The sequence below is a fragment of the Lithobates pipiens genome, unplaced genomic scaffold, assembly GCF_037356315.1.
Source record: "Lithobates pipiens isolate NorthernLeopardFrog02 unplaced genomic scaffold, aLitPip1_a1.2 Scaffold_10, whole genome shotgun sequence".
NCBI lineage: Eukaryota > Metazoa > Chordata > Amphibia > Anura > Ranidae > Lithobates > Lithobates pipiens.
Window position 1 is genome coordinate 53,576,723 of NW_027507686.1, and position 109,758 is coordinate 53,686,480.

At 43.8% G+C, this 109,758-nt stretch overlaps 1 protein-coding gene across 1 annotated transcript; it reads left to right on the top strand.

The window, feature by feature from the left end:
• Positions 1-45,790: 45,790 nt before the first annotated feature.
• On the top strand, positions 45,791-102,517 carry AMFR (autocrine motility factor receptor). The gene is made up of 14 exons (XM_077455082.1): positions 45,791-46,166; positions 59,970-60,062; positions 62,129-62,293; positions 63,993-64,145; positions 65,205-65,245; positions 68,403-68,535; positions 68,671-68,804; positions 84,465-84,575; positions 89,135-89,322; positions 91,130-91,233; positions 95,914-96,048; positions 96,322-96,396; positions 98,646-98,830; positions 101,703-102,517. The coding sequence occupies exons 1-14, from the start codon at positions 45,954-45,956 to the stop codon at positions 101,860-101,862; spliced, it is 1,890 nt and encodes a 629-aa protein (XP_077311208.1). The 5' UTR covers positions 45,791-45,953; the 3' UTR covers positions 101,863-102,517.
• Positions 102,518-109,758: the final 7,241 nt, after the last annotated feature.

Sequence of the window (109,758 nt, forward strand, 5' to 3'; positions counted from 1 at the left end):
AGGGGGGATCGTCTCACTAGAACATGACAGAGATCACTGCTCCCGATGACAGGGAGCAGTAGATCTCTGTCAGGTTGCTAGGCAGAAAAGGGAAATGCCTTGTTTACATAGGCATCTCCCATTCTACCTCTCCATGACATCAAGTCCGCAGTCCCCTCGGGTTGCAGGCACACTCGCGGAGTACGCGGCACGTGCCCATTATGCCACGATTTAAAGGGGATATACAGTGCCTTGCGAAAGTATTCGGCCCCCTTGAACTTTTCAACCTTTTGCCACATTTCAGGCTTCAAACATAAAGATATAAAATTTTTATTTTTTGTGAAGAATCACCAACAAGTGGGACACAATTGTGAAGTGGAACGAAATCTATTGTATTTTTGAAACTTTTTTAACTAATAAAAAAATGAAAAGTGGGGCGTGCAAAATTATTCGGCCCCCTTGCGTTAATACTTTGTAGAGCCACCTTTTGCTGCGATTACAGCTGCAAGTCGCTTGGGGTATGTCTCTATCAGTTTTGCACATCGAGAGACTGAAATTCTTGCCCATTCTTCCTTGCAAAACAGCTCGAGCTCAGTGAGGTTGGATGGAGAGCATTTGTGAACAGCAGTTTTCAGCTCTTTCCACAGATTCTCGATTGGATTCAGGTCTGGACTTTGACTTGGCCATTCTAACACCTGGATATTTTTATTTGTGAACCATTCCTTTGTAGATTTTGCTGTATGTTTGGAATCATTGTCTTGTTGGAAGATAAATCTCCGTCCCAGTTTCAGGTCTTTTGCAGACTCCAGCAGGTTTTCATTCAGAATGGTCCTGTATTTGGCTGCATCCATCTTCCCCTCAATTTTAACCATCTTCCCTGTCCTTGCTGAAGAAAAGCAGGCCCAAACCATGATGCTGCCACCACCATGTTTGACAGTGGGGATGGTGTGTTGAGGGTGATGAGCTGTGTTGCTTTAACGCCAAACATATCGTTTTGCATTGTGGGCAAAAAGTTCGATTTTGGTTTCATCTGACCAGAGCACCTTCTTCCACATGTTTGGTGTGTCTCCCAGGTGGCTTGTGGCAAACTTTAGACGAGACTTTTTATGGATATCTTTGAGAAATGGCTTTCTTCTTGCCACTCTTCCATAAAGGCCAGATTTATGCAGTGTACGACTGATTGTTGTCCTATGGACAGACTCTCCCACCTCAGCTGTAGTTCTCTGCAGTTCATCCAGAGTGATCATGGGCCTCTTGGCTGCATCTCTGATCAGTCTTCTCCTTGTCTGAGCTGAAAGTTTAGAGGGACGGCCAGGTCTTGGTAGATTTGCAGTGGTCTGATACTCCTTCCATTTCAAAATAATCGCTTGCACAGTGCTCCTTGGGATGTTTAAAGCTTGGGAAATCTTTTTGTATCCAAATCCGGCTTTAAACTTCTCCACAACAGTATTACGGACCTGCCTGGTGTGTTCCTTGGTTTTCATGATGCTCTCTGCGCTTTCAACAGAGCCCTGAGACTATCACAGAGCAGGTGCATTTATACAGAGACTTGATTGCACACAGGTGGATTCTATTTATCACCATCAGTCATTTAGGACAACATTGGATCATTCAGAGATCCTCGCTGAACTTCTGGAGTGAGTTTGCTGCACTGAAAGTAAAGGGGCCGAATAATTTTGCACGCACCACTTTTCAGTTTTTTATTTGCTAAAAAAGTTTAAATTATCCAATAGATTTCGTTCCACTTCACAATTGTGTCTCACTTGTTGGTGATTCTTCACAAAAAATTTAAATTGTAAATCTTTATGTTTGAAGCCTGAAATGTGGCAAAAGGTTGAAAAGTTCAAGGGGGCCGAATACTTTCGCAAGGCACTGTACCTGTACGCCCATTTGCTCAACCGTGCCATTGTGCTGACGTACATCGTCATGCACTGGTCGGCAAGGGGTTAAATGCAGACTCCTTTCTTTAGAGCCAGGAGAGCAGAGTCCCATTTACAGTGTATTAGTTTGACTAAGCTCTTCAGAACACAGCCAGTGTAACCTTTAAACAGACCCACAGAGGACTCTCTAGCATAAAAGGAGTAGCAGCAGCCCAAAAGCCTCTAAGATCTCTCAGAACTGTCTGTACTCACACAAGGCCCAAGGAACGCTGGTTACCTCCTTCCAACTGACACCTTACCCTGGTGATATCAGGCCAGATCTTCAGCAGACAGCCCCTCAGTAAGCTCCCTTTAGGGTCCCATCATCCAGGCCCTCAGGTCGCCCACCTGTGGCCTCTCAAACAGCAGACATGTGGCAGAAAGTCCTCCAGGATGGACTGATCCTCTCCAGGAAAAGACCCAGGGCCCAGTGTGCTCACAGAAAATATGTAGCCTCCTAGCATGCCATCAGGGCCCTGCTCCCTGGGATTGGCCAGGGCTGTAGAAATATTCATACTGACATCTGCATAGCTCCACACCTATGTAAAAATTTCTCACTGCTTTTTTGAACAGTGAAGGGAGTAAACATCAGCTGAGAGCACTGAGCAGACCTAACTAGTCAAAAACAGCTGCACTGATTACACTGAGCAACCAAAGTTACCTATCAAAAATGTAGCTCCACAAACCACACTTTTTAAAAAAAAATTTTTTATACAGAACGAGCATAGCTGTTTAACCCAAGGCCTGGTATCCAAATATTAATACCACAATTTTGCTACTTTGACATGTGTTAGTAAAAATGTACATATCATCATAACTACTTTGTATATCTAGGTTGACTTTACCTTGTTTTTTTCAGGACAAGATGGATTTTTATTTGGTGGTAATTGGTAACGGATATCTACTGATTTTCTGTTTATCATCATATAGTGTAAACATTTTTATTTAGCTGTATATTTCTTGTTTCTACCATAACCTACTACTAAAGAACAACCCAAAATAAATTGTCCTGTTTTTGAAGATCGCAGTGATACCACATATGTGTGTGTTATTTGATGTTTGTATCCGTGGTACAGCTCAGAAACAATAGTGTGCATTTTGCTTCTTTTTTTTTCCGCAGACAAATGTTGGATGGCAGGCTTTAAATTTTTCTGCGGACAAATGTGTGTTGTCGGATTTTCCGAGCGTGTGTACACAAGTCCATCAGACAAAAGTCCAAAGTACAAACACGCATGCTCGGAAACAAGGACGGGCTGGAAGCAGTCGGCCTTGTAAACTGGCGTTCCTAATGGAGAATTAACAATCGTGACGTGGAAAATTATGAAATATTGAAATGCAGCGCACATTCTCTTATTCTTTAATGTGATAATAATGAAGCTGTTTTACTGGTGATACTGATGGAGTTATGGCAAACTTATTTTAATAGCCTTTTATTTTATAGTGATATCAAGAATAATATAATTATGCTTTTTTTTTTTTTTCGGCAAGTTACCACAGCACCATTGTCCCGTAGTTTTTAAGATCAAAGATACAACTATGTTAGTGTTCCTTGTTAATTTTACATTGTATTTTTTTAAATGTAACTGCCTACTACCAAACTGTCATTTGAAGTAAAACACATAGCCAAGTATTATTCTCCACAATATTTTATTATTATTAATGTATTTATATTATTATTTATTATTTTTATTGTGCATTAAAAAAGGAAAACAAATAAAATCAGACATGCTATCTGCCAATAGAACTTAACCAAAAAGTGCATTCTAGGCATCCAAAAATATAGAAAATATGCCAAATCAAATCATTATTCAATCAAAAAAATAAAATAAAAGCCTCATGTGTGTGTCCTGTTTCTTAATATAGGGGGTCACCAATGCCAAGAGTTGGTGAAAGCAGTGGTCCGTCATCCAGAGATAATTACGAAAATCATCCAGATTATTCTCCTGGAACTCCCACAGCAAAGGCATATGACATAATTGGTCACGATTTGTAAAGCAACCAATTTTTGGTACAAGAAATACTCCTCTTACTGTTCTTGGTCTGGACTTGGGTCAAAGCAATAACTCCAAGGCCAATAATAAATTACACTTATCTCCTCTGATTTCCTCAACATAATTGGTTGATGAACCGCCGTTCAGAAACAAACTGAAAAGTGCAAAATGTGAAGCGTGAATCAACACTAACCAGACTTCTTCTAACACGAAACTAGTAGCACTGATGCTGTGCAAGGAAACTGAACTTTGTATGAATAAATTGAAAGGATAGTGATTAAAAATATGATGAAAAACTAAAAATTAAAAATGCGATAGAAGGTGATGAAATGTGATTGGGATTAGGAAAAGAGCTATTCTCTGTACTATAAGGGGGAGGGGACAGGGAGGGGAGTAAAATGTTGTTGTTTTTACTTTTTTCTACCCTTTACTCTTTCTTTCTCTTCCTTGTCCCCATCCCTGCGGGATGTTTTTTTTTTTTTGTGTTGTGTGTGTATGGGCGACAATCTATATGTTACTGCTTGATGTTGTTGTACTATTTTGTTTGTGTCTGTTACAGTATGACATGCTTAAGATATCAACTGAATGTTGGGCAGGTCAGGTCTGTAACTCTTCAAATGGAGGAAGGCGGTATAATGACTTATTGTTGTATGATTTATCGTATTTTTTGAGATCATGTGGACAATATGGGCACTAATAGGTCATGTGTATATATAATTAATAATGGCTAATAAGATCGGAATATGGTCATGGAATATTAGAGGGATTAAGAAACCTATTAAAAGGCGTGCTATGTTTAATAAACTGGTCCAGCATGACCCTTTGATTGTTTGCTTGCAGGAAACACACTTAACTAAAGATACTGTTAGCTTATTACAGAATAAAAAGTACACCACTCAATACCATTCAGTATATTCAGCTTACGCAAGAGGAACAAGTATATTCATTTCCTCAAAGGTTCAGTTTTCCTGCAGGCAAGCAAGGATAGACTCACAGGGTAGGTTTGTCTTGCTGGTATGTACACTATTTTGTACGCAATGTATTTTGGGGTCTATTTATATCCCTCCTCCATATAACAGTGAAGTAATGCGACAGATAGGGTTGATATTGGCTGATAATCCAGGGACCCCGTGTTTATTATGGGGGACTTCAATAATGTATGCAATCCCAGCATGCATAGATATCCAGCAGGCCCTAATGTGAATACTACATTCTACAATTATATTCAGGAGCTTGGACTGTATGACATATGGTGGCTTAGGAATCCATCTTCTAAAGAATATTCTTGTTGCTCTGGTACTTATCAGACCCTATCAAGGTTAGATATGTTCTTGGGGACAGACTCAGCTATTGTTTGGGTTTCTGATGTTCATTACTTAACGAGAGATTTATCAGATCATTCACCGTTAGTAGTAACACTAGATAAAATGAAGCCTAAATTTAGGTCTAACTGGAGAGTTCCTGCTTTCTGGTTTAAAGTTCCTCATCAGGGGGATGCAACGAGTCTGGCCTTAGTCTAATTTATTCAAATTAATAATAACTCAGCATCACCTCAGGTAGTATGGGACACCATGAAGGCATTTTTGAGAGGATTATTGGTTAAGGCCATAAGTGTCTGCAAAAAAACAAGTAGAGAACGAGAATCGCTGTTAGCAGTAGAGGTGCAGTAGAAAGAAGTTCAGTATATTCAGAGTCCTACTACCTCTAATCGTAGGGTGTGGAAGGATGCACAATTACTATATAAACAGACTTCTATGAAAAAGGCTGCGCAATCTGACTTTTTGTATAGATGGTGCAGTTTTGAAGAAGGAGAAAAATCTGGTAAAATGCTATCAGTAATAGCAAAATCCCAAAATTATTTCCACTATTCATACAGTGGAGGGGGATATTACTTATGACCAGAAGGAAATAATGCGATTCTTTGTTCATTTTTATAGTAATTTATATCAAAACAAAGTTAACTGTTCAGAGACAAGACTTAGCCCCTGTACACACAGTCGGAGATTTCAACAACCAAATCCGTCGGATTTTGTCCGTCGGATCTTGTCCGAAACTGTTGCATACACATGGTCGGACAAAGTTGTCGAAAAATCAGATCTTTCAGAACGTGATGGCGTAATTTCGTTACGATGGGACTACATTCAGGCTAGTAGCCAATAGCTTTGATGTAGGAATTTGATCTTAACATGCGTGGCACTTGGTCCGATCAAAATTCTCTACACATGATCGGAGTATGTCCGATCGGCCCAGTTGGTCTGGAAATATTTCCAACAAGTTGGAAAATTGGGTCCGATGGATATTCCAACGGAATCAGTCCGATGCATACCACACACAGTCGGATTATCCGACAACACGGTCCGATAGGACACATTCCGACGGATTCTCCGACCGTGTGTACAAGGGCTTAGAGAAATGTTAGAACCTTTAAAACTCCCCTCTCTTTCTGAAAACGATAAACAAAAACTGGGAGCTCCTCTGACATTGGAGGAGTTGATTAAGGCAGTGGAAGAAAGTCCAAATGATAAAGCCCCGGGTATTGACGGGTTACTTTCAGAAGTATATAAACAATATGGTGAGGTTTTTCTTCCAGAATTATTGAAGGTCCTTAACCAGGCTTTGGAATCATTCAGGTTTCCAGAATCTATGAGGGATGCTTGTATTATTGTATTACCAAAGCCTGGAAAGGACCCTTTGTCTCCAGATATCATTGTTGAACTCGAATGCTAAGATTCTAGCCAGGGTCCTGGCTAAAAGACTAAGTAGACATATGCAGGGATTGATTCATCGTGACCAATGTGGCTTTATCCCAACAAGGTCTACAGCTATTATTATAAGGAGGCTTTTTTGAATATGCAAATACCAACTGATAACACTGGGACGAGAGCGATTTTGTCACTCGACGCTGTGAAAGCTTTCGATAGTGTCGAGTGGACATATCTGTGGGAGGTGTTGGGTTTGTTTGGCCTGGGGACAAGTTTATATAGTGGATCAGGATGCTGTATGCCACTCCGAGGGCATTTATGCAAATTAATGGCACGGTTTCAGAATTTTTCCCATTATACAGAGGAACGAGACAGGGGTGTTCCCTGTCTCCTTTACTATCTGTATTGGCCCTTGAACCACTGGCCAAGGCCGTTCAACAGGCGGAATCTATTTGCAGATTTATTAGAGGAACGAGGATTGAAAAAATCTCCTTGTATGCTGATGATGCATTACTGTTTCTTGGGGATACAGAAGGTTCTTTAAGCTTCTTAATGTCACTAATAAAAAATTTTGGATCGTTTTCTGGATACATTATTAATTGGGATAAATCCGTACTACTTCGCTTAGACAATCCTAGTCTGCCCAGGTTAAGAGAGCCCCCCCCCCCAAGTTAAAATAGTGTCATCATTTAAATATTTGGGAAAAATGATAAATTCTAGAATAGAAAATTATCTAATGGATAACTTGTCCCCTATTCTTAATAAATTCCAATTTAAGAACATGGCGTGGACCAAATTGCCATTATCGGTGGTAGGCCATGCAAATCTCATAAAAATTATCTGGACACCTCACTTGTTTTATATACTCCATAATTCACCGATATGCATAACTTTAAAATGGTTAAAAAAAACTGAATCAATATTTCGTAGACTATTATGGAAAGGAAAAACCCCAAGAATTAAGTTATCAATTCTTCAGAGGGCAAGGGATTGGGGTGGATTAGCAGTACCACAGCCAAGACTCTACTTCATAGCCTCCCAGCTTCAGCATTTTGCAGGCTGGGGAGAAAGGAATTGGGAAGACCCTATACAGGTTTTATTGCTAAACAATAGTTTTCGATATAATCTTGTGGCTCAATTGGAATCCGGAGCCCTGGGTAACACCTGTAGGGGTCTAACAATGACACTTATGAATAGAGTCTGGAAGGAAATGAGGAGTATAATGAAATTTGAAGGAGTTTCAAAATACTCCCCGCTTTGGGGGAATAAGCAATACAAAGAATTATATAAATTGGAGGGATTTGAAAGCTGACACTCTAAGGGGCTTCAATATATAGAACAGATGTTTACATATAATATTCTGTGCTCCTTTCAGGACTTGCAAGAATCCTTTCAATTGCCTTCTAGTCACTTCTATAAATATTTACAATTACGGCATGCGATTCAAACTCAGTTTAGAAGGGAAAAGATAGTGATAAAACCTACCCCACTTACAGCAAGGGGGGAGGAAAAAAAGGGCTTGATCTCTTCTTTATATGGTTAACTGATGAGAAAATTTCAGAATAATGATGTTAGCCCGGGTAGAACAGGCTGGGAGAGAGACATAGGGGACATCTCAGATGAAAATTGGCAAATTATCTTGAGAAGGGTACCCCTAGTATCATTATCACCAGCTCAATGCCTGACGCAACTATTTATAATATATAGGGTATACAGAACACCAGTTAAATTATTTAAGTGGGGCAGACGAGATTCTCCGGAGTGTCCTAGATGTCAAAAGTCCAACTGATTTAATACACATGATGTGGAATTGTCAAAAATTGGCTAGATATTGGCGAGAGGTGGTTAATACAATCAATGCTACATGTAATACACATATTGACAAGACCCCTATGACATGTCTACTGGGATATTTTGACGAGGAAGGCTTCTTTCCCATAGAGGTGATGATATTAGTTACTAGACTATTGTTTATTGCACGTAAGTTAATTGCTCTAAAGTGGATATCTCCGAATGCACCTTTACTTGAGGACTGCCGTCTTCAAATAAATGAATACATTTTGAAAGAACAACAAATTGATTGCAATAGGGGGAATCCAATAACTGGATTAAAATATGGAAACGATGGATATCAGATCCACGGTTAGCTCCACTCTTGCTAGTACTGGGGGAGTCTGTATTGAGTGGTTTTTTTTTTTCTGGTGAGTGGGACAGTAAATGTGGTAGTCGAAGGAAAATGGGGTAGAGGGTTATACTAGAGGGCAGGAAAAAATAAAATAAAAAATTGTTGTAATGATAAAAGATGTGGGTAGAAACAATCTTCTCCTTTGTCAGCTTGAGTTATATAATTCACTATGGAAATTACGCTATGGATTTGTCGCCCGGTGTGTGCATGTTTCTTGGTTTTTTTTTGTATGTCTGTGTGTATATGTTTGTGAATACTTTTGTCTAAAGGACGGTTAGGAAGTATATATGATAACACGAAATTAGCAGAAGGAGCCCAAAGGTTGGTGCTAAAGAGCTGAAAAACAACATAGTACGTCACTACATTTGTGTTTGTTAGCTGACAATTCCTTGCCGTTTGTATGCAATACAAAATCCAGGCACGTGCCTTCGGACAAAAGTCTGAGGTTTTGTCTATGGAAAATCCGTTTGTGTGTACAAGGCTTAACTGACACTGATACTAATTTAAAAAAAGAATCCTGCCCAATATAAACTGACCCTGACCTTTGACCCTTACTTGACCCAAACGCTAACCCTGGCACTGATTTAGATCAATATAAAAATATATAAATTTTGCAAGCTACTCTAGAGCAACCTGAGACTGCAATCAGCGTCAGGTATAAAGTAACCTGAGGTTATAACCTAGCGTCAGGTGTAGTATAACAATTCCTGTGAAACAAAGTGCAAATTCACAGCTGCTAAGCATTGATCACAATCCCATAATCTGTAAAAACATATATACAAAAAACAAAAAAATGCAGCGCTGTGTGATACCGAACCTTACAAATGGCATAAACAATGAAAATCAATATTGCTAAAAAATATAACTATAAACATAAAAAAATATTTTTTGTGTGTAACAAGCAAGCTCACATTGAAAGAAATGTAGTATTATTATCAAGTGTCCAAAAAAAAGAGATTTTTTCTCCAAATCAATCCACAGAGTCTGGTCAATATGGTTGGCTTTTATTCAGTCTTAAACTGTAGTAAATTCAGCTTTTGAACTTGTACCTACAAGTAAGCCTATAATAACGCTTATCTGTAGGTACAGTGAATAACTCCTAAACATGGGGGAGTTATTCACATGGAAAGCAGCCGGTGATGTCACCGGTGCATGCGCTCTGAAGGGACGGCATACCACTTGGTTGTACTTCTCCTGGGGAAGAGCACAGTTAATTTTTCACTTTTGTGACCCATTTTTAGCCAACAGCCAGCTATAGGCCGCTGTCAGCTGATATCACTCAGCAGGTCCAGGCTGTGGACAGATCCTAACTTTAAAGTCAGGACACCCAGATGCCTGGACCAGTAGCTTGCTCAGCCTCTCAGTGAGCCCCAGAGACCCTGAGCCAGCTGCTCCTCCCCTCCACAGCCTGACATTTCTGTGATCTTGGGAAAGGAGGGGCAGAGCCAAGGATTGACAGTCACCACTCTTTGCTCACTGAAGGCTCAGAACTGAGTGATCAGCGGTCTTTAATCGCTCTGTTGTTGATCTTGGAAGCAGCTGGGGACGGATGCAACATTGGATTGATGCTCCATACACCAAGGTAAGTATAATTAAAAAAAAAAAACATCTATTTTAAAGCAAAACAATCCTCTTCTCCCTCCCCAAGCAAAGATTCCCATTGTAAAATGTCTCCCTCCTCCAAAAATTAAACCCCCTTGTTTCTAAACCAACCCCCCCAAGGCAAAAATATCTCCCTCAGTCAACACCCTTTCCCCAGCAAAGATTCCTAATTATGAAGAAAATCTCCCTTCATCCAATCAAACTCCCTTCGAGAAGCAAATCCCTACCATTAACCACCCCCTGTAAACTTCCTTACAAGAAAATCCCCCTTTCTCTAAAAGCAAACCCACCCCCCTTTCCTTAATCCCCCCCCCCCAAATAAAAGAAACTCCCCCAGGCTAGAATTGTCACTTCTTCCTTCCCAAAACAGAAAATGTATGCCTCCCCACTTACCAGACCTCAGATTCAGCATGGCACATAAGTAGGAAAACTTCTGCATCCCCAGTCTCCCTTCCGGTGTGTCATATGCTACCTTGAGGAGGAGTCTAGAAGTTTCCTCAACTGTGCACTGTCAATTGCTGGCATCTGAGATCTTGCAGTAATTTAAATCTTTTCAGGGGGACCCCTTATTAAACTGAGGGGATGGGACACAATAGAAGGGGAGCTGACTGCTGCACTCCGAAACTCTGATTGCTTCTACTGTGCTGATGTTGAGGCTAAAGAGCAGGGACACTGTCTGGGCATTTTGCCAGGAAGCTCTGGGGAGGGATTAGAACACCCCTGACCCCTCATTATCTATGCCCCTGTTTGCACAGGAGATAGAGAGTGCTGTCTGCCGGCAACCCTCAAACACTGTGTACAGAGGCAGAACGGGGAACTGCCTATGTAAACAAAGCAATTCCCCATTCTGCCAGATGACATGTCAGAGATCTTCTGTTGACAGTGATCAGGAACAGCTATCTCTGCCATGTCCCTAGTAGCCCACCCCCCCTACAGTTAGAACACACTTAATCCCTTGATCACCCCCTAGCGTTAACCCCTTCCCTGCCATTGTCATTTATACATTGATCAGTGGATTTATATAGCACTGATCAGTATATTAATGTCACTGGTCCCTAAAAAGTGTAATTTGGGGTCAGATTTGTCCACTCGAAAATGTCGCAATCCCGCAAAAAAAAAAAATGCAGATAGCCGACATTACCACTAAAAATATAAAAGTCCCTGAATCTATCCCATAGTTTGTAGACGCTATAACTTTTGCGCAAACCAATCAATATACGCCTATTGCGTTTTTTTGTTTTTTTTACCAAAAATATGTAGAAGAATATATAACGATCGGCCTAAACGGATGAATAAATTTGTTTTTTTATATATATTTTTTGGGATATGTATTATAGCAGAAAGTAAAAAAAAAATTGTTGTTTTTCAAAATTGTCTGTCTTTTTTTGTTTATAGCACAAAAAATAAAAATCGCAGAGGTGATCAAACACCACCAAAAGAAAGTTCTATTTGTGGGTAAAAAAGCACGTCAATTTTGTTTGGGCACAGCGTTGAATGCCTGGGCAATTGTAAGTTAAATCGTCTCAGTGCTGTATCACAAAAAATGGCCTGGTCATTAACCACTTCAATACAGGGCACTTAAACACCTTCCTGCCCAGACCAATTTTGAGCTTTCAGCGCTGTCGCACTTTGAATGACAATTGCGCGGTTATGCTACACTGTACCCAAATGAAATTTTTATCATTTTTTTCCCACAAATAGAGCTTTCTTTTGGTGGTATTTGATCACCTCTACGATTTTTATTTTTTGCGCTACAAATAAAAAAATACAGAAAATTTTGAAAAAATATGTTTTTTTTTGTTTCAGTTTCAAAACTTTGTCAATAAGTACATTTTCTCCTTCACCGATGGGCACTGATGGGGCTACACTGATGGGCACTGATAAGGCGGCACTGATGGGCACCAATGATGTGGCACCAATGAAGTGGCACTGATGAGGTGGCATTGATGGACACTGATATGTGGCACTGATTGGCGGCACTTATAGGCGGCACTGATGGGCGACACGGATGGACACTGATAGGTGGCACAAATTGGCACTGATAGCTGGCATGGATTGGCATGGATGGGCGGCACAGATGGGCATGGATAGGCGGCACAGATGGGCATGGATAGGCGGCACAGATGGGCATGGGTGGGCACTGATAGGCTGCACAGGTGGGCACTGATAGGCGGCACAGGTGGGCACTGATAGGCGGCACAGGTGGGCACTCATAGGCGGCATTGGTGTTATACTGTACTAGTGGATGCCAATCAGTGCCAAACAATAATGCATGCCAATCAGTGATGCCCATTGTGGGCACTGATTGGCATCCATTATGGGCACTGATTGGCATCCATTGTGCTGACTGGCATCCCTGGTGGTCTAGGGAGGATTACCTTTTCCCTGGTGGTCTGGTGGCGTCCCTGGTGGTCCAGTGTGGGCATCCTCGGGGGTGCTGTGCTGATAATCAATCAGCACAGACCCCCTCTGTCAGAGGAGCAGCCGATCGGCTCTCCTCTACTCGCGTCTGACAGACGCGAGTGAGGAAAAGCCGATCACCGGCTCTTCCCATTTACACTGTGATCAGCCGTGATTGGACACGGCTGATCACATGGTAAAGAGTCTCCGTCTGAGACTCTTTACCGAGATGGTAGTTGCCAGGTGTCAGACTGACACCCCGCAACAACGATCGGCGCGATGCGCGCGCCCGGGGGCGCGCAGCGGCTCATAATCCTGATCACGTCATATGACGTCCGATCGGGAGTATGAAACCACTTTGCCACCGTCAATTGCCTATAGGGCGGGCGTCAAGTGGTTAAAGGGGCAAATCCTTCCAGGGCTGAAGTGGTTAAAGTGAAAATTACTTTCCTAAAAGGCTTAAATGTATTAAAATGTTAAAACATTCTGTATTCTATGTTCTTTACAGATATACTGTATATACATGTGTGTGTTTCAGTTTGATTTGTTAGCTGAGAAAGAGGCATTTTTTTTCTTTTGTTTTGTAAATGTTTACATTTACAATGTTTACATTTGATGCTGCTTTAACCACTTGACCACTGGGCACTTAAACACCCTTAATAACCAGACCAATTTTCAGCTTTCGGTGCTCTCCCATTTTAAATGACAATTACTCAGTCATGCAACACTGGACCTATATGAAATTTTTGTCCTTTTTTTCACACAAATGGAGCTTTCTTTTGGTGGTATTTAATCACCGCTGGGTTTTTTATTTTTTGTGCTATAAAAGAAAAAATACAGAAAATTCTGTAAAAAAATGAATTTTTCTTCATTTCTGTTATAAAATTTAGCAGATTAGTAATTTTTTCTTCATAAATTTTGGCCAAAATTGATACCACTACATATCTTTGGTAAAAATAAGTACAAATTGGTGGATATTATTTGGTCTTTGTGAAAGTTATAGAGTCCACAAGCTGTGGTGCCAATATCTGAAAATTGATCACACCTGAAGTACTGACGGCCTATTTCAATTCTTGAGACCCTAACATGCCAGAAAAGTACAAATACCCCCCAAATGACCCCTTTTTGGAAAGAAGACATTCCAAGGTATTTAGTAAGAGGCATGATGAGTTTTTTGAAGTTGTCATTTTTTCCCACAATTCTTTGCAAAATCAAGATTTTTTTTACTTTTTTTTTTCACAAAATTGTCATATTATCAGTTTATTTCTCACACAGCATATGCATACCACAAATTACATCCCAAAACACATTCTGCTATTACTCCCGTGTACGGCGATACCACATGTGTGAGACTTTTACACAGTGCGGCCACATACAGAGGCCCAACATGCAGGGAGCGCCATCAGGCGTTCTGGAGCACCCAGGACAATTCTGACATTTCTCTCCTACATGTAAAAATCATCATTTATTTGCTAGAAAATTACATTGAATCCCAAAACATTATATATGTTCTTTTAGCAAACACCCTGGAGAATACAATGGTGGTCGTTGCAACTTTTTATCTCGCACTGTATTTGCGCAGCAATTTTTGAATGCTTTTTTTGGGAAAAAAAACGCTTTGTGCTTAAAAAAAAAAAAAAACACAGTAAAGTTAGCCCAATTTTTGCATAATGTGAAAGATGAAGTTACACCGAGTAAATCGATACCTAACATGTCACTCTTCAAAATTGCACAGGCTCGTGGAATGGCGCCAAACGTCGCTACTTAAAAATCCCCATAGGCGACGATTTAATTTTTTTTTTTTACTGGTTATATGTTTTGAGTTACAGAGGAGGTCTAGGGCTAGAATTATTGCTCTCGCTCCAACGTACGCAGCGATACCTCACATGTGTGGTTTGAACACCGTTTTCATATGTGGGCGGGACTTACGTATGCGTTCGCTTCTGCATGCGAGCACATGGGGACAGGGGCGCTTTAAAAAAAAAAAAAAATGTTATTGTTCATTTTACTTTATTTATTTTAGTTTGAAATTTTTTTCCCCAAAAATAAATTTTTTGATCACTTTTATTCCTATTACAAGGAATGTAAACATCCCTTGTAATAGGAATATGGCATGACAGGTCCTCTTTACAGTGAGATGTGGGGTCAATAAGACCCCGCATCTCACCTCTAAGCTGGGAAGCCTGAAAAAAAAAAAAAAAGATTCTGGATTTGATAGTATTGGCGAGTCGGTAGAAGCACCGGAGGGCGGCGGGAGGGGGGGGTGTGTCTATGGCTGGGTATTGCAGGGTATCACCGACTATGGCTGGGTATGGCTGGGTATATCAGAGTATGGCTGGGTATCTCAGAGTATGGCGTTGCAGAGTATTGCGTTGCAGAGCATTGCAGGATATTGGAGGGTGTTGCAGAGCATTGCAGAGTGTTGCACGGTATTGGCGGGTGTTGCAGAGCATTGCAGAGTGTTGCAGGGTATTGGTGGGTGTTGCAGAGCATTGCAGAGTATTGCAGAGCATTGCAGAGTGTTGCAGGGTATTGGCGGGTGTTGCAGAGCGTTGCAGGGTATTGCAGAGTATTGCAGGGTAATGCAGAGTATTGCAGAGTATTGCAGGGTATTGCAGGGTATTGCAGAGTATTGCAGGGTATTGCAGAGTATTGCAGAGTATTGCAGGGTATTGCAGGGTATTGCAGAGTAATGCAGGGTAATGCAGAGTAATGCAGAGTAATACAGAGTAATGGCAGGGTATTGCAGAGTAATGGCAGGGTAATGCAGAGTATTGCAGTGTAATGCAGACTATTGCAGAGTATTGCAGAGTATTGCAGGGTATTGCAGGGTATTGCAGAGTAATGCAGAGTAATGCAGAGTAATGCAGAGTATTGCAGGGTATTGCAGGGTATTGCAGAGTAATGCAGAGTAATGGCAGGGTATTGCAGAGTATTTGCAGGGAATTGAGGGGTTAATTTTCGGTGAGCAGCGATGTGGGCACTGCAGATGCAGCCCACATCGCTGCTGACACCGATCTCTTCCCCCTCCGCTGTTCCGATCGGTACAGAGAGGGGGAGGGAGGAACCGGCGTCATAACATGACGCCGGTTTGTTTACAAGTGATCACTCCGTCATTTGACGGAGCGATCACGTGGTAAACGGCCGCGACGAGCGGCCGTTTACCGTGATCCGTGATGCGCCGGGTCCTGTGGACCCGACAGTCACGGATGCTCTCGAGTGCGCGCCCCAGGGGGCGCACGAGAGCGGAATTCTGGGAGGACGTCATATGACGGCCTCCCACAGTTAAGAAACCGCCCTGAAGCCATCATTCGGCTATAGGGCGGTTATTAAGTGGTTAATAATATTACATTTCTAACACTTTATAAATGTTAATTTATTTTGAAAGCCTGTTTCATGACACTAGTCCTTTTTAAAAAAAAACATATTAATGTATTATTTTTATATAAAAACCTTCAAGCATACATAAATACATTTGGGAAATAAGTTTTACCAACTTAAAACAATTAAGTAAGTTACAAGTTAATATCACTTAAATCTAAGTAACTGAGTAACTAAGTAATAGGGCAGCACAGTGGTGTAGTGGTTAGCACTTACGCCTAGCAGCAAAAGAGTTGCTACCTGCCTGTAGTTTGCATGTTCTACCCTGTTCCTGTATAGGTTTCCTCCCACACTCCAGACATGAGAGATATGCTGGCAGGTAAATTGGCCCTAGTATGAGTATGAATGTGAGTTAGGGATCTTAGATTGTAAGCTCATTCAAGGTAGGGACCGATGTGAATGTATATGTAAAGCGCTGTGTACATTGAGGGTGCTATATAAGTACTTGAAATAAATAAGCTAATGTATGTGTTCCTAACTTAAACTTTTCTATAAACTGGAAAAATTGAGTTGGTCTTTACTTAAACCTATGGTCTATAAACTGGAAAATTTAGTTGGCTTTACTTAAAGCGGGAGTCCACCGGGACTACGCGTTTTTTTTTTTTTTTTTAAAAGCCAGCAGCTACAAATACTGCAGCTGCTGACTTTTAAATAGTGACACTTACCTGTCCAGCGCGCCCGCGATGTCGGCACCCGAAGCCGATCGCTCGCTCGGCTGCCGGGTCCCGCCGCCATCTTGGGTATGGGAATCAGGAAATGGAGCCTTTTGGCTTCATTTCCCGGTTCCCTACTGCGCATTCGCGAGCCGCGCGGCGCAATCCGGACGGTCCCCGCTGCCTCTGGGAGCTGTGTGTTTCCCAGCAGGCAGCGGGGCACTTGCTGAAGGGGGCGGGTGCTTGCGGAACGGGGGCGTAACCTACGCTCGTTCCGCAGAGAGCTAGCCCGGAAGTGGGTGCAGTTACCTGGATTATCCAGGTAACTGCACCCCCCTCCCCCCTGAAAGGTGCCGATTGTGGCGCCGGAGGGGGGGGGGGATTCCGATGAGCGGAGGTCCATTTTAGGGTGGACCTCCGCTTTAAATCAATGGTCTATAAACTGGAAAAATTTAGTTGGCTTTACTTAAAACAACAAAGTTGAAAACATGAAAAGTCTTATGTGTCAGACAAAAATAAGTTTAGTTTACAGTAATTTTAAAAGCTGATGCAAATAGTTGCCTTATTTTTTTATTTTTTTTTAGTAGACCCAGCACAATATTTTTACCATGTACAAGGTTTAATAGGAACTGATAAAAGTCAGAAGGCTGCTATATACTGCTAATTAGAAAGAGTATTTAGCTTTCTTGTTAAAAAAATAAAAGGTATTTAGCCATTTATATTTACTAAAATAATTGCATTTCCATGTTCTGCATACTATGGAAGACCAGATATAGTGAATGCAGGGTCCTGGGTTTAGTAACACTTGTAGAATTTTAGGGCTATATGTATACAGATGGTTTGGCTCATCAGTGTCGATTCCTGCTATTTTGACATGACTTAAAGGCACAGGTGCAGCATCCGGCAGCCTGTAAAAATCTACGGCAGGCCGAAGAGTACAGAAAATGGACCCTGTACCTAGAAATGCTCACATTTAGGGCTCTATGCATTCAGAGACATATGCCTTCAACACAGGAATTCTTTGCTTGAACGCTTAAAGCCTTAAATGTAAGTACTGCCCTATAGAGCATCCAGCCGCTGCATATTTAAGCCTGTGATCTATTTTGACAGGTTGCTGGCAGTGGGGCTAGAATTGCTATGCTTGTGTCTTCCAGGCGCTAAAAAAAAACACAGGATTTAATGCTGACAAGCCAGTCAGTTGACTGTGTTAGAGAAAATAACGTGTACAGCTGTTTTTACACAATTTTCTTGGTAAATTTTAATTTTCACATTTGATCGATTAACAAAGAGCTAAAGGATGGCCATTCGTAAATCGGCTTCGGCCAAAGCAAGCAAAAAAATAGAGGGGCAAGGATTAAACATTTGGGTCAAATCTAATAGGAACAAATACATTTCTAATAGCTGAATTTGCTTCCAGTTGAGGAAAAATCGTAGCTAGTCTTATGCACATTACCTTTTCAAAGTTAATCCGAGAGTTCGTTCTACGAAAATCGAGACATTGACATGGTACGTAAACAAAAAGTCAAAAGTTACCATTGAATCATTGGACAAGTGATTTTTTTTTTTATAATTTCTCGTCTGAAATGCTACAGGTGTAAGACCAGCATAGATGTCCTGCGTTAGCACCAGAAAAGGCAGGGGGACATGTGTGACAACATTACAAGAGCCATGTGACAGACATAGATAAACTAATTTCTGCTTGAAGGAACTGTGAAATTTAATCTTGTGGTTTCTATGTATTGCTAAATGCAATGTCTAAAATAAACTTCTGTATATTTTTTAGAGTGAGTTTCCTTTGTGAACAGAATGGGTTGCTAAGAATTCAAGATTTCCTTTTCTGTGGAAGGAAAAAAATCTTGAAGTGCCACTAAACCTTATACATAAAATGGGTGGGGGAGGGGGGGGGGTGATTCAGTGAGGCATTTGATCCCACGAACCGTCGTAGCTATACGTCAGTCCCTTTAAGTAGGATAGCAGCCGCGCACCCGCAGCACAGCGGGGGGGGGGGCGATGATCCTGCACTGTGGTTGCGATGACCTCCAGCAACGAGCAATCGCTGGCACGAGAGGCAGAACAGGGATGTGTGTGTCTAAACACACACATCCCATTTCTGTGAGGAGAGTGATATCACAAGTTCCTACGAGCTGGGAACCACGATCTTTCATCTCTTAGACCCCTTTCACACTGGGGCGTTTTTCATGCGCTTTAGTGTTAAAAAATACGCCTGAAAGAAGCCGCAACTGCAATCCCAATGTAAAAGCCCGAGTGCTTTCACACCGAGATCCCTTTCATACTGGGGCGTTTTTCAGGCGCTTCAGCGTTAAAAAATACGCCTGAAAGAAGCTGCAACTGCAATCCCAATGTAAACGCCCGAGTGCTTTCACACCAAGGCGCTGCGCTGGAAGGGTGTAAAAAAAAGTCCTGCAAGCAGCTTCTTTGCAGCGCTTTTGGAGCGGTGAATAAAGCGCCCCTTCCCATTGAAATCAATGGGAAGCGGCTGTAAAACGCCAGAAAAACGCCTGAAAAACGCTATTGGCAGCAGCGTTTTGTGGGCGCTTTTAACCCTTTATTTGGCCACTAGCAGGGGTTAAAAGCGCCCCAATAACGCTCGAAAAACGCTGGTAAAGCGCTGCTAGTTTAAGCGGCGCTTTACGAGCATTTTTCAGGCGCTGACATTGTGAAAGGGTTCTTAAAGCACTTGGGCTTTCACATTGGGACTGCAGATGAGGCTTCTTTCAAGCGCTTTACAGGCGCTTTTTTTAATGCTAAAGCGCCTGAAAAACGCCCCAGTGTGAAAGGGGTCTTATAGTCAGTCCCCTTCCCCACCATTAGAACATACACATAGGGAACACAGTTAACCCCTCGATCGCCCCCTAGTGTTAACCCCTTCCCTGTCAGTGACATTTATACAGTATTCAGTGCATTTTTATAACACTGATTGCTGTATAATTGTCACTCGACCCAAAAATGTATCAAAAGTGTCCGATGTGTCTGCCATAATGTCGCAGTCTTGATAAAAATAGCAGATCGCCGCCATTACTAGTAAAAAAAAAAAAAAAAAATGCCATAAGTCTATCCCCTATTTTGTAGATGCGATAACTTTTGCGCAAACCAATCAGTTTACGTTTTTTGCGATTCTTATTACCAAAAATATGTAGAAGAATACATATCGGCCTAAACAGAGGAAAAAAAATAGCTTTTTGTAAAAAAAAAAAAATTGGAGCTATTTATTACAGCAAAAAGTACAAAATACTGTCTTTTTTTCAAAATTGGCACTCTTGTTTGTTTATAACGCAAAAAATAAAAACCACAGAGATGATCAAATACCACCAAAAGAAAGCTCTATTTTTGTGAAAAAAAGGACTTCAATATTGTTTGGGTACAGCGTTGCATGACCGCACAATTGTCAGTTAAAGCGACACAGTGCCATATCACAAAAAATGGCCTGGTCATTGAGCAGCCAATTCTTCCAGGGCCGAAGTGGTTAAGAGTGAAGTCACATCACAATGCAGAGAGCCGGAACGATTCACTGTTCTGGCCATTCTGCGTTGGCAGCTTCTTGGGAGGGGCAGTGTGGTGCGTGATTCAGTGCTACTTTTTTTTTTCTTCTGCAAGCTTTAATTGAAGTGTACAAGACTTATGCCCTGTACACACGATCAGACATTGATCGGACATTCTGACCACAAAATCCATGGATTTTTTCCGACGGATGTGGGCTCAAACTTGTATACATACACACGGTCACACAAAGTTGAACGGAAATTGCGAACGTCAAGAACGCGGTGACGTACAACACGTACGACGAGCTGAGAAAAATCAAGTTCAATAGCCAGTGTGGCTCTTCTGCTTGATTCCTAGCATGTGTGGAACTTTGCGCATCGGAATTTTGTACATACGATCGGAATTTGTGACAACAGATTTTGTTGTCGGAAAATTTTAGATCCAGATCTCAAATTTTGTGTGATGGAAATTCCGCTGGAAAATGTCCGATGGAGCCTACACACGGTCGGAATTTCTGACAAAAATCTCCCATTGAACATTTTCAATCGGAAAATCCGACCGTGTGTATTTGCCAACTATCCAGGTTTAAATTTCCTTGTCCCTTGAGGTTTTAGTCCCGTACTGTTTCCAGATATCTTAGTGTGAAGTGCTACTACTAATGCTGCTCAGCTCTGCCCTATTCTTGTCTACAGCTGACTCACCTGCAGACCCTGTGTTTACATGTAAATAACCGGGATTGATATGTAAATAGCAGCTGCAGTCATATGTAAATAGTGGCAGACCGGAGACATTGATATGTAAATAGAGGCAGCATTCATATGTGTATCATGCCTCCCTGAGGGTAGTGTGGGGTGTGCAGAGGTAGGCAGAGAAGGAATTACAGTTTGGGTGCACAGGGGTGCAAGGAGGGGGCGTATGGAAGTAAGGAAGGTGGGTGCAAAGATGAGCAGAGGAGGCGGGTAGAGTTAAAGGGGGGGGGGGTGTTGGAGTGGAGACGATAGGGGAGGTGTGGGGTGCAGAGGGTAGCATGGGTTTTAGGATGGAATGGTGTACTGACAGGGTAGATAAAGATGTAGGTAGCCTGTAGAGTAGCCCATTCATTTCAATGGGCTGCTCTATGCGCTACAAATACGTAAGAAAGTCCCTAACCCTTTTTCAAAAATCACACGGTTGCACAGCACATGTCACTAGATGCGTGAGGGTGCCATTAACAATTTATGACACTGCTGTATATCTGCTAAAGGACAGCATGTTTCTGTGGTGTCAGGAAAGCGATCTTGCATGTGTTCCCGACACACAGAAATGTGAACTCAGGCTAAATGTCTCAGTGTAAGGTGGTCAGTGTAAACCTTCTGATTACATTGGGGCTTGGTGTACAATCCTCTCTTTCACACTAGTGGCCAGTGTGAATGTTCCCCTTACATTAGTGGTCAGTGTAAAAACCTTGTTACATTGGTGGTTACTGTGAATGCTCCTATTACATTAGTGGTCAGTGTAAATCCCCATTACATTGGGGGCCAGTGTTGAAGCTCCTCTTCATACTGGTAGTTGGCAAAAAAAAAAAATCAGCATTGCTATTGATCACACCCTCCCCTCCGCCAGCATTATCACTGATCCCAGGAGTTCTAGGATCCCTAGGAGTTTTTTTGTCTATTGATGGGTCTGCTCACCTCCCCAGTCCATGTTGTGCAGGCAATGAGGAAATTATGTGCAATAACCTCTAGCAACCAATCAATAAGCAGAAATCATGTGCTGTAACCTCTAGCAACCAGTCAGTAAGCAGTAATGATATGCTGTAACCTCTGGTAACCAATTGCAATCACTGCCTGATCTGAGGTGTGAATAGAGCCTTGTCTCCATTCACCCCTGTCTCACAGCCAGCTCCCAACTGCGCAAGCACAAGATCGTGTGGCACTGTTGGACTTGTCGCCTCAGGGACGTGTCCCCGAAGGCTGCAGATGGAAGGGGGCTAAATTGATGGCATCCTTGCCTAACCTGGGATTGGGGAAATGGGAGCAGACAACTGCAAAAGAAGAAAAAAAAAAGTCCCTACCCCCCACCCCCCCACTAAAAAAAAAAAAAAAAACACTGCGAATTTGTTAAGGGCAGGGGAGGAGGATGGGGTTGAGTGATACTTTAATTTTTGAGTGGAAGTTTGAGACATGCTACTTCAATTCTGCAAAAAAAAAAAAAAACGTATCCGCCTGTTCGCAATCTTCTACAGAATGTGAGTTGCACATGCACAGCTTAGTGTACATTCTCAGCACATCTCAGCACCATAATAAATGAACTCTCGTGTGCATGCATGGGACTTACATCATTCCCCTGCTGGCCAAAGATGGCTGAAGACCTTGCACTCAGAAGGTGGAAAAGAGGTTATTTGTGCCTGTGAGGTAGCTCGCAGACATCCCATCACTGGAGCGTAGATAAAGCCAACAAAGGTTTTGATAATGCTTATAAAGTTTTAGTTGGAGTTTGACTCAAATTCCTTAGTGTATCTAAAACTGCTAGTACATTTATCACTCCCCTCCTCTCAAACAGACAATGCAGCTGTTCAAAGGTGCCCCTGTGCTCCCTTTTCCAGCGTGGAGGCACTCCAATAAAGTAAATTCAGCCACCATATCTAATGATAGGTAAGCTGCATAATATTCAAATTTTGGGTCTGGTTTTAGTACTGCTCTAAGTGCTGCTTGCTATTTTGTACGACGCATAATGGTAACTGTTACATGACAAAATATGGGGGCAGTTATAAAATAAATTTAATAAATAAATAGAAATAAGTAGTGCCCTATTGAAATTTCAAAAGTTTTCTGCTATTGAGTATATTGAATAAAGCACAATAATCTGAAAAGTTTATGTATTTATTGATGACATTGCCAGGTCTCTGAAATAAAGGTCTCCTATATAACATTATCTCCACTTACAACTTCCCATTCAACCGGGGATAACATCACGTTTTTATATAATCTGATAGAGTCACTGACATAGGTGAATGTGAGACCAAAATGTTTCCAGTTGCAAGGCTCTAGAGAAGAGAAACACTGTTTCAAGGGTTTCATCTTCAAATAATACTGTACTGATATTGTCAATGTAATGAAAGTAATTGTATTAGTTATAATATAGTCAGATGTCTCCATCTAGCGTTAAAAAAACTATAACTCCCACCAGGCTCTATTTATTTGCTTATGCACAATTTACATAATGCTTTACATACTATACATCGGGGTGTCCAACCAGTGGCCCGGGCGACACATATGGCCCGCGGAGCCCTCTGATGTGGCCTGCGACTTCCTGCTCTGGGATGGTGGGTTGGAAAACTCAGATTGCAGGTTGTCTACCTGCCACGCCAGAGCATCAGTGTTGTGAATGAAGCCAGCGGCAGAGGAAGCAAGCAGATGCGGAGCAGAGCTGCATAAGCCAATGCTTCCTGTATAGCACCGGCTACTGTCATAGGTGGAGTGATACCAAATGCACTCTGCCAGGGACAGCAAAATCCCTTATTACTAAAAATCACAGCATATATATGGACATATCTGTTCTGGTCTGCTTTTAAACTGATTCGCAGGTGTAGCGCAGTGTACCTGCGGCTTACCTGCACTGAGCCATAGACTTCTCGTCTTACCTGTGGGTTTGGTGCACTTTGAGAAAGAAATGCAGGAAAGCCACAGGTGTGGGTAGACTACAGACCATCAGTGTAAAAGTAGCCTTAGGTCCCATTTAACATGATCTGTCTGACCCAATCGGACCCTCCATTCACCTCTATGGAGCGGCAGATGTAAACAGACTTGTGTCCGTTTACACCTGCCTCCTTCCAACACGATCTGCTAAAAAAAGGATAAGTGGATCCGTCCCCTTCTATTTGATCAGATGAGAGGGCCCATAGAGTAGAGTGGGCTGTGTCTGTGTCTGCTTTGCATACGCAGAGTGGACGCAGAACTGTCATCTGCTCATTGTGGCCTGTGACTGGTTACTAAGTCGCTTAAGTGGCCCTCGCTCTTCAAAAGGTTGAGCACCCCTGCTATAAATCCTCAAGGAGTTTACAATCTAAGTTCCCTACACACAAAAGCCCACTTAGACAGGAACCAATTGACTGGAGCACCCACAATAAACCACACACGCACAAGAATGTGGAAACTCCATGCAGATAGTGCCCTAGCCAGGATTTTAAAGCGGAACTAAAGTTACGCATTAGTAAGCAAGTAAATCAAATAGTGTATGGGATTTTAACGGTGCCTACATGTATACAACCTCAGGAAGAAATAAACACAAATACATGAAAATCCAATATACAGTATGGTTATATTATTATTAATAATATTATTACATGTTTTTTGTTTATACTTTGTTTTGACTTAGATGGTACTTGCATTGAGAGACTGGTTTAAACAATTGAACACATTAAAGGGACAATTAACTGTGGACAGTTAAAGTGGTTGTTTACGAGGAAGTAAACTTCCATCTTTAAATATTACCTATAGGTAGGCCTATAATAAGGCTTACCTATAGGTAGTGTAAATATCTCTTAAACATGCGCCGTTTAGGAGATATTTACTGTACACGCAGCCAGTGACATCACTGGTACATGCGCTCTGAAGGAACAGCCACTAGTGACATTCCTTTAGAGCCATGTGCTGTGACTGGCGGCTCCCACACACACATCATCGCCGCTCCGGCCAGTCACAGAGCTCTGGAGTCTGCAAACCTGGAAGCAAGATGGGGGAAGATGGAAGCTGTCTCCATGATATTGCATCGCTGGAAGGCTTTGTTTTTAGGTAAGTTTCACATAATGTGCTGGTATGCGATGCATACTAGAACATTATGCCTTTGCCTTGCAGGTAATAAAAAAAAAGACGTGCAGTGGTTTACAACCACTTTAAGCCACTGTGTTCTCTTTATACAATCATCTCTGTTTGATAATGATACTGTAGGTGCCCCAGTGTGTGTGCCTTATTAAAAAAATGCTAATTCTTTACCTTATTTCATAGCGCCTCTCAGCGCTCACGTGACCGCCCGCCTCTCTCCTCTCTTAATCTGACAGCTACAGCGGGAGGGGTCGAGAATCCCCCGCTGACCTCAGTCGTGAGGAGAGGTGGAGAGAGATGGGCGGTCACGTGAATGCAAAGCGGCACTATGAAATAAGGTATAGAATGGCATTTTTTTTTAAAAAGCACACGCACTGGCCACCTAACATCAAATAGAGATGATTGTATTGAAATTGAAAAGTAAACGTCGCCCAGCCTTGTCCAAGCAACGATAGGGACTGTATACACATATTATATATGGCTTTTATATTTGAGAGCCGATTATCATTAATTTTAATATTTACTGTCTTTATATGTTTAATACATTAATTATTTTTCAATTAAATTGTATTCCTTTCTGGTACCTATAATCACCACTCCAATAGTCCTAAATCTTCTAATTATAGCTGTATATGGATGTGGTACTCCCTTTGGCCCCTTTCTTTCTCCACCAGAAAAGTAGTAGAAACTGTACTACGGCTGTACTGTATTGTGTACTGTGTACACCACCAGAAGTGTAGTTGAAACTGTACACACTGTATTAGATACTGTGTACACAGCCTGCACTGTATTAGCAACTGTACAATGGCTGCACTGTATTGTATACTGTGTACACTGCCTGTACTGTATTAGAAGCTGTACTACAGCTGCACTGTATTGTGTACTGTGTACACCACCATAAGTGTAGTAGAAACTGTACGCACTGTATTGTGTACTGTGTACACCACCAGAAGTATAGTAGAAACTGTACACATTGTATTAGATACTGTATACACCCTCTGCACTGTATTAGAAACTGTACTATGGCTGCATTGTATTGTGTACTGTGTACACCACCAGAAGTGTAGTAGAAACTGTACAAACTGTACTAGATACTGTGTACACCGCCTGCACTGTATTAGAAACTGTACTACAGCTGCACTGTTTTGTGTACTGTGTACACCATCAGATGTGTACTAGAAACTGTACACACTGTATTAGATACTGTGTACACCACCAGAAAAGTAGTAGAAACTATACACACTCTATTAGATACTGTGTACACCACCTGCACTGTGTCACTGGAGTAAACTTGGCAGTATGCTGCAGTTGGGGGAACATGACTGCCAGTTTCTTGTCCTTCTGTGGCACCCCCTCTCTCTAGACTCACATTACTCCCTTCCTCAACCTGGGAGCCAACAACAGAGCTTTCAAATCACTGCGCATCCTCCAGCAGCATATACCCAACACTGTGGTCAAATTCTGCTCCATGCATGATGGTGGGGCTACAGAATGAGTGACTGTGGACAAGGATCAGGTGGAATATTAGTCCAAGATCTAGGAAGGAAAGAGTTAGGTAACAGTACGCAAGAGGTCTGTGCTAGGTACTTAGCGAGACCCCGTTCTGTTACTGGGAGTGAGATAACAGAGGTACTCTGGACTGGTGGAGTGGGCACAGGCTCAGCACATCCCTCCTAATGCAACATACAGTGTGTAGGGCCACGGGGCAAGTCACTTTTCAGAGGAACTCTGCAATTTATTACTGCACACAGCGAAGGCTCATATCTAAATTGGAAAATGCCTTAATGTTACATTCTTCACATGACAGCAGTCTCCACCTGGTTCCAGACATCGATCAATTGATCAGCAGGTTTTATGTGCGAGGTACCCCCCCTGCACAGGAGCAGTAGGCCCCGCCCAACAACTTGGTGTAGTCGACAGGATACGTTCACTCCATGCACCTGAAGACCACCCCTTAAGAGACCATGGCTGTTTAGTTCGTTTCTAGATTTTGCCCAGAGACCTGGAACGTGACTGCCATGATGTGCTTCAGATTGGCTCCTGAGTAATGCCCCATACACACAATGAGATTTATTGCATGCTAATCTCAGATCGAATCTGCACGAACGATCCGATTATTGTACAATCGATTCGAAAGCGATATTTTCCATACGATTTTCTGATTATGTGTACAGGGCATAAGGCGCTGTCCTCAGATGGAATCCTGAGAGGGGGCGTATATAATATAACACACAGTGAAGGCTCATCTCTAAGTTGGGGAAATGCCTCAATGTTAAGTTCTTCATATGACCATAGTCTCCACCTGGTCCTGAGCACTGAGGAGCGCACTTTGCGCAAGAGGTATCTCCACGTCCACAGGAGCAGTAGGTGCACCAAGCACCTTCCTTGGTAACCTGCTATGTGCTCAGCCACAATTGCAACAGTTGCTGCGGCAGTTGCAAAGAGAGGTATAAAATCAGCCATGTTTCCTCAGCTCCATACACTAAAAACCAGGAAGCACATTCTCTCATTATGTCACTACAGGAAACTGGTCACTAGCACTGGGTTTGTGCTAGGAATGTGAAGTTGGGGGTAGATTTGTATTAAGAGAGGGGATTTGGGGGGGGGGGGATTTTGCGCTGGAAGGGGGGATTTGAAGAGGGGAGAATTAGGCATTGTTCATTCTGGCATACTTAAGCAAAGGGTTGTTTTTGCCTGCACAGCATGCACAGGTGTTTTGGGCATCTGAATACAGGCGGTCCCATTCATGTCTGTTGGGGTGCAGCAGCTCCTGATGTGATATCTGTGCAGGTGCATGTCAAATTGAGAGTAGCAGATCTGTGCGTGTGGCTATTGCACTTCAACAGGCATGAATGGAACTGCCTGCATGCAGATGCATGGAACAACTGTGTGCCTGCCTAAGCTCTGACATGAAATTTGGTGGGGGGAGGGGTATTTAGGTAGTGGATTTGATCCAGAAGAGGGAAGCTGGGGGGAATATCATTTGTCGGAGATGAGATTTGAGGAAGAGCATTAAGTCCTGGGGAAGGAATTTGGGGGGAAAATGATTTGTGCTGGGTGGGGGGATTAGGATGGAAGAAGATATGGTCCTGGGGCGGATATGAGGGAGGAGAGAATTTGTTCTGGGGATTGGGGATGAGAGAATTTGTGCTTGGAGGAAGGATTGGGAATGAGAGGATTAGTGTAGGGGGTGGGAGGAAGGAATTTGTGCTGGGGAAAAAGGAGGGGGGGTTAGTTCCAGGAGGGGGAGGGTGGGGGGATTTGGGGGATGAGAGGATTTGTGCTAGGAGAAGGAATATGGGGGGAACATAATTTGTGCTGGGAGGTGGGATATGGGGAGAGGATTTGTTCTGGGTGAGGGGGAAAAGGATCTGTGCTGGGGATGGGTGATTGAGGAGGGGGTAGATGATTTGTGGTGGGATTTGGGGGTAAGAGACTTTGTTCTGGAGGGAAAGGTTTGGTGGGGTAGAGGGTTTGGAGAATTAGGGAAGAAGACAATTTATGCTGTGAAGGGTGTTGGGAGCCATTAAGATCCTTTTAGCCTGTAAAGCGCCTGAAAAAAGCCTCAGCTGCAATCCCAGTGTGAACGCCCCAGTGCTTTCACACTGGGGCGTTGCGCTGGCAGAAAATAAAAAATAAGTCCTGCAAGCAGCTTCTTTGCAGCGCTGTAGGAGTGGTAAATATACCGCTCCTAATGCGCCCCTGCCCAGTGAAATCAATGGGCAGCACTGCCGAACCGCCAGCAAAGCGCCGCTGCAGCAGCGCTTTGTGGGCGGTTATAACCCTTTTTCAGCTGCTAGCAGGGGTCAAAAGCACCCTGCTAGCAGCCAAAAGCGCTGCGGAAAATAGCAGCACTTTAACCGCCGATGCCGGGGCACTGGCAGTGTGAAAGTGTCCTTAGTGCTAGTACTTCCTATACACATATGCATGGGCTAATAGTTCACACTTGTCACTGTCGGCTAATTTTACAGAGACCATAATTTACAGCTATCTTGTCACAGCAGGAGCAGTTATAGAGATCACACTTGTGCTTAGTTTGGAGAGGCAAACACTGCCAATGCTGACGTTTCCTTCTGAAAGTACTAACTGTCTGGCTATCATACTGTCATTCTCCACCCATCCCCCTTTACTCTATCATGAATGCTGCTACTAGACTTATCCACCTTCCACTGGTTTTGGCTAGCCAAATGTATGCAGTTCAAAAAATTAACAATGTACAAGGTCACTCTGCTGCTCCTGGGCCTCTTGTTCCCTAGCTCATCACGTCCCCCCATGCTTGCCTCCACCCATGCTCACCTACAAGACTTGTCTAGAGCAGGGGTTCTCAACCCTGTCCTCAAGTACCCCCAACAGGCCATGTTTTGGGAATTTCTCTTAGATAAAATAGCTGTCAAAAATACCAAGCCATTGACTCTGATTTAAAGCACCTGTGCAGGATAAAGGAAAACCTGCAAACATGGCCTGTGGGGGGTACTTGAGGACAGGGTTGAAAACCACTGGTCTAGAGCAATGTTTCTCAACTCCAGTCCTCAAGTATCCCCAAAAGGTCATGTTTTCAGGATAAGAATTTTATTGCAGTCTGTGAATCTGTTGTAGAGATTTCCCCTCACTGTGTGTCTTGGTAACACCACTGAGACCTCAAGTCCTTACCTTAGGAAGGAGGCAGATCAGGCAGACATAGATCCAGGCTACAGCTCATCACTCCGGGGCCATCGCTTCACCTCCATGCTAAACAGGAAGTGGGTCCTGAGTGAGACCCGATTGGCTGGGATTTGTAAGTCCTAGGAACACACAGTGGTGAACATATCAACTGTGCACTCTGTGCAGGAGCTCAAGAGTCTCTAAGGTTTTAGGGGCAGTTACAGGTAGGGGCCTCAGAACCCCAGTTGCCAATGACAGGGTACTTTTCGGTGACTGGCTGGGTTCTGCGTCTGTAGCCAGAATCAGCATGTCTATCCAGAGGAAATCTTGTTTCAGGTAATTAACCACCGACCACCAAACAATGAAGGCCCAGCCAATGACACCCTCTAAACCTAAATGGCTGTGGGTGCTTCAATGACCACCAATGCAAAAGGGTCCATCTGTCACAGAACACCAATATAATAAAGATAATACATTATAAAGATATCTACACTAACTACCAATGTAGAAAATTAATACTAACCTCCAAGGTAAGAGGGGAGTTTACAGTGACTATCAGTGTAACAGGCAAATTAATACTAACCACCAATGTAATGGGGGCATTTGCACCATCCACAGTGATGTAAGTAACTCAGTTAAAATAAATGGAGTTACGTAACACAGTTACTTTAGAGGGTAATGAGTAATCTAACTGATTACTCTTTCCCTCATGGTAACTCAGTTCCCATTACTTGGTCGGAGTTACCTCAATTACATCTACCACCCAGGAGGCCCACTGTGGCCGCGCTGCCTGGCCATTCGTTCCGCTGCGGGGAGGGGAGCTTTCGCCCGCTGAGCTAAGAAGAGGCTGAGGCTCAGAGAGACTGTCTGGACCGCCCCATCCTGCCCCGCCTATCCAGAGAGAGAATGTAGGGAGGCGGGGCGGACACTTAAAAATGAAGTCAGCTGACCAGCTGACACCAATCGAGTGAAGGGGAGGGTCCCTCTCTCTCCCCATAAGGAAAGGCATCTTTCGAGGCATTCAAGTAAGTGACTGTCTGATGATTCGAATTGCAGTGCAATCGATCCCTCCCAAGTCCTCCACCACCTCTGCCTCTTCCTGATGCCATTCCTACCCACCCACCATCACTTCTACAACAGAGGTAATGGGGGGTATACGGTAGGGATGAGATCAGTGGTGGCGGGGGATGGGATCAGTAAGAGGCAGGGGTGGTGGTGGGAGAGGATGGCACCACCACCGCTGCCACCCCCCCAAGTACCACCGCTGCCTGCCACCCCCCCAAGTACACCACTGCTGCCACCCCCCCAAGTACCACCGCTGCCACCCCCCCAAGTACTGTACACCACCACCACTGCCACCCCCCCAAGTACTGTACACAACCACCACTGCCACCCCCCCAAGTACTGTACACCACCACTGCCACCCCCCCAAGTACCACCGCTGCCACCCCTCAAGTACCACCGCTGCCACCCCCTCAAGTACCACCGCTGCCACCCCCTCAAGTACCACCGCTGCCACCCCTGTCACAGTTACTTTGCTGAGTAACGAATTACTTTTCCAATGTAGTAACCGAGTTACTAACGCAATTACTTTTTGGGAGAAGTACAGTAATTTGTAACTTAACTAATTACTTTTTTAAAGTAAGATGACTAACACTGACCATCCATGATGTAACAGTTGCATATTCGATGACTGCCACTGTAACAGGGGAATTTACACTGACTACAATGTACCAGGGACATTTAAAACCCTTTTACATTGGTGTAAGTATATCTTGTTCCATGAATTCTACAAGTATTCTATTACCTTCTCCGAAAGACAGTGACAGAGTCTCGATTCACTAAGATAGATGAGTTTGTCATTTTGTTGCATAATATTCTCCTAAAAATGTTCAGTTCGGTAAGTTAAATATAATTTTCATGTGGAATTGTTTCTTTTTTTCATGAAGTAAGCATTTTCCCAAAGATTATTTATCTTACATATTAACCCTTTCATGACTAAGCCTTTTTTTGACATTTGGTGTTTACAAGCTAAAATCCTAAAAAATTATTTCTTATTTATTTTATTAATTTTCAAATTAATAAATTGTTTAAAAAAAAAATAAAAAAATTGATCACTTTTATTGCTGTCACAAGGAATGTAAACATCCCTTGTGACAGTAATAGGTGGTGACAGGTATCCTTTATGGATGGACCCCCGATCCCTCCTTTATACTTCAAAGTATTCAGATCGCAGAACACGGCAATTCTGAATACTGTATATTTTTTAAAATCTGGCAGCCGAGTAAACGGGAAATGACGTCATGCCGTCGCTTCCGTGTTTACAATTAGGAGACTGGATTGACGCCGCTTACAGCCTCATTCCAGTCCCTCCCTAGCCGCTGGAAGCGGCGGATGTGAGATCGGTGCTCCCGATTGAGCAGGAGCACCGGTAAGAGCGGCGGGAGGTGGGGACGTCCCCTCCCGCTACTCCGGCATAACAGCCGAGCGGCTTTTAGCCGCAACGGTTGTTATGGCTGGAGAGCCAATCGCTCGCTCAGAAAAACGGTACCGGGATGATACCTGCAGCTGTGGGCATCATCCCGGTATAACCCCTGGAAGCCGAGTACGCACATCTGCGTACGCTCGGCGGCAAGGGTTTAAAGGCTTTAACGTGTGTGTTACTCGCCTTATTTTTGGCCATGTGTTATTCTCCAGCTCTCTTCAGTCCTTATTGCTGAAGATAATGGTTGTTATAGCTTAGCTGTGGGGTGAGGGAGCGGACTCTAAACATAATTTCTGCAGCCCCTGGCTTAATTTGTCCTCTTCTGAATATAGGCAGGTGGCACCTGTGAATGTACCCACACTGCGATTAGGAGCGAGAACCAACCCCGGTGGGGGGTGCCTATGATTAGCTGAAAGAAGCAGCTCCATTGAGAGCACTGGAAGGCTGCTAGCTTCCATAGCTAATTGATGTTTGTGACCGTAACAAATACAAATGTCGCATATAAACAAAAGGAATGGAACAAATTTATAATAAAACGTTTTTATTATTATTATTGTTATTTATTATTATCATCATTACTTATTATTGTTATTTGTTATTTATTATTATCATTACGTTCCATTTGTTTAGATAGTTTGTGACCGTAACAAATACAAATGTCGCATATAAACAAAAGGAATGGAACAAATTTATAATAAAACTTTTTTATTATTATTATTGTTATTTATTATTATCATTACGTTCCATTCGTTTAGATACAGCATTCGTTATTTCAGATAATTCGTAACTTCGGATAAATTCATAGTTGTTACGTTCACTAACAGCCAAATTTGAAAGGAATTTCCAATACCTATAATTTAATATTTATTATTAGAGAGCTTTTATTTCAGATTTTCGAGTTTTCACATTTTTTCAGATCTTCATTCTTTAGAATTTCAGATTTTCATTCTTATTTTTGGATTTTAAAATCTCCAAACTTTTGCATTTCTAAATTGATGATATTTCAAATTTTCTATTTCCCTAATTTCTCATTTCCGAAATTTCAAATTTCTGAATTTTCAAATTTCTGAAATTTCTAATTTCCGAAATGTGGAATTTCCGAAATATGGAATTTTCGAAGTGTGGAATTTCCGAAATTTCAAATTTCTGAAATTTCAAATTATCCAATTTCTGACATTTAGAATTTCCGAATTCTGAAATTTCGAAAATTCGGAAATTCAAAATTTCAGAAATTGAAAAATTCTGATATTTCAGAATTACCAAATTTGACAAAATTTGTTAAAAATCTAATTCGGAACTAAACTAATTGTACGTGTCTATTTTGCAACAGCTGGAGGGCCATCAGTTTGAGACCCTTGTGACCTAAACAGTTTTGATTCAACAAGTTTATAAATTGAGAACAGGTTAGGGAAGACTAAGGTAGGGAGGAAAAACGGGAGGGGGGCAGGGGTTGAGCCCCTTAGGGTTTGCCTAGGACAGTGATGGAGAACCTTGGCACCCCAGATGTTTTGGAACTACATTTCCCATGATGCTCATGCACTCTGAACTGTAGGTGAGCATCATGGGAAATGTAGTTCCAAAACATCTGGGGTGCCAAGTTCGCCATCACTGGCCTAGGACATCTGCTAGCTTTGTCAATGGGAATGCTAGCATCCTTTAGAGCTCCAACCTGTCATTGATTGACATTCCCCGTTAAATAATTAAATACTCAGGGGTCCCAGATTTTCTTAAATTTGTGAAATGAATCATTAATTTTAGCTGTCAATTTCTCAGCGGTAAATGTGTTATGCATTCTGTTATTACCTTTAATGAGCGTATTAGACAACCAGGCTTTTGCAATCATTTGCTTAGTTGCTGTCAGGAGGTGCGTCATCAGTTTAAATCGGTAATTTGGGAGCCCATCTGGCGTGGAGATACACTGAATGTCTCCAGCCGCCATTTGCTTTGAAGATTCGCTTTAGAATTGACAATGTTTTTAATTTGTAGATATCTAAATATATAGGGATTGTATATGCATCCTGCAAGTCAGGATATGACTGGCTGACATTTTTTGTTTCTTTACTATCTTTTTAACAAAAATGTGTGGCCTAGGCAAATGCCATGCCCAGTCCACTCTGTGCCTCCTGGGATATGCACATCACATATCCCAGGGGGCATAGCCCTTTGTTCTGAAGGGAGGAAGGAGCGTTCTTAGTGCTGTGTCATTGGGAGGCATGAAGACACCGACGGGCCTTGTGATGATGTCACAAGCAACATGGAGGCGTGGGACAGATCGTTGGCAGAAATCAAGAGGATCTCAGTGGAACAACACTGAATCCTCTGGGTGGATGATTATTTAAAATGTGCACAATGGACTACCCAGTAAGTGGGGGCAAAACAAAAAAAAATAGGGGGAGGATCGCTTTAAGCCCCTCTAAATGCCAGAACTCCTGGCATGAAAAAGCTGCTTGAAAAAAACAGTAAAAGCTGTGTATTGCAAGAGTGTTTAGATGTTTCTAGCGTTGGAGTGTTAGTCCTTTCTATGGGCCAGAAAATGTATTGATTCTGGCCACTGGAATGCATTAATGCTCAAACACTAGACACGTCGGTGTTTATGTGCGTTTAGACACATTTAGGGGGGTTTGTGTGATTTTTTATGCTCTTCACCTTCTCTCCCGAACAGCCCGTAAACGATCCTCTTCTAAAATTCCTGTAAACACCTATGTGTGCATGGACAAATAGGAGGAGATTTAGGAAAACTGGAAGGTGCAATATCTGATGCAGCTCTGCAGAGAAAGCAATCAGCTTCCAGGTTTTTTTCTTCAAAGCTTAATTAAACAGTGTTATGTAACTTGCGTCCAGTCTATGACTGTATTCTAAAGCATGTCTCCAGCCACTGCTTTTTGGTCACACATGATCTCTGATCATCTCTTGCGCCATGCTCCTAGTCTCTGACCATCTCTTCCACCATGCTCCTAGTCTCTGACTATCTCTTGCACCATGCTCCTAGTCTCTGACCATCTCTTGCACCATGCTCCTAGTCTCTGACCATCTCTTGCACCATGCTCCAAGTCTCTGACCATCTCTTGCACCATGCTCCTAGTCTCTGACCATCTCTTGCACCATACTCCTAGTCTTTGACCATCTCTTGCACCATGCTCCTAGTCTTTGACCATCTCTTGCCGCATGCTCCTAGTCTCTGAGCATCTCTTGCCGCATGCTTCTAGTCTCTGAGCATCTCTTGCAGCATACTCCTAGCCTCTGACCATCTCTTGCACCATGCTCCTGGTCTCTGACCATCTCTTGCACCATGCTCCTGGTCTCTGACCATCTCTTGCGCCATGCTCCTAGTCTCTGACCATCTCTTGCACCATGCTCCTAGTCTCTGACCATCTCTTGCACCATGCTCCTAGTCTCTGACCATCTCTTGCACCATGCTCCAAGTCTCTGACCATCTCTTGCACCATGCTCCTAGTCTCTGACCATCTCTTGCACCATGCTCCTAGTCTCTGACCATCTCTTGCACCATACTCCTAGTCTTTGACCATCTCTTGCACCATGCTCCTAGTCTTTGACCATCTCTTGCCGCATGCTCCTAGTCTCTGAGCATCTCTTGCCGCATGCTTCTAGTCTCTGAGCATCTCTTGCAGCATACTCCTAGCCTCTGACCATCTCTTGCACCATGCTCCTGGTCTCTGACCATCTCTTGCGCCATGCTCCTGGTCTCTGACCATCTCTTGCGCCATGCTCCTAGTCTCTGACTATCTCTTGAACCATGCTCCTGGTCTCTGACCATCTCTTGTGCCATGCTCCTAGTCTCTGACCATCTCTTGCACCATGCTCCTGGTCTCTGACCATCTCTTGCGCCATGCTCCTAGTCTCTGACCATCTCTTGCGACATGCTCCTAGTCTCTAACCATCTCTTGCGCCATGCTCCTAGTCTCTGACCATCTCTTGCACCATGCTCCTAGTCTCTGACCATCTCTTGCACCATGCTCCTAGTCTCTGACCATCTCTTGCCGCATGCTCCTAGTCTCTAACCATCTCTTGCAGCATACTCCTAGTCTCTGACCATCTCTTGCACCACGCTCCAGGTCTCTGACCATCTCTTGCGCCATGCTCCTAGTCTCTGACCATCTCTTGCACCATGCTCCTAGTCTCTGACCATCTCTTGCACCATGCTCCAAGTCTCTGACCATCTCTTGCACCATGCTCCTGGTCTCTGACCATCTCTTGCGCCATGCTCCTAGTCTCTAACTATCTCTTGAACCATGCTCCTGGTCTCTGACCATCTCTTCTGCCATGCTCCTAGTCTCTGACCATCTCTTGCTCCATGCTCCTAGTCTCTGACCATCTCTTGCACCATGCTCCTAGTCTCTGACCATCTCTTGCACCATGCTCCTGGTCTCTGACTATCTCTTGCGCCATGCTCCTAGTCTCTGACCATCTCTTGCAGCATACTCCTAGTCTCTGACCATCTCTTGCACCATGCTCCAGGTCTCTGACCATCTCTTGCGCCATGCTCCTAGTATCTGACCATCTCTTGCACCATGCTCCTAGTCTCTGACCATCTCTTGCACCATACTCCTAGTCTTTGACCATCTCTTGCACCATGCTTCAGGTCTCTGACCATCTCTTGCACCATACTCCTAGTCTCTGACCATCTCTTGCACCATGCTCCTAGTCTTTGACCATCTCTTGCCGTATGCTCCTAGTCTCTGACCATCTCTTGCCGCATGCTTCTAGTCTCTGACCATCTCTTGCAGCATACTCCTAGTCTCTGACCATCTCTTGCACCATGCTCCTAGTCTCTGACTATCTCTTGAACCATGCTCCTGGTCTCTGACCATCTCTTGTGCCATGCTCCTAGTCTCTGACCATCTCTTGCACCATGCTCCTGGTCTCTGACCATCTCTTGCGCCATGCTTCTAGTCTCTGACTATCTCTTGAACCATGCTACTGGTCTCTGACCATCTCTTGTGCCATGCTCCTAGTCTCTGACCATCTCTTGCACCATGCTCCTAGTCTCTGACCATCTCTTGCACCATGCTCGTAGTCTCTGACCATCTCTTGCACCATACTCCTAGTCTCTGACCATCTCTTGCACCATGCTTCAGGTCTCTGACCATCTCTTGCACCATACTCCTAGTCTCTGACCATCTCTTGCACCATGCTCCTAGTCTTTGACCATCTCTTGCCGCATGCTCCTAGTCTCTGACCATCTCTTGCCGCATGCTTCTAGTCTCTGAGCATCTCTTGCAGCATACTCCTGGTCTCTGACCATCTCTTGCGCCATGCTCCTAGTCTCTGACTATCTCTTGAACCATGCTCCTGGTCTCTGACCATCTCTTGTGCCATGCTCCTAGTGTCTGACCATCTCTTGCACCATGCTCCTGGTCTCTGACCATCTCTTGCGCCATGCTCCTAGTCTCTGACCATTTCTTGCACCATGCTCCTAGTCTCTGACCATCTCTTGCACCATGCTCCTAGTCTCTGACCATCTCTTGCACCATGCTCCTAGTGTCTGATCATCTCTTGCACCATGCTCCTAGTGTCTGATCATCTCTTGCACCATAGTCCTAGTCTCTGACCATCTCTTGCACCATGCTCCTAGTCCTTGACCATCTCTTGTCGCATGCTCCTAGTCTCTGAGCATCTCTTGCAGCATACTCCTAGTCTCTGACCATCTCTTGCACCATGCTCCAGGTCTCTGACCATCTCTTGCGCCATGCTCCTAGTCTCTGACCATCTCTTGCTCCATGCTCCTGGTCTCTGACCATCTCTTGCGCTATGCTCCTGGTCTCTGACCATCTCTAGCGCCATGCTCCTGGTCTCTGACCATCTCTTGCGCCATGCTCCTAGTCTCTGACCATCTCTTGCGCCATGCTCCTGGTCTCTGACCATCTCTTGCGCCATGCTCCTGGTCTCTGACCATCTCTTGCGCCATGCTCCTGGTCTCTGACCATCTCTTGCGCCATGCTCCTGGTCTCTGACCATCTCTTGCACCATGCTCCTAGTCTCTGACCATCTCTTGCGCCATGCTCCTGGTCTTTGACTATCTCTTGCACCATGTTCCTAGTCTCTATCTCTTGCACCATGCTCCTAGTCTCTGACCATCTCTTGCGCCATGCTCCTGGTCTTTGAATATTTCTTTCACCATGTTCCTAGTCTCTGACTATCTCTTGCACTATGTTCCTGGTCTCTGACCATCTCTTGCACTATGCTCCTGGTCTCTGACCTTCTCTTGCGCCATGCTCCAGGTCTCTGACTATCTCTTGCACCATGTTCCTAGTCTCTGATCATCTCTTGTACCATGCTCCTAGTCTCTGACTATCTCTTGCACTATGCTCCTAGTCTCTGACTATCTCTTGCACCATGTTCCTGGTCTCTGACAATCTCTTGCACCATGCTCCTAGTCTCTGACCATCTCTTGCGCCATGCTCCTGGTCTTTGACGATCTCTTTCACCATGTTCTTAGTCTCTGACTATCTCTTGCACCATGTTCCTAGTCTCTGATCATCTCTTGTACCATGCTCCTAGTCTCTGACTATCTCTTGCACTATGCTCCTAGTCTCTGAGCATCTCTTGCACAATGTTCCTGGTCTCTGACCATCTCTTGCACCCTAGTCTCTGACCATCTCTTGCACCATGCTCCTGGTCTCCGACCATCTCTTGCACCATGTTCCTAGTCTCTATCTCTTGCCCCATGCTCCTAGTCTCTGACCATCTCTTGCGCCATGCTCCTGGTCTTTGACTATTTCTTTCACCATGTTCCTAGTCTCTGACTATCTCTTGCACCATGTTCCTAGTCTCTGACTATCTCTTACACCATGTTCCTAGTCTTTGACCATCTCTTGCACTATGCTCCTGGTGTCTGACTATCTCTTGCACTATGTTCCTGGTCTCTGACCATCTCTTGCACTAAGCTCCCAGTCTCTGACCATCTCTTGCGCCATGCTCCTGATCTCTGACCATCTCTTGCTCCATGCTCCTGGTCTCTGACCATCTCTTGCGCTATGCTCCTGGTCTCTGACCATCTCTAGTGCCATGCTCCTGGTCTCTGACCATCTCTTGCGCTATGCTCCTAGTCTCTGACCATCTCTTGCGCCATGCTCCTGGTCTCTGACCATCTCTTGCGCCATGCTCCTGGTCTCTGACCATCTCTTGCGCCATGCTCCTGGTCTCTGACCATCTCTTGCACCATGTTCCTAGTCTCTGACCATCTCTTGCGCCATGCTCCTGGTCTTTGACTATCTCTTGCACCATGTTCCTAGTCTCTATCTCTTGCACCATGCCCCTAGTCTCTGACCATCTCTTGTGCCATGCTCCTGGTCTTTGACTATTTCTTTCACCATATTCCTAGTCTCTGACTATCTCTTGCACCATGTTCCTAGTCTCTGACTATCTCTTACACCATGTTCCTAGTCTTTGACCATCTCTTGCACTATGCTCCTGGTCTCTGACCATCTCTTGCACTATGCTCCTGGTCTCTGACCTTCTCTTGCGCCATGCTCCTGGTCTCTGACTATCTCTTGCACCGTGTTCCTAGTCTCTGATCATCTCTTGTACCATGCTTCTAGTCTCTGACTATCTCTTGCACTATGCTCCTAGTCTCTGAGCATCTCTTGCTCCATGCTCCTGGTCTCTGACCATCTCTTGCGCTATGCTCCTGGTCTCTGACCATCTCTAGCGCCATGCTCCTGGTCTCTGACCATCTCTTGCGCTATGCTCCTAGTCTCTGACCATCTCTTGCGCCATGCTCCTGGTCTCTGACCATCTCTTGCGCCATGCTCCTGGTCTCTGACCATCTCTTGCGCCATGCTCCTGGTCTCTGACCATCTCTTGCACCATGTTCCTAGTCTCTGACCATCTCTTGCGCCATGCTCCTGGTCTTTGACTATCTCTTGCACCATGTTCCTAGTCTCTATCTCTTGCACCATGCCCCTAGTCTCTGACCATCTCTTGTGCCATGCTCCTGGTCTTTGACTATTTCTTTCACCATGTTCCTAGTCTCTGACTATCTCTTGCACCATGTTCCTAGTCTCTGACTATCTCTTACACCATGTTCCTAGTCTTTGACCATCTCTTGCACTATGCTCCTGGTCTCTGACCATCTCTTGCACTATGCTCCTGGTCTCTGACCTTCTCTTGCGCCATGCTCCTGGTCTCTGACTATCTCTTGCACCGTGTTCCTAGTCTCTGATCATCTCTTGTACCATGCTTCTAGTCTCTGAGTATCTCTTGCACTATGCTCCTAGTCTCTGAGCATCTCTTGCACCATGTTCCTGGTCTCTGACCATCTCTTGCACCATGCTCCTAGTCTCTAAGCATCTCTTGCACCATGTCCCTGGTCTCTGACCATCTCTTGCACCATGTTCCTGGTCTCTGACCATCTCTTGCACCATGTTCCTGGTCTCTGACCATCTCTTGCACCATGCTCCTAGTCTCTGACTATCTGTTGCACTATGCTCCTGGTCTCTGACCATCTTTTGCACCATGCTCCTAGTCTCTGACCATCTCTTGCACCATGTTCCTGGTCTCTGACCATCTCTTGCACCATGTCCCTAGTCTCTGACCATCTCTTGTACCATGTTCCTAGTCTCTGACCAACTCTTGCACCATTCTCCTTGTCTCTGACCATCTCTTGCGCCATGCTCCTAGTCTCTGACCATCTCTTGCGCCATGCTCCTGGTCTCTGACCATCTCTTGCGCCATGCTCCTAGTCTCTGACCATATCTTGCACCATGCTCCCGGTCTCTGACCATCTCTTGCACCATGCTCCTAGTCTCTGACCATATCTTGCACCATGCTCCTGGTCTTTGACTATCTCTTTCACCATGTTCCTAGTCTCTGACTATCTCTTGCACCATGTTCCTAGTCTCTGATCATCTCTTGTACCATGCTCCTAGTCTCTGACTATCTCTTGCACTATGTTCCTAGTCTCTGAGCATCTCTTGCACCATGTTCCTGGTCTCTGACCATCTCTTGCACCCTAGTCTCTGACCATCTCTTGCACCATGCTCCTGGTCTCTGACCATCTCTTGCACCATGCTCCTAGTCTCTGACCATCTCTTGCACCATGCTCCTGGTCTCTGACCATCTCTTGCACCATGCTCCTGGTCTTTGACTATCTCGTTCACCATGTTCCTAGTCTCTGACTATCACTTGCACCATGTTCCTAGTCTCTGACTATCTCTTACACCATGTTCCTAGTCTTTGACCATCTCTTGCGCCATGCTCCTAGTCTCTGACTATCTGTTGCACTATGCTCCTGGTCTCTGACCATCTCTTGCACCATGCTCCTAGTCTCTGAGCATCTCTTGCACCATGTTCCTGGTCTCTGACCATCTCTTGCACCATGTTCCTGGTCTCTGACCATCTCTTGCACCATGTTCCTGGTCTTTGACCATCTCTTGCGCCATGCTCCTAGTCTCTGACTATCTCTTGCACTATGTTCCTGGTCTCTGACCATCTCTTGCACTAAGCTCCTGGTCTCTGACAAGCTCTTGCACTATGCTCCTGGTCTCTGACAAGTTCTTGCACTATGCTCCTGGTCTCTGACAAGCTCTTGCACTATGCTCCTGGTCTCTGACTATCTCTTGCACCATGCTCCCGGTCTCTGACTATCTCTTGCACCATGTTCTTAGTCTCTGATCATCTCTTGCGCCATGCTCCTGGTCTTTGACTATCTCTTTCACCATGTTCCTAGTCTCTGACTATCTCTTGCACCATGTTCCTAGTCTCTGATCATCTCTTGTACCATGCTCCTAGTCTCTGACTATCTCTTGCACTATGCTCCTAGTCTCTGAGCATCTCTTGCACCATGTTCCTGGTCTCTGACCATCTCTTGCACCCTAGTCTCTGACCATCTCTTGCACCATGCTCCTGGTCTCTGACCATCTCTTGCACCATGCTCCTAGTCTCTGACCATCTCTTGCACCATGCTCCTGGTCTCTGACCATCTCTTGCACCATGCTCCTGGTCTTTGACTATCTCGTTCACCATGTTCCTAGTCTCTGACTATCTCTTGCACCATGTTCCTAGTCTCTGACTATCTCTTACACCATGTTCCTAGTCTTTGACCATCTCTTGCGCCATGCTCCTAGTCTCTGACTATCTGTTGCACTATGCTCCTGGTCTCTGACCATCTCTTGCACCATGCTCCTAGTCTCTGAGCATCTCTTGCACCATGTTCCTGGTCTCTGACCATCTCTTGCACCATGTTCCTGGTCTCTGACCATCTCTTGCACCATGTTCCTGGTCTTTGACCATCTCTTGCGCCATGCTCCTAGTCTCTGACTATCTCTTGCACTATGTTCCTGGTCTCTGACCATCTCTTGCACTAAGCTCCTGGTCTCTGACAAGCTCTTGCACTATGCTCCTGGTCTCTGACAAGCTCTTGCACTATGCTCCTGGTCTCTGACAAGCTCTTGCACTATGCTCCCGGTCTCTGACTATCTCTTGCACCATGCTCCCGGTCTCTGACTATCTCTTGCACCATGTTCTTAGTCTCTGATCATCTCTTGCACCATGCTCCTAGTCTCTGGCTATCTCTTGCACTATGCTCCTAGTCTCTGACCATCTCTTGCACCACGCTCCTGGTCTTTGACTATCTCTTGCACCATGCTCCTGGTCTCTGACCATCTCTTGCACCATGTTCCTAGTCTCTATCTCTTGCACCATGTTCCTAGTCTCTGACTATCTCTTGTACCATGTTCCTAGTCTCTGACCATCTCTTGCACCATGTTCCTAGTCTCTGACCATCTCTTGCACCATGCTTCTAGTCTCTGACCATCTCTTGCACCATGTTCCTAGTCTCTGACCATCTCTTGCACCATGTTCCTGGTCTGTGACCATCTCTTGCACAATGTTCCTGGTCTCTGACCATCTCTTGCACCATGCTCCTGGTCTCTGACCATCTCTTACACCATGTTACTGGTCTCTGACCATCTCTTGCGCCATGTTCCTAGTCTCTGACCATCTCTTGCACCATGTTCCTGGTCTCTGACCATCTCTTGCACCATGCTCCTGGTCTCTGACCATCTCTTGCACCATGTTCCTAATCTCTGACCATCTCTTGCACCATGTTCCTAATCTCTGACCATCTCTTGCACCATGTTCCTGGTCTCTGACCATCTCTTGCACCATGTTCCTAGTCTGTGACCATCTCTTGCACCATGTTCCTAGTCTCTGACCATCTCTTGCACCATGTTCCTAATCTCTGACCATCTCTTGCACCATGTTCCTGGTCTCTGACCATCTCTTGCACCATGCTCCTGGTCTCTGACCATCTCTTGCACCATGTTCCTAATCTCTGACCATCTCTTGCACCATGTTCCTAATCTCTGACCATCTCTTGCACCATGTTCCTAATCTCTGACCATCTCTTGCACCATGTTCCTAGTCTGTGACCATCTCTTGCACCATGCTCCTAGTCTGTGACCATCTCTTGCACCATGTTCCTAATCTCTGACCATCTCTTGCACCATGTTCCTAGTCTGTGACCATCTCTTGCACCATGCTCCTAGTCTGTGACCATCTCTTGCACCATGTTCCTAATCTCTGACCATCTCTTGCACCATGTTCCTAGTCTCTGACCATCTCTTGCACCATGCTCCTAGTCTGTGACCATCTCTTGCACCATGTTCCTAATCTCTGACCATCTCTTGCACCATGTTCCTAGTCTGTGACCATCTCTTGCACCATGCTCCTAGTCTGTGACCATCTCTTGCACCATGTTCCTGGTCTCTGACCATCTCTTGCACCATGTTCCTGGTCTCTGACCATCTCTTGCACCATGTTCCTGGTCTTTGACCATCTCTTGCGCCATGCTCCTAGTCTCTGACTATCTCTTGCACTATGTTCCTGGTCTCTGACCATCTCTTGCACTAAGCTCCTGGTCTCTGACAAGCTCTTGCACTATGCTCCTGGTCTCTGACAAGCTCTTGCACTATGCTCCTGGTCTCTGACAAGCTCTTGCACTATGCTCCCGGTCTCTGACTATCTCTTGCACCATGCTCCCGGTCTCTGACTATCTCTTGCACCATGTTCTTAGTCTCTGATCATCTCTTGCACCATGCTCCTAGTCTCTGGCTATCTCTTGCACTATGCTCCTAGTCTCTGACCATCTCTTGCACCACGCTCCTGGTCTTTGACTATCTCTTGCACCATGCTCCTGGTCTCTGACCATCTCTTGCACCATGTTCCTAGTCTCTATCTCTTGCACCATGTTCCTAGTCTCTGACTATCTCTTGTACCATGTTCCTAGTCTCTGACCATCTCTTGCACCATGTTCCTAGTCTCTGACCATCTCTTGCACCATGCTTCTAGTCTCTGACCATCTCTTGCACCATGTTCCTAGTCTCTGACCATCTCTTGCACCATGTTCCTGGTCTGTGACCATCTCTTGCACAATGTTCCTGGTCTCTGACCATCTCTTGCACCATGCTCCTGGTCTCTGACCATCTCTTACACCATGTTACTGGTCTCTGACCATCTCTTGCGCCATGTTCCTAGTCTCTGACCATCTCTTGCACCATGTTCCTGGTCTCTGACCATCTCTTGCACCATGCTCCTGGTCTCTGACCATCTCTTGCACCATGTTCCTAATCTCTGACCATCTCTTGCACCATGTTCCTAATCTCTGACCATCTCTTGCACCATGTTCCTGGTCTCTGACCATCTCTTGCACCATGTTCCTAGTCTGTGACCATCTCTTGCACCATGTTCCTAGTCTCTGACCATCTCTTGCACCATGTTCCTAATCTCTGACCATCTCTTGCACCATGTTCCTGGTCTCTGACCATCTCTTGCACCATGCTCCTGGTCTCTGACCATCTCTTGCACCATGTTCCTAATCTCTGACCATCTCTTGCACCATGTTCCTAATCTCTGACCATCTCTTGCACCATGTTCCTAATCTCTGACCATCTCTTGCACCATGTTCCTAGTCTGTGACCATCTCTTGCACCATGCTCCTAGTCTGTGACCATCTCTTGCACCATGTTCCTAATCTCTGACCATCTCTTGCACCATGTTCCTAGTCTGTGACCATCTCTTGCACCATGCTCCTAGTCTGTGACCATCTCTTGCACCATGTTCCTAATCTCTGACCATCTCTTGCACCATGTTCCTAGTCTCTGACCATCTCTTGCACCATGCTCCTAGTCTGTGACCATCTCTTGCACCATGTTCCTAATCTCTGACCATCTCTTGCACCATGTTCCTAGTCTCTGACCATCTCTTGCACCATGTTCCTAATCTCTGACCATCTCTTTCACCATGCTCCTGGTCTCTGACCATCTCTTGCACCATGCTCCTACTCTCTGACAAATTCTTTATTTAAAATTTTTTTGCAGTCTTTGACAGTATTCTGTAGTATGACATTCAGTCACCTTCATAATCTACCCTTTGATGGACTCAGGGGCAATACTTGAACCCTTCTCCTGTGTGTTAGGTGAGCCCGCTGTACACTGGAGAAGGCAGGCTGGTCATGTGATCCGCTGTCACCCGGCGGACTCCTCACCTTTCCCCCAGCGGCGTGGTGTTGGGGAATGTGGCGGCCGGCAGGGGGCGCAGTGGGAATGGTAAACAGGCCGGGGTTAGGGTAGTGAGCGGGGAAGACGCAGTGGTTGGCCCGGCTGTCCCGGAGGTTTCTGTCCGTGTCGTGTCATCCCCACATTTCACCTCCGGTTACCGAGTGAGGCCGAAGAGGGCCCCGGGCTCTCATAGACATGCCTCTGCTCTTCCTTGAGCGATTTCCATGGCCGAGCCTGCGGACGTACACTGGTCTGAGCGGCCTGCTACTGGGCCTCAGCCTACTGAGCGCCTACCGGAGCCTGAGCGGGGAGCTGGAGGAGGAGGAGCAGGCAGAGCTGCCAGAAGACACCGGGGACTTGGTGCACGAACTAGGCCGATACCTAGTCAATGACAGCCTGGGAGTATGGGTGAGTGAGGGGAGTATGGGTGAGTGAGGGGAGAAACCACAGGGTATGGAAGAGAGAGGGGAGAGAAGCCACAGCGTGAGGTGAGATGGGGGTATGGGTGAATGAGGGGAGAGGAGCCACGCAGTGTGGGTGAATGAGGGGAGAGGAGCCGCGCAGTGTGGGTGAATGTGGGGAGAGGAGCCGCGCAGTGTGGGTGAATGTGGGGAGAGGAGCCGCGCAGTGTGGGTGAATGTGGGGAGAGGAGCCGCGCAGTGTGGGTGAATGAGGGGAGAGGAGCCGCGCAGTGTGGGTGAATGAGGGGAGAGGAGCCGCGCAGCGCGGGTGAATGTGGGGGAGAGGAGCCGCGCAGCGCGGGTGAATGTGGGGGAGAGGAGCCGCGCAGCGCGGGTGAATGTGGGGGAGAGGAGCCGCGCAGCGCGGGTGAATGTGGGGGAGAGGAGCAGCGCGGGTGAATGTGGGGGAGAGGAGCCGCGCAGCGCTGGTGAATGTGGGTGAGAGGAGCCACGCAGTGCGGGGGAGAGGAGCCACGCAGTGCGGGGGAGAGGAGCCGCGCAGCGCGGGTGAATGTGGGGGAGAGGAGCCGCGCAGCGCGGGTGAATGTGGGGGAGAGGAGCCGCGCAGCGCGGGTGAATGTGGGGGAGAGGAGCCGCGCAGCGCGGGTGAATGTGGGGGAGAGGAGCCGCGCAGCACTGGTGAATGTGGGTGAGAGGAGCCACGCAGCGCGGGGGAGAGGAGCCGCGCAGCGCGGGTGAATGTGGGGGAGAGGAGCCGCGCAGCGCGGGTGAATGTGGGGGAGAGGAGCCAGCCGCGCAGGCTGGTTGAATGAGGGGAGAGGAGCCGCGCAGGGTGGTTGAATGAGGGGAGAGGAGCCGCGCAGGGTGGTTGAATGAGGGGAGAGGAGCCGCGCAGTGTGGGTGAATGAGGGGCCCTGGGGGAGAGGAACGTGACTATAGAGTAATAATGATTGTGGGAAGAACAATGGAAGTGTACTGTGTGTGTGAGAGAGAAGTGAAGGGAGAAGCAGAGTTTGTACTCCGATTTCTTGCTTATGAAAAGAAAAGAGCTGATTTGTTGGTTGGGGACAATCCACCGCTGTTGGTCCAGTTTGCTGTGTTCCAGTTCTTGTAAATAAGCTCCTCGGGGAACCTTTATACTGGTTTGAGGTGATTTGTGAGGGGCCGGTGCACACCATAGAAACGCAGTCTGCATGCGGTCCAGATGCTTTTTTGCATGCACGTTTTTGATGCGTTCCAGTGCGTTTTTGTTGCAGTCCAGTGCATTTCTGTCCCCTTTTTTTCCTTAACCTTAAATAAGAACATGGATGTTCCAGTGCGTTCCTGTGAGTTTTTGATGCTTTTTAGGCCCAGTTCACAATCACACCTCATGCAGTGCACTGCATTTTTTTTCTGCATAGAAAGCTGGTTAATATTATTTAAGGTACTTTTATAGCGCCGTCAATTTATGCAACGCTTTACATATACGTCTTGCATTCACATTGGTCCGTACCCTCAAGGAGCCCACAATCCAAGGTCCCCAACTCACATTCATATACTAGGGCCATATTTTGGACAGAAGCCAATTAACCTACCTGCATGTCTTTGGAGTGTGGGAGGAAACCGGAGTACCCAGAGGAAAACCACACAGGCACAGGGAGAACATGCAAACTCCAGGCAGGTAGTGTCATGGTCTGGATTTGAACCAGCAACCCTTTTTACTGCTAGGCGAGAGTGCTACCCACTACACCACTGTGCCGTCGTATATATGGTTTTCAATGGCATAGTTCACACCAGTGCTTGCAGTTCCAGTGCGTTCCAGATAAAAAAAGTAGAACATGCTACATTTTTCCTGCACTGGAATGCTGTAAGACCCCTTTCACACCACGCCGCCCATAGTGTAGGCGGTAAAACGCCGGTATTTTTAGCAGCGTCTTACCGTCGTATTTGCGGCGCATTTCGGCCGCTAGCGGGGTGCTTCCCCCCCGCTAGCGGCCAAGAAAGGGTTAAAACTGCCCGCAATATGCCGCAATAGCGGCGTTTTGCCGGCGGTATTACAGCGCTGCCCCATTGATTTCAATGGGGAGCAGCGGTGGAGGAGCGGTAAACACACCGCTCCTTCACCGCTCCAAAGAAGCTTCTGGCAGAACTTTTCCTGACGTCCTGCCAGCGCACCCTCGGGGCTTTCACACTACAGACAATGGTGCAGCAGTTTTAGGGCGGATTGCAGGCGTCATTTCTAATGCTATAGTGCCTGCAAAACGCCCTGGTGTGACAGGGGTCTAAGGAGCATCAAAAACTCACGAAAACGCACTGGAATACCCATGTTCTTAAGGTTAACCACTTCAGCCCCGGAAGAATATACCTCCTTCCTGACCAGAGCACGTTTTGCGATTCGTCACGACGTCGCTTTAACTGACAATTGTGCGACGTGTCTCCCAAACAAAATTGACATCCTTTTTTTTTCCCCCACATATAGAGCTTTCTTCTGGTGGTATTTGATCACCTCTGCGATTTTATTTTTTATTTTTTGCGCTATAAACAAAAAAAGAGCGACAATTTAAAAAAAAAAAACTCATTATTTTTTACTTTTTGCTATAATAAATATCCCCCAAAAATTTATAAAAAAAACTATCTTTTTTCCCTCAGTTTAGGTCGATACGTATTCTTCTACATATTTTTTGGGTAAAAAATAAATGATTGATTGTTTGCGCAAAAGTTATAGCGTTTACAAAATAGGGGATAGTTTTATGGCATTTTTATCAATATTTTTTTTAAATGGCAGCGATCAGCGATTTTTATCGTGACTGCGATATTATGGAGGACACATCGGACATTTTTGACACATTTTTGTGACCATTGTCATTTATACAGCAATCTGCTATACAAATCCACTGATTCCTGTGTAAATGACACTGGCAGTGTAGGGGTTAAGTGTGTCCTAGGGGCGTGTTACTAACTGTGGGGGCCGTGGCTGTGTTTTGCTGATCACTGATCTCTGCTCCAATCACAGGGAGCAGAGATCAGTGTCACTGTTGCTAGGCAGAACAGGGAGATGCTTGTTTACTTTAGCATCTCCCCGTTCTTCCTCTCCGTGAGGCGATCGCTGGTACCCCCATGGCGATTGAGTCAGCGGGACCCACGACCGGACTCATGGAGCTTCCCGTGAGCGCCCCCGTCGCCTCTTGAAGGGCAACGTACAGGTACGTGATTCTCCCTGTACGAGCCCTTCTGCCCACATATATCGGAGTGAGGCAGTTGGGAAGCCGTTAAGGGGAAAAAAAAGGAGGGGAAAATGCCCTGGACTGAATCAAGAACGCGCATGCAAAAAAGCATCCGGACTGCATTTCTATGGTGTGAACGGGCCCTTACAGCGTTCCAGTACAATCCAGTGCAAGAAAAATTCAGCATGTTTTTTTTTTTTTACTGGAACTGCAAGCACTGGTGTGAACTATGCCATTCAAAACCATATAACCTACTTTGTATGCGTTTTTGATGCAGAAAAAAAACACACTGGACTGCATGTGGTGTGAACTGGGCTAAAGACTGCAGCAAGGAAAAAAAATTCTTGTGAGCTTAAGGCCTTAATCAGAATCAAGTCAACATGTTTTTCTATCAGTGGGTGGATAACGGCACACCCCAGACAACACTGGCCAAATATACTGGTTTCTTGTACTGTCAGAGTCGGAAACATGCATTCCCCTGCTTCAAAAGCAGTCATTGAATGTCATTACAGATGTAAAATCAATTTTAAAGAGTAACTCCACTTTCTAGAGGATGTTACTTGCTGCATGTACACGAAATCTCTCCAAGCGGTGCATGTTTAGGAGATATTTACACTACCTATACAGTATCTCACAAAAGTGAGTACACCCCTCACATTTTTGTAAATATTTTATTATATCTTTTCATGTGACAACACTGAAGAAATGACACTTTGCTACAATGTAAAGTAGTGATTGTACAGCTTGTATAATAGTGTAAATTTGCTGTCCTCTCAAAATAACTCAACACACAGCCATTAATGTCTAAACCGCTGCCAACAAAAGTGAGTACACCGCTAAGTGAAAATGTCAAAATTGTGCCCAATTAGCCATTTTCCCTCCCCGGTGTCATGTGACTTGTTAGTATTATAAGGTCTCAGGAGTGAAGGGGGAGCAGGTGTGTTAAATTTATCGCTCTCACTCTCTTATACTGGTCACTGGAAGTTCAACATGGCACCTCATTGCAAATAACTCTGAGGATCTGAAAAAAAGGAATTGTTGCTCTACATAAAGATGGCTTAGACTATAAGAAGATTGCCAAGACCCTGATACTGAGCTGCAGCACGGTGGCCAAGACCATACAGCAGTTTAACAGGACAGGTTCCACTCAGAACAGGCCTCGCCATGGTCGACCAAAGAAGTTGAGTGCACATGCCCAGCATCATATCCAGAGGTTGTCTTTGGGAAATTGATGTGTGAGTGCTGCAGAGGATGAAGGGGTACCTGTCAGTGCTCAGAACATACGCCTCCCACTGAAAATTGGTCTGCATGACTGTCATTCCAGAAGGAAGCCTCTTGTAAAGATGACACACAAAAAAGCCTGCAAACAGTTTGCTGAAGACAAGCAGACTAAACACATGGATTACTGAAACCACGTCCTGTGGTCTGATGAGACCAAGATAAACTTATTTGGTTCAGATGGTGTCAAGCGTGTGTGGTGGCAACCAGGTGAGGAGCACAAAGACAGGTGTGTCTTGCCTACAGTCAAGCATGATGGTGGGAATGTCATGGTCGGGCTGAATGAGTGCTGCCGGCACTGGGGAGCTACAGTTCATTGAGGGAACCATGAATACCAACATGTACTGTGACATACTGAAGCAGAGGATGATCCCCTCCCTTTTGAGACTGGGCCACAGGGCAGTATTCCAACATAACTACCCCAAACACACCTCCAAGATGACCACTGCCTTGCTAAAGAAGCTGAGGGTAAAGGTGATGGACTGGCCAAGCATGTCTCCAGACCTAAACCCTATTGAGCATCTGTGGAACATCCTCAAATGGAAGGCGGAGGAGCGCAAGGTCTCTAACATCCACCAGCTCTGTGATCTCATCATGAAGGAGTGGAAGAGGACTCCAGTGGCAACCTGTGAAGTTCTGGTGAACTCCATGCCCAAGAGGAATAAGGTTGTGCTGGGAAATAATGGTGGCCACACAAAATATTGACACTTTGGGCCCAATTTGGACATTTTCACTTAGGGGTGTACTCACTTTTGTTGCCAGCGGTTTAGACATTAATGGCTGTGTTGAGTTATTTTGAGAGGACAGCAAATTTACACTGTTATAAATGGCTCGCTGTCACCATCTAGAAAAAAACTCAGCCATGCGTGGCTCCACCCACCGAGCCACGTCATTCATAAACAGCGTTCTGTGAATTAGAAAACTACAAGTCCCGACAGCATTTGCGGCTGTCATGTTGTAGTTCTCAATATACTACCAGAACACTGTAGATCCCTGTGCTACTTCATTCTCTCTTTCTGTTAGTGTGTATCTGCCTGGCCGTACCAAGTACAAGCAGACAGATACATGGACAAGTCTGTAGGAGTCTGCTGATTGTGAGTGCAATGCTTTACACAGAGTAAAGTAATAAATGCAAATTTTTTACCTGTAAAAAGGTGAACTTATCTCTTACAGAGATTCCAGCTTCAGTATATTTTCACGCTATTCTGATGACAGTGGCATATTAATGATCTGTAGCTACACAGGCAAGCATTGTAGAAGGTTCAAGTGGTAAGGAGAAAATAATCTGAGATTTGTAGCTGCTACAAAGTTACTAGTGTGACATAGTCCTTTGTATTAAGAAATTGCTTTTCACCCATGCAAACATCAAGCTTTCTCTACATGGATTAAATACTTGCGCAAACAGCATATTTCCATTTGTTAGATTTCTGAAAATGTTTTCGGTCATAAAACAATGTCACATGAAAATACATTTAGTGCTCTGAAATAAATATATCACTATGTATTCCAATATTGGATGCAGTATTTTAGGAATATGAGAGAACTTCAAATAAGAGTTTTTTTTTTTGTGTTTTTTTTTTAAAAAATAACAAACACATCATGCTTGCCTTCACTGTGCAGCTCGTTTTGCACAGAGTGGCCCCGATCCTCGTCTTCTGGGGTCCCCCAGCGGCTCTCGTGGCTCTTCCCCACATCGGAATAAACCCCTGGGAGAAGCGCTCTCTCAAAGGGGGTTACCTTGCGGGCGCATTACTGAGTCCAGCATTTGGCCCAATGTATGACTCGGCCCCGCCACCGGGGCTTATGTCATTGGATTTGAATGACAGCAGCGGGAGCCAATGGCTGCACTGCTATCAATCTAGTCCTGTGATGGCAAACCTTGGAACCCTATATGTTTTGGAACTACATTTCCCATGATGCTCATGCACTCTGCAGTGTATTAGCGCATCATGGGAAATGTAGTTTCAAAACATCTGGAGTGCCAAGGTTCGCCGTCACTGATCTAGCCAATCAGGACACAAGACACCGGCTAGAGCTGTTGTGCTCGTCCCCAGCACGAGAAAAAAGTGGCTTCAGGTAAGTAAAACAGGGGCACTGGGAGGCTGCTCCACTGCAGGAGGTTTTTTGCCTCAGTGCATTGAGGTGAAAAACCATGAAGGTTTACAACCCCTTTAATACTTTTGCATTAAACATGGCTTCCTGTTCAGCTTTTGGGCGTTAATTGTACAACACATAGTAAAACTTTAGCGAACGTGAGTTATTTGTTAATCAAATTTTATGAAGTCTTCAAATCATTTCTGTGTGTTGTATTTGTCAGCTCCTGCCACTGTAGTCCTTTGTAACCCATGTCATTCTATATTGCACCCTAATCCTTGGCCACTAGATAGCCAAGTGTAGATTAGATTTTCTCTCTGACTGGCTGATATATGATGCAATTTAGAACGATTCAGGCCACGTAACAGGTGGAGAATTGGAGCAAAGATCAGCAAAGTTAATGTTTTCACCGTTTTAGGAACTTTTCAGCACTTTCTAAGCGTTGGCCTCATAATGGATGTAGTTTGCTTTCTGGTTGAAATGGGTCCCTAAAAGTGGTTGTATACCCCTTTTTTTTTACATTTTTACCTACAGGTAAGCCTTTAATAAGGCTTACCTGTAGGTAAAATGGCTGTCTCCTAAACCTACCCTGTTTAGGGAGAGGTTCACCCTGCATGCTCGATCAGCGGTGCATGTGCAATGAAGGTCCGGCGTATCGTGCTGAAACAGAGGAATCCCATGCGCGGGAGTAACTTCATCACGGCTCCGGCCACTCGCATCGCCGGAGCCGCAAACCCGGAAGAACTGCAAAGTGGAAAATGTCACCTCCCTCGGCATTGACCTGGATGTGATGCGGGGGCATCGTTCTAAGGTAAGTTTTCATAATGAGCTAGTAATTACAGAGGACATCAGGGAAAGAATATTGTCTGAGCTGCTCCTGCTCTACATCTTGAAATGATTCACTGTGGTACTGGGCTCCCTGAAGGGGAAGGAGAGTATGGGAACCACTGCAGGTGTTGGGGGGGAGACGGCACTTTTCAAAGGGCAGGAATTTGGTGGCTATACAGTCCCCTGGATTAGTTCACTGAAAAGTCGGCTGTAAATAAAAATAAAAAATAAAAAATCATGCCAAGCTTGCAGCTACATCTGTGAGCTTGTTGTGACCACTGGAAATTCAGGAAGTTTATAAACAGCTTATGGAAGGTAATACCCTGGATCTCTATCAGCCTCTTGTAACATGTTCCCAGCCAAAAATGTTGCACGTCCACACTCTCCGACCCTCATTTCCTCTATTAGGTCTGCCGTTTCTGACAGTCCTTTCAAGCATTGCATATATTGAACATTATGTGCGTCCCTTTGGTGATGCCGCATTTGAGGCCTCTTTTAGCTTAAAAGTAGACAACCACTGATCTAACCTTTTATGCTGCCTGCAGGTGGAGGTCTCAGCTTTTTTTTTTTTTTAATGTCTCTTTATTATGTGATATAAAGAGGTTGTTTAAATAGATCAGTAGCTTAAAGGAGTTGTAAAAGCAGAAGGTTTTTAATCTTAATGCATTCTATTCTATGCATAAAAAAAACCTTTTGTGTGTAGCAGCCTCCCCAGCACCCCCTAATTACTTACCTGAGCCCAGTCTCTATAGCTATGTCCACAAATGTCTAGGCTGAGACACCGCAGTGGCACCATTGGCTCCCGTGGCTGTCAGCCAATCGGAGGAGAGAGGGGTCGGTGCTCCATGTCTAAATGAACACACGGAGCTGCTGACTGTAGGGGCCCTTGATAGGAGGGAGGGACCCGGAGCAGCAAAGAGGGAACTGTGAAGAGGAGGATCTGGGCTGCTCTGTGCAAAACCAACTGCAGAGAGGAGGCATGTATAGCATGTTTGTTGTTTAAAAAAAAACTATACTTTACAATTACTTTAAGCTGAAATTATACATACTCTTGGATGACTCAATATGAAGTTTCAAGTAAAAGTGAGCTGTTTTTGCTGTATTGTCTCTTTATCCTACTTATGGCCCTTATGGAAAACCGTATTAAAGCTGCATTCCAGGAATATGGCCAAATACAGTTTTGCATATCAAATGATATTCAGTTTTTTTTTTTTCCATCCAGTCCTGGGGTTTACACAGCCCTCCTAGGCTGTAAAATCGGGATGGTTGTAATGCACCCAAGCCTTATTAGGTTGCCTGTGTAGACCCTTCTTAGTCAAAGTTCTACTGTACCAAGGCTTACACAAAGCTGATATATCAATTTAGATATAGATTTACACTTGCTACATTCAAAAAATACATTTAGGGAGACACTTTCACCTTGCCAATTCAGGGCAAAATGGCCGAGTATGTTCAAAGGGGCCCCCTGACCCACTAATGCACAACTTGACTTTGCTCCCTGTGGCTCTATTTGCTGCCTCAATACCCATTGCTTCTGGATATGAGGAAGCATGTGGCTTCTTTCCATTGACAGTGCTTGGGTCTAGTAGCCGTTTGCTAGACTAGAATATTGGCTCAAGACAGAGTGTGAAGTCACTGCTCCCCCTGGCATCATATACTGGAGATATGGTGCTTGCTGCAATAGGGGGAGGAGCACAAGCAACATGAATATAAACTGTACTTTACACACACACCGTCATATCCTGAGTGGGCAGGGTGAACGTGTCTTTTTGATGAATTTTTAAGCAATTATTAACTGCATTTACACTCTTCTTTATTTACATTTACACTGCTTATTTAGTATGGTATTGACAGTCCATGTTTATTTGTAAAGTAAAGAATGTTTACTTCTCTGATTTTTAGTTACATGTTGCTCTTTCATTTTTATTTTTATTAAATTTTTTGCTTCTTAAATACTGGGATAACAACTTGGTACACATGTTAGATTAATCGTAGTATAAATAAATGTTTTTTTTTATTTTGAGAAGTGTTTAACAAGCGTGTTAGCATGCAACTATTACATAAACACTGCTTTGTATGTTTTGTGACTTCACTGTGTGTCTTCAGCAAGTATTTAGGTTTTTCATTTAGAGTTAGAGTTTTCTGTCACTAATCATGGCCAAGACAGGTTTGCCTACACAGCCTGATATACTACCTGATATGCTAGAAATGTATGACTGCTTTAATGAGCTATTTTAGGAAGCTGTGCCTTAAAATAGCCTGCCCATTTAGTTTGTAGCTTCTACGTGTCCTATGTGACTGTTGACGGTGAACTTGATGAGGTACAGGGTGGTACCTCTTCCATAACCTGCCGTATGACCACCTACTCTGGCCTTTTTCCACATTTTATAACTAGATCAGATGTTCAAAAATCCCCTCATACCGATCCCCCAGGAAAACAATATATTCTCAGCTGGGGAAGGGGACGGGGTGCAAATTTTAATTTCAGCAATGCCCAGAGTTTCTCTTTAATTCAATTGAATTGTTTCAAAATGCAATATGTTATTTCACAATGTCATCTGTCTAATTTTAAGGGAAAACGTGATAATTACTGCGCTAAAATTGCAGTTAGGCAATACGTGCAGCAGCTACATATGAATGTGACAAAAACTCATAAAAACGAAAAAGGACAAATGTAGCGCTAAAAATGAAAACAAAGGAAGAGTCCACTATAAGTTCATCAGGATGGATAATGGGTTCTCAAAACTCGTAAGTCAATCCTACATGCAGAAGGTCAGCAGTCAGCTGTACTTGGAAGAGTAGTAAAATCCGAATAAACCGATATGATGAAATACTCTTACCAGAGGGGGTGGACCTGTATGTCAGCGTCACTAGATCATACGAGCATGGAACGATAATCACTTGGAGCGACCGGGTCTATGGGGTCCTTCACCGTCCACAAGCGTCAAAGGAAATCGGCAGGCTAGAGCGTTGACAACCAGGGAATCCAAATGCGTGTTTCTCAAATCAATCAATATACATGTGGAGCAAATGTCATGTAAAAACATGAAAGAAAAAGGCTCCCAATGGTGTAGATCCGAGGGTACAGATTTTTTTTTTTTTCATTTGCAAAAAATGCCAAATATACAAAATAAGTAACAAAACATAAAAAGTAAAAATAAAAAATGTGATCACATAATTAAAAAGCAATATGGGAAGCGTGAGAAGCAGCCCTACGCATTTCGTCTGAGTTGGACTTCAACTGGGGCATCAAACAGCTCCCCCATATTGCTGAAATATATTTATACTTATCCTGGCCAAGTGCACCAATGGTGATGCCCCAGAAAGGTCAATGAGCATATTAGCCAATGGCAAAGGCAAAAACCAACCACACACCTATGTCCTTGTTGGACATTGGACGCCAGAATATATCTTTAATAGGTCAATTAATCCCCACAAAGACCATAAAAATTCCCCCAATCAATTATTTAAATCCAGGTCATATTGTGTTCAATTTTTTGTCTATTGTGATTGGGGGAATTTTTATGGTTCTGTTCATACACTTTTATTTTTTGGGCCTTTTAGTGATTTTTTTTTTTTTGTACGGCACAACACTAGGGATGGGCTAGCAGTTTGGCCTTAGCATCAGTGCACCCTGATTGGGCAAAGCTTTACCCATTCAGGGTGTAGTGTTTGCTGTTTGTTAAGGAGAGGGGCCAGGAAGCCGGGTCACAGCATCCTCAACACCTGATAAATCAGCTGTCAATGGGTTTCCTTGCTGGCAGCTGAACGATTAAAAAAAAAAGTGCTGGTTAAAAAAAAAAATGGCATGGGGTCCCCCCAGGATTTGGAGGGGAACCCCACGCAAAAAAAAAAACGGTGTGGTTCCCCCCCAAATCCGTACTAGACCCTTATCTGGGCATGCAGCCTGGCAGCTCAGGCTCCCCCACCTCAAAGCACCTTGTCCCTGTGTTGATGGGGACAAGGGCCTCTCCCCAACAACCGTGGGCTGTGGTAGATAGGGGGCTTATTGGAATCTGGAAGCCCCCTTTAACGAGTCCCTCAATGTAAATCCATCGTCGACCACGCTGCCTGCTGACCAGAAAAATAGCTCCCACTCCATTTTTTTTTATTATTGCCCAGACCCCATACCCCTTATATGGGAAATTACTTGCATATCAACCTTTATATTTTTCCTGTTTGGCTCCCATAGACTTTGACTGGGTTCGCCGTTCGGGTTAGAACATTTCCCCTGTTCGGAAATTCTGCTGTGGACCTAACAGGGAGGTGTTCTGCCCATCTTTACCCACCACTTAGTTGGACTTCTTTTGGACATCCCAGAGGTTAAAGACTCACCAGAACATCCTTTTCCTGGAGTCCAATGGGGGGCCAGAGCCCCCCCCCCCACCTCTTTGTGTTTATGAACAACCTCTCAGTATTGTTATGCTGGGCTAACCTACAGTTTTTTGTTTGCTAATTTCCAATCCTGTATGTGGCAGCATAACCTGAAGGTTAAAAACTTATTGCGTCCCTCAATAGACTCAAAGAAAACTGATTTTACTATGCATTTAACAAATCTTACTATTACCAAGTGAAAAGTAAAGTTTATGATTTTAGCACAGGTACTTTGCTTGCATTAAAGCTGAAATACACAAACGATTGCAGCTCTCTCTATATAGATAAATGGTTTAGGGCTGGTTCACATCACAAAAATGCTTTCCAGATTAGTTGCGGATACTTTTTCAATGCATTTTTGTCACATTTTTGATGTTATTTTGATTCGTCAAGTGATTGTTCAAGCTGATGGTTTAAAGAGGAAAAGTCCACCTTTTCATATTGGAGCGCACTCCAGCAGGGCTGTTGGTACATCACCAAGCCTCCATGGCTCAAATCTGCAAGGCCGCAACTTGGTCTTCAGTCCATACATTTACCAGATTCTATGAAATGGATATAAAAGGTCATGAGGATATTGCCATTGGGCGATGTGTACTGCAGGCTGCAGTATTAGTCCTCTAGTCTAAGTGCCTTACTTTTTTTGTGTCTCCCTCCCTTCAGTTGGCATTGCTATGGGACATACCACAAAGTAACTACTATGGCTCTGTGTCCCATGATGTACGATAAGAAAATAGGCTTACCTGTAAAATCCTTTTCTTTGAAGTACATCACGGAACACAGATGTCCCTCCCTTCTTTTTGGTATACATGTGTATTGCTTTGCTACAAAACTGAGGTACTCCCAGTAATGGGAGGGGTTATATAGGGAGTGGAATTTTTATCTTAGTGCCCATCACCTGAACCTGGCCTATAACCCACATAGTAACTACTATGTCCCGTGATGTACTTCAAAGAAAAGTATTTTACAGGTAAGCTGTTTTAAAAATCTTATTTTCCATACATTTTTGATGCAGAAAAGTAATGCACTGGACTGCTTGTGCTGTGAACTGGTCATTGTGCTTGGTTCACACCACAAAAAGGCACTTGAGATCCGTTGCGGATGAGTTTCTGCATGCATGTTTTTGGCACGTTCCAATGCATTTTTGATGCGTTTCCGATGCATTCCAGATGCTTTTTCTTCTATTTTCTGGGAAGGTTCACTGTACAGGGCTCTGGTGTGTTTTGATGCATTCCAGTTCATTTTTTATGCATTTTACTGTGTTCCAGTACAGTCCAGTGGAGAAAAAAATGCAGCATGTTCTACTTTTTTTAATTTTTTTATTACTGGAACGCCCTGGAACCGACCGCATTGGTGTGAACTATGCCATTGGACACCATATAACCTACGTTCAATGCGTTTTTAGATGCAAAAAAAATGCATTGGACTGCATGTGGTGTGAACTGGCCCTTAATGCATATTTTAACGCAAGCAGGGTAAGTACCTGAATTTGACTTGTTATGAGTTTCTTGCAATCCCCTGTGCAACAAAGAAAAGCATCAGTGTTTTCAAGAGTACTTTTACGCACAACCATTCACTTGTATGCCATTTTTACATGGCACTTGCAGCTCCCTGGCTGTGTGAAAACGTCTGGAGTTTTATACTGGATATTTTCAGCTTTTCACCATCCATGTGCATCAGGCCTTAACCAGTCACAGACTGGCTAGGAGAAAGGGCCAGACTTGCCTAACTACACTGCCAGTTAGAGCTGTGTAAATCCCCAGACTGGATAGACAAGTGCAAATCCTTTGGCAAGTAGAATGACTCCCACTGTATGGATTTACCTTTGTGTTTGGTTGTTAACCAGGAGTTGAGCTTTAACAGCTCCTTGATAGTGTTCTGTGTACATTGATCATTTTACCTCCAGTTCAATTACCTGTTTCTGTATTAGTCAGATTTCATCATCGTGCATGTGTTTAAGTTGCAAGTTTGCATTATTCTTTTGTGTATTATTTATTGTGTATTCTTTTCTACAGGTGTTGGTGAACACAGTGTGCTGTTTCCTGATGCTTGTTGCAAAATTAATCCAACATGTGGTGTTTGGTCCTTTGCGTGTTAGCGAGAGGCAGGTAAGTACAGTGTAGTAGTGTGGTTTCATCTGCCATTGTTGTAATGTGTATACTCAGGGATAACTGCTTGTGTTGTGAAAAAATGTAATTGATTTCAAAGTCCACATCCCGCCCCCCTTGGAGCTCAACCCCAGACACCACTCCCCCCCCCCCCCCCCCATGACCTTTTTTTTTTTTTTTATTTATTTTTTTATTTTATTTTTTTTTTTTTTTTCCTAAACATGCTCTTTTGGAGGGGTCATTGGTTCAGTCCAACAATGTCATGTCTTTCCTCACCTTCTTTCTTTTTAGCAGGGTGCAGATTCCGAATGCTTTAGAGAATGACTAAATGCAATGTGGCACTACTCTCTGCAGCATTCTTCTGTAAACCCAGGATAGCTGAATGATGCTTGAAGGTAGAAGATATTTAGCATTCTAAACATATATTACAGGACTGCATGTTACTTTAAACCAGGGATCCTCAAACTACGGCCCTCCAGCTGTTGTGGAAACTACGCATCCCATGAGGCATTGTAAAACACTGACATTCAGAGACATGACTAGGCATGATGGGAATTGTAGTTCCTGAACAACTGGAGGGTCGTAGTTTTGAAAACCCCTGCTTTAAACATTTTATCAAGCTTCTCGGGTGTCCTCCTCCCTCTCTCTGCGGGGCCCCGGCTTCTCCGGTGTCCTCCTTCCTCTCTCTGTGTGTCCCCGGCTTCCCGGGTCCTCCTCCCTCTCTCCGGGTCCCCAGAGAAAGGGACTAGGGAATCTGTGTCCTTAGTCCCTTTCCCTGTCTCAAAGGGAAAAGCCCCCCCCACCACAAGGCTGATATAAAAATAAAGAATTGTAATAGACAAATATTTAAAGGTGAAATTTTGAAAATAAAATAAACAAAAACACTGACAGTGTCCCCGCCCCCCCCCCCCCCCAGAAAAAAAAATGGAAAGCATTGTAAAAAATATATAAATTGTAAAAAATAATCAGTGCTGCTCGTTAGTACCACTGTCACACGACGTTAAAAAAAGTTGGTGATCAATATCGGCGAGTACTTGTACTCGGACTTAAAGTAGCATCGGTGCAACCCTACTCCGAATCAGTCAGATGACTTTGCACCCTTCCTCTCATCCTCACTGGTGGATGTACAATACATGCATTAAAAAACAGGCTGCCTTGATGCAGCACACCTTAAAGCAGAACGTCCCCTTTTGGGTGGAGCTACGCTTTAAGGACTCGTTCCCTGCTCCTCTTACGCAATTGGCACTTTTGAGGAGCAGGGGGGAGCAGGTACCCCATTTTTCCAGGTACTTTCTTCCCCCTACTTCCGAACGGAAGTTCTCCTCCCCCCTGCAGTCTTCTGTGACACTGACAGGTCCCAGAAAACTGCATCCACCAATCACGATGCGCAGCGTGACTCGGGCAAGCACAATGGGCACCCGGCTGTGAAGCTGCAAGCTGTCACAGCCGGGTGCCCATAGTGAAAATGCTGGTGCCGGGGACCGAAGACGGTGGGTGAGACCAACTGAGGTGAGCACACTGCTGGATCGTGGAACAGATGAGTGGCTGTTTTTTAAAAGTCAGCAGCTACAGTTTTTGTAGCTGCTGACTTGTATTTTTTCCACAGGTGACTGGAACTCCTTTTTTTACACATAAAAATTGTCGCAGTAAAACAACGCATAGTGTGAATCTGACCCAAGGGGCATTTTCTTATTTTCCCTGTTCTGCCTTCTCAAATTGCTGCTGGTGCCAGAGCCTAGAGAGATAACGCAAGCAGTCAGTCCCCAAGCCTTAATGCTGCCACGTAAGTGTGGGGGAAGGGGGCAAAGTTGCAACATGTTCGACATGTACAAATTGTTGGGACACTTTACCACACACAGATTGTGCTGGAGATATGATTTGAAAAGTAAGCAAAAGCAGAAATCTGTGGTCATTAAAAAGTAAAAAAAAAAAAAAGTGGTGCAGATTGGCATATAAATAAAATCTGACCCAATTTGTAACTTTATTATACTTGTAATCGTTATATAGTTTTGATCCTGGTGTTAATTGTTTATTAGATTTTTTTTTTCTCTTTCTTTTCTTTGTAGCATTTAAAGGACAAATTTTGGAACTTCATCTTTTACAAGTTTATATTCATTTTTGGAGTCCTAAATGTCCAGACTGTGGAAGAAGTGGTTCTTTGGTTTTTGTGGTTTGCTGGTCTGGTGTTCCTCCATCTCATGGTTCAGCTATGCAGAGATCGATTTGAATATGTACGTGTAAACTAAACCTGTGCTTCCACCCTAAGCAATAGTTAAAGTATATCTAATGCCATTTTTTTTCCGTTTTGAATAGAGTGAGAAAGCAAAGTTTTTGTTAGTGTAGATGTCCCCATTTTAGTAGACTTTGCACTCTCTCTATTTTATCGTATTTTGTTACTATTGTCACCAAGACAGAAGGTGATTAGAAATCCAACAGCGGACACAGGACAGGAGTAGAAGGAAAATCTTCCATTTGTTACAACAAATTTCTTTTCACTTGGAAGGATTTCCTTTTCACATTCATTAGGAGCAGAAATTCCCTCAGTGGCACTCCAAGTTGAAATAACCAGATAGGTTTAAATCATTCCATACCCTATCCAGAATTGAAAAAAATAAATTGTCTAGATCTATTTTAACTGTATGCTGCCAATAATGATATTCTGCTGTATAGAAGTTGTAACTTGTAATCTTCCTTAGGCTATGTGTCAATGGGCTTTTTTTCGCTTTAAGCAGATTTTGCATTCCCATACAAGTTTAAGCGAATGCAAAATTCACTTAATGGATGCCTCTTCTTTTGTTCTAAAAAAATTTAGCAGCAAAAAAAAAAAAAAAATAGCCTTACACTTGCTACACAAATAATGCTTTATTTCAATGTTAATACAACTTCCCTTTCCTCTTCAATCTGCAGCACTGTAAATTTCAGTAAAAATTCATTACAATATGGCTAATTGTAGGTGTTCTGTACACAGCTGGTATACAGAAGGTTTCCAAAAATGTAATTTCTTGTGTGGTTGGCTCACTGATTTTCCTAGAAGTCTACACTAAGCTGAAAGTCCAATTTTAGGCATCCCTTGAAAATGTAAGTTTTGGTTGAGATACTCCTCAAGGGTACACTTGCACAGGTTTTTGGCACGGTGCGAATCTCAGGTATAGTAGGTATCTACTGATTCCTGTTGCTGGGTTTGATAGCTGAGAGCAGCTTGCAGCCACAGCTATTAGTGGCTGTTCACAAAGCCAGTGATCACCTGTTGTGAGTGTGGCTGAAGGCACACAAAGTGTGTCCAGCTGTAATCACGAAGGTTATCGCTGGCTGTGCCAGTAGATTTTCTGCCGCTGGGATTCCCACCGTGACAAAATGCCCATGCGGCTGTACTGTTAGAAAACGGTGCATCAGCTGATTATTAAATGAACCAGAGCCTCCTATTCAGAATGAGTCTGTAATCAGACTGGTGAAGCATAGGGCTATTTCTTCACAGAAACAAAAGATAGGAATTGCATTGATCCACACACAAGGGTTTGTGTTTTTCTTAACAAAAGCAGAGTTGCTCTTTAAAGCAGATGAAATGCAGGTAGTAATTTATAATGATGATCTCAGAAGCATCTCAACCTCTTGTTAGACTGATGTCATTAACACTAGCCTATAGCGTGTCGACCTATGCCCTTTTATTCATTAGACTTGCTTTATTAAACATTAGCAACCAGTCATATGGAAGCGTATTCATGCACTGATCTGATATTAAAAGCAATGTGCTTGGTCATCATTGTTTCCTTTCTTTCAATTCAATTATTTAGAAAGCTGCTCCAAAAGTTGTAATATAAGCTTAAAATTTTTCTTACCTCTAAGTTAAATTCACTTTATGCTCTGAGGTCTTGTCGTAATTTCTATTGACTCTGGTTTGTACTATTATACACATGTGCTTATGCCTTACAGCTGTCCTTCTCCCCCACCACGCCGATGACCTGCCATGTTCGTGTATTGGTTCTACTTAATGTCATGCTGCTGGCCTGCTTTGGCCTGGGAGTTCTCTGTATCCTTGCTGGATATGAACATGGGATGCATACACTGGCATTCATGGCTGCTGAGGTTAGTAATATGTGTTAATCAACTGTAGGCAAGCAAAATACAAAACTCTTAAGGCTGGCCATACATTATACAATTTTCCTTTTAGATTTGCCAAAACCATATAATATGAGGTCAAACCTAAACACTTTCCATTTGTTTGCAATCAGGCAGACCTTTCTACTACAAAGGTAAGTCTAAAAGAAATTGAATAAGAAAATTGTATAATGTATGACCAGCTTAAAGCGGTTGTATACCCTTTTTTTATTATTTATTTTTTATTTTTTTATTATTAATATTTTTTTTTTTTTACAGGTAAGCCTATAAAAAGGCTTACCTGTAGGTAAAATTAATATCTCCTAAACCTTACATCACTTTGCATGCAGCCGCTGACATCAGCAACGCATGCGCTCTGAAGGCCCTGCTGAAGGTCCGGCAGATGCTGCTGGACCTTGCTGGGAAGAAGACTTCCGCTCGCATTAGCGGTAGTGGCTTAATCGCTGGCGGGGCCACTCATAGCGTTGGAGCTGTGAACCCAGAAAAAAAGGCAGAGGGCAAAATGTCAGCTCCCTCGGTGTGGACCGGGATCAGATGCTGGCGCTTTGTTCTAAGGCGAGTATTTCATAATGAGCTAGTATGTGGTGCATACTAGCTCATTATGCCTTTGCCTTACAGGTATTTTTTTTTCTGTGTGGGTATACAACCACTTTAAGTCACAAGGCAGACCGAGACTAAAGTGTATTTGATGAGCAGGGTGTGAATTTGAAAGTCTTGCTTTACCTTCTTTAGTCTGTGAGAAAGTTGACCATGGGAGATAGCTGGGTCTGTGGGGGCAGGAGGATGGAGCAGATGAACAGTGCTGACAGATACTGCCAATATTGCTTATTTTAGGGAAAACATGATCTAGTTGGTTTGGAGGCTCCTGAAATTACATTGCCCAGTCTGCATGAGAATGGCTGGATTTAGAGACTGTCATAGCATGTGTGCTGGTATATTTACTTTGACTCTACCTCACACCTAGCCTTTTTAAAATAGCCTTCAGGGAAGTTCAGTAATACCTGTCTTTTGTCTTGTCTTTTCTAGTGTTTATTGGTGACAACAAGGACAGCTCATGTTGTGTTGCGGTAAGTAGGATGCATATTACACAAAAAGATAGAGGAGAAGAGAGTCCCTACATCACACATGGTTTGTGTTGATGTGGGGATTGGTCATTTTTTTATGTTCAACCTGGTATACTGAAAATGTATACCCTGCTTTTAGCCTCGTCTTCCATTTTATTGTTTACCATAATTAACTCTGTCTATACTGTTTTGGCAGATCTCAGTTGTAACTAGATTTGAACACTCTTTAGGGTTGATTTACTAAAGGCAAATGCAGTTGTTCTAGAGCTTGATATGTTATGTAAAATGTAAAACTTCAGTTTGCAAAGAATACCCAATAGTGCAAGGGAAATAAAAACAAAAAAACAGCATTTTTGCTTGCACTTGTTCGGGTGATGGAAGTCGGCAAAGCTTCTCCGTATTTACTAAGCAACTACACTTTGCAGAGTATGCAGTGAGTTTGTCTTTGTAAATCAACCCCATTGTTCTAACAAGAATTAGGTTTCTTGCATTGTATGTTAATGAGGAAAAGCATAGTGGGGCTTATTTACTAAAGCTAGAGAGTGCAAAATCAGTTACACTTCTTCAGAGAAACCAATCGGCTTCTAATCTCAGCTTCTTTAATTAAGCTTCGGCAATAAAACCTGGAAGCTGATCAGTGTGTTTGGGGAGGGCGACAAAATAGCTCAGCGGGTAGTTAGTACAGCTGCTCCTCCTGAGCTCTTCAGTTTTTTAATAAAGCAGCGATACCCGGAAGAAGATGGATGCTTCGTGCTACAGGGGACAGTGGTGACTTGGCTGGCTCCTGTGTCAGGTAAGTGACACATAATGGGTTACTATGTGATGCACAGTAGTCCATTATGCTTTACCTTTGCAGGGAGACAAAGAGGAAATAAACCCATCAGGGTTTACTTCCTCTTTAACTACATAATATGGAAGGCAACAATGACCTTTAGGCCTCTTTCACACGGACTGTCCATTCAGGTCCACCTGTCAGTTTTTTTAGGCGGACCTGAACGGACTCGCCATAGGCCTCTATTGAGCATCGAATGTCAGCAGTGACATGTCCGCTGACATCCGACCCGCTCTGATCCGAAAAAGTGTGACTGAAGAAAAACCTACTTTTCCATCCTTCTGAGGATCGGATCGGGAGATGACGGACTCTACGGACCATCCTCATCCGATCCCCCATAGGGGAGAATGGCGCTCTGAGAGGTCCATCCCTGCACAGTGTGCAGAGACTGACCTGTCATCTTCCTGCTCAGCGGGGATTGACCGAGCGATCCCCACCGAGCAGAGTGGGCTCTGTACACGGACACGTCTGTGTGAAGGAGCCCTTAGAAACTAGACTGCATTTATTTGCATTGCAAGAAATACAGAATTGTATGGGGTCGTTTAAAAGCCAAAGTTTGTGGACACCTGACCATCACACGCACATGAATTTGTTGGACATCCCATAACAAATCCATGGGCATTCATATGGAATTACACCAATTTATTTATTTTTCTTTCTGACTATAACAGTCTCCACTCTTCTGGGAAGGGTTTCCACAGGATTGGGTGTGTTTGTTGTCATTTGTGCCCATTCAGTCAAAACGGCATTAGTGAGGTTAGGTATTGATTTTGGACAGGATGACATGGCATGTTTTGAGCATTCCAATGCATCCCAAAGGTGTTCAATACAGCTATACAGGTCTAGGCTCTGTGCAGGCCACCCAAAGTCTTCCACAACAAACCAATTAAAGCATTTATTTATGTACCTAGTTCTTTTGAAACAAAAAGGACCTTTTCCAAACTTTTGCGACAGATTAGAAGCATACCTGTCTAATATGTCTTTGCATGCTGTATGTGCTGCTTAAAGCGTATTTACAATTTTGTAGTCAAATTTGAGATTTGTGTTCCCATTCACACACCATGAATAGTAAAAATGTTTTAAAATGTTTCTTAGGAGGGGAGGTGTCATTGCTGACTGCAAGGTGTTTTGCACAATGTTAGTGCGTCTGTCCTCATTAACATACACTGTCAAGAAAAAGTATGTAAGCCGCTTGGAATTAACTGTTTTTCTGCAGTAATTTAATATCTTACAGCAGTGGTTCTCAACTCCTGTCCTCAGGACCCACTAACAGGCCAGGCTTGCAAGATGACTGAAATACATCAGAGATTATATAATTTGCTGCTAAGTGATTGCAGTATTCTAGTCTGCATCTCCCAAGGTAATACTTAAAATCTGGCCTGATAGTAGGTCCTGAGGACAGGAGTTCCGAGCCACTGTCCTACAGGATAATGTCAAAGTAGCTGTCTGCTAGCTGGAGCTTAGTAGAAGTTGGGTGATACAGCAGGACAATAGCCCTCAGCATCAAAGTAAATCCACCACAGATGTCCGGAGAAAAAAAAACATGCATTTTTGGAGTAGCCAAGTCAGAGCCCATACCTGCATCCCATAGAGATGGTGTGGATGGACCTAAAGAGAGCCTTTCACAACAGACATCTTATCTGAGCTGAAGCAATTTTGTAAAGTGGAAAGGTCAAAAATTCTTAAACGCTGTGCAGGCCGACCCTGATCTACCGAAACGCTTGCTTGAAGTCATTGCTGGCAAAGGAGGTTCGACCAGCTGTTATAGCCAAGGGTTCGCTTACTTATTCCTCCAGCCCTGTGAATGTTTACTGGATGTGTTAAATAAAGACACAAGAAATGAGAATTGTTTGTGTGTTATCTTAGGCACATTGTGTTTGTCTATTGTGACTGATAAGGATCAGATCACCTTTTTATTTGCAAACAAACTCAGAAAAACTGTTAATTCTAAGGGGTTTATGTACTTTTTATTGCCACTGTGCAATGCAAGATGCCCAGCCTCTGCACCTTTAACCTTTTGTTAGGACAGTGTTCAAATCTAGTTACAATTGATATGGCAGTTTTTCAGCTCACTCCTAAACAAAGGGAACTACCCAGGATTTTCCTTGCTGGAGGTTCCAGAACAGAGCATCGAAAAATGGTAAGCGGCTTTCTTCTGAAAAAAAAAAATGGTAAGCTGCAATCTTAATTATTTTTATTTTTGAGTTCTGCTATATGAATAGGGACATGTAACAATTATAAATCAGGTGTTATCCCAATTCGGCTGCAAAAGTGGAAATATACATCAACAGCAATTAATTACTAATCATAAAATCTCTTTTGTGACAGCTATTGGATTCATCTGTGGGACCTTAACCATGAAGGAACATGGGAGGGCAAAGGAACATATGTATACTACACAGACTTTGTGATGGAGCTCAGTCACCTTTCCATGGACCTGATGCATCATATTCATATGCTGGTATGTGTAGTGGTCTGCAAATCAGTTTGGTTTCATTCAATGTAACATTGGAAATATAAAAAAAATCTGCATGTGAAGTTTTTATTTACTGGTGTTCTTACTTTCAGTTTGTTCTTTCCTTTTCCCTTTTATTAGTTATTTGGGAATATCTGGCTGTCTATGGCGAGTCTTGTTATCTTCATGCAGCTTCGTCACCTGTTTCATGAGCTGCAACGCAGATTACGACGCCACAAAAACTACCTGCGAGTTGTTGGAAACATGGAAGCCCAGTAAGCTGTGTTTGTTTTAGTAACATGGATATTTTCTCTGCCTCTCGTTTGCCAATTCAATTTTCAGTGTCTTTTTTTTTTTTTCATTTGAAACTGTCACAAACCATGTAGCGGTAACCTTTTTTTTTTAGGAATGATCTAATATGAATGGAAGTGTAGACAGCAATTCCCTTAATGTTTAAATGCACTTAAGGCTGGGTTCACACATGTGCGGTGCGAATTGAAGCTCCCTTTTTACAGCTAAATTGACAAAGTACTTGTTCAGCATTTCAGGTCAGTTTTACATCAGTATCAGGTCAGGTTTACTTCAGGATCAGGTCAGAATTTAATCCTGTTCACAACTGAATGACATGTTTGATGCAAAAGCGTTTCTCATAGAAGTCAATGGACCTGAATTTGCACTTGAGCCAGGCAGCACTGCTCAGAAACCTGACAGGACTCTTTCAATTCGCACTGAATCTGCACCCCATTTGTACTGGACATATGTGAACAGGCACAATAGAAAGCATTGTTCTTTCACATGTCATGGGAATTGGATGCGGCCAGCACAGATGCTTTTCTTTCCTCCATCTTTATTACTCCACCACACTGTGTGTGACTAACTAGAATATCTGATTTTGCTTATCCATTCTAAAATCTAAAATACAATGATTGTGGATTAGAACCTGTGCATTTCATGTCTGACTCTAGCCTTAAAAAAACAGTAATTTGAGGAGATAAATAATGTCTGCCAAGGCACTATGGGAAGTGGGCCCCTGCATGATACTACACAGAGATGCCTTTCCAAGAAGTCCCATTTATCTTCTGACCGACCTAGAAATTAACCACTTGCTGCCGACTGCCGCTCACCGATATATGTCGGCAGAATGGCGCAGCCTAGCTCCCGCGGGCCAGTGCCTGCAGCAGGTTCTGGCCTGGAGCGGCTCTGGCAAATGAAAATGCTTTACCTGCCTGTAAGTGTAAACACAGGCGGGGGAAGTGATGTCATCTCCCTCTCTGGAATTCTTTTTGGTTCTGGAGAGAGGACGTCTAAATGAGAGTTGCATAACACTACATTAACACCAGTACACATGGTTACCTGTCACTGTGTCACCAATTTCAGTTGTCAAATTTTTCACTGATCATTGCATTGGTGTCATTTGTGACTCTGTAATAAGTGTTAGGGCAGTTAGTAGGAGGTTTAGGGTACCTCCCTAATTGTGCACCCTAAAAATCCCCAAATACGCCTTGAATTTTCTACTTATTTTTCAAGGGATGTGGTGCAATATCCATATTGGATGACAAGCCAAAAAAATCTTCTCCCCCCTAATAAAGGTTTAACCCCTTGATTGCCCCCCAGTTAACCCTTTTACCCCCTGTCACCAGGTTCACATTAGTGTCATGGGTTAGCCAGTTGGTTGATTAGTTTCACCATCAGATTTTTATAGCATCAGGTACCCCCATATACTACCTAATGAATGTTTTAACCCCCTGATTGCCCCCTAGTTAACCCTTTAACCCCTGTTACCGTTGCCTCGTTAGTTTGTTTTTTTTATAGCGTCAGGGCACCCACTGTATATTACCCAATAAAGGTTTAACCCCCTGATTGCCCAGCGGGCGACATCAGTTAGGTTTTAGTGTCAGCTAGGGTCTGCATCGCCCCAGGGAGCATCAGATTAGTGCCAGTAGCACTAACGCCCACGCACGCACCATACACTTCCCTTAGTAGTATAGTGTCTGAACGGATCAATATCTGATCTGATCTAGCATCCCCAGTAGTTTACGGTTCCCAAAAATGCAGCATTAGCGGAATCAGCCCAGATACCTGCTAGCACCTGTGTTTAGCCCCTCCGCCCAGCCCACCCAAGTGCAGGATCAATCGATCACTGTCACTTACAAAAACACAACACGCATAACTGCAGCATTCACAGAGTCAGGCCTGATCCCTACGAATGTTAACCATTTTTTTCCCAAGTCCGTCTTTCAGGACAGCCACCTTAGAGAGACCCTGGCTCCTCCCCTCTTAGGAAACACCGCCTTCAATTTCACTATTTAAGTCTCATCCTCCCTCCATCCCCTCAGTTATGGTGTTTCCTCTGGTGGGGAGACACTGCTAAGGAACCTTAGCTAAACAGTCGGCGAGACTGAGGCTACGTTATCTGGAGTGGAGGAGACAGGGGTCTCTCTGGCTCCGCTCGGCAGTCCGATCATCTGTCGGACTACATTCGGCAGTCCGGTCGGCTGGTGAGCTGGACTTTCGTACTGACCGTCTTCAACGCACTCTAAACTTCGCTTGAGGAAAGCAAGAAGTTTGGGGAGGTCCATCCGTTTGTTCACCCAGTGGGGCGCTGCAACATGATGTCCTAGGTCCCCATGTGTTTGCAGTCGGCTTGGAACTGGAGGCCGGACCGGATGACGAGCGACGTCCGTTCCGGTGGGGGCGGACATCTTCGTTGGATCCGCGTCTTCCGGTTCCGGACGCGGTTCGTGAAAGGGGACCAAGCGTTAGGCTGGTGCAGCCTCTCTTTCTAAGCTGTACAGGCAGCTGTCAGAGGCACGTTCGTACCACTCTTCCTCAACAGGAGAATGTTCGAAGCAGAGGCTTCAAGAGCTCCTGGGGATAACAGCACCAGCCACTCAAAGGTAAGGGGAACCCTGGGGAGGTGTTCCCTTACTTTGTAACCAGTAACTCCACTGGTGTTTTTCCCCCTTGGTGGTCGGGGGGGAAGGGGAGTGTGTCTGGGATCCTGGTGGTGGTTGATCCTGGGGGGGCACTCCCGGTGGTCCTCTATGTACCGGTGGTCCTCTAAGTAGTGCTGGTGTTTCTTTTTTTAAACTTATGCTGCCCTCCTCTTTTATTTCTGTTTTTCAGAAAGCCACGAGCAAGTCCCCCCCCCCATGGTTCTAGGAAGAAGTGTCCTTCATGTAGAGCCTCTATGGGGGATTCCTGGTCCAAGACACTTTGTAAGGAGTGTATTGAGGGGTTGGTTAGGGAGCAGGCAGCAGAACAGGGTGCAGACCTGGCGGCTTCTGTAAAGGAACTCTAGTACTTTCCAGTCCTTCAAAACGCTCTTCTCTAGTTTCCAGTGGCCTCAGCCCCAGAGCACTCCTCCACCAGCGCAGCAGAGTGTACCACCTAGCCCAGTGGATGTTCCTCCCGCGGGTGGGGAGAATCTAGGGGGTTCCAGAGAGAAAGTTGAGGGGTAGTATGGGTCCCAGGAGAGACGGGCAAAGGCTTCTATTCTCACATTTTTGTGGTTCGCAAGCCTTCGGGAAAGTTCAGGCTCATCCTGAACCTGAAGCCTCTGAATGTCTGTCACCTACAGAAGGTTTCGGATGGATTCAATTTACTCTGTGAAAGCAATTCTTCCACCAAACTGTTTCACGGCATCGATAGATTTAAAAGATGCATACCTGCATATTCCCATCGCAGAGAGCCACCAGCGTTTCCTCAGGCTGGCAGTGAAAACCTCAGTAGGGGTGCTACACCTTCAGTTCAAAGCACTTCCCTTTGAGCTATCCTCTTCCCCCCCCCCGTATCTTCACCAAAGTGATGGCAGAAGTTCTGGCATTTCTGCGTCTCAGGGGAATCTCGGTGATCCCGTATCTCGACGATCTTCTCCTGTTTGCCCCTTCTCTGGCGCAGTTGATTCGGGATCTGTTAGTGAGCCTGGGTTGGCTTCTGAACCTAGAGAAGTCCAACTTAATTCCTTCCCAAATGGTCACTTTCCTTGGGTATGTGTTGGACTCAACAGAACAAAAGGTCTTCCTTCCCTTAGAGAAAATCCAAAAGGTAGACAAAGCATTTTTGTTTCTCCAGGGCAGCCGTCAGATCTCAGTGAGGAAGGTCATGTTGGCCTTAGGCTTGCTAACTTCTACGCTCTCAGCAGTTCAGTGGGCAGGGTTACATTACCATCCTCTGCAACTATTCATCTTGAAGGTTTGGGACTACAGCCAGGGGTCTCTGGACTCTGGTTTCGGTTCCAACTCCGGTAAAGAGGTCCCTTTGGTGGTGGAGAAAGGGAGCAAATTTGTCACAAGGTCTAGAATGGATCTTACCAATATCCAGGGTGGTTACAACCGATGCGAGCGGCTCAGGTTGGTGTGTGCACTTAGACTCCTGTTTGGTACAGGGTACCTGGGAGAGGAGGGAGCCAAAGAGATCCTCAAATTGGAGGGAGCTGAGAGCAGTAGATCTGGGACTCGGGACCTTTCAGAGGGAACTCCGGGGACATCATGTAAGAGTCAGGTCGGACAATTCCTCGGTAGTGGCTTACGTCAACAGGCAGGGGGGCACCAGGAGCAGATCCTTATGGGCCCTAGCAAAAGCCATCCTCGGGTGGGCCGAAGCAAATGTCCTGTCCCTTTCAGCGATACATTTGAAGGGAGAGCAAAATCAGGTAGCAGATTTCCTCAGCAGGAGAACACTGAGAGAAGGCAACTGGGTTCTCAAGCAGGAAGTTTTCGAAATGATCACCCAAAGGTGGGGGATTCCTTCAATAGACCTCTTTGCCTAGAGGGAAAACGCGAAGGTAGCCATCTTCTTTTCCATAAACAGGGGAGACGGGGCGTTGGGGCTGGACGGACTAGCACAGAGATGGGGATTCTCCAGGTGCTATGCTTTCCCCCCTCCTGTCCTGATTCCTGCAGTGTTAAGGAAGTTTCAGGTGGAGAACACTACCCTAATTCTAATTGCGCCACACTGGCCCAGGAGGCAGTGGTTCTCCATTCTGAAGGGCCTGTCTGTGGAACCCCCCTGGATTCTCCCAGTCCAGGAGGATCTCCTTTCTCAGGGTCCAATCTGCTGTTCTCAGGTGGAGCGGTGGAACCTTGCAGCTTGGCTCCTGAGGAGGAATTGCTAAAGGGCAAAGGGTTCTCAGATTGTTTAGTAGCCACTCTCCTAAGTTGCAGGAAAAAGGAAACTCGGACCATTTACTTGAAGGTATGGAGGCGGTTCAATAGCTGGTGCTCAGAGAACTCCTTCAATGTGCGCAGCTCGGTAGCTGTTCTAGAGTTCCTGCAGGCAGGGGCAGATAAAGGTTTAGCCCTTGGAACATTGAAGGGTCAGGTATCCACTTTAAGCGTATTTCTGGAAAGGCATATAGCATCAGACCCTTGGATAGTGAGGTTTTTTAGAGCCTTAAGTAGGCAGAGGCCCGTTACAAATTCCCCCTTCCCAGTTTGGGATCTTTCATTAGTTTTACAGGTTCTCACAGGAGAACCTTTTGAGCCATTGGAATCTTGCTCGTTAAGATTGATCACTCTCAAAACTGTGTTTTTGGTGGCGATATCTACAGCAAGGAGAGTGAGTGAACTCAAAGCCCTTTCTGTTAGGGCACCTTTTTTTCAGTTTTTTCCGGACCGTTTGATTTTTAAGACGGATCCGGCCTTTTTACCTAAGGTAGCCTCTAGTTTTCATCGAGTCCAGGAGATTGTGCTGCCTACTTTCTGTTCAAATCTGGTGAGAGAACAGGAACACATTTTTCATAGATTGGATGTTAGAAGATGTGTCCTTCGTTATTTAGATTGCACAAGTCGGTTCAGGAAGTCTGATTCACTTTGTGTTATTTTCAGGGGCTAGGAAGGGTTCCAGAGCCTCTAAATGTACGATAGCCAGATGGTTAAGGTCAGCCATTGGGCAGGCTTACGTGGCAGGGGGGTTAGAACCCCCAGTTCGGATCAGAGCACACTCAACTAGGGCAGTGGCAACTTCTCAGGCAGAGTGGGCTGGTTCTTCTCCTGAACAGATCTGTAGAGCTGCAACGTGGTCCAGTTTTTCTACGTTCGAAGCACTATAGATTGGATCTTCTGTCAGCCAAAGACCAAGCCTTTGGTCGTAAAGTGCTGCAAGCAGTGGTCCCACCCTAAGGTAAGGTGCTCGCTTATCCTCTCTAAGGTGGCTGTCCTGAAAGATGGACTTGGGGAAAAACTGAGTTACTTACCGGTAACATCCTTTTCCAGGAGTCTTTCAGGACAGCACCGGATTCCCACCCAGGTTTTTGGAGATCTTTGGGAACTCATCACATGAGACCGTCAGGTAAGATTAAAAGTTTGTTTGACGTGTTCTTGTGTCTCCCCATTTGGCGGGAGGTACTCTGGAAGAACTGAGGGGACGGAGGGAGGATGAGACTTAAATTGTGAAATTGAAGGCGGTGTTTCCTAATAGGGGAGGAGCCAGGGTCTCTCTAAGGTGGCTGTCCTGAAAGACTCCCAGAAAAGGATGTTACCGGTAAGTAACTCAGTTTTTTGGTAGCGTTTGACGCAGTCGCTGACAATAAGGTGCTCTTTGTTCCTGTGAGTCTCACTAGTTGTTCCAGTAAATTTAGAGGCCAAAATGTCCAATTTGAAGGTACACTAGTGCAGAGACCTACACTTTTCTGAAGCTACACACCCTCTTATGTGAAACGCATTGACGTCAGTTCCGTCCGGACGCTACGTTACAACGCCATCCCCATTGGTGCTGGTGACCCCGTTAACTGAAGGGAAGAGTATGGTCACATGATCGCGGTACCAGGAAGGAAGTAATTTGACGTGCATGTCCATGGACTCTGCCTTATCAATAGGCGATAAGTCCCCACACAGAAGCAGCGCTTCCTCAAGTGACCTCCTGGATGGTATGAGAACCCTATGGAAGCTAAGCATATGAGAAGGAAAGCACCACATCTACAGCTTAAGACGGCATTCATTGGTAAATGGGAGTGGTAATGTATGGCAGTGTTTTTCTAACTGAGCCATACTTGAATGCTGAAAAACCTTACCCATTTCTAATTGGCTAATTGTTCTACTGAGGACATACCTATAGCAGGATATCCTGGATCTGTGGCAGCCTACAGCTTTATTGAATCATAGTGATGTATATCCACCAATGAACTATATCATCATTCATATCGCATTTTGTCACCCGGTCAGAATATGCTCAATGTGTTAGTTGGACATCACATGTGCATTTCTCTACTAAGCTAGTCTGTAGGTTAAATATTTATTCCATTAATTCTTTCCCTGTCCCTCCTTCCCCTTCACTGGCTGGAGCCCCTGGGGAGATTGGTGGTAGCCTGTTTTTCACGGAAGATCTCTATAGATCTATTGTTGACCAAAGAAATTTGTATGTTGGTCAATTCATCGCCGATAATCTCCATTTGACCCTTGCCAGAGAATGGAAACCTATTACGGTTTCCAAATTGAAGACCTTTCTGGGCCTATCCCTCCTCATGGGCATAACTAAAGTTGCTTTCATATTGGTCCACTGATCCAATTCATCATATGCCTGCGTTCTCTGCCTCTATGGCCAGGGCATGATACAAGCAGATCTTGCGGTTCATGCATTTTAATAACAATGAACTGTGCTCCTCGGGGTGACCCTGAATACGATCAGCTCCACAAAATTCAGCCCTTCGTAAACCACTTTAACCAACAGTTTGCAGCCTTGTTTACTCCCGATCAAGTTGTGTGCGTTGATGAGTCCCTGATTACGTTTTCTGGCCGCTTCTATCAAACAGTATCTTCCCAGCAAGAGTGCCAGATATGAGGTCAAGATGTATAAGCTCTGTGACAGGGCCACATTATTTACATATAGTTTTATGGTTTACGAGGGAAAACCTAGTCACATGGAGAACTGCCCAGACTATATAGGGAGCACTTGTAATATTGTGTGGGACTTGGTGTCACCCTTATTTGAAAAGGGGTACCACTTGTACATGGACAATTATTATTGCCACTTTTTAGTAATTTGATCATGGAATTGGCGCATATGGCACCGTTTAGCAGAGGCTGAAACCACTACAGGGCCGGGGTGCACTCCTCTGTGATACATGCACAGGCAGCGGACGCAGGCCCTAACACCAGCACCTCATGGGTAAGCCTGAAGTGTATTTTACTTACTGGCACATCCTATGAGTGTTCTCCATGTAACCAGTAGGGACTAGGTGAAGGGGGCATGTTTTTCCATTCCTCCTGCACTGGGTGTTATGGTGTGTATGTGACTTCTGTTAGTGATGGGCTTACATCTACGTTTAGCTTAGTTAAAACTCTAATTGACATTTAGAGGGTCTATCTCCAGTTAGATCTTAAGCCGATCCTAGAGCTCCACAGCAGAATGCGGAGAGTGAAGACTGAGGCTGAAGCCTGATCTGCCCAGTCTTCTCCGGAAGAATCAGGGGCAGATACAGGGCCCAGGGATAAAGAATCCACAAGGGGCTCAAGGTATAAATTATCATTGGAAGATGTAGATGACTTGCTATGTATACGACACTTGATATAGAAGAGGAGAAGGTATTATTGTCTAAACATGACCTTATATGCAAAGGTTTGCATAAGAAAAAGGGTAGAGTTTTTCCCGTGCATATCTCCCTTCTTGATAAAATCCAGAGAGAAATCTTTTCTTGTAACCTTTAAAAGGAGGTTTCCATTTGAAGAGGACACAGCGCCACCACGGAACAAAAATCCTAAGTTACACGCACCTCTTTCAAAAGTTTCAAAAAACTCGGACCTAGCGATTGACGGTATGGGCACGCTTGGGGATCCGATGAATAAAAGAAGAGATATCCTTCACAGAACCTGGGACTTAGTCATTGGGAATCTTAAACCACCTTTGGCCTCCACTTGTGTAGCCAGAAATTTAGAGGTATGGTTGACACAAATACAAACACGCTTATTGGCAGGTACCTCTAGAGAGCATGAAATGGTAATTGGTGTTGCGCTACTTGAAACGTGTTTAAATGAAATCTAAATTAACTTTAAATGGTTAATAAAGTAAATTATAAATAAACTCACAGTCCATGAACGTAAAAAGAACAGTAATGTGTCATATGACAAGACATACATCACAATATAAAGTGCTTATGTGCAAACAGGTAAACGCATTAAAATGCGTATGAGCAGAAGGCTCAAAAGGCAAACACAAAAAACTTAAAAACAATCGTGAATAAACACTTGAATCAGCCGTGAGTGGATAAATAAATAGATATGAGTCCAAAATATGTAAACAGCTGGACACTCCTCTGGTCCAAAGTGCAAATGTGGGGGTGTTCTACAGGAACATCATGTGGTGGTATTTATATGGTAGCATCTGGTAACACTGTGACTTTAGGTGGTTCTTCGGTGTCTGTAACACCCATGGGTGTACTAGATTATTACCTTACTGCTGTAAGGTAAAAAGAATTTAGAAGAGGGAGAGGGAACAGATCCCTCAGGGTGGATTGGTTCCTGCGTGTTCCTCCTACATATCCCAGTGTATGCAAAGCTTTAAAAGAGGGGCTCACTCCTTTTCCTTCCAGTGGATGGGTGTCCGGGACCTCTTGAATCATCAGTTAACCAGATAAAGAGGGATATAGAGCCTACTATGGTGTAGGGTTAAAGGCGATAACTATTATCCCTTATCTGGACAACCTCCTAGTGGTGGTGGAGTCATACCAAAAGTTATTAGCAGACCTCCAGACTGTACAGGACTTCCTTCAATCTCTAGGCTGGTTAATAAACAAAGAGAAGTCTTCCTTAATTCAGGCCCAGAAAGTGACACATCTGGGGTACAGTAGACCAAAAAGTTTTTCTCCTGCAGGAAAAGGTCTCAAAAATGATGCAAACAATGTCAGCCTTACAGACCAATCAGTTGGTCTCGCTGAGAGAGGTTTCAAGAGCAGTGGGTCTGATGACCGCTTGCTTTCCCGCAGTGCCATGTGCCAGATTTCATCAATGCCCATTACAGCTGTTTCTACCAAGGAACTTGGATGGAGACTCAAGTTCCCTGCAATCAAGGGTCTTGTTACCCTCCAGGGTAAAAAGAAGCTTGTGGTGGTGAACACACCTGCACCTAACAAGAGGTCTGCCATGGTCCATTCCTATATGCCAGAGGATCAAAACGGATGCAAGTTTCGGGGGATGAGAAGCTCACCTCAGCAACACAATGGCACATGGAGAATGGTCCTCAAGGGATGCAAGAGCTTAATCGAATCAGAGAGAGCTTCTAGCGGTTCAGAGAGCCTTGCAGGCATTTCAGACAGAAATCAGGGGTCACAATCTCCATCTGACAATATCGCTATGGTTGCGTATCTCAACAAACAGGGAGGTATGAGCAGTCGGATACATCAATCTATCGCCCAGGAGATTTTATCATGGGCAGAAGGGAATCTAGCCTCAATTACAGCAGTGTACCTGAAGGGGACACAAAACAGATCTGACAGATTATCTCAGCAGCTACCGGGTATGTCGAGACAATTGTTCCCTTCATCCCGAAATCTTTGTGGGTCTCACTGACAGATGGGGATGTCCTGAAGCGGACCTGTTCGCAGATCAGAACAATTGCAAGACAGAGAAGTTCTTTTCTCTGAACCCAGCGGATCGATCATTGGGTATCTATGCGCTGGCGAATCTCTGACCATTCGGCCTCTGTTATGCCTTCTCGCCGATCAGGCTAATTCCAGAAGTCCTCTGGAAGTTTCTTCTAGAAGAAATGGATCTTATCCTAATAGCCCCTTTCTGGCCCTAGAGGACATGGTTTTCCTGTTGCAGACTCTGGTCACAGAGCCTCCGCTGAGTCTTCCGAAGAAAAAAGACTTATTATCGCAGGGTCCAGTGTCACACCCACAGGTGGTTTCCTTAAGCTTGGAAAATGCCTGGCAAATTGCAGAAAACCAGTCACTAGAGCCATATATTCCAAAGTTTGGAAGAAATTGAACTGGTTATCTGAAAATCAAAGATTAACTCATGATGTTCCTTCAATTTTGGAATTTTTTTCAAGAGGGTGTCGACAAAGGTCTTTCAGGTAGTACCTTAAAAGTACAGGCGGCAGCTATCAGTGTTTTTCTCCAATTTTATCTCTTGGAAAATCCCACTATAGCTAGATTCTTCAAATCAATTTCTAGGTCCAGGCCAGTAGTGGTTAGAAATGGTCCAACCTGGGACCTGTCCCTGGTGCTTGAAACTCTGGTAGAATTCCCTTTTGAGCCCCCAGAGGATATTTCAGTTACTTACCTTAAAAACAATTTTTCTTGTGGAAATTACCTCAGCTTGTAGGGTGAGTTACAGGCCATATCAGTGAGGGAGCCTTTCCTCACAATTTTTGAGATCGGGTTGTTTTGAAAACTGATCCAGGATTTCTGCCTAAAGTGGCCAGTACTTTCTGCAGATCCCAGGACATTGTACTGCCAACCTTTTGTAATTCGCCAAAGAGCAACCAAGAAAGAAAATGTAGTTTTTTAGACGTGAGAAGAATTCTTCTCGTCTACCCTGAGGTCACCAAGACCTTTAGAAAAAGGGACACCTTGTTTGTCCTCTCTTCAGGAGCACACAAGGGAAAGAGTGCATCTAAAGCCGCCTTGGCTGTATGGATAAAGCTATCTATTTATTTATGAAACTTACAAAATTAGTGAAGTTCCTCTGCCTTTTGTCACTGCGCACTCAACAAGAGCCTTGTCTGGGTCTTGGTCTGAGAGGGCTGGAGCCTCACCGGAAAAAAAAATGTGCAGGCTGCCTTTATGGTCCAGTTTTCAACCTTCATTAAACATTATCGCCTGGCTCTCCTATCTGCTCAGGAGCAGGCGTTTGGTCGTAAAGGTCCTTCAGGTAATTGTCCCTCCCTAGGCTGCTAAGTTCTGGCTCATCGTCTCATGGGCTGTTCTGGAAGACACTTAGAGTAAAGCTGAGTTAGACTTACCGGTAACTCCTTTTCTGAGAGTCTTCCAGGACAGCAGGATTCCCACCCAGTTTTGTCTTGAGGTTATGTGTTTTACAGGGACGTCCTAGGGTTCTTGAGAATATTGATATGGGGTCCGGAGGACTGCCCTTTTATCTGGTGGGGGTTAACGTGTTTCCTATCCTGGTGGGAGGAGCCCTAGGTCTCATGGGCTGTCCTAGAAGACTCTTAGAAAAGGAGTTACCCGTAAATCTAAGCTGCATGAAAAAAAAGAACATTACAAAATATGCCCAACAAGGACCAGCAACGTACTGGTACGCTGTTGGACTTTCAGTGGTTATACCAGAATGATGCCTGCAGATTTAGGTATCATCTTGGTATTGTTCTTTTCAGCCAGCGGTTGGCTTTCATTTTAAAAGCAATTCTAGCGGCTAATTAGCCGCTAGACTGCTTTTACAAGCAGTGGGAAGGAATGTCCCCACCCCCTCCCATTTGTCTTCCTTGATTTTCTCTTCACCTGATAATGCAGCCGGTGGTTCTGCCAGCTGACCATAGAGCTGATCAAAGATCAGAATGGCTCCAATCATCTCAAGGTGCCCCAACAGGTCATGTTTTTAGGATTTCCCTCAGATGAAACAGCTGTGGGAATTGCTAAGGCAGTGAAACTGATCAAATCACCTGTGCAAACTAATGGAAAGCCTGAAAACATGAACTGTTGGGGCGGCTTGAGGACGAGTTGAGAAACACTGACCTAAGAAACCGGGAGCTACGAGCAGTTCATGATTTTCACTGGATATAAAGAGCACCATTGGGAAAGCATCTTATCACACCGATCTTGGTGTGGTCAGATGCTTTAAGGTCAGAGGAGAGATCTAATACCCCAATTAAAGAAAAAAAAGAGAGTACCTGCCACTACCTATTGCTATAATAGGGGATATTTACATTCTCTGATAATGATAAAAAACAAAAAAATTAAAGGAACGGTGTAAAAAAACAAAAGCAAAAACAACACAACAAAAAAAAAACATCCCTGCTTGCACGCAAAGGTGAACACAAGCTTTGGTTTCGTGTCATATGCAAACAGCAATTGCACCATACATGTGAGGTGTCACCGCAAACGTCAGATCGAAGACAGTATTTTTAGCAGTAGACCTCCTCTGTGAATCTAAAGTGGTAACCTGTAAGGCCCCTTTCACACTGGGGCGGTATTCAGGCGTTACAGCGCTAAAAATAGCGCCTGTGTAGCGCCTGAAAAAAACTGGCCCCTTTAACTCCAGTGTGAAAGCCGGAGGGCTTTCACACTGGAGCGATGCGCTGGCAGGACGGTGAAAAAAGTCCTGCTAGCCGCATCTTTGCAGCGGTGAAGGAGCGGTGTATTCACCGCTCCTATACCGCTCCTTCCCATTGAAATCAATGGGACACCGCGGCAATACCGCCGGCAAAGCGCCGCTGCAGCGGCGCTTTGCGGGCGGGTTTAACCCTTTTTCGGCCGCTAGCGGGGGTTAAAACCACCCCGCTAGCGCCCGCAGACCGCCGCTAAAAATAGCGGCGCTTTACCGCCGACGCTGCTCCCGCCCCAGTGTGAAAGCAGCCTAAAGGCTTTTAAAAATGTATGTAGTTTGTCGCCGCTGCATGGTTGTGCTCAATTTTAAAGCATGCCGTGTTTGGTATCCAATGTACTCGGCATAAGATCATCTATTATATTATACCAAACGTGGGCAATATAGTGTGTTTTAGTGCATTCAATTTCTGAGAGTTATAAACTAAAAGCTGCGTAAATTCCAGAAAATGTACCCTAGTTTGTAGACGCTATAGCATTTGCGCAAACCAATAAATATACTCTTATTGAATTTTTTTGTTTTACCTGAGACATGTGGCTGAATGCTTTTTTGCCTAACTTTAGGTCTAAAATTGAGTTTATTGTATTTTTTGTATAGAAAAAAATAGAAAAGATCTTTTTTTTTTTTTTTTTTTTTTTCAAAATTTCCTGTCTTTTTTTGTTTATATTGCAAACAATAAAAATCTCAGTTGTAATACCACCAAAAGAAAGCTCTATTTGTGGGAAAAAAGGATGCAAATGTCATTTGTGTACAGCATTGCATGACCGCGCAATTACCAGTTAGTTGCAGCGCAGTGCCAAATTGTAAAAAGTGCTCTGGTCAGGAAGGGGGTAAATCTTTCCGGGGCTGAGAAAGTTAAAATATCATGTTTTTATAAATGTTACCCAATTTTTTTCCGGCATACCGTATATACTCGAGTATAGGCCGACCCGAATATAAGCCGAGGCCCCCAATTTACCCCCAAAAAAACTGGCAAACTTATTGACTCGTGTATAAGCCGAGGGTGAGACATGCCTGTCCATCCCTGTGTGTGTGTCCGTCCATCCCTGTGTGTGTGTCCGTCCATCCCTGTGTGTGTGTCCGTCCATCCCTGTGTGTCCGTCCATCCCTGTGTGTCCGTCCATCCCTGTGTGTCCGTCCATCCATCCCTGTGTGTGTGTGTGTGTCCATCCATCCATCCATCCCTGTGTGTGTGTGTCTCCATCCATCCATCCCTGTGTGTGTGTGTCTCCATCCATCCATCCCTGTGTGTGTGTGTCTCCATCCATCCATCCATCCCTGTGTGTGTGTGTATCCATCCATCCCTGTGTGTGTGTGTGTCTCCATCCGTGTGTGTGTGTGTGTGTGTGTGTGTGTGTGTGTGTGTGTGTGTGTGTCCAGCCTACCTGTGTCCCGAGCCTTTGTCCCGAGCCTCCGTCCCGTGCCTTGCCTCCTTGCCTCCGTCCCGTGCCGTGCCTTGCCTCCGTCCCGTGTCGTGCCTTGCCTTGCCTCCGTCCCGTCCCGTGCCGTGCCTTGCCTTGCCTCCGTCCCGTGCCCTCTTCGTCGGCGCCTCGGCGGCCATTGTAAAATTCAAAAGCCGCGCCTCCGCCTGTGATAGGCGGAACACTGAATTTCCCAGCAGCCTGTGTTCCGCCTATCACGGACATCGTATCATCCTCGTCCGTAGTACGAGGATGATACGATGTCCGTGATAGGCGGAACACAGGCTGCTGGGAAATTCAGTGTTCCGCCTATCACAGGCGAAGGCGGAGCCGGAGGCGCGGCTTTTGAATTATAGAATGGCCGCTGTCTGTCTGCTCGACACGCTGATCGAGCGGGCAGACAGCGATGACTCGAGTATAAGCCGAGGGGGGCACTTTCAGCCTCAAAAAAGAGGCTGAAAATCTCGGCTTATACTCGAGTATATACGGTAAATTATATATTTCATTTTTTTTTTTTTTTTACTTTTCTATACACACATTATCAACTGTGAACATGGCCAATCTTATTTTGCTAACAATAGGGCGGTGCAAGTGAAATCATTGCACTTGTCTCTCTTGACAGCTGGAGTAGCCAGGGACTAAAGCTGGGTGTAATTTGGCTGGTTCATCAGGATTCTGACAAATTTTGGTACTTGTGTACCACTGTCTGTTCTGCACAAGGGGCAGAGGGGGGAACCCCTGCATCCACATCGTTTATGTTGATGTGGGGATCTGTGATGTGGTGTGTGTTTATTTTTATTTTTTTCGTCCCGCTGGTTGAATGTAAAAAAAACCCAACAAACTATGCATGTATACCCTGCTTAACATAAATAAAATGAATAGTTCCAATTAAATTGGATGTCACCTTTAAGAGCCAATTACTAATGCTTGACAGTAAGATGGAAATATTGTTGCAGCTGGGTTAATTCCATCTTGATGGAAATGTATTCATCATAGATGCATATCTGGATTTAAAGAATTTCTCTCCTCATTAAACCTTAATCTAGAAGATTAGTCAGTAGCTGACTTTAATATGTAGCTTCAGAACTTCTCCACAAGTTAGAGTCCAAGGACAGTTAATATTGTTCTAGCTTTATGCTGGACTTATTTTCTATAAGAATGTCTTGAGCTTCTACAGATGCGTAACTATCAGATGAATAACTGCGTTCTCTTATTTATTTTTTGGTATTGTTGATAACTTAGAAATGTGTCTCTGTTCCTTGCTGGTGCTCATATTCAATTATTCTTTCCAAAGCTTTGCTGTTGCGACTCCAGAAGAACTGGAAGCTAATAATGATGACTGTGCCATCTGCTGGGACGCCATGCAAGCTGCTCGGAGACTTCCTTGTGGTCACCTGTTCCATAAGTACGTGGTGTTTGTAATCATTTTGTTGAGGGTCAGCTCAGTATAGGGTGGGAACCAGCGAGTGGACTCATCTACAAGATCCTTAGATCTCAGAGGCTTTAATGATGAAAGATTCCTAGGTATTATGTGATTTATCATGCTAGCAGTCAAAGGCTACTTTCACACTGGGGCGGGCGTTGGTGCTATTTTTAGCTGCGCTTTACCATAGTTTTAGAGGCACCATTCGGGCCGCTAGCGGGGGACTTTTTACCCCTGCTATCATCTGAAAAAGGGTTAAAGCCATCCGTAAAGCGATGCTGCCCCATTGCTTTCAATGTGTATGCACCGCTCCTACAGCGCTGCAAAGATGCTGCTTGTAGGACTTTTTTTTTTACCGTCTGGCAATCACACCGGAGACAGGAAAGGCTCTTTACAGGCACTATGTTTAGCGCTGTAGCACATGTAAAGCGCCTCAGTGTGAAAGTAGCCAAAGACGGGAATGTCTGTTTTAGGTGGAGTTGTAGAATTTCTTGACGATGCAAGTTACAGGGACAGTTCACCCAAAAATAATTTGATTGTGGGTTGATGGATTCTGGTGAAGTGAAAAATCCAGTGGCTTTACAGTGCCAAATTTTTAAAGGCTAACTTCATTTTTTTCCAGAAAATGTCTTATACGGTTCTGGGGCCCCAGTACCGTAAAAAAACATAAAAAAAAAAAAAAAATGTGCAGCTTTAAAATCATTGATGTACTTTCCATACCTATAGACCGTTTGTACCTCACTGCTAGGACAATCCAGTTGTGCGCTTGCCCCCAACATAAGAGTAGTGATGATCTTCCTCATTCAAAATCCCAGTGCACGCTCTCACTGTTAAAGCTGAGCTCAGCCACTGCCACTGCACTGAGAGCAAGCACATACGCCTATGATGCTGGTGATGAACGCCCAATAGCTGGAGTGTCCTAGAATTTAGGCAGGATGGGGGAATGCTAACCATGTGAGTTTTGGGCAGAATTTAAGGGAAGAGGCACACATGACCTGCAAGTATGGCAATTACGTAAATCAGTATTTTTCAATTAGAATTATTTTCAATGACTCAATACATTACAATATTGTACATGTAAAGAATATGTGGAAGGTTTTTTATGAGTTATTTCACCTAGGCGAAAATTGAGAAAGTGGAATCAGATACCTTTCCAGAAACGTTCCTGCCCCTGTTTAAAAAAAAAAATCTCTCAAAAGTGGGGGTTGGGGAGGAGGATTAGTGGCACTTTTTACTTTTGAGTGTAAGTTTGCTTTAAGTATCATAATGGTTGTTATTTTTACTTGTATGCACTTTAATATTTTTTATATCTGTTTTCACATTTAATATACATGCAATCTTTGTTGTACAAATATTAAAGCTTTTGTCTGTTAAAAAAAAAAAATATATACAGTACAGACCAAAAGTTTGGACACACCTTCTCATTCAAAGAGTTTTCTTTATTTTCATGACTATGAAAATTGTAGATTTACACTGAAGGCATCAAAACTATGAATTAACACACGTCCAATTGTATAATGAACAAAAAAGTGTGAAACAACTGAAAATATGTCTTATATTCTAGGTTCTTCAAAGTAGTCACCTTTTGCTTTGATTACTGCTCCGCACACTCTTGGCATTCTGTTGATGAGCTTCAAGAGGTAGTCACCTGAAATGGCTTTCCAACAGTCTTGAAGGAGTTCCCAGAGATGCTTAGCACTCGTTGGCCCTTTTGCCTTCACTCTGCTGTCCAGCACACCCCAAACCATCTCGATTGGGTTCAGGTCCGGTGACTGTGGAGGCCAGGTCCTCTGGCGCAGCACCCCATCACTCTCCTTGTTGGTCAAATAGCCCTTACACAGCCTGGAGGTGTGTTTGGGCTCATTGTCCTATTTGAAAAATAAATGATGGTCCAACTAAACGCAAACCGGATGGAATAGCATGCCGCTGCAAGATGCTGTGGTAGCCATGCTGGTTCAGTATGCCTTCAATTTTGAATAAATCCCCAACAGTGTCACCAGCAAAGCACCCTAACACCATCACACCTCCTCCATGCTTCACGGTGGGAACCAGGCATGTAGAGTCCATCCGTTCACCTCTTCTGCGTCGCACAAAGACACGGTGGTTGGAACCAAAGATCTCAAACTTGTACTCATCAGACCAAAGCACAGATTGCCACTGGTCTAATGTCCATTCCTTGTGTTCTTTAGCCCAAACAAGTCTCTTCTGCTTGTTGCCTGTCCTCAGCGGTGGTTTCCTAGCAGCTATTTTACTATGAAGGCCTGATTCACACAGTCTCCTCTTAACAGTTGTTCTAGAGATGTGTCTGCTGCTAGAACTCTGTGTGGCATTGACCTGTTCTCTAATCTGAGCTGCTCTTAACCTGCGATTTCTGAGGCTGGTGACTCGGATGAACTTATCGTCCGCAGCAGAGGTGACTCTTGGTCTTCCTTTCCTGGGGCGGTCGTCATGTGAGCCAGTTTCTTTGTAGTGCTTGATGGTTTTTGCCACTGCACTTGGGGACACTTTCAAAGTTTTCCCAATTATTCGGACTGACTGACCTTCATTTCTTAAAGTAATGATGGCCACTCGTTTTTCTTTACTTAGCTGCTTTTTTCTTGCCATAATACAAAGTCTAACAGTCTATTCAGTAGGACTATCAGCTGTGTAGTGTATCCACCTCCTGCACAACACAACTGATGGTCCCAACCCCATTTATAAGGCTTGAAATCCCACTTATTAAACCTGACAGGGCATACCTGTGAAGTGAAAACCATTTCGGGTGACTATCTCTTGAAGCTCATCAACAGAATGCCAAGAGTGTGCGGAGCAGTAATCAAAGCAAAGGGTGGCTACTTTGAAGAACCTAGAATATAAGACAAATTTTCAGTTGTTTCACACTTTTTTGTTCAGTATATAATTGGACATGTGTTAATTCATAGTTTTGATGCCTTCAGTGTGAATCTACAATCTTCATAGTCATGAAAATAAAGAAAACTCTTTGAATGAGAAGGTGTGTCCAAACTTTTGGTCTGTACTGTATATATTAACCACTTTAGCCCCAGACCATTTTGCTGGTCAAAGAACAGACCACTTTTTGCGATTCGGCACTGCGTCGCTTTAACCCACAATTGCGCAGTCATGCGACGTGGCTCCCAAACAAAATTGGCGGCCTTTTTTTCCCCCCACAAATAGAGCTTTCTTTTGGTGGTATTTGATCACCCCTACGGTTTTTATTTTTTGCGCTATAAACAAAAATAGAGCGACAATTTTGAAAAAAAGGTTTTTACATTTTTGTTATAAATATCCCCAAAAATATATAAAAAAAAATTTTTTGCCCTCAGTTTAGGCGATACGTATTCTTCTACATATTTCTGGTAAAAAAAATCGCAATAAGCGATTATTGATTGGTTTGTGCAAAAGTTATAGCGTTTACAAAATAGGGGATAGTTTTATGGCATTTTTTTAAATTTTTTTTTTTACTAGTAATGGCGGCGATCAGCGATTTTTTTTTTTTATTGTGACTGCGACATTGTGGGGGGCCCATCGGACATTTTTGACACATTTTTGGGACCATTGTCATTTATACAGCAATCACTGCTATATAAATGCAGTGATTCCGTAATCCTGTTGCTGTTCCTGCTTGTTTTTGCCTCATGACGGTTACTGTCTTATTGTTTTCATTTGAAATGTTCAATAAAAATATTTTCAACACTAAATGCAGTGATTCCTGTGTAAATGACACTGGCAATGAAGGGGTTAACCAGTGGGTGGCAGTGTAGGGGTTAAGTGTTCCTAGGGGTGTGTTACTAACTGTGGGGGGGGGGGGGGCTGGTCTTTCATCTAGTGAACACTGATCTCTGCTCCAATCACATGGAGCAGAGATCAGCATCACTTGTTGCTAGGCAGAATGGGGAGATGCTGTTTACAATGGCATTTCTCCATTCAGCCGCCCCGTGAGACGATTGAGGGTATGCCCGCGGCGATGGAGTCCACGGGACCAGTGACCGGACTAACGGGGGTCCCGACCGGCACGCGAGTGCGCCGCCGCCGGCGCGCTCGCGATGGCAGGGTGGCATTAAAGATTGGACGTACCTGTACGCCAATATGCCTGCCTGTGCCATTCGGCCGACGTACATCGGCGTGCGCTGGTCGGCAACTGGTTAAAGCATATTTGATTTAACTTTCCCTAAACCGTTACATCCAAGGCATGACTTAAATTGCTGGTCTCATAGCTGGTCATATGTGTAGCACCATGCTAACAACAGATATAAAACAGTGGCATCATATTTACCTGTAAATGGTAGGTAGGTTTATTTCCCCTTTAATACAAAGACATAGCACAGCTGACAGCTTGTTTTGAAGCTGGATTTGTCTGATCAAAACTTCCAATTTAGTCTTCGTATAAGTAAACAGTCTTTACTGTGACAATTTCTTAAGAAAAATATGTATAAAACCATTATTCAGTCCCATTACAAATACATATAACATTGGATCTATTGTTGTTTAACTCTAGCTCATTTCTATTAATTACACTTTTTTATTTTGCTTTGTACATTTAGCTCTTGTCTTCGCTCATGGCTAGAACAGGACACATCCTGTCCAACTTGTAGAATGTCTCTAAATATGGCTGATGGCAGCAGGCCTCGGGAGCAGCAACGAGAGAACATAGATCAGAATATGATCCCGCTAACAGTGACGGAAGGGCGACCCCGCCTCAACCAGCATAACCACTTTTTCCACTTTGATGGTATGGGTAATAATTCAGTTAGAATTCCTTTGTTGTGATTAATCTACTTGGTTTTAAACATCAATATACTTGACTTAAAAGGTTTCTTTAAAGTGGATATGAGTGAGTGACTTGTATAGCGCTACCTATGTGTACTGAATCGCCTCAGGGTGCTTTCTTGCCACCAGAGTTCATCTGCGGCTTTGCGTGGTCCTTTTACCCTGGAAGGTCCTTACACACTTGCAAACACATACAACATTAACATACACATATTGAGGCCAATTTTTTTTTTTTTTTTTTTAGACCAGGTCTAATTAACCTACTAGCATGTCTTTGGAGGATATAAACCCACTCTCATCCCTTCTAAACTACTGTAATATTGGTTATCTATAAGGATATGCATGCCTCCCGCATGTATACTTATCTTTCAAATGTCTCCCCTCTGTCTGTTATGAGACCCGAAAAAATTCAGATTTTGTGGTGGGTCTGTTTTCCAGGGCTCAGTGGGTGGAGTCGTGATGTCAGTAGACTCCCCGCTCACCTCTACTCTTCCCTTATCAACATGCATTTTATCCTGTGTATTTCTTACACTGAACTTCTGCTATGATCACTAACATCCAGTCCAAACTCAGAAAAGTCCCCACATGACTTCAGCATGCCAAATCATGCTGAGGTGTGGAACAGCCGATCCTTGCAGAGCTGCTGAAGAAAGGAGTGGGGGTGGGAATTAAAAAATAATGCATGTCTTAGGCTAGTGCACAAGATATGTAAATCACCTGTCAATCACAGCAAGGGGGAAGAACGGACAAAGACTTCAGTTTGTCCGTTTTATTTCACTGAAAAAAGATATGAGGATTGCTCAGAGCTGGATTAACTCTGTGGCAAGATTGGGCACAGCTGATCTGAAATCCCATACTCTATATTGTTCCAGACAAAAAAAATAAAACATTTTCAGGTTTAATTACACTTTAAAGAAAATACGCCACATGCGGTCCTTTACATGAATCTAAACTAATATGATTTTAAAAATGGCATTTATGCTCTTTCCATACCTGTAGGCCAATTGGATGAGTACCCCATAGTGTAGGGGTAGGGAACCCCGGCTCTCCAGCTGTTTTGTAACTACAAGTCCCATGAGACATTGCAAGACCCTAACAATCACAGGCATGACTCCTAGAGGCAGAGGCATGATGGGATTTATAGTTTCAAAACAGCTGGAGAGCCGAGGTTCCCTACCCCTGCTAGTGATACAAGAGCAAGCATGGTCCTGAGACCCGCACTCTTGTTGCTGCAGGATGACCTCAGCAGCTGCAACAAGCTCTTGCTCCCGTCACGGAGAGCACAATGCACATGTTCGGGTCTTGGAAGGAGGGCACTGCTTGCTCCTGTACTGCTAGGGAACGCTTGTCCTAACGGTTGGGCCATGCTAGGGAAGAGGATAGGATGGAGCTGTGAAGTGTTTGGAGCAGGCTTCATTCTGTGTACAAACTGCCTACAGGTAGGGAAAAAGCATACATGCATATTTTTCAAATTGGATTTGTTTGGAATTATAAAATGCTGTATATAGACTGCATTGAGTATTTTTTTTACAAAAAGGTGAACAAACCGTTTAACAATGTTGTATAGTACTGGGAAGTAAGCATATTTTCTTGAAGTGGATTAAGGAAAGCTAATGTCTGATCTGCTTTAAATTACTGCACTTTGCCATTTGCTTTTGTATAAAAATCTTTATATTATTTAAGTCGTGTCATCTGAACTGAGCTGCTGAATCATTTTTTATTGATGTCTATTATTAAAGGAACATCTAATCGGGCTCTCTTCTCTGTAGGTTCCAGGTTTGCCAGCTGGCTGCCTAGTTTCTCTGTTGAAGTGATGCATACCACCAATATATTAGGAATTGCACAAGCCAGCAATTCTCAGCTGAACGCCATGGTAAGGTTTGGAAGAATGCATATTATTATTATTATTATTATTCAGTGGATGGTTTACCTAAAGTTAATCACACAGATTGATTATCAGACAGATTATTGAATGAGAATTTTCCAATTAAGGCTAGCCATACACACTTGGATTTCTCCATCCAGGACCCCCTGGCTCGACCTGAGTGATGACTTGCGTAATCAAACGTTCCAGTCCCGCACCTTTTTCCCAATGACATTGGGCTCCTACAGTATCCATTCCATTTTAGTATCAGGTGCTGGAAAGCCATCTGTATGATGCTCCACAGGTGGGGGAGTCAGCCCAGGATACGGCGGGCACCAGGGTCATAGAGCTTTATACATACAATCCACAAATCTATGGAGGTTAGGCAAATTTTGAAAAGTATAACTGTTCTTATAGTTTTGTTTTCCTATGACTAGTATTTTGCTTTTGTTACTGTTCTGTTACATTTTGGATTTTTTTTTTCCACAGCCTGTAGTCCTTCTCCATGTTGTACTTCAAAGCTCAGTTGGGCCCCCTTTACACTTACAAGTACATGCGTTACAGTAACCCACAGCAATCTGCACAGTGCCAGTTACTTAAAATGGCATCCCAGCACACAGTACAATAAGCCCCAACAGACTTGCACTACAGTGCACTACAACCCACATGCTTTTGTGGTGCGCTGCATTAAGTGAAGGTGCAGGTCTTGTTTTTCTTGTTTGCCGTGTGTTAGTTGTCTAGTCTAACTTGTTTATTAATGATATTGAGGTTGATAATAGAAGCTGAATTTCAGTGTTTGCTGAAATGTGGCATAAGATGTCCCATTGTTACAGGAAGATGTAAATAGGGGGGTGGGCAGCTACATGGGAGAGGAAGTCAGTATCAAAAATATAAAGACTGTATCAAATAGTGGGAGAGTTTCCCAGGAAAGAAGGTATAGTGATGGCGAACCGTGTCATCCCCAGATCTACATTTCCCATGATGTGCATACACTCTGCAGTGTAGTTGAGCATCATGGGAAATGTAGTTCCAAAACATCTGGGGTGCCAAGGTTCGCCATCATTGGTACAGAGTGACCCCAGACGTTTATGCAGTATCAAAATTGAAAGTTTATTGGACTCAGGACATAAGAGACAAACATTATAAAAGGTATCAACCCTCCGCCTGTCGCCAAATAACAATGTTATTAACTAAAAGTAAAAAGCTCTGAAGAAGCTTGCTAAAATGATCAGCAGGCGATCAGCAGAGGGATGCACCCCTACCACAGGGGGAGGACAAACGGAACCAGCAGCTCTAGGAACTAAGAGAGTAAACCTCAGAGGCAGAATACAGACACTGAACACAGCAGGTCAGCGAGGACCGACGGTGACCAGGAATCACAGTGCTGACCAGTAGACTGCTTGTGCATATACAGTCAGGTCCATAAATATTGGGACATTGACACAAGTCTAATCTTTTTGGCTCTATACACCACCACAATGGATTTGAAATGAAACAAACAGGATGTGCTTTAACTGCAGACTTTCAGCTTTAATTTGAGGGTATTTACATCCAATCAGGTGAACGGTGTAGGAATTACAACAGTTTGTATATGTGCCTCCCACTTTTTAAGGGACCAAAAGTAATGGGACAGATTAACAATCATCTATCAAACTTTCACTTTTTAATACTTGGTTGCAAATCCTTTGCAGTCAATTACAGCCCAAAGTCTGGAACGCAGACACATCTCCAGAAGCTGGGTTTCATCCCTGGTGATGCTCTGCCAGGCCTCTACTGCAACTGTCTTCAGTTCCTGCTTGTTCTTGGTGCATTTTCCCTTCAGTTTTATCTTCAGCAAGTGAAATGCATGCCCAATCGGATTCAGGTCAGGTGATTGACTTGGCCATTGCATAGCATTCCACTTCTTTCCCTTAAAAAACTCTTTGGTTGCTTTCGCAGTATGCTTCGGGTCATTGTCCATCTGCACTGTGAAGCGCCGTCCAATGTGTTCTGAAGCATTTTGCTGAATATGAGCAGATAATATTGCCCGAAAAACACTTCCGAATCCATCCTGCTGCTTTTGTCAGCAGTCACATCATCAATAAATACAAGAGAACCAGTTCCATTGGCAGCCATACATGCCCACGCCATGACACAACCACCGCCATGCTTCACTGATGAGGTGATATGCTTTGGATCATGAGCAGTTCCTTTCCTTCTCCATACTCTTCTCTTCCCATCACTCTGGTACAAGTTGATCGTGGTCTCATCTGACCATAGGATGTTGTTCCAGAACTGTGAAGGCTTTTTTAGATTTTGTTTGGCAAACTCTAATCTGGCCTTCCTGTTTTTGAGGTTCGCCAATGGTTTACATCTTTTGGTGAATCCTCTGTATTCACTCTGGTGAAGTCTTCTCTTGATTGTTGACTTTGACACACATACACCTACCTCCTGGAGAGTGTTCTTGATTTGGCCAACTGTTGAGAAGGGTGTTTTCTTCACCAGGGAAAGATTCCTTCGGTCATTCACCACAGCTGTTTTCCATGGTCTTCCGGGTCTTTTGGTGTTGCTGAGCTCACCGGTGCATTCTTTCTTTTTAAGGATGTTCCAAACAGTTGCTTTGGCCACACCTAATGTTTTTGCTATCTCTCTGGTGGGTTTGTTTCATGTTTTTTCAGCCTGATGATGGCTTGCTTCACTGATAGTGACAGCTCTTTGGATCTCATATTGACAGTTGACAGCAACAGATTCCAAATGCAAATAGCATGCTTGAAATGAACTCTGGACCTTTTATCTGCTCCTTGTAAATGGGATAATGAGGGAATAACACACACCTGGCCATGGAACAGCTGAGCAGCCAATTGTCCTATTACTTTTGGTCCCCTAAAATGTGGGAGGCACATATACAAACTGTTGTAATTCCTACACCGTTCACCTGATTTGGATGTAAATACCCTCAAATTAAAGCCGAAAGTCTGCAGTTAAAGCACATCTTGTTCGTTTCATTTCAAATCCATTGTGGTGGTGTATAGAGCCAAAAAGATAGAATTGTGTCAATGCCCCAATATTTATGGACCTGACTGTAGCTGGGAGAATTGCAGGAAGATGGCTACGATTTCACTTCCACTTCTGAATATTCAGCTAACTGTAAGTTGGTTTCACCATCCTATGTTCAAATTCAGCTGTCACTGCCCCACACACAGACTCCCTGTCTACCCCAACACAATGCACAGTCACTATCGGCGTCGACTTAACTTGGAGACCTATACGGAACATTGTAGCGCTCACAGAGCCCAGTGAGGCCACACACAATTGACTCCTGAGTCAACCACATTCTCAAATGGATGATTCCTTCTCTAATTAATCTACCTCTGAGGTCCTGAAATATATCTTACACCTCCATAGAAGGTTAGCAATACCTTACAACTAACAGGGAAACTTTACCAAATCCTTCTACTGTTTTGCTTGAGCCTAACAATCAATCATTCCACAACCTCTTTACTTTAATCCTTCTGATGATTACTAGATACTGCTTGGTGAGCTGGATACAGGATTGAAACCCCAACCTGTAATGAGGGTGGCTATCTCCCACTCAATATAGAGGAGTTCATGGGCCCAGTGTGTGCGTTTTTACTTTTAGTTAATAACGATGTTGTTATATAGTGACAGGTGGAGGGTTGATACATTTTATAATGTTTGTCTCCTATCATGTTCTGAGTCCGATAAATTGTTTCAATTACAATTTAGCACGACTGCGCTATTGTCAGTTAAAGCAACGCAGTGCCGTATCACTAAAAATGGCCTGGTCAATAAGGGGGGTACATTTTTCCAGGGCTGAAGTGGTTAAAAAAAAGTTAATTGTGCCGTGTTTACATGCTGCGTTTGCGTTTAAAAGCGTTTTTTTACAGTGAAAATAGTCAAAAATGTTTCTACATTAAAAACGCCTGTAAATAAAACGTGGCTAAATGCAAGTTACACGCTGTTACAGGCATTTGCCATTTCAAATGCCTCTGCACATCTGTCCTGAATGCATTTTACTCAACTGTGTGACCCTGTGTACATGTACTAATAAGTTAACCTAGAGGAGAGTTCAGGGGCAGCTGAAAAAAAATGCCCAACTGCTCCTAATTGTCTGTTTATCAGCAACAGTGTACATGAGGCCTAAGCTGCAAAATAATAAATAAACCAAAAAGATTTTAAAAAATAAATAAATCAAAGAACCGCTGCACCCAAATCACAGTCCAGATACAAGATGTGAAAATACAATTTTTAAGCAAAAATAGGTGCACTGTCCCAATAAATTAAGTGATATAAATCCATCATGTGATTTTTGCTTTTGGGTTTAACACTGCTTTAATCTTATGCAAATTAGTAAATATAATGTCCACAGTGTAGATTAGGCCTTTTAGCGGCGTGACTAAAGCAATGAGATCTTGGATTTTGGGTTCCTGGATTTACTTATCTGCCCAGAAAGATTACTGTCTGTGTTGGAAGATGAATAAGAAGCATTGAGACTAAAGGCCCCAAGCTGGGAACTGTGTTAGGAAACCTCCACGGAGGTATAGGAAGCTAGTAGGTGATAATTCACACAAGCTTTTCCTCTTAAGGAAAATTACAGTTTTAGAAAAGTCTAATTATGTTTAGATATTGCTATTGTCTGAATGCTAATCAGTCTATGAGTTGACGTACGAATCTCCAATGTCTTTACAGGCTCGACAAGTCCTAGACATGTTTCCACAAGTACCATATCATCTAATCTTGCAGGATTTGCAGATCACTCGCTCAGTTGAGATAACAACAGATAATATTTTAGAAGGAAGGATCCAAGTGCCCTTTCCCACACAGGTCAGTGTCTTGGTTAGATGTGTACTGTTCAACATTGTTGTTCTAGCACAATGATGGTGAACCTTGGCATCCCAGATGTTTTGGAAATTTCCCATGATGATCATGCACTCTGCAGTGTAGTTGAGCATCACAGGAAATGTAGTTCCAAAACATCTGGGGTGCCAAGGTTCACCATCACTGGTCCAGCAGATACTGTATTGGAACTAATATTGTCATAGGGAAATCCTGTAAGTACAGTACTTTTCTCTTATAAGAGTTTCTCTTTCATTCCAGAGGCCAGATGACCCAAGACCAGCTGACAGCTCTCCAGATGCAAATGAGCAGGAAGATGACAGCAGTTCAGTTCAGGTACTATGCAATGTTTGTACTGAGCCTGTCTTTACATGTTTGTATATATTGCCAGTGGTTACTCTGGTTGTTCCTACAGGGTTTTCTGCATATAATAATTTCATGATTTTTGCAGCTTCTTGCAAGTTTGTTTAACCAATTCAATACTGGGCATTTTGTTTTCACAAATAGAGCTTTCTTTAGGTGGTATTTAATCCACCACTGGGTTTTTTTTATTCAACACTTTCAATGTTATACCCCGTTCAAGAGAGAGAGTGATATAGACAGCCGGATGGCCCCTTACCGGGAATGGTGGACTCCTATCATGGGAGTCAAACTTACCTTGTGCCAAGAGAGAAAAAAACAGCTTCAGATGTTCACACCAACAGCCAGTCTGTTACAGACACCTCCATGCAGGGATCACTCGTATAGTGTAGCCTTTGGGCGGATATCTGATCAGCTGCTCTAATCCTTCCATATGGATAATTGAATGTTGCCACTCCGTGAGCATTCAACTCAAAGAAGTTCATTGGGTAGAAAATGCAATGTTGAAACAAAAATATGAGAACTTCATAGTGCAGTAAGCAAATGGCGCTTTATTCCTAAAAATTCCTTAAAGCGCAGCAAATAATTTTTTTTTATTTTTTTTTGTAAAATCTTTAAAACAGCTGCTAGTGTTCAGGTAGCCTGCTGATATGTGGTGACGTCTAAGGACTATCTCCCACCAACAAGTTCCCCTATAAAAAGCATCTACTGGGAATGGAGAGCTTTGGATAAGTCTCTGAGTTTGTTACATCTTACCACTGGGATTTTTGCCCATTCCTCCTGGCAAAACTGCTCCAGCTCCTTCATGTTGGATGGTTTGTGCTTATGAACAGCAATCTTCAAGTCTGACCACAGATTTTCAATTGTATTAAGTCTGGGCTTTGACTAGGCCATTCCAACACATTTACATGTTTCCCCTTAAACCACTCAAGTGTTGCTTTAATAGTGTGTTTGGAGTCGATCTCCTGCTGGAGGATGAACCTTCATCCTAGCCTCAAATCACACACAGAGTGGTACAGGTTTTTCTCAAGAATAACCCTCTACTTAGCACCATTCATATTTCCCTCAACTATGACCAGTTTCTCAGTCCCGACTGCTGAAAAACATCCCCACAGCATGATGCTGCCACCACCATGTTTCACTGTGAGGATGGTGTTCTTTGGGTGATGTGATTTGTTGGGTTTGTGCCAGACATAGCATTTTCTTTGGCCAAAAAGTAAAATTTTAGTCTCATCAGACCAGAGCATCCTTCCTCCTTACATTTTGGGAGTCTTCCACATGCCTTTTCGCAAACTCAAAACATGCCGCGGTTCTACTGACCGCTGTCTAAGAGGGGATATACCTTTGCTTTGAAGAAATTATCTCTTCCTGCTCTGTCTCTGGGAATAGAAGTAAATTCTTCAAGACAGTACGCAGAGAAAAACCTAACCTTAAAGTGGTTGAAAAGCCTAAACATTTTTTACCTTAAGGCATTGCTTGCATTAAGGTGAAAATGTTTTAATTTTTTTTAGCACCCCCCCTCCCCATTTTACTTACCTAAACCCTCATTCAATCCAGCTGTGCATGTCTGCAGCTTTTCTCTTCCCTCACTTCCCGGTCTCGCTTTGCTGGGGCACCGGGAGCCATTGGCTCCAAGTGTCGTCAATCAAAGCCAGTGACGAGGGGGGGGGGGGGGCGAGTCCTGCTGTCTCTGGCAATGGACGCAGCTGCGGGGTTCTGGTGCGAGCACCATGGGAAGCGGCTTGGAGGCACTGGACAGAGAGGAGAGGCCAGGAGCACTGGCAGGGGACCCCAAAAAGGGGAGGGGTCACAGCTGCTCTTTGCAATTCCATTGCGCAGAGCAGCTAAGTATAGACATGTTTGTTATTTAAAAAAAAAAATTACAATCATTTTAACTACTTCTACAATATCCAAAATAATTAAGAGATTTACCTACCCTTTAAAGTGGACGCTGCAGTAAAATGCAGGGTCCACATTTTAATACAAGGTCCCCAGCCACTGTCCACAAAACACTCTGCTGTATGGGGAAAAAAATCTTGGGAGTAAGGTAAGGGATTTTTATGATATTTTATCCCAAGATTTGTTTAATTTCTTTAATACAGTATTATGACAGCATGGGTTGGGAGCAGCCTCATAAGCAGACCTTGCATTTTAGTATTTTAAGTTTCAGTGTTTAATTCTTGTTCTACTTTTAAAAACATTCATTATTTCATATATTTTCTCAGACTGAGCGAGTTCCCTTGAACCTTTCACCAAGTGTGGAAGAGTTTGAAGATTTCAGTGAGGTGGACAGCCAACCCATAGAGGCGGAGGATTTTGAGGCCAGAGGCAGCAGATTTTCCAAGTCTGCAGAGGAAAGGCAACGAATGTTGGTACAGAGAAAGGAAGATATGATGCAACTGGCGAGAAGGTAAAAAAATAACGGGAGCAATGTAAGGCCATAGTCACATCTGTGTGTAGTGACTTGTGTGTTTTTGGCACAACAGCCCAGTGATTTGAATGGGCTGCCTGTCTTGCAAAAAATATGCACCAAAGACGCTCAAGTACCAAATTTTGGCACTAAGCCAGGCGCGTTGGTAACATGCAGTTTTGCGTGTTTTGTTGCACACCGTCTTCTTGAAGATACCAGAGTGTGGAAGAAAAGATATTAAATCATATCTAAAACCAAAAAACAAACATTTTTTATATTGCAGTATTGCATCTTGCTGGTCCTGCAATTAGATGCCTGCATTCGTTTACAATCTTGTTTACTTTTTTTTTTTTTTTTGATTTTACCTGGTTATCCTGCAACAAAAAAACAAACATACCTTTGTAGCTACACTTCTTTTCTCCACTGGATTTAAGGTGGGGGTCATGGTTATGGCCGGCTGGACCACAAACATGTCTGCTTCTTTCATTTCGATTACACAGTGAATTGATGAGACTAGTAAGGTGACGTGACAAGGACACGACATTTCTAGCAAGATCAGCATGTCTTTTCTGTACTTGCTGTAAATGTTCTTAGCCTGAAAAGTAAAACCAAATGCAGCCAACACATATATGGACTGGTAAGCTATATATGTGTGTGTATATGTATATGTGTATGTGTGTGTGTGTGTGTGTGTGTGTGTATATATATATATATATATATATATATATATATATATATATAAACTTTTGGGGGGGGGGGGTTTAAATGGCAGGGCAGAAAGTAGGTTGTCAGCACCAGTGGAGGCTGGTGGTAAAAACATTTTGGGGGGGGGGACACAGCAAACAGTGCACGGGTCACCAGCAACACCCTTCTCTGGCTCTAATCACATGCTTCACAAAAACCCTGATTGGAATTCAATGCCGCCCCCAGCACCCCGCATGGATAGGTGCCCGTGCCCCCCCTGCATTACGGGCCGCCACTGGTCAGCACAGAGAAAATCATTCAGCAGATTGCTCTTTCAAGTATTTTGTCTTTTAAAAGTAGAAATATAGGCAAAGCCTTTTTTTTCCCATAGAGTGAGGGGAGGGTTATAACTCATGTAAGGTTTATTTTTACAGTGTGTCTCAAGTCCATAACTGAATTGGGAATTTCTTTTACTTTCACTTTAGTTGATAATTGTAAACAGTACAAATACAGAGGGTGAATCCCCAAACTGAGGCACAGACAGCAACAAAAACCTGTTAGGTGTTATAATCCCTCTTCACATGCTACAAAATAGATTGCCTTTATTTAACTGATTCTTTATTGTGCAAGCTCTGCTGTGACAAAACACGGAGGACAGTGCCATCTAGTGGAAGAGCTATGTATTTAAATGTGTGCAGTGCAGCTCCTTCAAAGCAAAACTATCCCCTCCTATCCCTTACAGCCAAGAATCCTACCAATTTAGCCTTAGATTGATCTGCAGATTCCATGGTGCTGCACATGTGATCAGCTATGACACCATCTATTTGATGGCTTGACAGTTCGGCTGAGAACAAAGCAACTATGACTGTTCTCAATTATGTCATGAATTTTGATCCCTCTATGGCCAGCTTAAGGACAGAGTATCAAGCACATAACTCATGGTTGCTGGATTTAAAATGATTCATGTTGTTTTTCATGGCTAGATCACTGCAAACTGGTTATTTTTAATTTAATTTATATTTTTAACTGGAAAAATATAAAAAAAAGAAGCACACGGCATAGTAACAGCAAACAATCCCTTTGTTGGTAGAGTGACAAAGACTCAAAGGGCACACTGAGTAAATGACAGTCCCAGAAGGGTACAAACATTTGTTTTCTATATGCCCTGTTCACACCCTAATGCTGGTGTGATGTGCAGCAGTGCAGAAAAATACAGTCATGCTACATTTTCCATTAGTGCACTGGATGGCGCCATGTGTTGCCACGCTGCTGTGTGAAGACAAATAAGGTTAAAAAAAAAAAATAGGGCAAACTGTGCTGAAATGTGCATCATACTGCCATGGGCCATTCCTTCAGAGCGCATGTGCCAGTGATGTCAATGGCTGCATGCACAGAAAATATCTCCTAAACTGTACAGTTTTATGAGATATCTTCAATACATATAGGTAAGCCTTATTATAGGCTTACCTATAGGTAAAAGTTTGCAGAGGAAGTTTACTTCCTCTTTAACTGTTTAAAAAAAATCTCTCTCTATCTATCTATCTCTCTCTCTCTCTATATATATATATATATATATATATATATATAATATATATATATATATATATATATATATATATATATATAATTTTACATTTGGCGTTTTCATGTTGCATTTTGTAAGCTCATATACACATAGGGGCTGATTTACTAATAGGAAATAAACGGTGCACTTTGCAAAGGCAGTTGCACCCATTTTCCTCAGAGCTTAGTGAATATGGTGAAGCTCTGCTGATTTCCATGAACCAATCATGTACTTTTTTGTTTTCATTGCACCTATATGGGTATTCTTTACAAAGTGAAGTGTCACTTCATTCACTAAGCTTTGGGAAAAGTGGGTGCAACTGTCTTTGCAAAGTGCACAGTCTGTGTTTGGTACATCATCCACCCCACAATATCCCCAGCTTTCCATTATTTGATATGGATTTGATTTGATTCGAAGGACCAAATAGGTAGCCTTTACTGCAGACATGAGACCCAGTACTGGCTTTCTCCTCTTATGTGATTGTTAAATACTGGTGAAGCCGGAGACAAAGGAGAGCTCATCAAATGCATATGATAGAAGTAATCTGGAAAGGCTATTGTAGCATAAGAAAATTGGATTTGCGCTACAAGGGATTATCTGATGCTTATGCTTTTTTCCCTACAGGAGATATCTGAATAGAACTTCAGACGATGAAGGCATCCTTATGTCATCAGAACAAACTTTCTCCATTGAGAGTATTTCATCGGACTCTGTTAACATCCGCCGGCGTACACTGGCAGCTGCTGCCGAGCGCAGAATTCAGTTGCAGCACCCCCCTCAATAGCGACTAGATTGCACACGTCATCTGACCTTGTATTTTGTGCACGAGGTGCACGCACAGACTCGTACTGACCCAGCACCTTGCTTATGAGCTGTTCCAGCTCGACAGACGCAGGTCTGCTTTTGTATTTTCTTTTTCTGGAAGCTCTTTGTGTTTAGAATGATCAGGACTGCTTCTGGGCTCTGGTGCACTAATGTGCATCCGGTGCTGATTCTTTCACTTGAAAACTAATGACCATTTCACAGCCTCAGAGGATTGCGGTCAACCCGTCCATATTTAGATGGAGGATGATGCCTCTGGAGACTATATATCCAGATAACACACCTAGAAGGACCCAGATCCTTGTATTTTTACATATTTACTGAGCAGAGACTAATATTTTACCGGTGTTTCTAACCAGGGACTATGTTCTCTTTATGGGTGTCCCATATCAATGCCATTTGTTTACGATACTTGCAAATGCTAAATGTTTAACCCTAGGGTGTCACATGCCACAATCTCAGAAAACAAAGCCTTACCTGCCCTTTCCATCTTCAACAGGGTAGACGGAGTTCCATGTCAGAAGATGTTCTCCGTGCATTTGTTCTGTTTACCAGTGTTTTAGTATTTTTGTATTTTACAAAAACATTTAAAGGACCAATAAACCTAAAATATGTTATTTTATTTGAGTTACTAAAAATAGTTACTAAAGTTTCTACACCTGTTTAGAACTTCCCCCTGCTTTAAAGAGAAACATTGTATACTCAGTGAGTACTCATTTTGAATTTTAGTTAAATTTGAAGTAACTGCATTTTCTTTCTGTACCATATATTCTTGATTAAATATAGATATATAGTGCCCCCTGCTAGTGGCTCTGTCAGACAGTGTAATCAGCATCCTTGCTGAATGGCTGTTAAGAGAAGATCAGTCAGGGCCAGTTCACACTAGACTCACACAGGGACAATGCAGAGTGTGTACGTGTGCATTCCCTTGCAGTGCGATTTTGCAGCGCATTCATTTAAATGGGCTGCAACTCAAACTGGAATGAGCAATAAGTAGTACATAAGCTACATTTGTAAAACAAGTCACGCCAAATTTCATGGTACTGTGGTGCCATGCTATTTGTTGTCTGCAAACGCACTGCATTGGTGACCTGTATTGGGGGGGGGGGGTTAACAATGTATTAGCACCCAGAGCAGATTGCAAAGGCATTACATTTTGAACATGGTGCAGGCAATGTGCACAGAACACACCTTTCTGGTGCAGTATTCTGGTGTGCCCCGACCCGAAATAGATGTCATCTAGATGGAATATGTTGTCAAAAGTCTGTTGACTGAGCACTGTCAGAGTAATGAGGAACAATCAAGTATAGCCATTGTACTCCACTACTAACCAAGAAGCACAGCCCTTATATGTGATGGAAAAAATTACTGCCCTGCTCAAAAATAATTCAAAATTGGCTTCTTTTAAAGTGTTTTTTAAAGGCTAAAGTTTTTTTTTTACCGTAATGCATTCTCTGCATCAAGTTAAAAAAAAAACTTTTCGGTGCAGCTCCTCCCTGCCCCCCCCCCCCCCCCCCCCCCAACTTGGCTGAGCCCAGTTTCAGTCCAGTGCTGTGCCCGAGCAGTGCGGCTCTCCCATTCTCCCTCCACCCGCAAGTGGCTGGAAGGGGAATTCGGAGGAGGAGGAGCTAGTAGCACCAACAAGTTAACCAAAAAGAGGAGGATCAGGGCTGCTCTGTGCAAAGCCACTGCACAGAGCTGGTAAGTAGAATGTTTGTTATTTAAAAAAAAATCCTTTAATATCACTTTAAACCTTTACATGCATTGGTATTTATGTACGTCAAAGCTAAACCCCAGGCAGATATAAATGAATGCAGCTCTATATTATTACTTTTTTTTGTTATGCAGGCAGACTAAAGCCCTGCACACACAGGCCGAATGACGGAAGACGTCAGCCGGTTCAATAAAAACCGGCCGACGTTCGGCCCGTGTGTATGGCAGTCTGTCTGACAGAAGCTGGCCTTCTGTTGGACAAGAATGCTGGAATACCAGCATCCGACCGACTCCCGATCAGCACTCTCAGCTGATATCAGAGAGCGCTGATCGGAGTGTTCTGGGGGTTGGAGGCTGTCCCCCTGTCAGAACAAAATAGCTCAGTATAGGAGATCTCTGTACTTTGGAACTCGGCCGGATTGAACAAAAAAAAACTTGTAATGTGTACCAGGCATAAGTGCCCAAATTTTGACTTGGGATCAGTCTGTTACAATCCCTGTACAGAAGAGCTCAGAGTGGAGAAGTAGGAGAGGCAACACAAGAAGCTAATTTGCCGCGCCAGCAATGGAGGTGCTTATAGAAATTGAGCGGAGAGATGAACTTGTTCGTCTGCTGCTTGTCCCTTCAGACCTGGTTCACACCTATTCAGGTTGCAGTTTGCATATTCTAGGTGCATTTTGTGTTTTTCAATACATGTTTTTGATTCATTGAAGTCTATGGAACCAAAAACCAGAAAAACGTTCCTAGTCCTTTCCAAAAAATTCACAGATGTGAACTACATTTATAGGAAACAATGTTAAATGGGCCGTAGTGTGTTTCTACAAAATTAAAAACACACTAAAAAATGCATAGGTGTGAAGCAGGCCTTACAGCTGATTTTTAGTCTGGGGAGGGACAAAAAGCTGTTATATTTAATGCTTCAGATCTCCTTTTCTGACAGACAGGGCTGTGCTGTGCAGAGCTGTATGAACCTCAGAACTGCAAAGACTGAAAACACAGATCCTTGGAAAAGAAATTGACTATCAATCATTTCATTTACGGTATGTTTTAGCTGTTTGTCTGGAGTCCAGCTTTAAGATTACAAAAACAAATCTATTAAATATAAATATACTTTTTTACCTCTAGTATTATATAACAGAGACAGGAGCCTACCAATAAAATCTCTATCTGAATTCTAAAATGTATTCAGTTCTGAGAAACACTTGAAACTGTTACAAGTTTTGTGAACACTTTAATCTGCAATTTTTTATTTTTTTTTTGGTAGCGAACAAATTGCTAGATTTACTGGTCCTTTATTGCAGTAGATTTTATACTTCAAAGCGTCTAAAATGAGACGTTTCTGTATTGCTCCACAACAACCCGATCCAAGTTCTCCATATCATTTTCCAGTTCAGTTTTGGGTCTAGTTGCTGTGGGCCAGCGGACAGTACTTTTATATTTAGACTGAGAAATGGGCTGTACTGCATACAGATGTCTAGTGGTGAGGAACGTGGCATATAGCAGAGTGAGATCTAGCTTTGTATTGAGTGTTCAGGAAGTTAAGGTGATGAGGAGGGAATGTTTGTGTCTTGCAGCTTTATACAAAAAAATTGGGGTTCTACTGTTGTAGTGGAGCCGTGCATGGCTTTGTGCATATTCTGCAAGCAATACTTTAACATGGACTGCGATGTCCTCGGAATTCCTTCGGTGAATTCTCCACCTCCTGCATGATCGCTTGCTGAGTGCAATACATTTGCCTGATCTTAAATTAAGAAATTGTTGATTGGTAGACATTGTGTATAGTTTATTTGGACTGAATCTCTGTTACAGGAAAAACTGGATCTTCACATATTATCTCACTGTACCTTCCGTTGTGACTCTGCGAATACTATGCCTGTATTTGCACACATTTATATTGTATGACATGTTTGAGGAGGCTAAGAGTGGGTTCCAGTAAACTTTCTTTTTTTTTTTTTTTTAATGCGCCAGCGACACAGGATAATTTATGCCTTGTGATCTGGCTATTGCAAATGCTGGTTTTTAGTCTAAAAAAATAAACTTTTGATCAGTGTTAAAAATCTTGGGTAGTGACTGTTTTATCAATATATTCACTTTTTGAAATTCTTCTACACCAAACATTTTACCAAATATACCATATATTGCCATGATCTCAGATGAGCAGGAAACCTCACCTAAATGGCAACATTTGTGGTCTTTTCACTATAGAGCCGAATAGAGAAGTTGTCTGTTTGCCAGCCTTCAAGTACGGTTTCGCCATTGGGGTCTATGGAGAAAATGCTAGGCATGCACCATATGATGTGGCCTACTGGCTCAGTGAGTAGAATGATCCCAGCCTAGGCAGATGCCCTTCGATGAGGTTGCTTGCAGATCAGAGGTCTGTAGTGGGAACTATATATAGGATTAGTAGGATAAAGGGGACTTGGCCTTTTAGTTATTGCAGCTGTACACATGGTGCCCATGCTGACCCGTGTCCACAGCCAAATGCACCTACAACGGGCACGCGAGCATCAGAACTGGACCATGGAGCACTGGAAGTAGGTGGCCTGGTTTGGTGAATCACTTTTTCATTTATATCATATGGATAGATGAGAAACCTTGGTCCTTCCATTCATATGGATGCAACTATGACATCATGTACCACCTACCTAAACCATAGTTGTTTACCAAGTACACCGCTTTATGGAAACGGTAATCCATGATGGCAGTGAGTGCTTAAAATTGGTTCAAGAATGGAGAGTTGGCCTCCAAATTCTCCAGATCTCAATGTGAATGTTGGATGTGCTGGAAAAACAAGTCCAATCTATGAATGGCCCCACCTTGCAACTTACAGGACTTAAAGATGATGTAACCCTAATAAAAGGTGATCCTCTTCCTTTCTAGCAGATTAAACTGCATAGAGCTTGTGCTCTCTAATCTGTCCCTTTCTAAGCTGCAGAAAAAACTGGTTGATCCTGCCTGTTTCTGTGTCCCCCTCAGGCTGATTACTGTGGTCAGTTTACGTGGCTCTGTCATCCCGCTTCTCTCCTCTCTCTCCCCCTGCCTGTCAGCCACTGTGTGTGAGCCCTCCCCTCCTGCCGCTATTAGTAGCTCGCAGTAAAGTTAATTGAAAATCACTGCCAGCCCCTCTCTCTCATCAAGCTATAACACACTGTGTACATGTTAGTGTTAAACGATGCCTGTGGTTACCTTATCTCCAATCTGTTCTGGCCGGTCACTTGCCCTCTGGCCATTCTCCTCCCCATCTAAGAGCTACAGCGGGAGGTACTGAGTGGCCAGCACAGTGGTCACGTGACCTTCCCAGAGGGGGATCTCAGCCCCTCCCACTGTAGCTCTAAGATCGGAGGAGGAGTGTGGCGGGGGGGGGGGGTGTCACATGACCAGCCAAAAGAGATCTAAGATAAGATAACTACAGGCATCGTTTTACACTAACATGTAGACAGTGTGTTATGGCATGACAATAGAGGGACTGGCAGTAATGGGGTTAGGTGTAAGTAATGCGCAGTGGTCAGAAGTGCGTAACATACAGAGTACAAGGGTCTGTAGTAACGTCCTCCTGACCTCTACTACACAGGTCAGTAGACACAAAATATTACCGCGCTACCTAAGCCTGAATCCCCCCAAGTATAGATCTTCCCACTACGCTAATACGGATTCCTTCTCACAGAACTGTTTCCCCCCCTCAATACAGCTCCACTCCCCCCCAAGCTACTAATCTCGCCTTTTATAAATGACATTTACCCTTCCCTGAGTCATGTGACTGGAGCTGGGGAAGATGCAGGCACTCTGAAGGAGGCTACAGAGGTCGCTCCTGCTTTGGGTGTCTGGCATAGTTGTTAGCACTAGCTCTTGTGCCATGGATATTCTGAAGGAGTTCCTGTTTTTCTTTTGGAAGACCAAGTACATAATCAATTGGAACAGTACGGCTATACATCTCTCAACCAGCAACCTTATTCCAGAATATCTTCACCACTCTCCCAGACTTGAATCACTTAATTTGGGAGTACAAAAGAGTCTCACATTTTCAGGCATCTGTTCTCTCCAAGTCGCCTTTCTAACTGGCGTTTCTTGTCCATTGGGGAACACAGGAAATTATAAGCTTTCTGGTTTTACTGCCACCTACAGGAAGATTGGAGACTGCCAAAAAATATTTTGGAAAGCCTTGTATAACCCCTTCCTTCTATTAGCATGCTTCAGTTTTGGAGAAAACAATATCAAATAAACACAGAGGGATGGAACCTGTGTCCTCAATGGACTCCAAGAAAAGGATTTTGTAGTGATTCTGAAAATCATATTTTCCTTCTCCTCTGAGATACTTTTAAAGACATTCAAAAGGATTCCATCTCAGGGGTGGACCACAGAAAACAACCGCTAGCTGTCCCAACATGAACAAAAACTGGGGACTGCGTGCAGCTGAGTCATAGACCATACTGTGGAAATTGGGCTCCCTGATCCAACCAGAAAGGTGTATTGAAGAACAATGTCTCGGCAGGGAAGCACTCACAGCCTAAAGCAGTGATGGCGAACCTTGGCACTCCAGATGTTTTGGAACTACATTTCTCATGATGCTCATGCACTCTGCAGTGTAGTGGATCATCATGGGAAATGTAGTTCCAAAACATCTGGGGTGCCAAGGTTCACCATCACTGGCCTAAAGAATGGTCTGAGGAATGGGAACATGCAGAGGAAACTGAAAACACTATCCTGATCCCCCAAGAACCAGGAGACAAGTTGCATGTTTCTTGGAAGGCTTGCCAGAACAGACCTCTACCTTACCAAGGTGAAGAATATTCAGGAAGAACTCTAAGCATGACTTCATACAGAAGTCTCTTTAAGGAATTTAACAGTGGTTCTTATTGAGGTTTGATCCCACAGTGTCAGCATGATCACATAGGTAAGGTACATTAAAACATGGCAAATATGGTGTAGATGCTTCCACTAAAGAGGGATATTGGTGTATCACCGTATATATATGTGCAGTTATTATGATGTATTCAAACAGAACATATATTTTGCAACATCAAAAAATAGCACTCCACCTATCCCACCAGAAGAGCAGCTGACCATATGCATGAGAAAAACAGAATCGGAACACAACACAAAAACTTACACAAACATTCAAAGGTGGCCGGAGGACAATGTCAAGGACTCCTGGATTGAGGGGAGGCCAAGAGGAATACCAACCAGAGAACAAGCCCAGAGCAGTATCAAAGACAGTAGTCAAATGACTCCAGGTCTGCAAAGTAGCTGAAAGTAATCTCATCATTTAGATTGCTGAAGCATGCAGTGACAAATCATTCAGGGACCAACATACAATGTGAAGGGCAAAATGAAAAATAATCTACTACCACCACTCTACTACTACTATATTTTAGCAACCTAAATAGCTTACTCAAAGCTCCCTTTTGTTTAGCCTCCAATTTCAGATGCCTTACACCAGTATAACCTTCAGCCTCAGATTACTTGTATCACTGTAAGCTGTAAAATGGTGTTGAGCTGAAATAAAGTCTACATTTTTCTCAACCCGATAAACAAAAATGCGTACGATAGCACTGCAATCAGGTATACATACTAAACGCATATGTATGGGTTGGGAGCAAATCCAAGTCTTAGGGTATCATATATCTTCCACTTCAAACTGCTTTTCATCAGGTGAACAGAATCTTCCATACATCCTTCATTCCTATCACACAAGTATTTGATTAGGGCTGGAACCATATCAAAAGGAAGAGTGCTGATGACTATTCTAGTCTCACACTAACAAAAAGCATACCTAGCCAGAGCCAACACTTTCATTTCCAATGTACATAAGGAAGCTAAAGAAATCACCATTCAACTAAAACAAGAAACTATAATAACATCCATCCGTATATGTCTATATGCAGTCACCGTATACCTCCAAGCTCTCAACACATGCTGGGTTGTCTCCAATATATGCTCCCAGGGCCTCCTGAGGATCCTCCCCATAATCCCCCCACAATCAGCCCCGACCAACCAGAAGGAACTAGAGCACTGTGAAAGTCGGGGAGGGTCCCCACTGGTAGGGACCACACAAGTCACTCAATGCAGCATCTGGCATTCTCTTTAAAAGGAAAAAGCCATGCTTGGTGCACACACCAACACATACCAAGCCTCAGCAAAAGACACA

What these genes read in the sequence shown, in the direction of transcription:
- AMFR (XM_077455082.1), top strand. Translation starts at nt 45,954, where the DNA reads ATGCCTCTGCTCTTCCTTGAGCGATTTCCATGGCCGAGCCTGCGGACG. An exon ending in TGGCATTCATGGCTGCTGAG is followed by an intron (nt 64,146 to 65,204) that starts GTTAGTAATATG and finishes TGTCTTTTCTAG; the next exon opens with TGTTTATTGGTGACAACAAG. An exon ending in ACAGCTCATGTTGTGTTGCG is followed by an intron (nt 65,246 to 68,402) that starts GTAAGTAGGATG and finishes CTTTTGTGACAG; the next exon opens with CTATTGGATTCATCTGTGGG.